Source organism: Strongylocentrotus purpuratus, unplaced genomic scaffold, assembly GCF_000002235.5.
Source record: "Strongylocentrotus purpuratus isolate Spur 01 unplaced genomic scaffold, Spur_5.0 spur5_scaffold_5, whole genome shotgun sequence".
Lineage (NCBI taxonomy): Eukaryota > Metazoa > Echinodermata > Echinoidea > Camarodonta > Strongylocentrotidae > Strongylocentrotus > Strongylocentrotus purpuratus.
Window position 1 is genome coordinate 37596293 of NW_022145611.1, and position 123907 is coordinate 37720199.

General features: G+C 35.9%; 2 protein-coding genes across 2 annotated transcripts in view; one reads left to right on the forward strand and one right to left on the reverse strand.

The window, feature by feature from the left end:
• LOC575007 (DNA mismatch repair protein Mlh3) overlaps positions 1–4378 on the forward strand; it is a 14315-nt gene extending 9937 nt beyond the window's left edge. The window contains exon 8 of the mRNA XM_030998683.1: positions 3774–4378. Within this exon, the coding sequence (XP_030854543.1) occupies positions 3774–3833 (60 nt within the window). The 3' untranslated portion in view covers positions 3834–4378. The remainder of the gene's footprint in view (positions 1–3773) is intronic.
• A 41580-nt stretch (positions 4379–45958) lies between these two features.
• On the reverse strand, positions 45959–97605 carry LOC579678. Its single transcript, XM_794958.5, has 18 exons — positions 97496–97605; positions 85179–87632; positions 78679–78884; positions 77023–77185; positions 66721–66782; positions 65331–66043; positions 64773–64905; positions 63465–63614; positions 62641–62720; positions 62007–62136; positions 61422–61494; positions 59553–59626; positions 58825–58884; positions 58123–58243; positions 55370–55514; positions 52849–52998; positions 51419–51512; positions 45959–50665 (listed from the first exon to the last, which is right to left on the reverse strand). The coding sequence occupies exons 2-18, from the start codon at positions 86977–86979 to the stop codon at positions 50627–50629; spliced, it is 4194 nt and encodes a 1397-aa protein (XP_800051.4). The 5' UTR covers positions 86980–87632; positions 97496–97605; the 3' UTR covers positions 45959–50626.
• Positions 97606–123907: the final 26302 nt, after the last annotated feature.

Here is a 123907-nt window from a genome sequence, read left to right on the forward strand (position 1 = left end):
GAAATGAGAGTAACAAAATTGACAGATTTCTTCTATTTACAATAGGAATCAGATTAATTTTTTTCATACATTAGCTAACGTAAATCTTGCTTATAATTTTTTTTTGATTTTTCTCATCAGAGCATGAACTTTTCAAGATTTGAGTTAGTGTATGTAAATAATTTTTCTTCTCCATCTTTGATTATGACTCAAAGCTATTGTCTGGGGATAGATTTTTGGACATTACAACAACCATGAAATACCATGAGATACTGAACATTTATGAATAGGTTCTCATTTTGGAAAGTGCCCTCATTCTCGACAGCAGATTATACACATGTGTTAGTTTGGAGATTTTCTTGACTTTTTCACACGAATGAACTTCAACCCCCAATTTTTATTCCCCTCTTACTAGGCTGACCTGTATATCACCTTTATCAATAGACCCTCCAGTACTGTGAATGAAAATAAAGAAAGACAACCTTCAGGCTGGCTGTGGCACCAGCCCCAGCGCCAGTGTCCAGAATAAGTTTGATTTGTGAATGGTCAAATGGAATTCACACTTGACTGTAGATGAATGACCTCTAACATTACAATGAAGGTCAACTGAGAGATGATAAAGTGATATATGATTGTTATCCATCAGTGATATACTTCTTGAAGTGTATTGAAAAGTAATGAAGCACTATTAATCATGTCATTATTATTCAGATAGATGCAGTAGGAACTGAATTGATAAAGGATTGTGTAGAAACTTAGGAATTTAATGCAATCCGTCATTTTGAGGTTCATATTTACGAATATTTCTTTCCTTAGGTAGGGATTATTCTAGTAATTGTCATGCATTTTTAACCCTCATGGTATTTGATACTCCTCCAAATTGATGACCAGAGGTACTGTTCTTCAGACTAGACTGGTCTCTATTCTGACTGGGCTTTCTGAGAGCTAGTTTTGACTGTGGGGATGGGGGGTCAATTTTACCCCCCCCCCCCCAAGATCTGGGCCATGGAAGGCCCAATGACACGCATATACAAAATACTGCTCATAAAAATTGCTTGTTTATTGCTTCATTATGATTTATGCAAATTAGATGCCTGTATTTACATATTTATTAATATTCTGTTTAAAAAATGGGGTATGAAGGTCAATCTTTTGAGAGAAAAAAATCAGAGTTTTATAGCAGATGAAATTGTATCAACAAAAATTCAAATTTCAAATGAATTATTTAAATCAATTCAAAATTAAAATTAATTATTCTTTTCATTTTGAGATTCACCATTGAGAAAAGAAACTTGCTGGTTGATTTCCTTAACCACTTTAGAGAAAGATAGCCAATACATGGGTAGAAATAAGAGTAGAAATAAAATTAGAAATAGCAATAGAAAACATACGAAAGGGGTGAGGAAAATTAAAATCATGGTAAATGAGTAAAGTTGATCCAAATTTGGAGTAAAGGTCATAAGTGACCAGAAGACGTTTTATTTGCTATATATATATTTAGTCTTTGATTAACCTTTGAGGTTAGTTCAACCTAAAATGGTTCACATTGGAACACCTGCAGTGGAGAAAGTTGCATTGTTTGATTATATTTATGACTAATAATGGAGGCTCCATATGGTAATAGTCATTTGTCAGTGCTTATTTGCTTTATTGTCTCAAGGATTGTTTTTTTGAGGATACAATACACAGGAAAGGTTACGTCCATGCAGTGGTGCATCAAAAAAATACAATACAATTGGGAATTACCAAGAAGGATACTGCAATTATCAGGAAAGGAAATGCCCAGTCAGATATATAAGTGCAAATCTTGTAGTTCCCCATCTCTTTTCAAAGCTGTTGTTGTGATAGGGAAGATACAAAAAACTCTTTTTAATACCAGGATAGAATACAGACACATGACCAAAACTTGATCAAAAGATGTACAGTGGATAACTTGAGATGTGAAGAAGAAAAAATATTCATTATATCATAAAAATGCTTTGAATCCAAGGACACATGTGATGTATCATTATCATAGTACTGTAGTTGTATCACTGAATTGAAAGAGAAAAACTGCCTTAATAATGATTCTGCATTTTATTTGTATATAACTGTTATGCATTCTAAATATACTTATTTGCAGTAAAAAGTCAATTTCCATTCATTATCTGTGATTAAGCAAATTGTTATTTCTGCAATGAATTTGAGGTCTGTTGCTTCAGGAAATGATTTAATTTGCCTGACACAGCTGTGGGTTTTGTGGGTTCCTTATCCCTCTGGCTCCAGTGTCTCATAGTTTGTCATTGATTAATGAAGCAGAACTGATCCTTTAAACCCACCTGTCATTGAACCTGACTACCACCCTCCACACCCCAACGCCCCTCAAAGCTACCCCCATACCACTCTACTCTTCTCTCTTATTAACCTTTCATTTGCATGACAAGGGCTTGGATGAGCAGCCATGCGTGTCTCACCGCAGATGTGTGTGTGTGTGAATTGCTCCCTGCCATATGTGATGATACCACAAGTATTATTCTTTGGTTGTGATCTCTTATTCCTTGTGTCATTTTCTTTTCTCTTCTCCCCCTCATTATTGTCATTTGACCCACTTCTGTTGACAATCGGTGCCTAGACTCGCGCATGCTGCCTAAAAATGGCGCATCAGTTTGAAAGATAAGGATCTTGTCTTTCTCAATACACTTACATTCATCGCAATCCCTGTGTGCTTGCCGCCTGCTTACAGAATATAATGTGCAGAACAGCATATCCCGACCCTGAAGGCTAGCTACTTCTCATAAAAGAAACACCTTGTGTTCACAGATTGGCACAAACTGTGAGAAAATGACAACCTTGAATGATAGATTGAAATATTTCATTCATAGTCATCAAGGCTACAGTGTTTTTGTAGTAAATAGTTGCCTTGCCAATTGGAGAGTGTAGCTTTATGGAGAAAGATGTAAAAGCCTTCAGTCCTCCAAAGCTCTTATCACAACCCTTGCTTGAATTCATATGGTGTGTGAGAAAATGAGATTTTGAGTGTGATACTAATCTAGATTAACATCTAGATTAATATCATCCATCTGTCCAGGAGATTGAACTAATCAATGACACATCAAAGAAGATAAACCGACCAGAGATCATACTGATGGGAAAATGGGTGTTCATCTTCATTCACTCTTAATGTTTCTATATCTTTCCCATGGTATTAGGAGAGATACGCATCTAATCAAACCCTAATTTATCTATTTTTGTATCAATTTCTTGCCATGAGGCTAAAAAGCAGAGATAAAGACCATTAGGGAGTTTGAATCCATTTTTTCTCAAGCGAGGTACTTTGTATCGGGTAACTGTCCGTTATACTCTAAGAGTATATAAACTTACAGGAGAAGGTCGTAGCAAACTGTAGAAATAAAGTAAAATACAGTCGTCTGTACTAGTATCCAGCAGCTCAAGCAAAGCTTTCATACCAGTTGGTCACAATAGTACATGATCATACTCTTCAGTTAAATTAGGGATTAATGTTTCAAATGCAAGGATGAAAGATAACTAGAGCATGCAAAGCAAAGATCAGGAGTTTAATTAGAAATGTAATTTAAAAGGGGAAAATAAAAAGAAATAGAACAAATAGTCTGATAGATGATCGTAAAATATAACAAAAATCCAAATGTCACATTCCAAAATTTGTCTCTTTTATTCTAAAACTAAATTTAGATTCACAAATCCTCTATCAAATCAAAATTTGTCTACCTTCTTAGAGAATATGTAACAACTCTGATTTTTTTTCTTCTTCTGGATATTCTCCCATTTCTGTGCAGGTTACACCACAAGTTTGGAAGCTGAAGTATCTCTCATCAGGTACAACTACACAAGCATGATTTGATATCATCTCAGATTAAAGAATGTATACCTGATACCAAAGGAAATGATATATGAATGTTCAATGAAGCATGAAGGGTTTTAACAATGTAGGTGTTGACTATCTGGAACACCAAAAGAAGCTTAAGAAAATGGTAAATATCAGGATTGTTTTCCATAAAACATGGCTTTACACTAAATCAAATAATGGGTTGCCAAATTAAACAACCAACATGTGCCTAAATTAGAGGCAAGGGGGTGGGGAAAGGGTAGGGTTGTTAGAAAAAAAAAGTGTTTTTTTTTTTTTTTACTCATTTAAATTGTTTGATAAATCTCACTTTTAAATGCTGTAGATTCATTGACTTACTACATAATCACTTGTAGCCCCCCCCCCCCCATTATTTCTTGGAGTGATGTTAAAGTATCAAATGCATACATGTTCTTTTATAAAAGGTTGTCTTACTTTTTTTTCAAAGGAGAATCAAGCAGCTCCTTTTCACCCAGAGTTATTAGGAACTTAAAATCACATGTCTGATATTGTTATTATTTTTATTATTATTATTTTTTTTTTGGGGGGGGGGAGGGGTTGAGATAACACTAAAGTATTGTTATCAAATTGCATTGTATCCCCATGAGTGGTATTATACCAGAAAGTGTGCAGTAGAAATATGTGTGATTATTATATTATTATTATCATTATTATTATTATCATTATTATTATTATTATTGTTATCATTATTATTATTATCATTATTATTATAAGGTTAATATTAAGACATGCTCCTTGGGAAAGCATTTTGGAAATTATATTGTAGCAGGAAATATATGAACAGAGTTTAGCTTAATGGACACCTCACCCCATGAAATTACTTTAGTTATTCTGAGATATTTATTGTATTATCATAATGTACAGTTTCTCAGCACGACATGTTCATCACAATTTTCTTGAAAAGTGTTCAAATTTCTCGATGCTTCCTTCCCACGTGTGTATGGTAATGATGTGTTTCATTCACATGCTATTATCTTATGCAATATGTACTATAATTATCAGAACGCAAACTTGTTTGCAAAAGTTGTCGCTCTTCTGGGGAGAAGGTTTCACATTAATGAAATAGATTTGTCAACAGCTATATTTCTCATACCGGTATCTTGAATAAATGACTTGTAATTGTTTCCCTGTTATATATTTCACACCAAGTCTAATTTCTACGTTCTCACCTATGAGAATCCTCATTGAAAAGTAAGGGTTTTATTTTATTAATTAAAAAGCCTTTTCAACTAAAGCTTGGTGCATGAAACATGTACAAGTTTGCCTGGTATGTCACATTATCAAGAAAATGGCTGTGTCCATGTCATGCTAAACGTCATTACATCATGCCAAGAATATCTTCATTTATATATCTCTTGTACATTTTCGTAAGGAATATTGTACATAAATAGGAAGGAATAAATCTCATCTTTCAGCATACCTACACCTGTTTTCCAGGGTGAGGTTTCCTTTAAATGTATTATCTCATGTTACCTGTGCATTTCTGAGTTTAAAGAGACATACAATTTACACGAAGGAAAAACTTCTAGTTCTACTTACATGTAAATCATTTCATGGGCAATAGTAAAATGATTTGTACTACCGTTATATTGTATCAGGTGTGCCTCGTGGTAGTGCTATCTACTTGTATATACATGTATATGTCTTCCATTTAAAGAAAATGAAAATGTAAAAATGTTCAGTGTCTAGAACTCTAATTTTTGAAAGAACTAGAAGAAAAAAAGAAAGAAACTGAATGTTCTTGTCATACATATTCGGATGTTTGTGAAATGGATTTAGCTAAGACAGTAACATCATCATTTGGTCTAAACTGCTGAATTTCTAAGGTATGGATGTAATGTATAACATGTGTTTCAAATAGTAGTGACATCTAGGTGCAGTACTTTGTAGTTGGCTTTGCTGTGTGAAGAACATAATAGTGCAAGGTAATGATATATAAGTACTGATATAATATCCAAGATACTCATTTGTGACAGCTTCATGTCTTGAGTATTAAAATATGCTATGCTTTTGTTTGCTATTGTTAATGTGACAGTATAAAACAGTTAAAACATTTATTGATTTGCAATAGAAGTGTTGTCGGGTAAAACTCAATTTAGTGTGTATGTATGCATATCTTGCCAGATCCTACTAGACAGCTGAAATAATGATTATTTTTGTTTATTTATTGTTCAAAATGGAAAGAAAATTATAGATATGCTATTTTATTTTGCTCAGAATTTATGCATGAATTATTAAAGCCTCAGGGTTGTGGAATGAAATAAAGTAAAGATATTTATGGTTTCGCAAATAATAATGCCTCATTTTTCTCCTTTTCTGTCTTATTGTGAGTCAATTGTATTTTATTGTAGTTCATGTACTTTTTGCACACTTGGAATGTATATGTTATACTCGTAAATAACTATGTTTTCTTTCCGTTGTTCTCTCAAATTCAGAGAGGGAGTCGATATAGTTGATTATTACTATGATACACTATGAAAAAGGGTATTAAAATGCACAACAGTATGCAAAGAGATAGGTGAACGTAGAGAGAGCAGGAATTAAGGTAGACATAGGTAATCGAAGAGAGAGAGAGAGAGAGAGAGAGGGGGGGGGGGTTGGGGGAAGAAGGTTTTGGAATTGAAGGTGAAGAGACAAAGGGAGATAGAAACAGAAGTGTGAGAGGCAACTTTTCTTGAAGCAGCCAAGAGAAAAGAACAGTATAGTGCCCAATGAGCAAGGAGAGGTGACATCTCATAGAGAAAGGAGATAAAAAACTAATTGGTAGCAGGGCAGGGGCATATACATGAAGACGTGCATAAATCACCTTTAGAACGAGCATGTCTTGGTCAAGTATGATTAGTTCATATTTCTCGCCTGAAAGAATCTTGCCCGGCAATTAAGCCTGGAACTTCTGGTTTGGGACACCCGTCCTTCACCTCTGTCCATAGTTTACGGAAAGCCGTGAATTAAATTAAAGATATTTGGGTTAAGAAAACGAAGTTTGTTAGACACTGTTTACATCTTCATATAAACACTTCAATAACCAACCTTGAACTTCGACAGAACTTGGAATGGTAAGGTTCAACTGTCCACAGACGTGGTCGTTAATGTGTCACTTAGAGATTATCCACACACACCCTCCATCAACCATGTCTACAAGACGTGAAAGTGATATAGCGTCCTCAATCTTCACTAATTATGTTATGTTCGTTTTACACATAATGCTCAATCCCACACTGCTTTATTTATTAAAAGTGTAAGACGCAAATCTACATGGGGGCACAGAGGGGGTGGGTAGAGAAAAGGAATATAAAACGCTAAGACCCCTCTTCTATACCCTACACATCATTTTTGATCTTGCTATTAAAATTGAGATTTCATTCACCGAGAATGACCGATGCCGCCCCCATCCCGGTGCTCCCTCAACTATACGCCTCTGTCTCGTTTAAAGAATTAATTATTGTCTAATCTGGAGATTATAACATTTGTCGAAACACTTTATATTTAGTGGACCTAGGGGTACCATTTCGACGAGCATTGACGTTTCTTGCCCGGATTTCAACTTACAAAATTTCTAAAATTTTCGAGCGAATGAAGCGAAGAAAAAAAAATCACTTTATTATGGCGACAATGTAAGATTGTCATCAAATTATACAAAAGAGGAAATCAAAAAAGTACAAAGAGACCACCTCGCTGCCTGATTATGGGGAGACTGGTGCCCCTAAATGAGATGATGACTACCCAGGGGAATGCCGCCCCCAATGAAATCCCCTTAGTTAATGTCTCCAGCTATTGAGTAAATTTTGTAAGCAAGTTACCTCCATTTCATGTTGTTATCAAATTCCTTCTTAGGACATTTTACAACTATAATTATGCATAATTATGTAGGCGTAATGGGCCGTATACATGTGTATGCATGAACATAATTATATCTATTAATTGTGCTAGTCTTTTGCTTGAATCCGTATGCATTAACATAAGCAATTGCTTGCATGCAAAATCGTTTGCTAGGAAGCACAAGCAATTGCTTTGTAACGATCAAGCAAATGCTTAAAGACGTATGGATAAAACGAAACTTTTGTTCGTAAAAGCATTTGTTCCCTTTTTTAAAGCTCCGTCATATGAACTTGAACTCTTGCTTAATCGGCGGACGTTCGTGTTTAAGCACTATGTTCATGCACGTAAGAAAAAAAACCAAAGTTGTACTGGAGTAGAATCAAACAAGAAGATAATTTTTATGCATACCGGCCAATTATTTTCCTAAATCAAGATTTGTCGATTAATAAAGATAATAATACCCAAATCAAACAAAGGAAAAAATCTGTTACTATTATGATTTTGTCACGCGTACCAAAATGAAATAACTGACGTAAGCCCCCCTTTTCTAATCCAATACCTATCATGTTCATTAATGTTTTATTTTTGGCGATTTCCTTATAACTTGTCTATTGTTTTTCTGCTTACAGGTGTGTGGGTTAATGAACTTTGATTAGGTAGTATCCCAAAAATTGGTTTCCATATTCGAACTTTCAACATATGTATTTATAGCAAAATAGATTAAGAGCCTGATTGGATAACAATATTGTTGGTTTTGGCTGACTTCCATCTCAATAAAGTTACTATTAAATGTGTTTAATGAGGCATATGATACATTATAACGCTATTTCACCCACCATAATCAGCTCATCAATTCAAGTAGGTCTTTTGTGTAGGGCTCGTAAGCTTGATAAAAGAAATAGTTTAATAGACCTAGAAGAAGATAAAAAAATATCCCGTTTCCCCTTCCTCCCTCTTCCCCTTCCTCCATCTACCTCCCCTACCCCTACCCCTCCTCTCTCTCTCTCTCTCTCTCTCTCTCTCTCTCTCTCTCTTTCTCTCAATAATGTTTGGCCAATAGGAATACTATAATGCTGAAGGATTCTCAAATTATGAGCCCATAGCACTGCGAGAAAATGGGTGTGTCCCAGAGAGGCGGGAATAGGGTACATTGGAATTCCTATATACAGGAACGGGCGACATAATGACAGTTGTTAGGGGTGGAGGGAGCAGCCTACCAGCGAAGCGAGGCAACTCGTGAGAATGTTATTATTCCAAATATTACACGTTTGATTACATGGATGAACACGCAGAAAGTTGGAGTATGATTAATGACAAACGAGCCATGAGCTTGACAGCATTTATCCTCATCTATCTGCGATATTTTAAGGCAAAGAATTTGACTGCGACAAAATGTTCAGTGAGGGGCATAAGGTCAAAATGGTCTCGATGAATCGAAATTAAATCGCTTTCGGAAGATTTTGCGAAGAATAAAACATTCAATTTGCTAAAATAAAGATATGGCGCCTTTTTCATATCATTTTACTTTGTCAAATAAGGTTTACAATCTTTACATGATCGTGTAAACTTTCTCATACAGGTCTACAAGATAAAGGCTAAATGGAACCCCACCCCATTTAGTTGGGCCTGGGCCAGCCGAGACCTTCCATCTGTCAGTTAACCATTTGTCAGTGTTAAACCCAGTTCACAGCTCGCCTGTCACCTCGCTGAATTTCCAACGAGTCCCAAAAGCATCCCTAAGAAAAAGGCAAAGACCTAGCTGCCACGCTCCCATTATTCCGATGGTATGTCGATTACGTCCGCTGCTATTACGGGCTCAGTCGTTGCGGCGCGCGGCTGACAACCCACGGGAGAATTCTGGGCTAGGAGCAAGGGGTCAGCGAGAAGGTTTTGCGGTGTACCGGGTGGATTTAGCCCAACAGCACTATTTGGCGATTCTTTAACTTAGGCGCGATGAAAGAAATGGTGTCGGAAACGGGCTCTGTGGGGCCTCGAGACGGCATCTTTGCTGAAAGCGGGATAAAATGCTAATCTTCATGGAAATCCTGCACAAGCACCCCTAGCATCCTGCTTAACTTTCGACAAATCCCAGAACACGTGACGTGTGATGAAATACTTTAAACCATGTCTTCCATGAAAGACTTACAAGAGGTGACGGACTTCAAAGAATAAATTCAATATAATGATATATCACATTGGCCTCCGTAATTAAAATGTTTTACCCAGAATACAACTGATACAATGATGAATTTAATGAACTGAATTGATGTTACATACAAAGCACAGTGTTAGCTAAGCAAGAAAGGGAGAAGAAGAAAAAACACCTACTAAGAAATACTATGGAGCAAAATCACTCGACATACATCATCCATGTTATATGTTCATGACCATGCGGTGCCATTAATACGTGCTTGAAGAGGCAGTGAGTAGAAAAATCAAGATTGGGAGGAGTTCGAGGGACTGTGGACAAGTTCATGGTATAGAAATATCCATATGGATACTGATGTAACAGATAAGAGAAGTAATTCTGTATATCTTGCACCAATAAAATGATGCAACGTCTCTCAAGAAACCATTAGAGGTCGCTCCATTAAGTCTCTTATCACAGCGACATGCCCCACACACAACTCGGTCGTCACCCTGTGAAATATATCTCGATAAAAATTACGACTGATGAAATGTTGACATGAGAGCAGGTCCAGACATCAACTGCTTACATCTTAAAGTTGATCGTCTAGAAAATACGGCGTCTTTCAACACAATATAACAATCACAAATAAATACAGGGCATAGCAAACAGCAGTTGTACATGGACGTATCAAAACCCGGAATCTCGTCATCAGCAAATATCGACGTCGTGATGTTGTTTGTCGTGTTACTTTAAATTCTGTAAAGGCTTCTGGTATAGCTAATTCGTCATTTATCTTTGATGTTATCATCTGTTGTATCTACCCAATGATTCCTATACTAGCATCGATCTGGCGCACTAACACTATTCAATTATCACTTAGACATTTGATCAAAAGTTGGATATTCTTATTTGTCTTATTCCATAACCTTTTCATATTATTTTGTCTTACTTTGGTTGATTTGACACTTCTATTTTCTTTCACATCTACACCTAAGAAAACCATGAAACATTCTTATTTTCCATTCATTTCCTGCTTCCTATTCTGTACTCAAAGGAATTTTTTCATCTTTCTTGCCCGCTCATTATTATCTTTCAATGATATTCTAATTTGTTCAAGGGTGACGAATGGCAACATTCAGAGAACATTAAATCATGAAAGAAACAAACATTGCATTTCAAAAGTAATCTCATTTGCAACTAGCTCTTTTCAGGAATCAAGGATTAACTTTTAAAAAGTTAGCATCAGTATATATCACATTTCTTGCAAACAAATGATAAAGGAGTAAAGTTTATTCCTGGTCAAACCTTCTATTCTCCCTAAATTAGACGAGGTCTTTCCTTTAGCGATGCACTTTTAACGTAATACTTTAGCAACTGTTGGAGAGGGACAGAACATTGCGTCTGCGAATTCATCTCAAAGCATTTGATACTTAATTCAACCCTCAAAATTCAAACACAGAAACACTTATATAGTAAACTACGCTGGCAAATGAACTACCAAATATTACATTCCTCAAACATCAAAAAACAACCAGGGGTTAAGTTGTGGTATGACCGGTTATTTACCTCTTCTACCATAGCTATCTGAGGGGGGCAATCTTCTACCCATGGAGAGATTTCTGGGTAAGGAGCGTGTCAGGCGGACGCCAGTGCTAGCGTGATTGGTAATCTAGGTTGATGGGAGGCTAACACACAGTGACACGTGGTGAGTAGTGGCGCCACTTAGACCACGTCCCAATGGTATCGCACGCCCCGGCCGGCCGTTCTACTTACTTTCCGATTCCATAGAATCTTCAGCTAAAAAGAGATGCTCATTTCAGATGCTTATGGCGAAAGTCATCTAAGGACGATAGAAAACGCCATAAAAACGAACAACAACAACATAGAGTTACACTGAACATCAAAAGACATGACCAAATACCCAAAGAAGCCGACATCAAAACACAAAAATGAATGAAGTTCAGCTACAATGATGCTTTCCTGATATAGTTATATTATCAGCTCCAATAGATGGAACTGAACCCTCAGCTCAAAGCATGTTTTACAAAAAAAGTGTTGATAATAACTATATTATTGACAGGTAAAGTCGTATATTAATGTACATCGTCGATTGCAGTAAGAAAATGACAGAGTATAGGTTTATTCTAGATGTAAACTATTTGAGTTTTACTCTGGCTCTTTTCCAAGTTTTTAAGGCAATAGCACGGTGCAAGTGATGCTATAATACAACTTTAATACAGATTAGAATATAAAAATGTAACATTTATGTTTTTTTTCTAATGGTGACTTGCTGAACTCACGAATATCATTCTTTACAATACTTCACCCAAGACATTCAGGAAGGAGTATTGGATCAAGTTAATACTACTGTTTCATTATGATTACGTAGTGGTATTTTCGTTCAAATCATAATGTAACAGGGTTTCCTCTGAGTAACAAGGCAAATCGTTTGAAGGAAATACATACTATCAGTTGTTACTACACATCCGCATGGATGGAGGCAAGTGGAAGTTCACGCGAAAAACAGAAAACGTGAGATTTGTTTACAATCATATTTTCTCTTTAGATCATAATTTACGCGCGCAACAGGACATCATGAAATATGGATGTAACGACGGAGCCAGTGCTCTTGCCCTATAAATTTGACACTGAAATACTTGTCATATTTTGAAATGTTTCTTATAAAGATAATCTTTCCTAAGTTCTATCACGTTGACGATACGAGTCAGTCTCCACTTTTTGCGGGAAAGTACGAGTGTATTGCAGGCAGGCTAACACTTGTTGTGCATGTATCATCCCTTCCCAGACTAGAAGGAATGTAGTTCGGCTTGTAAAATAATGGCGACCCATGAAATAACAGTTGTTAGGTCCAGTGAAGCAAGCCAGTATGCACCATGGATATTAGAGGAATTACTAATAGTGTTTTCTAACGAAGTGAATAAACAACAACAACCGTCACAATATTGGCCAAAGCGCAATACTTAAAAGCCTACCCAGATAGAGAGAAAGAAAGAGAAACAGAGAGAGAGAGAGAGAGAGAGAGAGAGGGAGAAAGATAGAGAGAGAGAGAGAGAGAGAGAGAGAGAGAGAAAGAGAGAGAGAGAGGGGGGGTAACGAATATTTGTTTTTACTATAATTTCTGCTCATTATAATGAATTGGCAATTTCGACATGACACTATTATATAATTTCACTTTCCCTTTTTGTTCGGGGCTGAGGGTATCGAATCAATAAGTAGTTTTCTTAATCATTGTTCCGTTCTTGTTCTGAATTATGTATTTAAAAGTGTCATTTGAGCTATTACCAAAGAAAAAAAAAGGTGTCCATTGAGTTGAAAAACGTGATGTCTTCCATTCATAATCAGGTCAAAAGTTTTGAGAAGGCTCAAGCAGCAGGGGTCTTGAAATCAAATCCTCCATCTCTAAATCTAATGTTGGTTTTATACCCTGATAATAGATCTCAAGAGAGCGGATCGGGTACATTCCCATGTGCGTAAAAATGTTACCAAATACTGTTATATTACTTTTAAAATGGCTCTGACTGTATGCGAAAAAGCTTTGGGCGTTGACCGATAATGAGCTTTTTGGCGGGTTTCGTGACCTATGGGAACGCACTTCGGTAAGGAGCCGAATACCCGAAGGTGAAGATCGCACGCGGCTTTTGAAACAAGTTTCACTTCTTATTTTCTACCAGAAAATCATATTTAGAAAAAACATAAAATGACATTTTAAATCACTGATTTATGAAACCCAACCAATTACCAGTCAAGAAGCTATTGTATGTACCACATTAATGGGATTACACATATTATTAATATAGACTAATCCACCCAAGAAGTAAAATAACAGAGAAAAATCCAACAATTTTGAATCATAATTATGCACCAGAATCCACTTCTTCAGTTAATTGTCTCTATTAGTTATCTTTTACATTTTTTTCAACCCTTGCATTTATTTCATGTATGTACCGATGTTTTTCGTATTATTTTTTTAATAACTGGGAGACAGATATACATGGGTTTTGATAAACCCCTTTAAAATTATTTTCCGAAGAAATGTTTTATATTGTGTGAATGAATTAAAATTAAATTAAATCAAATCAAATCAGGAAGATCACGTATAGTTATTCCATTTTATTCGTGATAATATGGAAGGGTTCGGTAGTCAAAGGGAATCCTTGATGACCCATCCATTAACTAATTTCTACAGTCAATATGGCAAACTGGTCTGTTTTGGCCTGAACTTCCATAACATATCTCCCGACTTCTTTATGTTGGTTACTTTCATTAGTGTCGGCACCACCACCACACCATCGTAATCATTCCCGGCCATTATCGGCATCACCACGTTCATCATCACCATGGTCACCAACACCATAAGCATTATCATCATCATCATCACCCTCGTCGTCATCGTCATCGCTTTCATCACGTCACCCATGATCACCACCACCACCACCATCACCATCATCTCCTTTTTCATTTATTACCAGGGACGGCGATCCCCGGGGGGGGGGGGCAGGGGGAGGACAAGTCCCCCCTCAATATTTACCGGAATATTTGAAACAGTGCAAATAACAAAATGTATAGAATACTGAAGACTGCAACACACAAGAGTGCAGCGTTTAGACTAATACAAATGCAAAAATCTTCTCGCTTGGTCGCTACGCTTGGTCGGTACACTCCCCCGCATAATATCCTTCAAAAATACAAGCAAATATTGTAGAAAATCTTATTCTGTTGGTACCACGCAAGCACAGTTTACAATGTATGTTTACAAGATTAAGAGTTATAAAAATAGGCCAGTGCTATACAAATGGAAATCCCGCTTGCTCTTTTAAGGAGTCCTTTAACCCTTCGGACTGCACACTAATTACCAGCAAAGTAAAAGTGAAGTGTGGAAAAAGTATATTGTTCGTTTTTATACTATAGTTTTGCTATAAGGAATGTAATTTTGCAATAAAAAAAACTTAAAAAACATGTGAGGGGTAGTCACTTTCGTTACCTTCGCCCCTCTCGTTTACTATGCTCCCTCGAACCTCGCATTTCGTCCCCCCGGTCACGAAAGAAATCGCCGCCCCTGTTTTTTTTTTTTTTACAATGAAGGGGGTTTTCTGTTCTGTATCAATAGGTTTAACTAGGACCAACGCTCTCTTTGTTAGTTTGAAGGGACATTTGAGAGTTTTTCGTTTCGTCGAAATTTATCAGCGTACGGGCTACTCAATCCCCCCCCCTCTTTTTTTTGGGGGGGGGGAGGGGGGGGGGGTAATTGTCTATTTCAACAACAAAAAAGAGAATATGGGTATACGGCACACCTCTCACACCCATTGCCGTTAAGCAATTTAAAATGCCCGTTTCACCGAATTGTTTCATTCATGTATGATGTCTATTCTGCTTTATCGATATTTCTTCCTTATAACGCACATGCATATATACTTTCTATGTTTATCCTTCATGATCATATCTAATGCTAAGTATTGATCTGAATGAAATATGTAACCTGCCAATCAGAACGATGTAGGATTTCGCGGGAAACTATTTTAGAGAAAGAATGAAGCATGACATCACGCTTGAATCATGCTCAATCGCTCAGGGAGGAACAAGAGTTTGCAAACCCCTTACTACCCTCCATTACAATAATATTAGACTTATTTCAATAATGAAGTTGAGGTTGACGTTGTGTCCTCTTTCTAGTTCAGTCCCAGATATGAAAATTGGTGTCGCACTTTATTTGATCCAGCGTCCATCATAGATGCATTACCATCAATTGCGTTTCCCCCTTTCGACGTTTTTCCAGAGAATAGTTGTTTGTAGAAGAAAATCGGATTGGACAAGTTCAATCCTTGGACTAGCCCCATTGATCCATTCCGGCACCAGTGGATTTTCTCTTCTATTCTCCCCGGAACTCCCGGCATGTTTTCATGTTTGACGTACCACCTTAGTAGCTGCGGTCCGACCTGTCATCGCATTAGCACCATTACTTTTTTATGGTCGCAATTTGGGAAATTTAGGCCAAACTTTTCATCCTTGATTTCACATTTTCGAGTGACTTTGCCGCTAAACCGTAATGACATCGACATTAACTTTGTAAATTTGGTTTTGAAAGATTGGAAGGGGTAGGGGCGTGCACCTCTGGTGCATGCGTTTAACTTTATGATTATGGGAGTCAGTCAGCCAATGAGGGATTGTCTCTGGCTCCCCTGAACCTCCGCTGTTAGGTTAAGTGGTATTACGATTCCATGCTCACACTCAAAGGCCTCAGCCTCTCATATCATCCTGTATTAATTTGCTTCCAAAAGTATTATGTAAGAATGTAATATTACAACCTACACGTTTTTAAGTAGGGCTAATCAAATAACATCATTGTAACATATTATAGCTCGCCCATTATCTACTCCTCTCAGAATAAAAAGTAACATATCAGGACATCCCCATTTAATTTTAGGAGGTCTGAATTCGCGTATCTTGTAAATGTGAATGGCTCTTTGAAATAAGAATCATTTATTTTTATCTTAACGTTCACAGCAAATTTATTGATATTGTACACCAACCAACGATTTGGCCTACGTATCGCACATTAAAGTATTATGGCATAACGTCTATGAATTAAAATCATACATTGACGCAGTGGCTTGACGCAACTTGTTCCGTCATCACAATTATTCCGACAAGTTCACAACGTAATCCATGTGTCAAGAAGTTGTGACTGTATGCGTGTGCATAGACCGATAGTGTTCTTTGGTGTACATGGATGTGACTAAATGGCCTTGATTGACGCAATGGAATTGACACCACGTGTGCAGTTGGAACAAAGCCATGTCTTGGGAAGTTAATCCTATTTTTATTATTTGAATTAAGAATGAAACTGGAAGAAGTGTTGATTATTCTTATGACGATGACACCCATGTGTTGTCACCCAAAGACTCATTTCGCTTTTGTCTCCTGCGCAGCCTCTCTCTATCTCTCTGTCTGTCTGTCTGTCTGTCTCTCTGTGTCTCTCTGTCTCTCTTTTTTTTTTCTCTCTCTCTCTATATATATTTAAATACACATCTGCATATAAAATTATTAATTACCTCGCTTTCTCGTCCTTGCAGTTACACGCTACTTTTATATTTAATGTTATACCTAGTTTGTGTTGCCTTTGTCTTTTCCTCTTTGTCACAAATTGCCAATGCCTTTCCTTTAGCTCCCATAATCTCAATGTTTGTTGTCGCCCCTTTAACGCTTCATTCAATGTAATTCGCGTCATTCTATCTATCCTTTTCTCGATCCCTCTACAACCATTTTCTCATGACATATGCTCGAGGTCTCTCTCTGATTGACCTTTTGGAATGAGTTTTGTCAATCTGTCTGTGTGCTAGAGACGTCTGGCCTACCAGCCCCAATCAGACCAAACTCTGATCACAATAACACAGGCCAAGTTTGATTAAGTTCACCAATCAAAGTGACCCTCCTACAAAACTAAATAGGGAAACTTAAACCGATGGCTCATAGTAAATGTGACATGTCTGAATTCCCCTTTCATTCTGGTGTCCACGTCACAGCTTCATTTGAAGAAAAAATCTGTGGGAACCAGAGCGAGTGATGAGAAAGTCACCATTTAAAAAATACTGGAGTGTGATTTGGCCTATGCATCCTTACATTCAAAGTTATTATGGCCTCAACATCAGATTTGTTTTCAAAAGGTATATTCGAAATTAATTCATATCGCCAGGTGATCTGCCTACGTATCACAAATAATGAGCCAAATACTTTCTGGCGACCAGAGTATGTAGTCGATTACTTTTTATCATTTCAATTTTAAGATCGCTTCTGTGTTAATTATCATACTTACTATCGCTTTAAAATTGTATTGATATACACTGAGATTACACCAATACATTGTAGTTTATGTTAAGCAAAGAGAGATATAGGCCGGATTCCGTAACTTACTCTTTTTAGAAGTTGACGTGAATGGAAAGTTAAATTTAACTTGGACAGACGTCTTGTTAGCCTAATTAATAGGTCTGTCTGCCATCGCTGCATCTGTCTAGTATAATCAATCTTACTCTACACATGTCCACATCGTCAGATGAATTCGAAGAAATGTCAAAGCAGACATATTTTTAGTTGACGCTAGGTTATTCTTGAGGAGAAAACTTACCCACGCACATGATGTGATTATACGTCTTTTCTTCGCAAAAAGTTAAAGAGTGCCCAGTCAAATTGCAGGGTGAATGACCGCATTCTTCCTTCACCAAGATTTTAAACAACATAGAATACAGGGGCACCCTGGTATATTGGTGAAGGCACCTGACTCTCGTTCCGGATTCAATCTTTTCTCGATAGTTCCGTCATTGGACAAAGTTATTTTGCACACATTTGTCCTTCTCGACCCAGGTGTATTGAATATGTACCTGCAATTGCTGCAGTAATAATAACTGCAGGGCTCACATGCAATCAGAGCTCTAATAACAATGTGGCTATCCTTAATAATACGTCTTTATGGAACTGATTATAAAATGATAAAACCTACCCATTAGCATGCGTAATGAAGTTAGTGTATGGATATCGGTACAACAGATGAAGGGAGGAAATAGAATAAGACGATAACTATGATTCGAACGAGAAATTAGTACGAAAGAAGAAAACATGAGGATATAAAAATGGGTTTAAAAAATGGTGATGGTGATGACGATGATGATGATAAACAAAGTTATATCGGTGAATGTTTGGAAAGAAAGTCGGCACCGCCCCTAAACGCCCTCCTGGATGCATGGTCTGGTTGCCTAGATACGATAAGTGGTACTTCCAAGGCTGGTGCCGTGCCTCATCATTGATCATTATCGGGGTCGTTTTCGCCATGACCTCTTGTTATCGTCATCCAAATCATCAACGAACGTGTAGAAAGAGACGTGTCTGGTATGAGCATCCCTCAAGCAGGGGCGTCCACACATTTTTAAGGATGGGGGAGTGGGGGGGGGGGGGCTTTCGTAGGCGGATTAACAGTGGAGGAAAAATCGCAGTGAAACACAAATTCGAACTGTCGCTGCCATTACGCTATTCAGATGTCGTGGACTTTGGAGGGTTTCAATTTAAAACATCCCGCGCCACCTTCATTCCTGAAACCATCTTTGACTGGACAGGGTATAGATTTCATCTTGTAGTTATTACGTTTGTGGTAACTGTCTCTTATGTATCCCAGGATCGACACCCTAGTCTCCCAGGATATAGACGCCCTGCTGGCAGACACCCCCTCCTGGCAGTCGCTTATCTTTTTACAGACTGGGTGTACGGGGTAATGTAAGGATAATATGACGTATCTACTTCTCCTGCTTACACCACCATCACCACCATCATCACCACCACCATCACCACCATCACCACCATCATCACCACCGCCACCACCACCAACAACAACAACATCAACAACAACACCATCACCACCATCATCAACACCACCACCAATACTACCATCACCGTGACCATTACCACCTTCACCATTACTAACACCACCACCATCAACACCACCCCACTAAAACCACCACCACCACCATAAGTAAGAAACAAACCCTTCATTCATTACGAGGATATCAAATACTTCGTATGTATGTTTAAACATGTTCTTACTTGTTCCTTGTTGCTGCTATGAGTTTATGTCCATGATTTTTATATAATTATTATTATTATTATCATTTTTATTTTCGTAAATTATTGGCCTTATGGAAGACCACCATTATTGGTGATAATGAGTTACCCTGTCTAAATAACAGAAATAAATAAATAAATAAATAAATCACCACTTCCTTACACCACTATCAAGACTACCTGCACTCTTACAAAATATTGGGTAAAATTTTGCTCAGCACGAGTTTAATAAATTGTATCCACCCAACTCTTTGCCTAACTTAACTAATATAATGTTCAATTAGGGTCAAAATAGAGAATAATTACTTCAAAATGGGCAAGATATTAACCAAGTTTTTTTTTGTAATCAGTACCATCCCACCCCACCAGCACTATCACTATTGCAGCATGACAGCACAGAAGGTTTGGTGTATTTCACAAAGGAAGGGGAAAGAGAGGGATGTAATGCTTCGTTGCGAAAAATGTGGATAGGGCATTGCACTAAAAGGCATGTTTTCGGTTTAACGTATTCAAATGACTTAATTTTGTATTAATCAATGAATCCTGCGAAGCAAGGTTTTGTAAAAAAACACCCTCATTGGTGAATTTTCGCCTATCCGTTAGATTAGAGAGAGAGAGGGGGGGGGGGGGGGGGGGGGTGGTGACTTGCTTTCACGAGGGCAATGTGCCCCTGCATTTCACACTGTATGCTGATACTTTTATTAATTAATTTCGCTTAAGGCCCAAACCCTAATACCTCTAGGAGTCTGCTACTCTTAGATCATTTTGTACTGCTTGGCCAACATGTTGATGTCACACCATTATGAGTTTTCCGTCAATCTCTACGCTCCGTTGCAGCTAGCGTTAAGCAAACCTCGGAAACAAACAACATTTCGTAAGACTAAAAAAGAGAGGAAAAGGGAGGGAAATAGGATTGTAGGATAATCCCAGGATTAGGTCGTCGAACTTACATATTAACCTAGTTTCAGGGTATTAAAAACTTGAAATGAGTTGAATTGTGTTTGGTAACAGGAGATTGAAGCACTGGTTTTATACCAATGTAAATTACGCACCTTGCAACCATTTTATCCTTATAAAGTTCTTTGTGAGAGGGTCAACATTCTGCGTAACCATGGTTATTTGATACATTGCTTTGTCAACTATTATCATTCAGTCTTTCACACAATACATTTCCTTCTATCTTGTTGCTAATTCTTTCCTGTACATGAATATATATGAAAAAGTGTATATTGATAATAGTATAACAATAATACAATTCTTGATTTGTACAGCACTTAATTCTTTTGTTTTGCAGGTATTTCAAATTAGAGTTTGGTATTCAGAAAGTATTTACTTCTGTCCGAAATTGCATACTATTGATAACAAAATATTAAAGCATTTTCACTGACGTATAACAAATATTTTATACGCCTTATTCCTTTTGAATATCATCTAACATTGTTTGTTGATATACATACAAACTATTCAATGGGCTGTGATGATAATCATATCAATTAAGCAAATAGTAATCTTAACCTTTTGTTCGCTTCTACCAGTAGGTTCAAGACACACGGTTCCTTTATTTTCTTTCCTGTGGTTACTTTTGTAATTTGAGATTTATCATTATCTGATAATTGTCAGAATTGTGGTGATGGAAGTTTTCCCGATTGATGAAATTTGGGCCGGGATGGGAGTCAGTAGATAATTTTTTTCTTCTAAGGAATGGTGTTTTTGCCAGTTTGTCCATCCTGGATTATGAACCTCCTTAGGTCACGGGGAAAACTAGGAGTTTCTTGAGTTTTCCCCCTTATTTTTAACAAGATAGTTTTCTCAATACGCTGTAACATAGAAACACTTTTAAAGAATAAATTCTTGAAAATAGTGTAGGCCTCAACAAAATTCTTCTGGAATTTCGAGTCAGTGACATCTCCGATTTATTTAACCCAAACCCAGTAAATCCGCCATACCACATAGCTTCCATGCATACGGCGTGATCTTAACTGGTGTTTTTGTCCTTCTGTGCTGTCGATAACCTTCAAAATGTCAAGAAAATAAAAAGAAAGAGAGGAAGGATTCTCATAAATGATAAGAAAAGAAAGAAAGGAGAGAGTGGGATCCATCAACAATCGAATGGCATAGCCGGACCAGTCGTCCAAGACATTCTTTAGACAGATTTAGAGGATCATCAACAATTGCATCTATGATAATCTCCATGCATGAGGTGGATTGTTTGTCATCAAACTAGACGCAATCCTGAATTCAATCGGACCTGTTTAACGAGTCAGAGCTCAAGAGATATGCAGTAAAGTCAAAAGGGATTCACTTGAATATTGTTGAGTTACAGTGTTTGGAGTATCCACAAAGAGTGTTTTTATGACATTTCAATCATCATGATGTTCCTCGAATTCCACAGCTTTCGCAAGTTTCCACCTAACCACTAAATGAATTATGTATGAGATCGCTCAAAAAGGTTATCGCAGTTTAACTTTCGTGGTATCAAAATAGGTATTCTTTATAAATTGATCAATAAGACGAAAGGTAGCCGACATGAAATACCAAAAAACAATAACCTAAACAATTTCTTTCAAATTCAGATATAATTATGCGAAATTCTGTTAATTTGAATTTTCACTCTCTGCTCTGTTTATTTTACAGTTATCTATAGAAGATGGTAGAACACTCCACATAATATGAAAATAGGAAATGATGAGTTACAAGTCATAACTGATCGAGACCACTTCATTATCTTATAAATGCAAAATCGGAAAGATAAAGAAATAAAAACAACGTAAATGTATATACCTATAAACAAACTATGAAACCAATTACGCTATACAAATTAATAAACAAGGATGCAATAGGGGTGCAGATTTGCATCCACATAATATGCGTAATTGGCAGAGGGTGCTGCTAGTGTAGCAGAATCGTATCTTTATTTCTTAGTGTGTAGAATCACTTTGTTCCTAATGTTAGTTTTTTAGGGAATATGCGACAACATGGTTGACAAATGTATTAGTTCTCTTTAACCTAATGTTGTATTTTGATTGATTGTAAATGATTACGAATGTTAGGCCCCGGTGTAGGCCTAGTAATAAATTGCATACGTTTGCAAGTTATTTCACTATGAAAGAAAAGAAAATACGTTTTTAGAATTAAATAATTGGCCAATTTAGTATAGTTTTTATATAGAACCGGTTGGAAGCAGTAGGAGAAGACAGGGACAACATTGATTGTTATTACGTATAGAAAAAGGGTTTCAACTAAGAAATGACAGAGGAGAAACGGTGCTAATTCACTGAAATCGGTCGTAACTTTCGCAATGCATTGTTCTATTTTCCCCGTAAATCGTAGAGACAGTGTTTGATGACGACATGCTGAGGACTGAATCTAATAAACTACTGACTGCACAGGAATGGACATACGCTTCAGCAACGATCATCGTCATAAGAATAAAATAGATTTACCATGAAACCGATCCACAATGAATAAGAGGAAAGGATTAATACTGCGGTATCTAATCCACAATATAGTAGGAAGTTTGTGGTCAATTTGTTGGTTTTGTTAAATACTATTTATTTTAAGCCAACGTTTTATACTATTTCATGTTAATCGAAGGATAGAAATATTTCCTTTTATTATGTTTATTCTGCCCATTAGTGTTGACACAATTTAATCCAAGCACTGTTTCGATTGGGATGTCATTTCACCTATGGGAGAGCGTACACAATAATAAAATGGCAGCTTTGTTTTTCTTTGAAGACAGGAAATACCTACAAAATTTTGTAATGTCAGGATGTTTAAAGAAATATGGAAAGCGTGATAAAATAACAAACCTGTTTACCAATCTCATCTCCTCAGAGTGAGAAGGGCGCTAACAATAAAAACATGTTTAACGACCTTCTGGCTCTCAAAACACGATCCGTCGATCTACGATCTAATGGAGATGTTGTATTCGAGTGGTTTAATCACTTGACTTGAGGTTATTGGTTCGATACCCGCCATGGCACTTATGTCCTTAAAGGTAAAGACCAGTTATGGTCATGCGATTGCATTGTGAAAGAAACGTTGTGGAATCGATCAGAAAAGGTTGATCATCTAGCATCTAGCATCTGCAAGGTTCTGGAATCATCAAAATGATAAGAAATTTGGCCCATTCTTCGTAAAGTTACAAGCACTATACACAGAAAGATGTATATGGGACTACCATATATCTTTCACAGTCCATGAGAGAAACAAATTTACCAAATATATGAATTAGTAGGCGGTTTCCCGGCAAATTTTTTATCATCATGTATTAGTCAAAACATATTCTTTCACATGATTGGTAATGAGAGCTTCCATTTCATTTTTTGAAATTGGGGCGTTTCCAATACTGGTCTTTACCTTTAATCAAAGCATTTGATCTACATTGCTTCTCTCCACCCAGGGATTAAATGGGTAGCCAGTACAGGATCCGAACGTCATTGTGGTTGGATTGGCATTGTGTGTGTCAATTAAATGGCACCTGACCTGAAATGCTTCCCAGTGAGTGGAGAATGCACACACAATGTGTGCGGAGAAAGGCTGGTTCTGACGACTGCATGGGGGTAATCATACGATGTATCTGGAAACATGGTAAAGCCCTCATAAACATCATCGGTGCATTAAACGCACTATATTTCCAGAATATTATTACCAAATTATTCCGCAATAATCTTTTATAATTTTTTAAACGTTCGAATATAAGAAAAATATTATTAAGAGTCAACTTTCAAGGTGCTATAGGTAAAGAGTTAAGGTATGCATTGTATTATTATTTTTTCTTCTCAAAGAATGATTTTTGCTCCTATCCGGTGACGTAAAACAAAAGAAAACTCGTCTACAATGGACGGAGACACATCTGGTCGAGCGATATAATTGTGTAGTCGGTATGTTAGGCTTGGTTAGTAGCCGTGACATCCGCTCTTTTATATCATGGGAATTATTCTCCAGAGTTTGTTGATATGAATCGTGATGAGACGAATGGAAACGTCTGCGAACTACATGCATACCTCTGACTTCCTGTAGGTGAAGTATTAAAGATGATGTTGAATAGTGGTCAGGAAATCACACTGTAAACAAAGCAGGCAACAACAAAAAAAGCCAAATAGGAAAAAGAAATAAAGTGGAAGAAAAAAGAAGAAGAATATAAGACGTCTAGAAATTTTTCTGAATGGTTGATTTGGTAGTAAATATAGAAGTGATTAAGAATAGTGAGCTTTTAGGATCATCCAAATTATATCAAGTTGACTAAATATTGCTGAAGGTTAGAACCAGTGAAATGCGAATACGGGTATATGAGGCTGCACACATTTGGTTCAAAATGTAACTTCTTGGTCGTACTATCTGAGATACTTATTAGAGAGTATGATAATGACTCTTTCATTTTACTTAAACCTCCAGTTGAAAAAAAGAAGAAAATAGTTGTGAGTTTATGATAACAATTTGCAACCATGCACGTTTAAACACAGTGTGCGAGCATCTAATCTCGAATTATTTCAACGAAACCTTTCCATCAGTTCCACTCCGGTACCATTGTATTTGCACCGGTCACGCAGAGTCCACACGATGATGTAGCTATAATTCTTAATTAATTAGATTGATAAGATCTGCCCTAAACCCTAGACCCTGGATAAATGACTACGATTTAAGTGATACGAGGAGAGGTCTGGCGCTTTTAGGATAATATCCACCCCGTCCAGTCGGCGAGTCATCAAGCCATAATGATGGATACGTGCCCTAAGTAGCCGCCATCCATTGCTTGCAGATGCTAGCTGATGATAGGGGTTATGTACACCATGGATTGTGTTTCAAATAATTATACAATTTCATTTGGTCAGGGCTATACCAATATTCAAAACAAACGTTGAAAAGATGCATGAGTCTTATGGGACATTGGTACTGTATTTAGGTGATTGTGGGCCTAGATATTAATCAAGTACGGTTTGTCTTTAACTAACTATCTTTAAGTTCAATAACCTCCTTTGAATCTCGCTCCTCCTCCCTAAAAACAGGAAAGGGTAAGATGAGAAAAATTATTCAAATTACCCCTCTTAATCATTTTCCAACATATACCGCTAGATGAAGAAATATACCATGCACAGAGTATAAATGGCATATTGTATGTCATTTCAAATTATCATGTTTCTTAACAAGCGTATTCCTCGCAAAAATAAATCCTGATGCTTTATGTCGACGTGTAATTGCCTACGGAGCCAGTGAGGTGCCCCGTCGTGCAATCGAGTCCCTCCAACTGACTGGGCAGTGTAACCACAGGCCATCTCGCTTGGTCCTTCGCTCACTGCGGGAGCGCCAAGTCTAGATTGAAACAGGATCAACGCTTTTTCTTCTTTCTTCGTCTTTCTTATCTCTGCTGATGAAAAGGCATTTTGACTCTGGACTTGGAAACAGAAACTTTCCTCGACAGAAACTTTCCTCGAAAACTACCGTGCTAAAGTGGAAATGGAAACAAGGAATGAGACGAGGAGATCATAATATATTCGTATCATTTAAATACATTTTTAAGTATGCTCTTCAGCTATAATTGCTTAAAAACAGAAACTGAAACATTTTAAAAAGATAGTATAATAGAAGTAGTTGTCATTTCATATTCCCATTAAGGTCGTAGTGAAATCGTGGCCGTGGTCATATAATAGAAGTAGCAGTTGCAGTAGGAATGGTGGTAATGGTGATAGTGGTGGTGGTGGTGGTGATGGTGGTAGTGGTGGTGATGGTAGTGTATTGTTATAGAGTGCATTGTTGAAGTAGCACTAGTAATAGAACTCATGGTAATAGTGGACCTACGGGCCTACAATCAAAGAGGATATAACACAGGATATTCAAATGTTAAAATGGCGGTATACGTAGACAGAGATGAATAAAAACAACACAGTGTGAATGGTACAAACATGCTGATGTTGATGTTTATATTTTTCTGGATTAAAATCCCCCTCTTCAGCATTTTACGGTCCATGGCGTCAAGGAATCTCGGGAGAAGACAGGAGGAGGAGAGACAAGTCGTTGCCCTGCACCGATCGGCACGCATCCCATACCCACTATGAGATGGAGAGACAGCTGCTTGGTGACGATACACTGGAGTAACAAATGGATATAAACATGTGTATATTATGACAATTGTGATTATCCTTTCGTTCCGTTTAGCTTATACCGGTTTTAATATTTCAAATACTTAACGATTACGTCATTTCCCAAGTGATCACAATAATCCCAAGCGATATTTACATGAAAATGTTACTCATGACGACATACGTATTTTAGTTTGAGAACACATTCGATAAACGTTTAGTACCACATTCTGATTACTATTTATCATACAGTATAAGTCAATACAAATTACTTCGACATTGAACCCCTAAATTCTCAAAAACGACTGAAAATTGCTGAAACACAATTTGCTGAAATAATCGCTTATACTATACCCTTTGATATTTGAAGTAAAATATCCAAATATGGAAAAAGAATAGACGGAGGATTGACCTTTCCCTAAACGTGTCAGATTTCCCTCTTTCACGTTTTGGTTGAATGATAAATGTAATTTAAAACAAAGTGTAACACAACTGATAGAGGAAGCGAGTTACAACACTAAAATGTAGATATTCTTTAAACTTTTCTGGATGAAATATTTTTTGAAGGCTAGATTCATGTGCAGTGTGAGTTGGTCAAGTGGTCAGCTCTCTGTCTTCACCAACAAACCGACTCTGACATTCCCATGATAGAAACCAAATCGCCTCGCTCGGATGGTCAATGTACGTTAAAAGGTCGTTCCCCCCGACGTTAATAATCGGATCAGGTTTGTAAAAATTAAGTTGAAAATATTTCGTGTGAGAGGTCAACGTCTCACATTAATGCTTGCCTATAATGTGACGTGACCGACGTCATCATTCGCCATGCTTCATAAGCCAGGGTATATGAAGGTAAATGATATCCATGATACAGGTATCAATTCTTACCTGATTTATATGGGTTAAACTGGACTGAGTGCATGGTTCATTAAAGCCCCCATCAAGGATTTGCAAGCCCTCAAAACCTTATCTAGAAATGTTTCTGTAACAGCAAGATGATTTTATGAAAGTATGTGCGCAATATCAACAACAACAAAACTTAGTGGCCCGAATTCACAAAGGAGGTTTGTCGACAAACTTCCTTTTGTTTCGACAAACCTCCTTTTGTTTTTTTAACAAACCAAGGTTTGTAAAAACGCGTCGAAACGCGTCGTATGACGTACATAAACCTCGGTTTGTCGACAAACCTCCTTTGTGAATTCGGGCCAATGGGTTTCTGTCTATGTGTGGAAATTGAAGCCCTCCTTTTGTACACAACAAATGGGGTGAATGAAATACTGCCAGTTGCAAATTTTAAATTCGAAAAGAAAAAATACTGTAATTTTTTTAATAATGAATATTTCGTTACATACTTTTAAGAAAGTTTTTAATTACATTGTATAATATTCATCAACATTTTGACCCTTGTACAAGTTTTACAATTATCACTGTATAAAACCCTGCAACACCAATGTTTGGTATGTTAGTCTTATGATGTCACTGCAATTTTGTTGTTCTTCTACTGGTGGAGTTTCCGAGAAATTTTTCAGGAGCCTCAATTACATCTTTGAAAATGTGAGGTCTAAATACAAATGCTTGCTCCTTCAATTTTAAATATTGCAAGTATTTATACGGGTAAGTGGGAAAGAAACGACAGCCCCCCCCCCCCACATCCTACCGATGTCATTATATGCGCGCATACCTTACGAAAGATTGTCAAAGAGAGCTTGTTTACACAAATATGCAATTCCATCTCCTCAAAACACATTATTTCTAATATATTGTCATTTAACCAAATTAAATATGTTTGTATTTCAAGCAAAGACCACTTCTGTATTGGTAAAACCCGATCCGATGGCATACAATAGCTAAGTAATGCCAATTTAATGTTGAGATTATGGCGAGTATCATGGAATATATCTGGCAATGCATGGATAGTCATACTTGAAGAGAGTTGTTTGTTCATGTGATTTGATGACGATTTTGGCTTCATTCCGGCTTTGTTATCAATATGACTTTGTAAGCAAATTGTATCACAAAGTGGCGCCAGTACAGGGTTTATTCTTTGACTCGTTTTTTTATTAAGCAGATGGGTTATCTGTCAAACTTTAGTTCTCCTGACGTTTCGCTTTAGAAATTCATACCATTTCCATCACTCAATGGCATCATAAATAAGGCCTGAATAACAGTTTACAACATGCATTTCCTTTGTAGGAAAAGAAATCAAACAATTTTATCAATGGGATTATATTTTCTGCGTCTTGTTTCAGTTGGAAGTTTTTATTTTCCCCTTTTCCAAGTTGAATTTTAATTGGCAGTCAATATTTGCGAGCGTCGCATCTCGAGGGTTGTACTATGATAAGCGTAGCTGCTAAGGGAGATGTATGGTGCCCGGCTATCAGCCCAGGCTAGTCGGCTACATGCTAACTCGTGGAATAATAATGCTTCACAGGCGCCGCAATACAAATACATAGCAGCCGCGAGACCAGTTCAAATCCTTTATGCACTTCACACAAGCGACCATGTGTGTCGCGTTACCGTCTATTGCCTTGGCAAAGAGCTATTTATGTGGCAAGTTTTATGAATCATTATTAATATCGGAGCAGGCGGAGCGATAGGGGGCTCCCTTGCTCCCTCTGTTTTTGAAGCGATTTCAAAATGTTGGGTAAGTGAACTGGGAAGGGACGCTGATTGGTCGATAACTTATCCCGAGAGCGGACTTGATACGCCCGGGACCTGCCACTCAGTCGCCATGCACTCATATGATAGGACGTCAGACAGACTACCAACCCTGGTATCATCCCTTCTCGTTACTATGACAACCGACTCCACGGCGACTGTTGTTGCACTTGGCACCGAAACTCACTCCGCTACTAATTATATCACAGAAAATAGCTACCAGTCATGGAATTCCAAAAATATCGGGTGGCTGGGAGCAAGAAAGACGGCGCGTGCAGTTGGCCTCCGTAACGGAACGGAGGCGCGCAAGTCATTATTATGCTAGCAAGTCGTAACCAATCACACTTGGGACACCACACGCATTCCAACAAAACTTTTTTGGGGTAGAGAGCGCCTTTTTTTCCGCGTGTGTCATCTTCTACAATAGCTACAGTGTCCGATTGTAAAGTGGTGGGTAAACAGTGATTATGAAGAGCCAGCGAACCATGAGCTACTATCCGTATCATCCTCTTGGCTAAATCTGATTGGAATCACATCATATCCACCAGATAGTCGGGAGAGGATCAGCATGACCCCGATTAGAAGCATTTTGCTAACACCACTTCATCCATTCATCACACGCGATTTGTAAAAGAAATTCATATCTGTATTTGATCGAATGATTCGATATTACCAGATGAACTGGACACGACTTTGAACGAGGCACCACCACTACTACCACCACACCCCTCACGACTCCACCCCAGACCAGCTCGGTTACCCCCCAGTTAAAAGAAGACTCTGTGGAAACTCGTCGTTCTTGGGAGGGGCATCAGCTTTCATTTTCATGAAGAAAAGAGGCCGAACTTCTTCAACGTTTTGTTCGTGACTCTTAACGTTGTAATCGATACTTTGGATGAAGGGAGAAAGTTCTTTGATGAAACCTTCCAAAATGGGGAGACGGAGATAACATTTAAAGAATCCTGAGAAACTGTTTTAGAAGCCAGGAATCAACTAATCTCCAGTTTCTTATTTAAATCGGACTCGTAGAATTTGAGCCGAAACGTGGAACATATTTACGGATACCATATCCAACTGGGATTTCCTAAAAGGAATTTTATCATTTCGTTCTCCAAGAATCTAAAAAGTGAGTGGTTCATTTCTTATTCACAGACATTTCGTTAACGTTTTTATCAACTCATCATTTCTAAGTTAGATTTTTTTCTTAACACATTTCTTTCGTACATGTACATGCTTATATTAAATTGAGATTTATGAAATACTTATATACTTGACAGACGTAGGAAGCTAAATAGTTTTGTTTAAATAATTATTTGAAATTAACAAAAGCTATCGGTATTCTATTTATCTTAACTTTTAAAATATTGTTAATGTCTCTACACCAAAGAGAGCTTAAAGGAATCAAAAGGTAGAGTACGAACGAAGGACCCGTTTTTAGTGATCTTGAGGGGGGAAATATATCCTAAACTTTCTGACATGGTTCAGAATGCAGCCTTCGCTCTACTTTTTGATCTTCCCAAAATAGTAAAGGAGGATGATATATGATGAAAGAGGCGCCCGACAAGGATGTTCAATTGCTTTGAATAACCAGCCGCATTGCATTGTCGCTATCTCGCTCAATCATTCCAATTGGGGGGTGTTTCGTTTGAACTATTAGTTATCACTTTGACTGCCTCCGAATTATGTCGCGTTATAACTCTCGACTCAAATGAATGATTGTGATTGTGAACGAGAAGAAGAGTCTGAGTTTGAAAGAGATGGAAAAAGAAGAATATAGATGGATGATAGCAATGATCATAAGAAATTCGTTATCTGATTTATCGTGCTGTCATTTGGTATATACTTGTTATTCTATTGTACTTTCAACCCTTTGCTATCATCAATAATTGATTAATTACGTGGGAGATGATGTTTATATATAAAAACATAATTAGATGGTCCTCGATTAATCAGAAAAAATTGTTAGGAGATTAGTAGAATGTCATTCAGAAATACATGTATTAGGAATTTTTGAAATGACAAGTATGACTGATGTAGGTCATCGCTACAAAGGGATGGTGATTACTTTTCGGTATGAAATTAGTTTTCTGGGGCAAATGTCTCCATTTTTTCCTTTAGGCAAAACTAGGCAACATTTCAATATCCGTTGATAAATTAATTTAAATACAATAATATCTTCATTCTGCGTCTATTTTTCGAACCTCTCTTTCTTTCTCTCTCTAGATGCGACGACGATAATTAATTGGTTTCGACAACTATCATTTCCCTGTCTGTCTGTGCGTCTGCTTGCAATTTATTTCGATGTCCTTTCTTTTTTATCACTTTGTAAAACTCCTTTTAAAGATCCATTTCCTCATCGGCAAAACTCGTAAACAAACCAAGATGAAAGTGAACTTTGATTATGAATATGTTTTAGTTAAAGTTCATTACAAATTATACACCCTTTTGTCGTTGATTAAGTCATCATTTTTAAAAGAAATTGCTAAATATTGACATGAAAAGATGAAACTTTGATTAAACAACAAAATATACAAACGACATTGCTGACCAACTTGTGGAACGATTCACTCTCATTTAACACATTCAAACTCATTAATATATTCACGTCGTGTTAAGATACACATATATTTATTAATCTATGAAGTTAATCTAATAGTTTGATAAACAAAATATCAATATGATTTAATCAGATTGATATAAACTGGGTATGATTTAGGCACATTACTTTTACATAAAAAGTATTTGATTGAATTTAGACGCGGTCCTTCAGAATATCCTTTTTTTTTAAAGGAGCGAACAAGTGGAGACTAAAGATATGAAAAGCTCTCCACTCCAATCTGCTCTTGAATAGAGAGGGAGGGTTTTGCTCAAATCAATTGGACAAGAGGCGCTCTTCACGAGTACTCGAAACAAACTAAAGACCAATTTAAGGGTAAAACGTAAATAGATTCTCCCTTTTAAAAGAGGTAGTAAGAGAGTATCGTGGCAAAAAGAAGTTATGGGGATATTATGATTCCCAGTGGATGGTGTGGTTTTCTTTCTCCGCCCTTGGCCCAATTCAACCTATTGTCAAACTTTGGCTAAATTGCCTTCACTTACTGTCATAGAGTTGGAGCGTATTGTGTTTGCAAAACGTTTGAAAGCTCATGCTTTTTCCTTCCTTTTTTCCCTTCCAACGACTTGTCGCCAGTCCGGGGCAGTTAATGAAAGGGGGCCACTTTCCACGAGTCTTCGCGAACAATCAAAGACTCTTTCCTAAGACTGGTCTGGGACCAAATTTACAACTCTAAAGGACGTGAAATATCGCGTGAGACGGAAAAAAAAAGAATAGAAGAAAAGGAAAAAGAAAAAGAAGCCAATTAATTGGCACTTGGCAAAACGTGACTGTTAAAATCATTAGGTATAATAGGAACAGAACGTGGTGAAAACAAACTAAAGCAAAGCTATAAAATGACCCCGTGTCGCCATACGATTGAGTAAAGACTCGGTATATTGTGTTAATATTCATATCATGATTGTTCACTAAATTGCAGCACCAAGATGTCGAGACTGGACTCTTCAGGGCGATATCTAACAGAAAGTCTTATCAATATCATGTTTGTCTTAGGGATGTATTGCTCGTTTGCTATTTAAACTCGCCTTTTTGAAGACAAATTAGCACATTCCGGGCATGCTTTCAAGAAATGGAGACCACCCTTTAGTCGGAATATATAATTTAGAAGGTTGAAAAGTTCAAAATTTGTGTGTTTTGTTGATTGCCTCTTGTAGAATCTGTGAGTAATACTTATTGAATTGTTCACTCTACTTTTACAACGCGCTTAACATATAAAAGATTGTCTCGCCCTGCAGAAATGTAATAAAAAGACTTAAAGTAAACACTGGATTTGTAAAGTCAATTGCTTGCCAACAGAATATAGTTCCCATTAAAATTCTTGTAAAAGCTTTTAAATTATTAAACACTCTTTTATTACTCGTTATTGATTCCTCGATAAACGTCCCATGTAACGCTCTTTAAACTTTGGCTAGCATCGCCTCGTTTGATTATTGGTCGGAAGTAAAGGCATTAATACCAATATTCTAGCAGGCAGTTGAAGCAATGGAGAACTTTTGCGGAGGAGGAGGTGAAGGGAAGGCATAGGGTGGAGTCTATAGACTTGAATGATGTTTCCCAAACAAACACGTGTCAAGTCGAATCATTCAGCGGGTACTTATTGCAGCGTGTATGTCTGCCCACTCATTCTATCCGAGCGTGTTAGAACCAAGGTAACTTCAAGTTTAAGCAACCTTAAGATATGAAATATAGTTACGGGATTCGTTAGATGATGATCGTGTGTTATTACGCCTGCCAGCGCTATTAACTCTTCATCATCGACAACCACATTTATGGCTTATAAGTAAAGGAGAATAGATAATGTGGGAGGGATCAGCCAGCAAGCATGTCGTTACGTGAAGGGTCCAATTACGGTATTCATTCATTCGTATTAGGGTTCAGTCATCGAGATGCTTCAGAATAGAATGGTCGGAAACCATTAACTCTTCAACTAAGTCAAACACCCATTATATCCATTAAGATGGCATGATATTCTAAGCGTGTGTCCCACTTGGGATACATAATGATGCTACAAAGTGAATATAAGTTGGAATGTCCAGAAAACTGCTTTTCAGGTGTGTCTGTTTCCTGAAGCAATATTGCATAATTATTAAAAAAATATTTTAAAAATATACTAGCATGGTAGTAATGGTGGGCGGAAATTTAGATAGACAAACATATAGAAAGATAGATAGATTACTAGCTAACTAGCTGGAGAGAGAGAAAGAGAGATAATGGGTGAAAAGAAGAAAAACTTGAAAATGTGATAAGTTACACACGGCTTGGATCTTTAGATGGACCTCGTTGTTTGTTTATGTGTGTCTTTTCTTTTTATATGATAATCCATTGGTACTTTTGTTGGACTTTTCCAACTCATTGTCCACTGTAGAATTATGAGGAAATCGTGCGAGGAGAAATCTGCAACAGTTGGAATGTCAGGAGAGTGATTCTGCGACAGAAATTCTACCGGTATGGCGACGACATGCCAGTGATTAACAATTTAGTGGGCCAGGCAATCGTCTGAATAAACCAAAACAAAATAGCAGAATTCATTATGGATAGTCAGTTGAGCGAATAGTTCGCATTGTATTGAGCTCATTGTACGAATCACAGCTATTGTTGGAGCCAACTCGGTTGTCTTTATATCCATCCTGTCAAATCGGGCCCCAAATCCCTTTTCTCTCTCCCTTCATTCCTTCCCCACCTTCATAATTATCCCCCCTCCCCGTCCAGATTGATCGTTTCTTCAACCTTTCCACATTCGTACTTGCGTAGAAAATATCAGATCAGATCGAGCTCAAAGCAATACGAAAAAAAGACACGCATTGCATAAACACATTGATCAAAACTTACTTATTTTGCTATTTTCATGATGTAAGGAAGAATCACTATGAAAGAATTACAAGTCAAACTTCACAATGAGAGCAACTGTACCCTTGTTTTGTATATGCATATGAACTTTGAGGTTGGCACGAACTATGACGCCAGCCGGACAGACACTTCAAGTCAGAGACAATGAAGAGAAAAGGACAAATTTGAAGGATTCATCCCTGGTTTCAATCTAGTATCATATAACGAGAGGTTAAACAGTGTATACTCATGACGATAATATACCCCATTCCTGGTGAAACAGTGTATACTCATGACGTAAAGATACCTCGTTCCTTTCCTGAACCTAAAGCAGCAGACCTACTTCTTTCTCCGGGTCACAAAAAGATTAAATGCAATCATTCGTTCGTAAAAGAGGAAACAAACAATGAAAAGAAAAGCAGACTATATTGAGTCGTCTGAGCGCAAAGTACCCCGAGGGTATATCTATTTGATCATACTATTTAATGTTATATAATGTTACCCATTGAGCCTACATTTTGAAGGTGAAATAAATTTTTCCTTCTTGTAGAAATCGACCGGAAATATGGACAAGGGATTCACGCAAATTGATTCATTAAATGCCTTTTTGCAACAGTTGACAGCCCATTTATATTAGATTTTGTAAGGCTTCCAAAACTTTTATTGGGTCAGAATTCTTTGAATTTAATTGATAAATAGCAAGATACTGATTATGGGATGTGTGCATTCTCTGTGTGAATACTGGGAGGTGCACTTCGGCACAGACAGATATAACCAATAACCTCGATTTTTTAAAAGGAAATTTACACTGACACGATCGCAACTGCTTTCCAACAATCAACCTTAGGCAATTTCAGTTTTTTTGTTCATTTTGAAATGAGTAAACATTACAATCACATATTACGTAATCCAAACACGATATGTATGAAACATAGTATAGGGTATTGGAATTGTCTGCGTTCATTTTTCGATAATAGCTGGGCTGGTATTATCACTAAGATTAATCATAAATCATGGACGGAACATCAACGTAAATTATCTAGCATATCAACGTTACTGTTACCTGGAGAACAATATAAGAACATATTTAATGTTAAGAACATATTTAATATATGTTTATGTTGAATGTAGAAATGTTTATTGGATCAATAAAAACTTATCAAATAAAACAAAGAAATATATATTTAACAAGTATTTCTCTTCATTACCAGATATAATTTCCTTCTTTTAACTAACAAGTTCCCCCCCCCCAATAATAATCTCAAAATGTTGATTCCTGTAAGTTTTGTATAATCTACAAATGCATGAAACCATACTTAAAACAAAAAAGTTGTTGTATGTTCGGTAAAATTATAGAAATACGGGTGAATAAACGAATAAACCAGATGAAAATCGAAATTTGCGTCTTTCTACAAACATTATGATTTGCAAAAAATTGCTATTGCTATAGCGTAAAAAAAAATTCTCACAGAAGGATATCTGTTGGTAGGACGGACGGGAATGAAGGAAAATATAAAATTTGTATATGTTTTGAGAAACACTGACTTGGCGACCTCAAAACGCGACATAATGGTACCGGGAACATCGAGAATATATTTATTCTACCGAACAAAACTAACACGAACAATTCAAAAGAACTGTTATCAAAATAAATACACAATGTGATGCCACATTATTATGAAATAAAAGAGAATAAAGAGAAACACAGGAATAATACTCACGTGTTGCTTCATGCTGCAGGCATTCAACCTGCAAGTATTAATACAATATCAATGCTAAATCACTGTGTACCGATGGGCCTGCTACTACTATTTCTACAAAAAATACTAATACTAATACTAATACTAATACTAATACTAATACTAATACTAATACTACTACTACAATAACTACTACTACGACTACTTCTACTACTACTACTACTACTACTACTACTACTACTACTTACTAACTACTACTTCTAGTATTGTTACTACTACTCCTACTTCTACTTCTATTTCTGATACTACTTCTAATATTGCAACTACTACTACTACATGTACTACGACTACTACAAATACTACTTCTACTACTACTTCTACTACTATTACTACTACTACTACTACTACTACTACTACCATATTACTACTACTACTACTACTGCTACTACTACTACTACTACTACTACTACTACTACTACTTCTACTACTACTACTACTACCACCATATTACTACTACTACTACTACTACTACTGTCCGGTCAATGACATTTGCACATCTGCTAGTCAGACCCAACTCTGAGTCACTCAATTTTTTTCTCTTTTTTTAAGTGCAAACAATTTGATTGAATGTTTGGAACAACATTACAGTAGAAATTATCAATTTAACAATCAAAAGTAAAAATAACTTCAAACGTGAAATATCGAATTTTGGGGAAATAATCAGGAAACTTTTTCAGGAAATATTATTTACATGTATATTCAGGCTATCGTTTTATTACTTTATTTACTTTTTGCAAAAAGTTATTAGGCTGAAACTTAATAACTTCGTGATTTTGTAAATCATTGGTTGAATCGACAGTGTACATGTTTTCCTTCTGAAATTGGCTGAAGTGAACTATTTTCATAACCAGTCTGTGAAACTCAAATGTTCAATGTAAAACAAAAATCTTACAATAGTCTTTCTGTTTTCAACTGTAACAGGATAAAGCTGGATTCATTAATGCCCTCCATGATTCACGTATTTTGGAAACAGATAATCAATTTATCTTCTTCTTGGAAATGCAGTTGAATAACGAAAGAGAAAGATACATTGAAATATCTGACATGCACTGATGAAGTTAATTTTTTTCATTCACTGCTCAAAGAATTGTCATCTTGGTTTTATCTTAGACTTTGGAAAAAGGCACGCACTTTTAAAAACAATCGTTTCTCTTCTGAATGTAAACATTGTGATGCTGTAAAAGCCAGTAAATTACAACCCCCAAAGTTGTGTCTGTATATCTTGAGTGAGAGGGATAGAAGAGAAGAGAAAATAAGAGAAAGAGAGAGAGAGAGAGAGAGACAGAGAGACAGAGAGAAAGAGAGAAAGAGAAAGAGAGACAGAAAGAGAGAGAAAGAGAGTGGGAGAGAGCGAGAGTGAGATAAGTCAACTCGGTTACGGGCACTCTGGCACTCTGGCGCGACACCCGCCGAAACTCCTTGGCACGGCACTCCCATGACCTCCCACGGGTACTAGAGGTCATCTCTCCTTCGGGATCTGACCTCATGACCTCAAGTTCAAGAATCCTCCCCAGGGATAATGATAGGAACACGTGACGTGATTATTCCTCCAAGTAAAAAATCTTGATGACCCGTATTTTCTTAGTTATTTCTGAAAAATTAAAAAAAAAATGAAAATTAGATGGTTGTAATAATGTCATACGGATGTAGATTTTGTAAGTATTCTTGCTAAAAATGTATCCAAAGATTGATGAAAAGACAATCTGCAGAAACTATTCTAAAAGACTTTGATCGAGTTTCCAATTAGAATGTGAGCATTAATGTGGAATGAATAGGAATGTCGCTTTGGTGTTTTTACAAAGCGGAAAAGTCTTTTGTTTTATTCAAACCCATCTGATCATAAAATGAATTGATATGATTCACGTTTATTTGTAATAATCTTAACCAGTTCTTTGTTTATGTCTTTGACAGGATCATCATGTTGATACTGTGTTTGCTGTGCCTCACATGGATGATACCCATCCTGGCTGGGTCTACCTTAGTCCCTGCAGATCGTTCATCATCAGAGAGAAATGTTGACGATTCACACTACCTCCCCCAAACCAACCCACTCCTACTCCTCGAGGAATACACTTCATTAAAATCACAGAACGAGGACCTGGACCCGTTATTGTTCCCTCCTGGAACCGAGATTCGAATCGCCCCGCACAGGGTCCTGAAACCTTCGAGCGAAGAAGCCATGCAGATTACAGAAAAACAATACCTCCGCGGGGACTGGTGCAAAACGCAGCCCTTGAAGCAACGGATCGAAGAGCCAGGATGTATTCCAAGGACCATCGCAAACAGATTCTGTTACGGACAGTGCAACTCTTTCTTTATTCCCAAACAAGCGGCGTCGTATAACGAAGCTTTCAAATCATGCTCGTTTTGTAAACCGTTTCGAGTGAACCACATCACAGTAACTTTACGATGCCCTGGTCAGAATCCACCTATCAAGAGGAAACGGGTTCCCAGAGTAAAACGGTGCAGGTGTATGGCGGTTGATGTTCCGTAGATCAACGACCATCGTTTAACTTTATAAACAATTATTTATATCTTGTGGACAAACTTTGCGATGAAAAGACATCTATGATGAATTTATCTATGACATGTATCATTATTACTACTATTTGAAGAAAAAAAAAGAAAACACTGCCACGCAACACACATTATTCGATGTATACATATATTATTGTACATGTATATGGACGTGTGAAGCGGGCTCTGATTGGTGGATTAGGAAAATCAACGAATCATCACGTGACTTCACGAGATGACGACATTACTGAGTGGTGTCCAACTAGCTCTACGTATTGATTGAGCTGCTATGTACGACGACGGGAGCTCATAGGCACGACGCCATATTTATGCAATTAATATAATGCACTCATTTAATTATTGATATTTGTATAACAGAAGATATGAGATATTCACATTGTACATATTGTATAATGATATAATCTGTACTGTATTCAATGAAGATATTCTCTACTACTCCTATTTTTTTGTGAGTGAAATATAATGTAAATACATGGAGATATGTATGAACTATAAAGCTTATATTGTACTGCTTCATTTGTCATTACAGTGTTTCTAAAAATTGATTTCACGTTTGAAAAGAATTACGAGTTTCATATAGCCTGTTCAAACTCCCAAAACACTATTTTATTACGACCAGAGCATTTATACATGAAACAAAAAGGTAACAAAGATGTAAAACTGGTATGAACTTGCCATAAAACATGATGATGAAGACATTATTTACATGAAAGAGCAGTTTTAGAAAGGTGTAGAGTAATTCAATGAAAGTCTGTTTTGTCAAGAAGTCCATGCGTGATAAACAATAAATAGTTTGAAAATACTTTTTCAACTAAAGTAAAGAAAGAAGCAATTTATACGAAATCAAAGAGGAAACAAACACCTCAAAACTTTACTACAAACAGACATTGAGTTTAAATGAAAGATTGTGAGCATAATCATTCATGGCTTTGTAAAAAAAGAACTATACCCAAATCTGATGCAAGACGTTATTTTTAAATTTTGACTCTTATTCGATATTTCCATATTCACTGGCGCCCCTCTCCTAGCTCTAGGTTAAAATGAATTCCATAAACATTTTAAGGAAATGAATTACCACAGCTCTAGAATCAATAGCAAGTGTTAAAATGTTGGCTCCGATCAAAGTGGAAAACGCCGAAAGCTTTTTGAAACATAAACATAAAAAGTAGGAAGAGAAAATAAGGATGATAGAGGAGGGAATGAGAAGCAGAGGAAAGCGTCTCGCCGGCTGGACTGACTGCTTCTAGTTATTGCATCTTATTTAGAAAGAGATTGATCCCTTTGACAACAAGTTTCGGCGGCATCCACTGAGCGGCACACTTCCACAATATGAAACACAATACCACACTTTTTTTCTTTTTCGGGGGGGGGGGGGAGGAAGTGTGCATGTGTTCTAAACCTTCACGGATATTAGAGAATAAAATTTGATAAACAGTCTCTTATGATTTCTTAGGGTTAAAGTTGTTTTTATGGAAACCATTTTAATTTTTTCTTCCTCCCTTGCCTCCGTCAACATCTGGAGGTTATGACCAATAGGATGGTACCATGCCGGGTTCTTGCCGCCATTTCATGATCAAGACTAGGGCTGGGCACAGGACCGCAGCTGTTAAGGTCAACACCGCTACACAGAAAACAGGCAATGAGCTCTAAAACTCACAAACACATACACAAACTAAATCAGCATCTTTTAAAAACAACCTTTACCTTTGAAAAACTCTTGAAATCCCGAAAAACGAATTTTGAAATAGGCCTATTTAATTCTGCCAGTAAGCTACAATAAATATCTTTAAAAGATGTGAAAAAGAAGATATACTCTTTCATATTTTACTGTCATTTTCGATTACATCATTTGAATTTAAGAAAGAAGAAAAAGGTGGAACATTTCGATTATGACTTCCGTTTATCTTTTAATGAGGCAGATTCCACCAGACATTGAACCTAAGGTCAATACTTATGAAACAAAACACATTTCCAAGAAAGAGGATAGAGCATAACGATGTCCAATCCATGATTACATAACAGACTACATGTGATTTTATTTGACTGTTTCATTATTATTTTGGTTACCAGCCTGTGATGTATATATTGAGCAGAGGAGATTGAAGTAAAATGCTTACAATATCAGTTTGTGTTTTGTTATAGAACATGACATATAATATTATGGGAACATTGAATGAATAAAGGAGAAAGAAAGCGACAGAGAGAGAGAGAGAGAGAGAGAGAGACAGAGGGGGCGGGGTTGAGAGGGGAAGTGTGAGCTCGAAAATAAGATAGTAGAGAGAAAAGTTGAAAGGCAGATGGAAACAAGATATATAAAAGAGCAAAGATGGATAGATAGAAAGGGGAGAGAGAGAGAGAGAGAGAGATAATGTGGAGAAAGTAATCATGGAAAGATCTGCAAATGACTATAAAATGACATATTGATATGACCTTATTTATAATAAGAGTTATGAAAAGGGACGTCAGTTCGATAAAAAAAATATATAGATATAATAATGGGATAAAACATAAAACAGCAGATATTGATAACAACACAGTATCCAAATGGCCGCTAACTACATCAAAACTTCAGATAACACTTAATGAAATATTTATTTTAAACAAATTGATCTAATTTTCATCGGGACATAATTACAAGTCGACAAAATAATATGTCAAGTCTTCAGACCCTTTGATATTCTTGGCAGCATTTCATTATTGGGTGAAATTAAATTAATGTGTAGCACAATTTAAATATAAAGTGCATGCACTCGATCAGATGTGTATAAATCCAATTACGGGAAAATCAAATTCCTAAACAAAAACTGAAAGTAACAAATACGCATTCTAAGGGCAGCGTTACTGGATTGCTAGAATTCGAAATACTAAATTGCTTTGATGTCCAAGCAAACAGTCATTCAAGAGGACCACGGGAATAAGATTTTAGGTTTGGAAACGTTTTAGAACTACAGAAGATTTTGAAGTGCCTTTACACCCACATCTTATTCGTAACAATTATAGATTCATAGAAACTGTTTAAGTTCACCAAAAATGTTATTGATTTAAAATTTAAAAATAATGGGAGGAGTCTTGGAATGCGATGGCTGCATCCGTTTATCCTCGAAAGGTTGCACCCGAGCGGACATGCAACCCGGCCCAGCGACTCGGCGGGAGCCCCGATCGCCTATAACCAACCAATTCATTGGCATGTACTGTGCCGTAACCACTAACACAGACGGGGGAGCTAGAGATGGGTGGAGCGGTGTCACAACCAAAGCTTGTTAACACTCCCACCACATTACCCTAGTCCATGGTTTCAGAGAAATCGTCGACAGAGATATCGGTACCATTGTGACTAATGGAATCCAGTGAAATTAGTTTCCGATTACCAATTTGGTTTAAACTCGTGACTCTTTGCTAGATTCTTCCCCATTTTCAGGGTTCATCTTTATCTCTTTCCTAATCATGTTCCCCAATCTTTCTCAGCTTTCCGAATTAGTTTACGCCGTCTGTTTGGTATTTCTCTTTCTTCCCACCCATTCCCACGTTTTTATCCACCAAAAGTTTGGCAATGTGTGTTTGAGGGAAAGGTGCGTGCGCATTTACAGGCTTCAGCATCCGTTGATGCAACATTTCGACAGCCACCAACCAGCACCAAGAATGATTGGGGTAGACCAACTGCGGGTCTAGTTGGTCCTATGGGTACGCACCACACAACCATCAGCATACTGTCTTGGGTTAGAGCTACCCCTGAGTTTGGAATGTGACAAGTTCACACCAGGATCGCTCTCCCTGTCGCCAGTCAGACTAATCGCTGTGTCTCCATCTTCCAACAAAATCCTTGCTCCTCCACTTGACGATAAAGATTGGTGACAATTGCCATTTTCGGCAATAATTTGGATAAAAATACGATGCGGCTTCCTCAGTAACAGGTTATTGAACCCCATATACGTCATAATGCTGAGGTTTTTTCCTTTTCTTTCTGAGTGACGACGAATCATTTTGTTCTTGATGATGATATAATTCTTTGAAAGGAGTACCGCTTTTTTTCTCAGCTAAACATTCATATTTGTGAATTAACTTTCTTGAAAGAAAATGCAATATAATTTACGCATGACTCGGCGAAATTGCCATTAAATGATTGTCAAAGGATTTTCCAATAACTTTATTGCGATTGCATGTCTACAGAAAATAATGACGTATTTCTTATCTAGTCTTGTTTTTGCTACTTTTCACAAAGGAAAAATATTTCTTATCATCATCGTTTAAAAGTAAAACCTCCACCTATGAACTTCTTAATGAAGTTTAAACCAACACATTGGACATTTTGAGAATGAAAAAAAGGTTTGAATAAAGATGGTAATTATTTAGTCATTTTATAAGTTAGAATTTGAAGTTGAAATATTAGTTTAATATAATTCATATGTGAATAAAATTTAAGAAATTAGGCAGATCAAGGCAGAAAGGAGATTAGTCATTCCCCCAAAACACAAAAAGGAACCAATAAGTAGACCTAAATTTACAGAAAACGATATAAATATATCAAGTAGACGATATTACATTTGGTGAAATAAAAGTTTTAACTTATGATCAATGAGACTTATCTTGAGTCTTTTATAAAATAAATTGATGGAAAATGTTGTCTTTGACGTCCTTCCATTATAATATGCATAGATAGAAGGCAAAACCTGTATTATTTGAGTCCTAATCTATCATTTTTAGGACTAGAATCTATACGAGCCTACGATGATGGAACGAATATCATTACCCAAAATCCAAGGCAATTCAGAATCTAAAGTCGTGTGTCTCCTTGCGTGTATATTAGATTAGTGACTTTTGTATACCTGGATTTACCGTACCCAAAGAAAATACAGCCAATAAAAGAATGATCATTTATCGGTATATTTGGGGTACTCGACATGAAAGCTCTGATTTTGTAGTGAAAAGTACAAACTCCCCGAAAGACGGAGTTGCGTCGTGTTCTATCGTCTGCGTGGCGCCTGTTTAAAACAAGTATAATACGAGAATAATCGGTGAAGTATGATGACGCCTCAAGCTTATCATCCCATACAATACCCAGGCATTGATGCTAACCGAATAATACCTGTTAAATACAAACTTATATTTGTATTCCCGACACGGCTCAACGCTATTTATCGATCATTGCAGTACAATTACCTCTCTTTTCAGCGGCTTTCTTCCCATTTTATTCTTTCTCCCGTGCTGCCTTTCTTGTACTAATATAAATAATTCATTTAAGCAGGGGAGTTGGACGCATCTGTCAAACTAGAAAGACACAATCCTAGACGATTATGGGGCGGGTATTTTCTGGCTTAATGCCTCAAGATCATCTCATTACATGAACAGTAGAATGCAGATCAAAAATAGTTGTCATTCTTTAAGGTTGATCCTGTCTTTATTATGACAAATGAATATCAATAGATGTCGTGTCGTCTCCATGTCCCTTTCCATGGACCCATTAGCCGAGTTTTTACACGGAACGTCGGCTGCACCTCGTTCTCAATTCAGTTTTACTGTCAATTTTATGGCAGCCAGAAGCAGCAGCCAGAAGCATGACCGAGTCAAGCTTGTTCATGGTAGTCGAGGAATGTCAAAGAAGCGACGTACTATCAATAATCTGGACTATTCAACTGATGCATTTTGAAAGACTGGAATTTTCTGGATGGGTTTTGTCAGCGTAATAATAGCAAATATCAGACATAAAATTATGACAATATCACTCATCATAATGATAAAGCTAGCATCAACACATTAAGGGAGATTAATATGAATTATTGATTACTGATCATCAACCATATTGTTCAACTAGTAAATGACCAGTCATTAATCTTTGAATAATTTGACCAATCTGTCCTCCATTGAGCAGACCAACCATAAAACCAGATAATCATTCTTTTAAAATGGCCACACCCGCAAGCCACCGGCAATTATGAAAGCAACCATCCAATCAACCGACTTATAGAGACGGCAAGCCAGTAGAGACAGACAACTTATACAGCCCATCTAACAAAATCAATCAACCATTATAGAACTAGCCAGCTATTAAACAAGTCTAATTACGATCAAACAATAGACGATGTAGCGATTCATATAAATAAACTATTGAAAACAAGACTAAAATGAAATATGAATCAATATCATAGGTCATCATTTACAATGATTTCACTGACCAAGTAAGCAATACAAGAATTACTGTATTCCCTGAATCCACAGAGCCAGACTAACTTATCAAATCCATGAAGGATAGTCGATTCGATAACCAAAGAAATACTTCTTCGTCGCCAACAAGTCTCTGCCTATATATCTTTCTTTTACAAAACAAAACGCAAATTTCACTGATATAATTCTATTTTCATCTTCAGAAAACACTTCAATAATATTGATTATGAGCACTTGTTCCAAATTCACAGTAAACAAAAGTAAAGATTTTCCGATTTGTTTCATTCTCATAATGTATGGAAGTGTGTGGGCGTGGGTATGTGTATACGTGTGCACGGTGAGGGTGTGAGGGAGACTTGGATGTCAGATCCATTTGCCAAGAAATAACATTAAGCAGAAAACTTTCAAAGTACAAACAAATCCTCATCGTATTTGCCGACAAGGATAAAAAGTGCCATTGGTTTCCATTTTCCCCCAAATACTAAAGAAAAAAGGAGAAGAAAAAAAAAGTATAAGAAAGAACTAACAAAACGTTGTCGGTGGTGTTAACAAGTGTTATAGCTATTATAGTATTGTTTTGTTATAATTTTAGAGATTTATATTCAAGAGGTTGAATCATGAAGAACAAATATGCCCAAAGACAACAAAAAACCCAGAAATTTCAATCTTCATTAAACTTTTGAGCTATTGCAAAATCATGGTCCTTTTTTTAGACGGAGCAGTTGTCATACCAAGGAAAAATGAAAAACGTTGACCATATCCAGGACGACACCTAATACAGCTAACTGCCCTTGACTTCTAAATAAACTGCTATACAAAATGTCTATTCATCCTCGCATCATCATAACAATAGGTATTACTATCAAACACTACATGAACACAGCAAGATAACCATTAAGAGTAAATTTCCATAATTTATTGCTCTCTTTGTAAATATACCATTCTCAAAATCATTTGCATAATACATAGTTATGTTGAATAGCTACCATTCTCTACATATTCTAACTCAGTTATGGTGAAAATGTCACCATCGTCAGCACATTAATTCACAATAATCTACAATAGCAGAGCCCATACAGGATGTGTTATACCCTAATTGACTTTGTATCAAAACTATAGTGCAAAATCTTTTCATGAATATTTCATCGAATTGAGGAATGCGTGAAATGTAAAGAAAAGGAATGAAATATAATCTTTGAAATACACTGGTTCATAATTCATTCAATAACAAACCCTCTTCCATAAAGAAACAATTGATGATTGTTTTTATTTTTTATAAATTATATTTTACTCTCGTTGATTTCAATGTAGCACTTTTCCTTCAATTTTGTATGAAACATTTTGATAAGAATACATGTGTACCATAAAATATAAGAAGAGAGAGAGAGAGTGAGAGAGAGAGAGAGAGAGAGAGAGAGAGAGAGAGAGAGAGAGAGAGAGAGAGAGAGAAGAATATAAGTGACATGATTACAATAAAACAAAGAAAGGAGGACAAATGGAATATATAGGAGGAAAATGAATGTGAAAGAATAAGAAATAAGGGTGATGAAAGAAGTGGAAGAAAAGGTACTATAGCTAAATTAAGATCAAGTCAAAAAGACAATTCAAACTTTAACACTTTTTTTAATTTCACAATGAATTCTGCATCATATTTTGTATGGAAAAGCAATTAACAATGATGTAAATGCTTTCTAGCAGTCAGGTAAAACAATCATAGAACATGCACTGTAATACTAAGCATGTGGAACTGGAATTGCTTGAGATGGAAGAGAGAGAGAACTACTATAAAATGAATACAATTTCAGTCCTCTACACATCGTTGAAAGAATGAAAAACATGTTACCATGCCCAATTATATGTTCAGGGAACTGTTCTATTGATGTATAACGGTGATCAACACCAACTGCTGTGCAGACCTCCCATTTGAGACACGTACGGGCATTGTTCAAATTAACTGTACAGAAATGTCATGGCAATGGAAACACACCATCCAACTTTTCAACACTTGCTGAATTTTAAATCAATGTTTACATTTCATATGAATCAAGTTGATTAATAGAGCAAATACTAGATCTCAAATTATTCTTACAGATTTGACATTTCAGCGTACAAAGAAAAGAGAGTTGATCGTCTAATGGCAATGATCAGTAACTGTTGGTAAAATACTCGAGATGGAGACCATTGACCCTCATAATACCCCAGCAATCACTAAACCATATTGGGGGGCACACAATGCATATAATCTACATTCAGAGTTCAAATGAGTTGGTTATTACGTGGTATCACTAAGATGCAATAAAAAGAAATTGAAGGATTATTTGAGCTGTGAGAGACATGAAACACTAAGAGTTACACTCCAACATGAAGCTAATACTCATCATCAACAAAAATTAGTCTGTCAACTTGGTCTCTTGACATTTTCTTTCTAAATGGAATGTCTTTGGTAGTACTTTTATCGATGAAAATCCTTTAATTATTGATGAATAATTGAATAATCTTGAATACCCCTTCATTAAAGAACATGTCCTCCATGTTCAGCTATTCATGTTTACAATAAATCCAATTAGCATTGTTCTATACTGTTTAAAATCCAAGAAGCGCATACATTATCTGCTATTCAGGAATAAAAAGGAATGTAACCACTGCAATGGAACTCCACCCTTATCTGGAATATCTTTCCACGATCTGGACATATTTCCAGAGTTTTCTAAAAATATATCTCCCCGAATACCACACAGGAATGTTTTAATAATACATGAACAAATGAAATATATATTCTTCACAAATTTACAATAGTATGAAACTGTTTCCTAAATATAAATATAAAAGCAAGAAAGTTTGAGTTAAGTAACATCAGCCCTTTGTAGTAATTTCAGCCTCTTTCTTTAAGCATTCAGCAAACATATACAATTATCACTTTATAGCAGCTTACAATATAAAAAGATATGTAAATAATTCAGCCAATTCATGAGTTCAGACAAACTAGTTTATAAACTATGACTAGTATGAATACAAATATCAATTAATTTAAAGTTTATTGAATATATTGTACTCATAGCAAAAACATTTAAAATATGACCAAAGAAAAAAGTTCAACTTATGAACTTACTTATCACTGTTAAGATATACAACAAAATTGAGTCAAAATACTTTGTGAATCCTTTACATGTATCAGCCTTTTGAATACTTTGTTTACAAACTAATGTGAAAGACATGAGTTTCATGCAACAAGTCTCTTAGCGAATGATTCATTAAGAAACTAAAAAGAGGAAATGTACAAGTCAAGAGCAATCTTATAGTTATTCATACTGCAAACGCATACATATGGATTTGATATCTCTCAAGAATATCCAGGAATAACATATTTACCTAAAAAAGATTTTGTAATTATATTTATAGTTAGACAGTACTGTTTTAACCCTACCTTGGATTAAATCATTTCACTACTTAGTACTAAGCATACATATTATGAAAGGAAATTTTATTGCACTACAATGAATGAACAGAGGACAGAAAATGAATACATAACTTAATCTCTTTTACAGATTTATATTCAGCTACCTCAATCTCTTATTGCTTGCTAAAACTTCAAATCATGACACTTATAAGATTAGATAACAACGTTTAATGTAACAGTAACAAAACAGACTTTTTTGTTATTCAAATGAAAATATTGCCTTTGGGAAGGCACTAAATCAGACAAAATATACCATACAAAGCCATAGAGGGCGACAAAGGCTTTATGTAAATGATACAACAGTTATCTCCTAATAACTGTATAAGAAAACCCAAGCTTGTGACAGATTTCATGGCCAAATGCATCACTGTTTATAGAAATAATAGATACTAATGACCTAGTTACGAATTAGCAATCATACAAGATAATAGTAAACATTTGAAGAGAAAATAACAGGCATGAGAAGTTTGATAAAGATTTAAGATGAATATATACATACATAATGTAAGTGATACTCAAGGAGAGAGAGAGAGAGAGAGAGAGAGAGAGAGAGAGAGAGAGATGAGTAAAAGGAGAAGACTAGATTAAAAACAATTTACTTTGAACATTCAAGTAATTCTCTAATACCCTTTTTTCTCTACTACACTACATGACACACTTTCCTTTGCAATGTATTAATAGTCGAGGGTATTGCCCAACTTCATCGTTATCTGCCTCTTCATCTGCCATTATTTTCTGCATAGATCAATAAAGATTTCTTTGTTCAGCTATACATCACACACAACAATCAGTTGAATTGAGAAATATTGGAAGCCAATGTGGTGCATCAACAAATAATCCATACATATCATACAAAGAACAACATGGTAACAAGAAAACAAAAACAAACAAACAAGAAAACAAAACGATGGAGGGGAGAACGTAATGGTAGGAAAGGGTAAGAAAAATGTCACACATAATTACAAAAAAATAAAAAACCAAAGAAAATTACTCCAGTATAACAAATACCGGTAGACAACATTCAAAACTCAATGGAATTTCAAGAAAACAGAGGTCATAAAATTTAGACTAGCAATACTTGCTTGTAACTGTTCTCAACAGAATTATCTGATTACTCTTGGAAACAAAATTGGAAAATGTTGAACCTACTTTTATGGTTCTACAATACTGCATAGTTTTATTGCCATGAATATAATGTAATCATTTCAGCTTCTGGCCAAGTTTTATGCTCTTCTCTTCAAATTGAAAGCAATCATAATTCAGCTGAATTAGAGTTGTTCAAACAAAAATGTGACAATATCATAATTGGAAGTGAAAGAAAATGTTCTCTAATCATTTCTATTTCAAACTAAAGTAGGAATACAAAAATTGTGGCACGATTGAATTATTACTATTTCATTAACAATTCACAATTATCAAACGTATCTAAATATTTGAAAGATCATGTCCAATGTGACAAGATTTAGTTATTAAAAAAAAAAAAGCAGGTTCCCAAATGTAAGCTAATAAGTTTCACACTACACAACAAATCCCATGAGTGCCATTTTGTTCATTTGAATCTGGTCAGATTAAACTGGTTCAGCCTGTATTTCTTTTTGCGTAGTATGTTACCTTGAAAGTTGTTAACCATACATGTTTTTTGCAATATGTCTTGGAAACGAAAGAGAGGTGAAGGTGCTAATACCCTGTAAATCCAATCCAGTTTATCTGCTCCTCACTCTTTATTAACATATGAACATATTCACATGGAACATCTTTAATTTGTAGTAAAATAAAATACTATTACATAGTTAGGTGTAAGAGCTAAAACACTAATACTCTTATTGACCAACTCAAAATGTAACCTTTATATTTGAGTCTATGGTACAACTCACAGTCAACAGAGAGTAATCTGTGTATTCACAGACCATGAGTACACTTAGACCTTGTTTAGTAATATCTGAAGATTCAATCATATTTGAATACTTCCTGAAACCATATTCAAGCTTCTGCTCACTTACAATCCTTACAAAATATGACACTATTCCCTGAGTTGTATATATTATGTCAAGCACTGGCTCATCCTAAGTCCATTCCAAGGAGAGGAGGCAAGACATCTACTATGATTTTGTTGAAGCCGTTCTGCTCAGTCTTGCTTTCTGTAAGTAGAAAAAACAAACGTGGGGGTAGGGGTAAGAGGTATGATGATCAACAAGTACACAACCAGAAAGATTAATGTACAAAGGTTAACATACAGATTAATTATTTCAAATCCTTTTTGTTTGTCTTCTGGTAATGACAGAAAATCCAGACCAAACATACGCTGAATGTTCTATACTACATAACAAGTGAAGGCTGCCAAACGACTTTGATTCAAAGTAATATTATCTTAAGAATGAGTAAAACTGCCTGTTGAACACTAGAACACATGGTTGAAGTGGATTTGAGTGTTTTTTCATTAGTATGTCTACAATTTGTTGATCTAGACTGCCAACATACAGCATGAAAACAATCCAGAATGTTTTCAATTAGTTTCTCTCCTGATGCAAGAGGAACTCAAGATTAGCTTCATACAGTCTTTTAAAAAAGAGAGACAACAATGACTTATTTAATGATTTGAATTTCCTAGAGGTTTGTTGTTTTCAAATTTTAATTGAAATGCAATAACAATAAGTCCATTAACTTGATGTTAAGGATTATGTGACACGGTTGTGCAAATGAAAATTCTGGTCCAAGAGATACATTTGGTAATACATGCAATTGCGCCAAGTTGGGGTAATCAAGGTCCCCTGACAAAGAGGAAAGGTATTTCCTACCAGTTTTACAATTTTCTTTTCATTCTTGATAAAACAATAAGATTCATCATATTTCAAATGTATGTTGGGTCTGTTAAAACAGGAATATTTATTTACCAGTCCATCAGCTTTTTTAGTCCCTGTTTTTATTGGAGCAGCTTTCCTCCATTCCTCCTGCTTCTGTCGTACAAACTCCTGGCTTTCAATTAACCTGGAAAAGGAAAAAAAATACCCAAATTTAGAGTTCATACTCACTTACACAGTACATGTCATCGATTCTTGCCAGATAGTCTTTACAATCCATGAATTTAACTGAAAATGAAATATGAAGATTTAAAAAAAAAAGTGACTATAAAAAAAAACCTGAAGAGAGACGGGTAAAAACAGCCCTTCATTTGGGTTGGTAGATGGCATAGTACTCACATGCAGTAGTGGTTCTAAACATTGAGGGGTCACCAACATGATAGGATAGGGGGGGGGGGTGGTGGTGGTCAGTATTTATAGATGGCTAATGCCTACCCCCCTCCCCTGGGTTGTAGCAGGAGCCACCTTTCCGAACTGCAGTGTAAACAGGGTATTAACAAATTAGCCTGCTCTTAGCACCAGTTTTCGGGCCACCTTTTAAGGCTGGCTTCAGACTCACTTTTAGGTGAAACAGGGGTAGAAGAGAAAGAGAGATGGAAGAGAGAAGGGAGTGGGGAGGGGAGGGTGGGGAGGGGAGGGGAGGGAAAGAGACAGAGAGAAAAGAAAGATCTGCTGACCAGTGTTTGATTGCATTTGCAGATTTAGCTTACAAATTAAAAGCCTATCATCTGCCACCGCATTTCAATCAACACAGTCTAGTGACATTGTCACAGCTACAACTAACAGGTTCTCTTGTAAGGAACTAAAAACTAAGAGCCTGAATTGAAACATCCATCAAGACGAAAACTCCCCTCTCTCTTGCCACAAATCATGCCACAGGTGATAATGACGTCAACATACGGCCTCTTGGTGTCCAAACCTAGCATAATTCAGCCATCTTGACCCTGGCCTTACTACCCAATATGGAGCTTTTTCTTTTAATCATAAAACCATATTTTGAACTCTCAAAGACTCTCAGCCTCTGCGGTTTGATAGGAGCAGAAGAAAGCAGAGACTTGGGTGGAGCCAGCACCGCAATAACTCTGTTTCATATTATCTCATTATTTAGCCATTAGATTTGATATCACAGATTGTGGTCTACTTGTTTAATAGGTTTAACAAATGCAAGACCAGAATCAATTTCAATAAGACACAACATTAAAGATTAAAAACATGGGGCAATGAACAGAACAGAGATGGATATATCAGGAACAAGGAAGACTTCTGTGGAAAAGCATAAATTAATTTCTATGTATTCATGTACTACAAAGTACATTTTGAATCAATACAGATTTAAAGGTACCAAAGTCAGTATGAAATTGCTAAGGCCAAGGTAACATTAGCTTACCAAATGAAATGTAAACATGCTTCTTAAAGCTAAATATGACACTAGTATGATGGTGATATTAAAACAGATAGCATACTTTATCTTAGCAGCTATTTGCTGTTCCTTCTTCCATAGATCCTTGAAGTCTCTGCAGAGAGGAGCCCAAAGATTGAAGAAATAGGCTGGGGTGACCTCATTATCTCCGTGCTTAGGTTTGAGACAGAACCACTCTGTAACTTCATGGAACCTGTAGGAAAGAGACATATGGATTTGGTTACAGATCAATATACTGGTGAAGCACAGAGGGATTTCTGGATTCAACAATTCAATAAATTGATATCAATCAAAAGAAGGAGGAGAAGGAAAAGAAAGAGGAGGAAAAGGAGAAACAATACCAAAATGAAAATAAAGCAAGATGACCAGGGAATCCTCAAGCATGAAACCCTTGACGTCAAGAAGTCATTACTATTAATGTCACTTTCATTCCACACCTATCCCCTGATAACATCTGATCCTAAGTACATATTAACCCATTAACAACTGAATTCTCTGATTTCCATAGCGTTTCTTACAGTAGCAAGCCAGTTCCCATAGGCAAAGTGTTAATATACAATGTAGAGAGAGTGATGTGAACACCCTCTGACTGTTCAATCAATTGAAAAAAGTTGGTAAAAGCCACAGGAATTTACTACATCTCTCGTCACTTAATAAACGGTGGCACAAACTATGAAAATAGCAACTGAAACTGAAAGACTCCAAGATACATGTGAAGTAGTACATATGTTGTCAGATATGAAAAAAAAAAAATCTTTTTCACCCTCATACTTCCCATCTCTTCTACTAACTTGTGAATAGATTTTTCCTTCTATTCTACATGTCAACATAGCTTGTTAGTTGAGATTCAGAACTATTTTTTTTTCTTCATAGCATTGTATCAAGTATCATATCTTTTCAACAACAAAACATTAAAATATGCAATTATGACAAGAAATCAAGTTGAGCAGAATAAATATGGCCTACACATACATGTAAATGAAGTCATCAGATTTTGACTTACAATGAAAAAATCACTTAACTGATAAAGAAACCTCTATAACTTCAATGGAATTTTAATAAACATTAGTGTGATGGAGAGGGGGCTGTTTATATTAGCAGCATGAAGACAATATCAATCCCTTGAAAATAGAGCCACAACAGCCTTGTGTCTCCTTATTTTTTTAGGAGCAATGCCTTTTACTGGATTTAAATCCTTGACCCACCACCCATATGAGCTGTAGCATGCACTGCCCAACAAAATAAATTGTAACAATTAAGGCATCATTGCATTTATAAAGGAAACAAACAGGCTCATATACTTAATGCACAAGTAAACAAATAAAAGGATGATTGTATAATGACATAAAAGATACATGTATCTTTGACAGAATTTAAGTTTCCAATATATTTAAACAAGTTCATTTTGACGCCAGTGCAGCTTTATTCTATGAAATTAAAAAATGCAAGTTTTTCTTTTTCTTTCTAATTTCATATTTTCCTTTGAAAGGGTTATTAAATCCATTTATATATAAAAACTAATTTCAGGACATGTAGATGTATAATGATAAATTAATTCAGAGAATAACTTTTTGTCAACATAAAACATCATGACCCCACGATAAAACCAAACCACAATGATGAGTCATTAATTTAAGGTAAATAATAGGATTCAAAACCTACAATTTCACTAAGAGAGCTAAATGACTTTAGAAAAGCAGTACAAAAGGTTGATTTCTAACAAATAGGCTTTCCAGAATGAATTTGAAAGCAATTCTATGAATATCTATTATTTTCTCAACATAATAGATCACATCACTTCAAATAGATGGGAGCAATTTTCAAGTGAAGCAATAAAAGATGTTGACTATCTTATGAGGACAACTTGAAACATTGAAGAGGGCAGTGTTATTGAATTGTTTGTTTAACCTGTTAACTACTGAATGATCTCATATCCCTAGGCTTTAATACATGAACCATCTGGTTCACATAGACTATGGGTTAATAGGGTAGCTTCTTAGTATGGAGGCACCTAAATTAGTTGTTTTAATTGATTATGTTGTAACATGTCTAACACTGTATCAATAATGATAAACTTTATAGTGTTTTTTACTTTTAAAATAGTTAATAGAATATCATATGCAGTCATTTATGTCTAAAATATTTTGTTTATGTAGAAAGAAAAATTTTCCTTACATATACTGTGACCAGATGTTACTAACACATTTTCTGATAAAATTTGCGTTCATTGTGTGATTAAAGATATTTGAAAACAATAACATTGTGTTGTGTTTCTTGTTTACAAAAATGTATGGGTTTCCCACTCCAAAAAATAAATTCAATTTCAATTTTTGTTGTTGTTGGAAATTCATAATACAATCTGGCTGTCTCTTTTTATGGTTTGATGCTACTACTTACAGCTCAATATCAGATGAAAAATACCAGAAAAAACATGATTCCCTTGTACCTTCATTATTAATCTAATGATATTCATCATTCTATTCATACCGATACTTGAAAAATACAGTCTTAAAACTTTTAATCGCTATGCTTAAAGCCATGCATTACGCATGAGGAGTTCTTACTTCTTTCTAGTATCCGATAATCTTCTGCTTTCCTTGCTGATATCTTCTAATGCTCCACTGATGAAGGAAGCCATGCTGTCACTGAAAGGTTGACGATATTCTTCACTTGAATTCTTCCGTACTGTCTCTGCTTTGGTCTCGCAACCTGCCAAGATTTGAATATATTGATTCATTTGTCTTCAAAACATAAATTAAATCTTCCACTGGTATATAGGTATTACAAAGAATTCCACACCAAAGTCATACATAACAATGTGGCTTTCATTACAATGTAAACCAAATATCAGAAGGAAATGCTAACGAGGTTTGAAAAAAATTATAAAAAGAAGAAATACATCTCTCCCTGAAACCCTCCTTTCATATGCAACAAATTGGATAAATTAGTATAAACAGGCAGGTAAAGTCAAATCACGTTACTTGAATGAGACCATTAAAACAAAAAGTGAAAATAAAAGTTGAAACCCAACCGCCTTTTGACAGATTGGGGGATTTCCAATTTCATCACATGTGTAAAGAATTGGCATAAAGGCTTATAATGCATTTCATACATTAAAAGGCATTCATCTTCAAATAATTGGGTGATATGCATGTCAAAAACAAGAGCTGCAACTTATTCTTTTTCATGTAAATGTGAAGACTGAAAGTATTATTATTGGGGAGAAACAGGTATTTCTTTTAATAATAATCTACCTCTCAGAGGTTAGATATCATGTACATGATTAACATTCAGGTATTTTGCTCAATATTGTTGGACAAAGAAAGCTTGTTTTTTTCTCAAATTTAAAATATTTCAACAAATTCTGAAGTTAGGTATGATGGAAAAGAGAGAACCATACTTGGAAACCTGTCTAAAAAGAATTAAATCTATATTTACTACATGTCTATAAACTAGGTGGCAGATTAATAACTTTCCCACTTTGGTAAACTTATGAAACAAACAGTGGCCTACAACAGAGATTTCGGTCACAAATGATATGTATCTGTACTGTGTACAAAGTACTCTAAAGAATGTGGCAGTTTTAGGTTTCATTGTGTAGCAAGTACAGAGTACAGGGTTAATATCCTCTAATTCAAAAGAAGTCAACTGTTAGTTCCCCATTTCCAATAGGAGGGCAAGTCTCAGGTATGTGGCCATTAACTGCCTTGTATGATACCAAGAATAAGGAAAACTGAACAACAATTGACTTCTAAATGTCATTTTCCTTGATATTTGTTGTAGTTTGAGCGCATGTAGGATTCTAGTATTTAAAAAGTCAGACTTTTTAAATACTAGAATCATAGATGTAGTAGATTATGTATGGGACAAAAATACCTCTGGCTTGCCCATAAATGTGCTAAATACAGTATCAATACCCCTAATGACATCAAATTTAAAGATAAAGACCAGTTATGGTCATGTGATTACATTGTGAAAGAAAAGTTGTGGAATTGATCAGAAAAGGTTGATCATCTAGCATATAAGTATTGGCGTGTACTGCAAGGTTCTGGAATCATCAAAATAATGAGAAATTTGGCCCAGTCTTGGTAAAGTTACAAGCACTGTACACAGAAAGATGTATATGGGACTATGCGACACGTGCACAATATCTATCAGGTCCAAATAGATATAATAATTTACCAAATATATCAATTAGTAGGCGGTTTCTCGGCAAAATTTATATCATTACGTATTAGTCAAATTTCACCTGATTGGTAGTAAGAGCTTCCATTTCATTTTTTGAGAGGGGGGCGTTTCCAAAACTGGTCTTTACCTTTAAGTTACTGCCCTGCTGGTTATAGGCAGATGAGACGACACTCTTTCAAATTTCAGCAATTGTATCTTATCTTACTCCCATTACCATAGTTACGCAAACGCTCTTACTAAATTGAAATTACAAACATTGGAAAGTCCTCGAAATGACCTATGTGGTACTTTCTTTAAAAAAAACTCTATCATGCACAGACCAGTTCAAACAATTTATACCCCAAAGAGCACACAATAGAACTTTGCAAAGAACTAACAAGATCCCTGAACCCAGGTGCAAAACTAAACGTATGCAGAATAGCCCAATCCCTGATTTGATCCGTTCGTATAACAAAAGTTTTTTATGATTGTATTTAATATACTTTGAAACAAATTAAATTGTCAAATTACAATTTCATATTCCTAAGTATATAATGAATTCATAAATTTGAGGTCTGATTTTTTACCAAGTTAGTCAATGTATTTTTTATGACATGAAGAATGCGTTGCATATCTATATTTATATTTTAATATTTCTAATATTCACCTTATAATATTCATATTTGTCTTGCAATGTATCTCTGTATTTTATCACCATGGACATAATTGTTTTCCCTCTCTGTCCATCTGTCTCCTTTCACCCCCTCTCTCTCTCTCTCTCTCTCTCTCTCTCTCTTTCTCTCTCTTTCTTTCTCTCTCTCATGCTTTCCCATCTCTCTTTCTTTTTTAACTCAAATTTTTAAATTGAAATATTGTATAAGATTAATGGTATATAGTATATACACGCTCTTCATAATTATGTAGATTGTAGTGTGACATCTTGAAATGTATACTTGCTTTTTTCATGCAATTTACTCATGTGCAATTCAGTTACTTTTTACTGTGATATCTCTTGACATGTATAATTGTCTTCACCATCAATGTTTTATTCATGCACAATTCAGTTACTTGTAACTGCGATACATGGAAATGAATCAATAAATACCATTTATCTCTCTATCATCTATCCATTCTGATTATTGGTGCTTACCTTTGAGATCCTTTTGAATCTTTCTGAGGTCTTTTTCCAGATCTTCAAACTTGAAAAGACCTGCCTGAGTGACTTTACTTGGTTCAGGTAAGGGCAACGTTTTACTCTCAGTTTCCGAATCCTATCGATCAATCAAGAACACATAAAATCAGAAAATAGAATGATCCAGTATGACTATTACAACACATCAGAAAAAAAAATTGCACAAAGATGTCATTATTGTAATTGTAAAGGGTCCAAATATACTGAGTACCATATACCACTTTTCTGATTTCAAATCCTTGTAGAAGTAATATTTGAAGCTCATATTTTCAATATAGTATAGTGACATGGAATCCCTTACATCAAGAGCAAAACATGTTTTTGGCGATTGGTACACTTTAATTGTTGTTTGAAAGTACAGATTTGCATGGCGAGGAGTTAACTTAGAGAGTAGATGAACTGTCCTTTTCAGGACTTCTCAATCAACATGAAAGAATACAAACAATCCTTTGAAGGGCTATCCACATGGTTGTATTCTAATATGCTCTCTATCATACACTTTAACCAAGGTACCTGATGGACAAAATTAATTCCTCAAATGATCTGAGTGCCTAAAAAGTCAGACTGGTGAAAGCAGGAAGAATAATAACAAAGCTTGTAATGCAAAGTTGAGTAACAGACTTGGATAACTTACAGTAGTGATGTTTGCTGTAAACTTACTTTGTCAATTTTGTGAACATAGCAAGCGACAATGTACTCCAGCAGATTTGCGTCGTTGTTCTGTAGTAGAAAAGTCAAAAAGCAAAATAAATTAGAAAATGTATTGACAGAGACAGAGAGAGGAGAGAGAGAGAGGAGAGAGAGAGAGAGAGGAGAGGAGAGAGACAGAGAGAGAGAGAGAGAGAGAGAGAGAAAGAGAGAGAGAGAGAGATAGTGGGGAGGGAGAAGCAAAACAAAGAAACAACATACTGTAGAAGCAATCAAAGGAGAAATTCTGATATAACACACAAAGTCTGATAACAAACTTTAATATGAATATTTAATATTGTAATTAATCAAATACTAATTGGCAACTCTATGATTTACCTTGCACGCAGCTCCCCCATTTATTGCCAGGAGCAGGAGAAATTTGCCACACTCAACCCAGGTGATGTAAATGGGTAATTAACTCCTTGAAATGCTAGAGAGCCGTAATGGCACCCGTGCTAAAGATCGATGGTGCATTACAGGTGCTGTAGTATTATTTCATGTATTCATTAAAATCTGAGAAAAGCAGATATTACAGGCTTCATGAAAATGATATCCATTTTTATAATTCAATCAATAAAAGAAATCAGTAATGGATGCAATATGTGAATTCATACTTTGATTAATTATGATAATGAATACACATAGATTTCACATTAACATCAAAGTCTATAAAGTCGATAATGGTTTAAAATACTTACTGCACTTTTGACATCTTTCAGCTTTGGGAGGATCTCAAGCCCAAAACCATCCGCTTGTCCTCTTGTTCTATTACCTATAAACATAAAAAAATGACTTCTCTCTCAATAAAAGGGTTGAAACCATACAAAACATAACTCCCTCTTAATCCCAGGGTAAGAATATTGTGCAGAATCAGTTGTCACTTTGTGCTTTCATAATATTCCTGTGCAACGATCTAAGTTTATTTCTCAATGTCCAGTAAAAACTAGGTACCAATGTGAACAAGGATTATCATGTCGTCAATAAGGACAGGAAATGGGTTATTATGTGAGAAATGTGAGCTTTTTATAATACACATCATAATGTTTCCTTTAATTTGTGCCGATTGTTTTATGCCACTTGGAACTCATGGCAAGCCTACAACTGTACCAAATGACACCCATGGTAGATGGAAGATAAACATTGTTACGAAGAAGCTTGGAGAAAACATGTGGCAGCTTACAAAAATTTAACTACCGGTATATATAATTCTCAAGAATTATGGAAAGAAAAAAGACACAATGCTGCAAGAATCTGTCTCTCTATCCTTACATTCTTTCATCTTTTAGAATAAATTTTAATTGTTCGTCTTAACGTCATCCTCCCTCTTGTAGATGTTTTACGAGGCAACATGAGTTATGCAACAGTCATCATTCTATCTCCCAGTTCTATATCATATATAAGTCTTGCAAGAATTTAATGACACTTAGTTTCATATTTTGTAGAGTTCATTGAACACATAATATCTTTTCAAAAGTGTTAAAAGTTACCCAAGTTGGTCAATACCCTCTGAAAACTTTGCAGTCTTATTGACGTGTCTGATACAAAGTGATAAAGTCCCTTATATTGAGGGTTTTAAGGCTCAGCTGAAATCCAACAAAGCATTTCAAATATTTTAGAGCCGAGAAGAAAAACAAGTCCCCTCTTTACTGGTACATTAAAACAATTCTTGCAAGAATCTGACGACACTAAGTTTTCTACTTTGTAGAGTTCATTGACCACATATTTGGCTGAAAATTTTAATTGTTCGTCTTAACGTCATCCTCCCTCTTGTAGATGTTTTACGAGGCAACATGAGTTATGCAACAGTCATCATTCTATCTCCCAGTTCTATATCATATATAAGTCTTGCAAGAATTTACTGACACTTAGTTTCATATTTTGTAGAGTTCATTGAACACATAATATCTTTTCAAAAGTGTTAAAAGTTACCCAAGTTGGTCAATACCCTCTGAAAACTTTGCAGTCTTATTGACGTGTCTGATACAAAGTGATAAAGTCCCTTATATTGAGGGTTTTAAGGCTCAGCTGAAATCCAACAAAGCATTTCAAATATTTTAGAGCCGAGAAGAAAAACAAGTCCCCTCTTTACTGGTACTAGAGAGAGAAATGTGGGATAAGTTACAAACCAGAGAACAATCAGATACCATGATGTTTGAATTATGACACTGTCAACAATGTTATCAGTCTAAAGCCATCAAAACGTATCTAAGCTACAACTATGTGACTTAATTCTGATCTATGTGCATGTATTCATATCATTTCTTCAGACTCCATTATTGTATTCCTGTAGTAGTAATCCAATCCAATCCAATCCAATCCAATCCAGGAATTTATAAAGCACCATATATCTAGTTGCCTAATCAAAGGCGCTGATGAGACTGAAAAACTACCAAAAATGTCTGTTCATGATTCTAACTGGGAAAGACAAAAAAGCAGTGACTAATTGTAAGCAATCTAAAATAGGTGGTGGTGGTGGTGGTGGTGGTAGCAGTTGTAGAAATAGTAGTAGTGGTAGTAAAAGCAGTACATTAATAGTAGTATTCACTAGAAGGAAAAAGTATTCTTACCTCCATTCATGTAATTTCCAACTGCTAGCACCAAGGCAAGAAACTGCTTTACACTTGATCCATTTCGTAGATGCTAGATCACAAAATAAACACATGCAATATGTAATGAGAAAATGACAGCATTTCAATTATGGTTTGTCATACCATATCTATATGTGACTGTGTACATATTTGTTGATATATAATTTCTATTTGATGCTCCTAAAATAAAATGAATAACAAGAACCAAAGGTAATACAATGTTTATGATCAGTTAAAATCCAACATATTATTACTGAACATCTAGCTATATCTAAATATTAAATAACTTAAGAATGAAAGTAGTAAATTAATGCATCATGTAAGCTCTGAATAGTGTGCAGCATGTAAGGCACAAATGGTGTACGGAATTGTATGACGATACTGAATAAATAAAAAAAATCATTATAGAAATAAAGAAATTAATAAATCAATAGATAAATAATAAACAAAACACAAGTGAATAATAAATAAATAAATATAATGCCAGTCATAAGAACCTTAAAGCTTTCACACAAAATACAGATGATCATTTACAGTATATACATTGTATATACATGTATGTACCTCACAAATGTCCCAGATAATTGTAAGTCTTGATTTGACAGCCACTAGATTCTCTTCGAAGGTCGACTGGAATGTGATACAGAACACTCGATTGGCAAAGTCTGGTATCTCAGACAGCTCCAACAAGAACCTAGGTAAGGAAATTACAATTACATAAATTTTTAAAACGATATCGGAAATGATTATCTGTACATGTATGAAGAATTTACCGGGTACAGCAAGAAAGAAAAATCAGTTTATCTCATGATTTGCTAAAAGTATGCAAATGACAGTGTGATGTTAATTTGGTATACCGGTATGTGTCTTATGGTTTGTTTGTGCAAACTTATAAAGATGCAAATTTGTGTTTAAATGTGCTAAGACTATTGAAATACGCTCCACTTGCTTTGCAAAATACTGTCACAGGGACAAATCAATATCTTATAACCCTGAAATCAAAGAAAATATATATGACACAATGGTATATTACACTAGCTCTGATAATATTTCACATGTCGAGCTGACTCCTAAAATATGCTCGACAGCTTGTGTGATATACCCTTGCAGCCCACTAAGGGCTATTCAGTATTTACATAATCCTCCTCTGGACACTCATCGATCCAGTAGCAAAGGATGGTATATAAGGTATACATACTGTTCAGGTTTGTCCAGTGGTTTGGCACTTTCTTTCTTTGTGTGTTCTTTGATGATCTTTATCTCATCCGCTTGAGGTCTCTGAAATCATACAGCACAAGAAAGACAAAAAAGATTAAAAAAATAATGAAATAAATAATACTAATTTTTCTCTGTAAATCAGTTCACAAATGTATTAAAATTGTATGCATTTCCATTTTTAAAAAAATGGTTCTTTAATTTGCAAAAGGCTTCTTGATTTTCCAAGTCCTTCAAAGTTTCCTCTAGGTTTCCACAATGAAATCAAACTTCTCAATGGAGAAAGCAATGACCTTGAATCCACAAGGTCACATATTTAGAACCAGATCAAAGCTTTTATGCCTTCAATGCAATGATCCTCAATACTGTTACCATCTTCAAAGCTTTGTTCTTGAAGACTCACTTGCTTTCAGAAGCTTTTAAATAGATTGGTGTGTGTACATGTAGCATTCAAAGGTGATTTTTCACCAAAGCAGAACAGAAAATATTTATATAGTAGCTGTGCTATATATATAAGTTTATCTTATCATTATTAATCACTCAGTTCCTTCAAGATGTATTCTATAAGGTACTCTTGGCTGGTTCCCCAAATCACATTATCACTAAAATGATGATTATGAAAACTGTGAGATAGATTTGTAGCATCTTTGAAATATGTACACAATCTCTAGGAAATGATTAATTACCACATGGTTCAACTGAAATACAAATATGCACACTGCTAGAGTGATTATGACTTACATTTTATGCTCTGAAGAAAATTCCTATATTAACCATTTCAAACACTAATCAAATTTGATGTCTTACCATTTCATAGAGTGACTGAAGATTCTCCAGGTCTATGATGGACATATCCACGTTGAGAACAGCATGTCTGATGTCACTCATCTCAACGTGTAGACTGGACATGAAAATACCTACAGCCTGTGAACGCTTGCTGTCCAATAACTTTGCAACCTGTCAAGAATAACATGATATAAGATAGGGTGTTTACCCCTTCAATGCTAACTAGTTCTTGAACAATCATTATAAATAGTATCTCAGGAAACTGATTTTGACTTTAAAAAGCTTTGATTCAATGTTGAATTGGGGCTAAAATCTCCTCCATGGAATTAAACCTTACTGCTAAGGTACCTGTTCCTGTTTTGAGAAGAAAAAACATAGCTTTTTTTTTGTCCAAACACATTGTTCAACACTTATATTCGTAAGTTAGATTTGAGGCTTACGGCTTAATTTCTTCTGAATTTAAATTCACTCTGCTTTACAAAAAAAAATGGCAATCTGTCAAAGTAAAACAAGATATGCCGAGGAATTTTCTATTTCACATTCATGACACTGCATTTCACCAAGTCATCACTTGCAGGTTAGCAATGCTTTTTCCAGACCAAGAATCAGGGTTATTTGATAATACAGAGTGGAATGTTCCACTCCCTTGAAATGTCACATGTACATGTCTGCTGTGACCCTCACACAGAGGAGCTGGTAAAAATTTATTCCCAGCGTTTGAAGGTACAAAAAATATATTTATCAAGGTAGTTTGTTCATTCGTACAAAGAATATCAAGGAGTACATCATCTAAATAAGAAGATCCTTATTTAGCCAACTGATTGTCTCATCAGCGAGCTCTCAAAGTCCAGAATCACCATGAGGGGATTTGTAGATAGGACAAGCATCGATGACATGATCAAGGTAGTGCATTATCAAGAAAGCACTTGAAATAAGCTCTATTCTGCAGGTTCATTTGGACTGTTGGGGCTGTAGAACAGCTGTCTCATAAAGACTTGTGACTGATCAGAATAGATTGCAAATAAATTTGAGATTGATATCCCAACTTTGTAGATAAGAGGCGATGGCAAATTCGAGGGAGTGATTGGATGATTTGAAATCTATAACTTGCAACTTTTTATTGGACAGGGCCCTGATGTGCAACATACATGTATGACCAACAAGCACATGCAAGTTTTCTTTAGAAAATAACAAAATTAACTATAACATCTTTTATGGTATTTCTCCTTACATAACTCAACAGTAATGTCATCACCCTTCTCAATTTACTGGATACTGTGCCATATCCCCCCTCCCCCAATCCTTCTTATCGCAATAGCTTTTCTTTACCTGTTTGACTTTAGGCTTGCTGTAGTTATCAGACAATGGCTTCTTTTTCTTCATGAGCTTCTTGCTGAAGAGTAACTCAAGTTCTTCTGAAGTGACATCAGGTTCCTTCATATCCATCCAAACGGCTTCTTCCCTAATGATTACATCCATACAATATTGATTGATATAAATAAATTGAATAATCAACATAATAAATGTAAGTCATTCATACAAGAATACTTTTCAAGCCTCATTGATAGATGATGCACCAGGCTACTGAATTAGGCTTCTTAAAAGTCTTGACAATTGTGATTGGAATGAAATATTTTTCCATTCATCATACACCAAATCAATCTTACAACCTTATTTAATTGTGATTAATTTTCTTCATTATAGGATTTTGGCTAAACCAAACTATCCTTTTTGTTATTCATAGACACATGTAACGGAGAAGGCTACCCACATACGATGTTCACTTCACTTAAAGGACATCCTTTGTTGATCTATCTCATTAAGACGTCTATTGTAAGATGATCTAACTGAGACTACTGTAAATATGAGCATCCAAGGTGAGCTTACAAATTGTTTCCTCGTTGACTGGCAAGTTTATGAAGCTGTATTCTATTCCAGTAGAGTGGTTTCATGGGCACCGATGGCTCTATGATCGGCCTGGTTGGAATCTTCTGGGTGATAAGCATGGCCCTCCCAGGTACACCTGGCATCCCTGGAGGTGCAGGTGGTGGTGGTGGTGGTGGTGGTGCAGGATGTCCTAAGGCACCAGGTAATGGTGGAGGTGCTGGGGGAGGGGGCATACCTGTATGTGAGGAGTGGGCAAGAGGTGGTGGTGGCGGAGGAGGTGGTGGAGGGCTTGGCATGCCACCTGGTAATGGAGGTGGAGGTGGAGGAGGAGGAGGAGGAGAAGGCTGTGGTATCAGAGCACCATGAGGTTTCTCTGCCGGTGCTGATGGATGCAGCTCACTAGGAGATGTAGGGTTAGACCCTGTCTGTCCTTGATGTCTTGAAGGCTTCTGAGCTTTGTGAGGATGCTCTTGTGCCCCCTGCTCATGTGCAAATTCCTCAAACTTGTCAATATGCCTCTGCAAGGGTTCCCGATTGATCTCTATCCTATCAGTCTCAACGGCAACATCCACACATTGTTTGCTAGTATATCTGTATTGTTCTGCTTCTAGTTCCTTGACTCTCTTTCCCAGATCACTTAACTGATCCTCTAGCATACAAACAAGGGCAGCATGTTGTCCTCTTACATCAAAGACTGACCCTTCATGTTCAGTCTGGAAAAAGAGAAATATCAAGACCTTAAAATAGCACACAACACAATCGCCATTACAAATCCAAGCCAATAATGACATAGTTTAAAATATTATTATATTTGCTCATGCATAGAAAGAGGGACCAAGATACTCTTAGTAAACATATAAATTCACAAGATATGAAAAGAATGATGAAGGGAAAAAAGGTCTGAAACTTAATAGGAGAACGATCATCATTGTTTGGCAAATTTGAAGACATTCCTCTGCAATTACATCTTACTGAAAATATGTAATTCAATAAAGGTGAAATCTTGTCATATGCAATGTATCTATTGTTGATAATAAACCGCTCCGAAATCACCAATCAGTCTTACAAGGCTAACTTACATGTAGCTGATATAAATTGATAACCACAATAGTATGAGATTGCTTATTCGTTGTACAAAGAAAGAGGGAGGCCCAAAAGAGAGGAGAATATATAAGAAAGACAACTGGGAAACCAACATTCCTGTAGTATTCAAAATATAATGCTTGCAATGCAGTCAATTCAAATATGATATAATCCCCTTGAATTGAAAAATGTGAAAGGCTCCTAACAAAGAGATAAAATGAGGGTGTTCCAAATTTAGAAGTTTGCTTAATACAGGAGAACACACTATTCTTTTTAAATATAAGAAAGAGACTCGAATTTGACTTACGTTCAGACTCTCCAAAGCTTCCTTATGCTCTCGTTTCAGACCCATGATCAACTGCTGATGCTCTGTGAAAATGGAGAAAAATAAGGAAAGAATTCTGAATCTACAGGAACATGAAACACAAGTCAACTACCCTAACCTTCAGGTCTCTATGACTCCACAACCACCTCCGCAATGTCTCAAAAATCTCCATCGATAAACATCCTTTTTTTTCCTCCTCCCCTTCCCTCTCCTCTCCTCTTCTCTCCTCATTGCCTAAAGTAATAGTCCTCAGGTACAAAGGGGAAAGTGCCCCCCCAAAAAATGTCATGAACATGAATTTTACCACTATTTCTTTCCCTACTCTTCTCACTCCCCTTCCCCATTTCTCTGCTCATTTTATTTGCTTTTTCTCTCATTCTCTTTCTTTTTGTCTCTCTTCTTTCTATTTCACACTTTTCTTGTTTCCTCTTTACTTTAAATACCCCCCCCCCCCGGCCTCTCTCTCTCCCATGTCATAGTCGGCAACCTCTCACCCACTACATTCCCACTCAACTCCTCAACCCCCCCCCCCCCAATGGCTACGTCTGGCTTCTGCTTGCCTCTCTGTTCCAATCCCTTATTCTTTCCAACACGTAGGTCCATATTTCCAGCAATATTACTGCACAGAGGCTAGACTCACAAGATATTCACCTAAATGGACTACTGGTATCTAGAACAATTTGTCATCAGATTCAGAAGATACTGTTTACTTTGTTGAGGGATCAAATGTATTTAGCGGGTCAGTGGTTGGAATCGATAGTATGTGAGTGATCCTAACATGGATTCCTGACAAAACACCAATTGACACTTTGTGGGAGTTCGCAGGTTTTAAGTTTTACAATCTGTTATAAGAACTGATACATGTAGGTTGAATATCAAGGAGGTACTGAGTATCTGAAACAGGAGAACATTTCCTAGGGAATTGGAGGTCACAAATCAAGGAATGTCAACTATGAATAATTGCTTTCAGTTAGTTTTTATTCAGATTTAATCTTGTCCTGCTAACAAATGAAAAACTTTCACACTTGTAAAAACATCTACCGGTAATAATAAGTGGAGAAATAAATTGCTTTTGCTAGCATCCTCCTTAATTCTGAAAAACAGCTTTTACTTGCAATGAAGGGATTCATAAAATATACTAGAGACTACTTGAACTTGTTATAAAATTATGTAATTTTTCTGGCTAAGAAATTTGCAGCATTTTTGGTTCTTTTCTATTTTCTCACCTCTATTGCATCTTATGAAAGAAGTCAAGTACATATTATTATGGTTCTTTCTCTCCATGTAAGGTTAAATAAGAATCACCTATGCATCGTCTGATTGGGGTCAGAAGGGCTTTAACTTAAAAGTTATACAAAGTGAACACCCTTCAGACTTAGTTTGAACAGACAATATTACCAGTATGATGGTAAACAAGATTGATGTCTTGTGTTCTAATACAGTAGGCAACACACTCTCTCTCTCACACACACTCATAAATTCTTCTTAAAACGTTGATTTAACCCTATATTTCAAACCTCCTCCCTAAACCCCACAGGAAAATATTATTAAACATTTAATTTGCAGAAATCCTTCGTCAAATGCCACTTTTCAGAATTCAATTCTAAAACCATCTGCCTTACCATCACATTTCTTCTGTTGATTAAATTAAATATTTCATCCATATCAATTACATGTATTTCCACATTTCACTTCTGCTATTCATACATTCAATAATCAACACAAACTTGGTTAGATTATATTTTTAGCTCAAGTCATCTCCCTTATGATACAAGATCCCAATTATCATTATTATTATTATTATTAATATTACGCATAATCTATCGTGCAGAAATGTCAGCGGCACATAATAATTTCACAGGTTTGAGATCCCTGCCTCGCAACCATCTGCTGGTGCATGCATCTATATATGGTCCCACAGTTGATCAGTAAGACAGCCTCATAATTGTATATGCAGGAAATTAGAGTGGCTAATTCAGGCAGTGGTTGCCATTTGCTGGAGCTGTTGGGAAAGTGCAACCTCGCTCCAATCGATAGCAACTCAGTGAATTATCAATAAATGGCAGTCAACTGCATTACAGTCTCAGCATTCAAATGGATTTGAAAGAGGATATCACTTAATTAGCACTATGTTCAGTGTACATACATAATTTAATTATTCAGATATACCGGTACATGTAGTTAAATCTACCTACATGCATCAGTAGAAATAGATATCTATATATATATATATATCTCCTAACATAAGTGGTTATCACACACACTATACGTCTTAGTTCATTTAAATTCCTTGATCGGACGTCACTATTATTAATACTCCAGCCATACCAATGGGACATGGGGACACCTGACCAAAAAAAAGACTGAGAAAAAAAATTACATTTCACCGAATGACCATGATTTGGTCAGTTTGGAATCAGTTTGGCGATGTGACTAAGGAATACACAATAAATTCCAGTTTAACGAATCAATGAGGGTAGTATCGATATGTATCCCCGTCTCTGTATGGGTGCGTTTATCATCTTTTGCCACTCAGAAACAGCGTTTCTATCCATACATATTGAATCCCACTATCCGAACGTGATTTACGGGATGTCACTTTTATCAACTCGTCACGAGTCAAAATAAAGGCCTTGTCTCTGCGCAACTGCCGTTTGACCCGGGAAGCAGACAGTTGTTCGGAGGTCAACTAGGGCACAGCACATGGCGCACACTGTTTATTTGAAAAGGAAATTAGCCTGGGAAGGTCCAATATGTATGTGTATTTCAAAACAGCTTTGTGTTTATCATCTCTCAGAAACGTGATTCTGGCTCATTCTCACATTCAAAACGCACTTTTTTCGGCGGTTCAATAAACCCATATTTAAAGACGTTTGAAAACAGGTTTGCGTTTATCACCATGCAAATTTGCCTGAAACACGTTTGAAAACGCTGATTCTAGGCCTGAAAAGGGATGATAGATGCACCCTATGTCTGTCAAATAAAATCATACAAAGACCACTGTGACATTATAATCTTCATGTCCTAGTTCATCTGACTTGATTGATCAGCCCTAGCTCACCAATAACCTATACAAATACAATGAATCAATACGCCAGTTGTGACGACAATATTCATGAGCATAATTCATTGATTTATGTTCACCCGTCTGTATTTTTTTCTGTCAATAAAACCAGTCATATTTCTAGCTTTATTTACACAGACGTGGATTCTGTAACATTGATCTTTCTTGATCAGACCTCACCGGTACACAGTGCATTCAGGAACATAGAGGTGTGCACATACAACAAATCAATATGCCTATTGTCAGTACAACATTCATGTGCATAAAGTCATTGATTTAACCTTGACTCTGTTTTGCTCAGTCAATATAACCTGTCTGCAGCATATTTACAGAGCAAACTTCCTGGAATAAAGAAGCCATGGATGACTGCATCTTCCAATAAGTCATCTCAATGTTTATATAAAACTATATGACCACCAAGAACACTTCAGCTATTGATATCAGATTAAATTCACTAAATGAAGAATTCATAAATGATTATATCTCCAATAAACTCATGTCTTTGTTTGGAAAGAAATATATCTGAACACCTAGCCTAAGGAGAACAGACGTATTCTATGAAATGAAGCTGGGAAGGCTGCATGCGCATCTCTCCCTTCACTCATAATATCCATGTTTGGAAAATAAGACTATCTGACATACTCAAGCTAGAGAGAAAAGACTGAATAGATGGAGTGAGGGTGCATCTCTATTAAAGGTAAAGGCCAGTTATGGTCACGCGATTGCATTGTGAAAGAAACGTTGTGGAATCGATCAGAAAAGGTTGATCATCTAGCATCTAGCATCTAGCATCTGCAAGGTTCTGGAATCATCAAAATGATAAGAAACTTGGCCCATTCTTCGTAAAGTTACAAGCACTATACACAGAAAGATGTATATGGGACTACCCTATAGCTCACAGACAATGAGAGAAACAAATTTACCAAATATACATGTATGAATTAGTAGGCGGTTTCCCGGCAAATTTTTTATCATCATGTATTAGTCAAAACATATTCTTTCACATGATTGGTAATGAGAGCTTCCATTTCATTTTTTGAAATTGGGGCGTTTCCAATACTGGTCTTTACCTTTAAACAAAGTAATCTCTTTAGAGAACAAACTTCATGGACCTACCGATGAAGGAATGCATCTCTCATTAAATCATCTCAATTTTTACCTACACCTGTACCTGAAACACTTGAGCTTAAGAAAAACAAAAAACTATTTGGAGGATATAATCTATAGATCATAGAGACTGCATCTCTCAGTATATAATCTCAATGTTTGGAGAGAAAAAGACTAGTTGAGTACTTGAATTACATGAGAGAATAGACAAAATGTTTGGAATGGAATTTTTTTAAATCAATGGATGACTCATTATACAGAAAATCATCTTTCTATGTTTGGATCAGTGATTGGAAAATGCAACCTACACTGAAACACAATTCAGGATTAACCCTCATTAGAGAAAGAATAGCCCAATCAAACCAGAACAAGTAATCATCCTCTTCAAATGAGCCGCGGGAATCTCTCACCCTTCACTGCCATCCTGGGAATTCTGGGTTTAAATTAGCCATGATGGCCGGAGCCCTAGCTGAAATTGAATTTTCATATTGATCCCATCATAAGTATATGGGATAGAGAGAGCTTTCCGTCTAATTCATATATGTATGGGTTAAATTGGAAAGTGTATGAAATTGACCACCAAGTCAATTGACTTGTACTGACTGATGGGTTGTGTTGTGGTGTGATATATAACTTACGTTTCATTTCAACCGTACCAGCAAAACTAGAATAAACTAAATACCTCTATATTTTTTCCTTAAACAAATAAAATCACATGACTTTGCCTTATCAATTGATTCTGGAGTGCAAAAAAAAAGGAGAGAAAATAATAATTCAATGATAACTCTATGACATTTTCTCTTTAAAGACTATACGTATCTATGCTATTAATCCAAATGATATATTTGGTGTGTCAAACCAGAACACTTCGCATTTACCTAATAATTCTCCACAAAAATGAAAAATCAAACTACATTTAAGATCTAGTACACTCTTCACACAAATTTTGAGTATGTACATGTACATAAAACCTGAAGGGGAAAGGCTTCCTTTTGGATTAACAAAGAGCAGAAACAAAATCAATAAATTCTTTTAAAATCATATATCTTTGCTGCAAGTCCCTTTCCTTTTGACATAACCCTTTAACAATGAATATTTTGTCAATATTGACAGGCAATCCTAGCCTAGAACCATGTTGGAATGCCTGGTAGGATAAGAACTGTAAAGGTTACAGCTTGTTTGGGGGTGTAGCTGTGTCAATTTGATCGGGTTATGATGAGCGTAGGAATGTTTGCTTCAGGCTTCTTTATATAATAAGCTATGCGATGAGTATAGGTGATCATTACTGATCCTACGTACACTACAATAGGTTGGGTCTGTTGTTTGCCAACTACCTACATTGTACACATGTATCAATCATACATCTGGGATACGTCAAGTGTTGCTGAAATACATCAATGTCATGGTGATTGTATTTCTATAATCTGTATGTAGGTATTTCAATTTGTTTTTAAATCAATGAAATAAGGTAGAAATCCATGTCATATCAGCATTTAACTAAACTTTTAAGATATTAGTCAATTTTATGAGCATTACTTTAAAGATTTTATTAACGTATTCTATTCAATTAAAAAAAAAATTCTATGCAAGTTTTGTGTGCCTTGAATATTAATTTCTGTATACTTTTCTTAGAGAACACACCTTTCTTTCAATACAAAATGATTTAATGATTAAATTAGTAAAAGGGTGAATGGTTGAATATGAGGTGACCCGAAATATAAGCTTACAAATATGAATCCATCATCTATGACACAAATGCAAACCTTTCATCACTAAACACAGATTTACCCTAATAGGGGGGTGTTTCACAAAGACTAAGATCGACTTTAAGTTGGACTGAACTATGGTAGGCTATGTAGGCCACTGTTTGCTCTCACCATCATGATGTTTAGATCATATTTTTTCCTTCAATAATGAATTATCAAAAAGTTAATTCTGTAGATTTGTGACCATGATTTCTACGTCCCTTGAGAGACCAATGCCAGTAAATGGTGAGAGCAAACAGTGGCATGAATGGCCTGCCATAAGTCCAACTTAAAGTTCCATCTTAGTCTTTGTGAAACACCCCCGGGACTTTAAGTGGGCCTAGTCAAATATCAGGAAGACAGGTCTCTCAAGTATCAATCTTCAATCTTTGTGCTCAATTATTCCCTATTAGCTACATTTACATGCACTTTAACCTGGCATAGAGCATAGATCTTTAGAGTAGAGATGTTACCTTCTACCTTTCCTATTTGCACATTGGCTCTAAGTTAAGATCTTATTGTTGCTCTACAGTCTGTAGGTTCTCTTGGAATGTACGGGACATGAAACTGACAATACTAACTCCCACATGGCCCAGGGGAGAGTGATGTGAATTAGTGGGCTGGTTTCATCAATGCATGGGACTTCAGAATTGAGGAACAGCCAAGAAGATGGTATAGACATCAAAGAAATTTAACTTGCAATGAGCCAGTAGACTGTAAACTCGCATCATTTAACACTGAGTAACTGCCATTTTAGCTCTCGATCCAAGACAATTTCTTTTCAATAATAACTAATAATACAAAATTAAATGAATAAAAACCTTGTCAATCATAATTTCAATTACACAAGAAGTGTACACCTTTTACAACTATATAGCCATGCCATTCACATATAAAGAGAATGCAAATTACAATCACCATTGGTCCAGGTATTGCAAAGCATCATTGCTTTTAAAATATTGAATTTATTTTAAAAACGGGCGGCACCTACAGTTACAGAAGTGAAATGTTGATTGGCATGTGCATGTGTATTTACATGTAACTATTCTATGAGGTGTGAAGAGCCTTGAAGAAAATTATGACTAGCAAATCTTGCTATGCTATTACTGAGAAGAAAGAAAAAGAAGAAGAGATCTATGCATGCGCTTGGTTCAGCTAGCTTGGACAGGGATAGCCTAATAACGTAGGATTATGTTTTATTGTAGATTCTGAAAGTCTACCTGTGAATTTGTGACAAAACCATGAAACTTAATTGCTAATCTGACCAAGTATTTCAAAAGCAAGAACTAGAATAGCAGAATTCAAGGGAAAATGCACATGTTATAGAGGACCTGGACAAACACAATTTAATGAAGATCTCGTCTTAAAATAGTCAATGGATTAAAAAACTGATAATTACACTTTGCAGAGCCTCGCGTAGACATACAAACATATGTCTGCATCATGTTCATGAAATACATTGTAATTTGAATACATGCAATTATTTGGAGTTGATATAATGATGGGAGGCATGTAAAGAAATTGAAAGGGGAAGAAAGAGGTAGGGAGTGAGGGAGACAAACATGTAGGGAGAAAGGGGGAGGGGGAGGAAGAAGGAGAGAGGTGGGAAGAGTGAGAGAGAGAGAGAGAGAGAAACACGTAGAAAGGGAGAGATAGAGAAAGGGAGAGATAGAGAGAGGGAGAGGGAGAGAGAGACAGACAGACATGGGAGAGATAGAGAAAGGGTGAGAGAGAGAGAGAGAGAAAGAAGCGGGAGGGAGAGTTATCACACATAGTGCCTCAATTTTGCAGTTATAACTGGCTGACTTAATGTACATGGGATGTCATTTTTTATCTTTATTACTAGCATTCAAATATTATTCTCTCTTAGTCACGAAGCATCATAGCACCAAGAGCTTAGGATAATGATTTTTCATGCATCAACTTATTGGTCTGCTTATAATATCAAAATGAGACGAAAAGGAAAGAAATATAGAGCATGACTCACCCACAAATATCCATTATTTGTGAGGTTCAAGCGAGGTTTGTGTTCCCAGAGACACACAACGGATGAATAATCAACAGAAATTTGACTAGTGGGAGGGACAAAGGATGAACCAGAGGCCATGTATACAAGAACTAAATATTGTCTCTCTATTTTTTACACTTGGAAAACCATTAAGGACACCTTTACTTGTACCAATGCAAGTCATGACCACATTGCTAAAGGATGCTCGTAGCTCTATTATTTGAGAAATGAATTGCTATTTGTTTAACACTAAAAAAAGAAATACTATACAGTCTACTGGTGTGGCTGTCTACGCATTGTATATCACAATGGCATATTTTCTGACTGGTTGAATATAGTCCAAATTTAATATCTAATTGGCATCTTGAAAATAAGCCCACTAACATGCTTGATATAGCATATCCTCATTAGAAAAATCATCAAATTGTATTTTCATCATAATTACAAGATGAAATGTTTGATGTGTATCTTTTCTGATTAAAATAACAAGAAAACAAGGAACTGTTTGTAATAAAATTTTTGAATATTTCATTACTGAACCCCCCCCCCCCAACGCTTTCATTCTAGTCCAATATCCTACAATACATGAATATTGAACAAATTACAGAAAGAGCAGTACCGGTAGTCTTCCAGAAGTGACATTATATCAACTTACTTCCACACTGTTTGTTTTCATATATATATATATATATATATACACAAACATCATGTTTAAAATCACCCCTAATGACTTCCTTTTGGATTGAATTAACAAAGAAATAATTATTTACATCAGCCACAATTACTTCCTCTCATTCAAATCTTTCAAATAAGCTTGAATGCTCAGCTACAACCAACAAAATGTAGGTTGATTTGGCAGTGCAATAGTGCATTCCCATGAAAATTCTTTAAAAAATATCTGTCTGAGAGAAGGATCACTTGTGTTGTGAACACAAAGCCTTGACAGACAACCAATAACCAAATGAACTTCATGGCTCAGTACAAAGCCAATCATTCAGTCTATTTAGCTTGTGGCTTCATCTACATTTATAAGGTTTCATTGTAGATCTATGGTTTCATCAACTGACATCACACACTGATTCAAGCTGTTTTTTTTTATATGAAAGGCTTCAAACTTGATTATCCATGATAATCAGGTAAATTATGATCTTGCAGAGATGCAGTGCTCTGATAAAGTTTGTTCAGTGCAAGTAAACAAATTTATCATCTTGAATCTTGCAATAAAACATGCAAAATGTTTGAAGTTAAAGGAAATGTACAGCATTGGTTAAAGTCAAAAGGGACAAACTCTGGATTTCCATAATTTTCTTACATTTTTGTATACACCTCTGAAGATAAAATATGACCCCATTATGTTCTGCTTTGGTTGCATACACTTCATTGTGTGAATAAATTACGTAAAAAGTTTCTTTCTTTTGTAGTTATTAACTGGGTATTGTTTATGTAGCTTTCATTGGTATCAGTTAGCTTTATAATTACTATCTAATAAATGGAGGTGAATGTACAGTAGGTAAAAGAACAGACAATTCACAAGGAACTATCCATATTTACAGAGCTGGGAATTCCCTACAAATAACAAAATATTAAAAGAGGAAAAACTGAATTTTCCCACAGGACAGACAATTAAATAGCCCAGACTTTGTATGTCTGCTTCTGCCTCACAAGGCTTCCTGGTAAAATAAATCAATCATATTTCTAAACCATTTACATAAACCTGTATCAAGAAGATCACATTTCCACTAATCTTTGACCTAGATCAATACTTTGTATTATCTTTAACTTTATTCTATTAAATAATTGTAGATGAATGTCTTGATTTCATACAATACTACAAATAAATGCATGGGTGCTTCCTAATTGCTGTTCACAAAAATGTGCACATTCATCAAACGTGGGACAAATTATTGCAAACATTGCAATGTACTCCCACAAAGCCCTGTAACTATTCCCCAGGCAATACAAAGTTAACAAAAAAATGAGTTAGACAGAAACGAAGAGGAGGAAAAAAAATTGGACTGCATGTTCATATGATGGGAAAAAGGAATATAAAAGGTAGGAAGAGAGTGGGGGGGGGGGGGGAATGCTACAAAATCTTATTTGTTTTCTTTTCTCTCTGGCTAGTAAAAATAAGGGGGGGGGGGGAAGGGAAAACATAAAGTCAGGGCAAGGAGCTTCACATATACATGTACATTCACACAATCGTACATTGTACATTCACGATCTGGCGCTGCTCAGTGGCTGCCGGGCTCACGATCAATTGGGCAAAAAGAATTTCCATTTCGGTTTAATAGAATTTGGAGTGGACTATTAGGCTATTATTATTATTGATTTTTTGTCCCGAATCAATGTCTTCAACTTACCAGCTTCTGTGTATTTTCCACCAAGATTGTCATCATCTTCTGGTGACTTCTGAGGGGGCCATATGGGAGTGAGTTTGCCAGGAGATGTAGCTACCGAACCACTGGAGAGAGAAGACGAAGAGGAGGGCTGGTTCTCATGCCTCCAACAGTACATGGAGTCCAACTAGAGATAAAAGGAGGAGGCGGAGAAGGAGGGAATAAGAGGGAACAAGAGAGAGAAGGGCGAATGAAACTATGCCCTTACATCAGTTCTACAGATTTCATATTTCAGTCCTGAACAAAATATTTCAAATGAAATTTCTTTGCAAAATGTATGTGCTTGAGAGAACATAAGCCTGTTTGTGTGTGTAATGAAAATTCATCAAGATAAGCTTCTGTAACCCAACCTTACCATTTGGATGGATGGACTTCCCTCATACATATTCATACACCTTCTCATTCAAATATTATCCTATTAAATATGTAAAAAACATCTTGTCCAGTTATCCAGATCCATTTAAGAAGTAATAACAGATTAATGATATCCACAAAATGTGAGTGCCCTGATAATAACAGCAGAGCATGGAAACAAACTTCACAATGCTGGGTAATTTCTGTTTCAAAAAGAAAGTTTTACTATAATAGCCACATTTATATCATATTTGTAAATTGAAAAAAGAAACCTGCATGGATGATATATGAGCACATGTGTGGACTTTGATTAATCTCCTCGACCCTTCTTAGCAACAGTTGCCATTTAAGTAATCTAACGGGAATGAATTGATGCAATGTGATAATTTTATTGGATAGGGAAATAACCAAAGGATTCGCAACATGAAAAATACCCCCAGCTGTCATGGCTTGCATTCAGATGCTGTGGCTTGCCCAGTTTCCATAGCAATGTAGGTGAATTTTAGAAATTAAATATGAGAACAATTTATGAATTTGACAGCAGTAATAAAGCCTCTAGTATTCTAGTTACAGGAAAAAGCTCTTCTCATATACCATGTTTAATTGAATACTTCAGCAGACATAGTGAGAGTGTAATGGGCATTAAATATCATTATACATGTACTTGCCATTCTGTGCTTGTAACTTAAACATTTACAAACAATTACTGTCAGTGAACTAACGACTCTAAATTAAATAGCTGTCTCTACGGTTCTTTACTTGTAAAATCTTTTGAGAGTCAAGTTGTGAGTTTTTGAATCTTTACCTAGACATGTACATGTATATCAGTTATTTACAAGTCTATGTAAAGATTGAACAGCTCAATTTTTCCCCCTAGGATGTTTAGAAATACCATAACCAGAAACCACTGAAAATATGCCTACTTTGAATATCTTTGTCTTTAAGGGAGTGAGGCACACCCTAAAACCATAACTATAACCAGGAAGGATACCTACATGTATAACTAGGAGATATCAAAGGTTACCCACTATGATTCTTTTAGCTTGAAGAAAGATGTCCCTTATTGTAGATTACTTCAGTTGAGTAGAGGATACCTATAACATGGAGCTAAACTTTTGTACTTCATTATTACCACTACTGATTCTCCCGCATATAAACTAAAGATTATGCCTTTGACCTTGAGGTACTCCCTGAAGTTACAGGCTACCTATAACCAGCAAATGTACATGTAATTAAAAAGTTGCCAACTATTAATCAATCTCCTACCTTAAAGACGTCTGTCCCCGAGGCGCTCTCAAGGGGTTGTAGGATACCGATATCTAGGAGATTGGTGCAGAGCATGTAGGCAGCAGACTGGGCTTCCGAGATGGAGGATGGACTCATCAAACCCCCATCTTCCTGGTATGGAGGTGAGCAAGGCAAAGAGGAGCAGGAGGAGCAGGAGGAACAGAGCCAGTCTAGAAGGCGTCGACCTGGAAGGCAATGCATGAGATATTTAAAGCAATGCGCAACACTCAGAGTGACAAAATAACATCTACATGAGTTCAGAGCAGTGTCTGTTCACTGGCAGCTGGTATTGGAAATATTACGTCTGTAGATAAATCTAATTTGATTTAGTGAACAGTGTGCTATGGTAAGGACACTCGATGTCAATTTAACCAATCTGGAGCTCTAACCTTCCAATAATTTGATACCAATATAGCTTGTGATCATGGATTATAATCTAATTCCACAGGCTTAAAATTTGAAAGGCGAATTATGAAACCATACAGACAACATTTAAGCTTTAAGAGTACAATACATCAGAAAAAAAGATTTACAAACAAAAGAGAGAGAGAGAGAGAGAGAGAGAGAGACAGACAGACAGAGAGAGAGAGAGAGAGAGGAGGGAGATTATCAAAGAGTGTGAGAGACTAGAAAGGGAAAAAGAAACAAGAAACTAAGAGACACAATGGATAGATGGAAGGAGAAAGGGAGACACACTGACACACACATCAAACAATGTAGTTATGAATACACCAACAAGTTGTTTATTCCATGTAAAATGCTTAGAATTTCTATCTTCCTTTACTATATTCATTGTTTAAGTTTTTATTTAAAATTTATATATTTCATGTAAAGCTATGTATAAATGTTAACTTTTATTATTATTATTATTGTCATTACTATTATCTTTATCAAAACAAGCATTTGGTGATTTGATAAACCATAAAAAGAATTTGATAGTAATACTAATGTCACTTCTATGTAATATCTAAAATTAGTTACACAGAACAAATATCTGATGAAAATACTTTGTGAAGGGGAGGGGGAACCTCATGAAACACTGCATGAAAACTAAAGATTCAGAAAAATGTCATTATGAAAAGATACAAGAGCAGAGGAAGCAGAGAGAAGTTCCAGACTCAAATAACCAGGATTATGCTACATGTATCAAATTGGCAGATCAATATCAGAGTACTAAATACACCCTACAATCAACCTCAATATATACATGTAATGGCTAATCTATGTGATTAGGGGAATGAAACAAGATCTACATGTACATGGTATGTACAGCATATATCATATATGGTACATGTACTGCTATAATATACATTGTAGCAGTAAGTAGTTACACAATGTAATATGATCAATGATATTTTATGTAGTCTTACATTTCAAATGACATTATACACAACTGATATACCTTGTTTCAAACATCTGTACGGGAGGGGGGGGGGGGGGCAGGCAGGTGCTAAACATTATATTTTACTATTCAGTATCTTTAATACTCTACATATAGAAAAGCATGCTGTTAAATGTAGGAATTGGCTCATACAGTGGCCATCGGTAGATTCCACAGTATATGAAGTTAACATGTACACAATAATCACTTTTATGGCTCAATGGATTAATTAACAAGTATTTGTGAAATTGGCAATGATTTGAGTCATGGATGGTGGAACTGTCCTGCTGGTTTATGCATCTAATTGACAGTGTAACATCAAATATTTAAAAACATCCTAGTAAAGATATTTAACCTATAATGATTACTAGTAACAAAGTGCATGTTAAAGCCTGTCATGTTCTACTGGCTAAAACAACAAAAAGATGCACAAAATATTATAAGAATATCCCATTCCCAATGGTTCTTAATTAATTAATTTCTGTTGAAACTTTCATGAACTATTAGGGACTGTTAATTGCTAAATGTTAATGTTCATGTATGTTCTATGTTGTGATTAAAAAGATTTTTTTAATCAAAATACATTTATGGGTCTCAAGCACTTGTGAAATTCACCAAAAAGTTTCATGCATGCAAGAGTTTCTAGTTTTGTTGCCATACATGTACCACTAAATACAAATATAATTTCACTTGGTCAAGTGGCCCATCTGACATAAATACTATCTAGCCCAAAGGGTTAATATTTTCATAATGTGGTCCTGATAAAGGCCTTCAATAATTTCATCTTTTTCCCCCATAAGAAGTGTCTCCCTCCTTGGTTCTTTGCACACTCAAAATTGCCCCCTTTATTTCTTTGTTCCTTTGACTCCAATTTTTGCACATCAGACCACAATTTGCATTGAACAGTCTCCATGGTACATACATTTAAAAAAAATGTACCTTAAAACTCACATTGCATAAGACCACTATGGGAAAACCCAGAATGTACTCACAGCTGAACAATTGTCAATCCACCCCCAAATGCAAATCCCTTTGCAAATCATGCTGGAATGCATTCTTTCAAAGAGTTTCAAGAGGGTCTTTCAACATACCCCAGCATGTGACCTCGTGCCATTACAGCATTAAGAAATCTCTCCCGCATAGATGATGTTAACATTCAATTGAATTGGAGCAATTTTGCCATGACACAAAGAACAAGAAAAGATTTCTTTAACCATGCAGATTCAAATTGCCTAATAAATCACAATATAATATAATATACACTCCCCTTTCAAAAAACAAATTCCATAGTGCCTTATCATATTCAATTCAATTCAATTCAAATGAATATTTCTTTTCTTCCAAACAATACAAAGTTATCAAAAAAAAAGGATCAAAAGCAAGTACACGATTGTCTGATATAGCAACAACTAATATATGCAAAGTTTTTAAGACTTTTATTTACATATATATTTCATCTTGGTATACAGTTCAAATAAACAGGGGTCCTTGTGTGCAGGACCCCTGTTTATTTGAACTGTATACATTTAAAAAATGTTGATAGGGATGAAGTGCACATAGACATTCAGGATCCCCCTCCCATCTTCTTCTTGAGAACAATAATAGTGAGTGTGGAGCTGTGGACACAACATAAAATGTTCTTTCAGACATTTAAGTGGGAAATAATCACAGTGATTAAATCAGGGTCGAATAAGAAAAAACAATTATAAAAATTTATAGATACATGTATTATCCTTCAAAATCCCTTCTGAACTTTCATGTGGAAAGAGTATTAGGAACCCTGGGAAGTAATCTCCAGTACTAGATCAGGTGAGTCAGAGGCTTCTCTCTCTATGGTTACGATGTACCTACATGTACAGTGTAGCTTCAAACTATAGGGCTGCATGGTATCCAGCCATAACAGCAATGCTTTTGATGAAATGCAAAATACATGCTAGATGTACAGTGTGGTATTTTATTACCTACATGTATTTAAACCCTTCCATAAATTTGTTCTTACACGAAGAAAAATCACTATATTTTTCCTTCCAACTTTGTGACCGAATATGATCTCCTTGTGTTTGAAGTACCTATAATATGTGTGCGATGCTACATGTACATACAGTGTACTGTACATCCCCTTGGTGCTTCAATTTGGTAAGGAGAATTGCAAATTCCCATTTCATCAAGGCATACTGCACCACAAATTTAAATAGAAGAGTGGTCCCAAATGAAATGACCACTTTGCCAATATGAAGTTCACATAGTGATCTACATTGTACATGTACACTTTCAAAGAACTTGTATCTATTAATACTATGTCATTTTCCATTTTGCTTCTCACTATAAATCTCTCTGATTTTTCTGATTTCATCCAATTCAACTTCTCAGGAAGGTGGGTTTCCCTTTTAGCACAAATAACAGCGATGGTTGTTTTCTTCTAGAAAACGGATTATCATTTAATTTGAAAATAGAATCCACACATATGGATCATGCATCTACATCTACATCTCTATTAAGATAGATAGTTTATAGATAGTTTATTGGTTTCCACAATATCTCATTTTACAAAGAGTGTAACAACATATTGAAAATGATTATTTTACACATGTACATACAATGCCAGTACACACTATTCAGAATATTGTCCAGTAAGTTTAACTTAAGAGATAAGGTGGCGGAGCCTATGGAAAAGCAGAGCTTGTTGTGGATAGGCTCCTTAAACTAAAAATGACATGATTATTCAAACTAAAGTAAAGTTTATAAAATACAAATACACGATAAAAGAGGGAAAGGGGGATTACAGGGATACATGAACCAATACTCACAATTAACTACAAAAGACAAGGAAAAGGGAAGGGAATATATCTGCAGCTTATTGAAACAATATTACAATATAGTTTATTCTTGATATGAGTATATAATAAACATAGTTGGTATGGTCATACCGTTAGTTACTCATTGTAATGAACAAAAGTATACAGTTTGGAGACAAGAATAGTCAGGAATCAGGAATGACAATATGTATTCAAATAATAACTTTTCAATTTTCTTCTGAATACATGTACACTTACAGACCTTTAATCACAGAATCGAGAGAATTCCAGAACTTAGGACCTGTATATATTAAGGTGTTTTGAGTAAAGCTTGTTCTCGTTCTAGGAAGGTAATAGGAAATCCGCCTGTCGGGTAGAATATTTGTGGACTTGATTTCTTTTCTTAAACAAATAAGATAGTGCCTGCGGCAGTTCGTTGTTATTCAGCTGAAACATGAGGCAGCCTAATTGTAAATTAAAAATATCCTGAACTCTCAGTACTCTAGTATGAAAGAAAAGAGGGCTCAAGTGAGTACGAATAGGTACATTGCAAATTGTTCGTATTGCTCTTTTTTGAACAACCAGGATTTTGTCCAGTTGAAGTTTCAATGAACTACCCCAGGCAAGAATACCATAGTTCAAGTAGGGCAACATTAAAGTGGAGTACAACATTTGCAATACATATGAAGGGAACATAGGTTTCAGTTTGTATATCACACCTGCATTTCTTGATGGTAATGAACACAAATAATTTGTTTGTATTCATTTTGGAGAAAAGGGAGGGGTGATTAAATGGATGCATCAATACATATTATATAACCTTGGGGAAAAAGATGCAAGCAGTCCATTCTGAATGAAAATCTGTTCAATCCTCAACATTTCCATACCGGTATACTGTACATTGTACTCATTAGCCATGTATATAGCCATATCCCATAGCCAAATAATTAAAAATAATAACACACATGGTACCCACATGTGTAGTTATGAATGAAAATCAACACCCATTACTGGTCAAGTTGCCCTTTAAAGCCACAACTAATTGGTGGTCACAGTAAAGGTCAGTCTAATAGCTGCTACTTCATATACTACTGTAATGAAATAAAAATCAATAGATTTAGGAGAGAAACACACTATAATGTTTAAGTCCTTGTGGACAAACCGGTTATATGTAATGCACATGTATGCATCTACGCTAGATGTACTGTAACATGGTCATGCTGTAAATCAATCAATCAATGCAGGGTAGCTTTGCTCCTGTACGCTAACTTGATTATGCAATGTTGTATGCTACAGTATTGCAAGGCATCTCATCCTCAACATCCCATTTACCTGCTATTGTTGTGCAGGCATGTACTCTATGCAAATTCTGCATGAACCACAGTCAAATAATATTTGGAGATCAAATCGCCTGATACAGTATATTTGTGTTTGTAAAAGGCATATTAAAGGGCTCAACTCTTAAATCTATTCTTTTAGCATCAATTTAATTTCACACAATGTGTCCTGAAGAAGAGGGGTATTACAGGAATATCAGTTCATTTTTAATCAGGAGACATTGACATTTTTCAATTTTTGGTAGGTAATTATAGATTTTAGACTTCAAGTGGGTGTGTATTCCAGGGCTACAGTCCAACCCATGAAGGAAAATTGTTTAATTGAGAGAAAGACACCACCCAAACACCTTAAACTCTGAATATCTTCACAACAATTGTGTTGTTTAAAAATTAATTGTACAAAATCCTACATAATATAATGAAATCATTAAGATCTCTTGATAATTGGGACAATGAGATAAACAGCTTGTGTGTACGTAAGAATATACAAGTACTGAAAATTATAAGTGAAATATACAGGAATACATTTAAGTTTAATAGAACATACTGTAGATCACTGATCAATAATGACACAAGATGGGCTCTTTATTTTATTTTTTTCAAATGTGCTGCTCTGACACACTCTACCTACACCATTCCCTACACCCTTCTCCAAACAAAACAAATGAAATACAACAACCCCACAAAAATAAGATGGGAGGGAAAAAAAGATGGAAAACATGATATCAAACATAGTTAAACCTCAGTTAAATGTGATACGTTATAAAGAATTCAGAATTGTGTATAATAATTATCAATACAGGACTTGCCTTCAATAAATATGCAAAAAAAGAGAAAATAATGCTCATTTCACTATTTATGGTTTCTTCCAGTTTAATTAGCTGCATGTACCTACATTGGCAAGTAATCTGGATTAACTGGTAAATCATCAAAGAGAATTTAATAAGAAGAATCAGAATAACTTACCTGTAAAGTTTGCCTGGTCCTTGAAGTTGATTCTAAAATCCAGCTTGGCCTGTTTCTCTCTGGCTGCAATGTAAGCTGAGGGTTCCCTGGGAGACATTGGTATCCTTGGGGTTCCAGGTGACCTTAGTAGTCGTTCACTGGCAGACATTGGACTGGTCAACCCTTCAAAGGGTACCTCAGTAGATCGCCTACGGGTTTTACGTGTCTCTGTATTCTTATCATACGGGGAGGTATTAAACTTGAAGAGTGTCTGAGGTCTCTTTAGAGATATCTCAGGAGAGGGGAAACCATAAGATGTATCCTTCCGCCAGCTCTTCTCGCCACGTTCACAGGGCGTCATTGCTGGACGTCCTCTGGATGGTGATGAATGGGGCTGCTCCTCCTGGGAAAGGTTGAAGGATTTGAGAGCTTGGGTGGAAGATGACAGGTCCGGAAGAGAAGGGAAAGACATGGAGAAGCTAGATGGAACCTCTTTGATTTTTTGAGGTGGATCCTTCTCCCCAAATGAAATGAAACGTTTGAATCTTTCCATAGCACTGGGACTCACACTTCTTGTGTTTTTCACTTGCTTGGGATTCTCACCATCTCCTGGGTCTTTTTGAAACCTTGGGATACGAGTTGGATTGGGTGGAGATGGAAAATCAGCTCTACTCATCTGTGTGGTATGCTCAATTTTCTTCTTGCCTAGACTTACATCCCCTTCTTCTGAATCATGTAAGGCTTGGTGCATAGCGATGGAACCTTCTGTTCCAGTATGCCATCTCTCTGAAGAACTTGACATGTCACTTCTGTTCTTCTTGTCCACATTTTGTTTTAATAAGCTGCTGTCAGTTTCTGGTGTAAAGAGTTCTTGATCAGGAGTCTCTCTCTGTTCACCAAGTTGTGAATGACAATCATAGAACTCTATATCACTTGGTGTGTTGTCCTGGGGTCCTGTTACAGAGTGCTTCTCTTTCAGAAATAATGAAGTTGGAGGTTGCAAGCGATATCCACTGGATGGATCATAAGTAGTCTGCTCAGGGCTATTCTGTTGATATTTCTCCTGAGGATACCCTAGGTTAGATGACGGATCACCAGCTATAACTGGTCTACCCATATCTTTATAGGCAGGGTTGTGTTTAACATGATAGTATCCATCTACAGGGGTTGAGTGCTTAACATCTATGTTCTTATCCACCACCTGAGAATCTTTCCCATCACCAGCATGACCAGCTTTTGTAGTTATCAGTGGTGATGTCAAGTCTGTTGGACTGGTTAAATCTGACTTCAAAACTGTGAGGGGTGAAAACACCTCTTCCACTGGCTCAGCATGTCCAGGTAGATGATTAGAATTGCTATTCTCCTTCTGATGCAAGGCATCATCCCAATTAATACCATGTGATGTGTTTGATTGGATACCACTTCTATTCCTCCCCTGCAGCATATCACTACCAGAACTGGGACTGGATGATCGTCTCCTTGATGATGCACCATTCCTCATCACCTCTGCACAAAGTGTATCTGATTTTCTCCTCGCTCCTAGCTCATCGGTGTCCTTTCCTGAATTAGAGATTTCATAGACACACACAGTCTCCTCTATTGTCTCGGTCCGCACTGTTTGCATTCTGTTCACCCTTCCATTTCCTGCACTTCCTCCATCAGACATAGGCGAGGTGGGTGAGGTAAGTGCTCTATGATCCCTCCCAGTATTTCCCACACTATGTGCCATGACGCTGCTGCTTATATTTCCATCAGGATCATCAGCCCAAATGCTGTTATTTCTGACATGTTTATGATTCTTTTCCTCCATTTCTGTTTCCATTAACTGGAGAAATGATGCTGAAAAATGTTGCTAGCTGCCAAACAGAGAAGAAGCTTTTTTTCTTCTTGCATCATTATTGGATCATTCCACTCTATCACAAAAAAATCATGACATTCCTGCACACTAATGTGAATTTCTGTTCACATGTACAGCAAGTTCAGCTCAGGAACTGAAAATACGTAAATATTTTGTCTATGTTCCTTCGTCTTTGTGACCAGCCAAGCAAAGCAATGACTGTCGCTGTGGTATTCCAACTGACTGACTGATTTCATCTCAATGATTACTATTCTAATCACCCATGGCAATTTTGCATTATCCAAAACTGCTGAAATGATTCCAATCACCTTTATCCATAAATCTCATTCAATGCAGTTTCTGTTTCCTTCATGCACATAACAAAGCCAGGGTACACACATCAACTACAGTACATCAAGGCAAGGAGAGGCCAAATACCTAGTTGGAAATAACAAGCAATATTTTCCAGATCGTTCGCACACGCAATTAGCTCTGTCTTGCTTGGGTATTATTTCATGAGCTTAACTTAGCTTGATCTGGATAGGGCAGTGAGTTCAGTGTTAGACAAGCCTTCCAGTAATTAATCCTGATGTTTCTGTGAATGCCATTGTCTGGAAATACAATGATGTGCACTGCTTCTGTAGAGAAAAGAAAGAAAGAAAAAAGAAAATTCAACCCAGTGAATAAAAGAAGTACCACTATGTTATTACAACATATGAATATGATCATTCCACTTATTATTCTGCGGGTACCAACCACATCACATCACCATTAAAGAAAAATAGTAAACTTGTTCAGATTTATAAATGTAATTTTTTAAAGGGTTGAAAATCATTCCAATGTTTCTTTTAACATTATATAATTTCTGTAGTATCTATATTAAAATTTGAAATTTGTATAGAGTGAAAAGGGTAACAATTGGCATTTGTGTAACAGGTGTAATTTCACGATAATTTGGTAAGTACTATACACATAATTTCAGATACATTTTATTGCATACACAAGTAGATGCTAAATTGTCCTTTTTTCTTTAAAGATAAAGACCAATTATGGTCATGCGATTGCATTGTGAAAGAAACGTTGTGGAATCGATCAGAAAAGGTTGATCATCTAGCATATAAGTATTGGTGTGTACTGCAAGGTTCTGGAATCATCAAAAAGAAATTTGACCCAGTCTTCGTAAAGTTACAAGCACTGTACACAGAAAGATGTATATGGGACTACCCACACGTGCGCGACACGTGCGCTTATCTCTCACACACCAATAGATAAACTAATGGTTTCCCAGCAAAATTTTTATCATCATGTATTAGTCAAAACATATTCTTTCACATGCTTGGTAATAAGAGCTTCCATTTCATTTTTTGAAATTGGGGCGTTTCCAATACTGGTCTTTACCTTAAAGGTGAAATTCAAAGAAGATCACAAATATGTCAACTAATGTATCACTAGAAACTGGTAAGCTAACAGATGGCCATCGTACAAGTTTTAGGCCAACTACATATCGGGTGATTTGTAAAAATACAAATACAACCACCTCCATAGCAGCTGGGATATACGAGAGATTCGCCGGAAAAATAACGATGTTTTAATGACGTCACTATATGGACCAACACTGCCCAAGCAGAGGACATCCCATAGAGAATGAACATAATTGCAAAGCTATTATTTGTCAAATTATAATGAGTTTAGTGTATATAAATGTAATGGCATGTCAAACCATTCAAAAGGGGATATGACCCAATTCTGATAACTAAAATCTTTTGCTTGTAAATACACAGAATAGGGGTTAATTAACAATCAAAGAAACCAGACTTTCAAATTGAAAACTACCTAGAATGATATTAAGGACGGCATTTGTTCCCTCTTTAAACGCCGAACATACCCCGGTGTGTGCAGCTGAATATACAATGGCGTTTTATTTCGTTTACAAGCGACAGATTCCTTTATTTTTGTATCGCTGCATTTGTCATCAAAATAAAACCATGCACGGGTTTAGAGTGAGGCAATAGAGTATACATTTAGCCTGACGGTAGTGAAGTAAGAGAGAGAACTCAAGAGAAGATGAAAACACAAGCACTGAAAATGTGTGAGATGTCATGGGACATCGTCTGCTTGTGCTAGTTATATCCATACTATGATCTCACACATCTCAGCAGCGTTCGGAGAGCTCTTCAGGTGCTATGCCGGGGCTGTATTTAAGCATTTTGTAATTTATAATATTCATTACTTTGAATGTTTCCAATCATTGAATTTTGATAACCTTTCAAATCAAAGTTTCAACTTTGCAGTAATGAAAATAAAGTTAGTTTTTAAAATCAATGAATATCTACTTTAAAAGGTATAGTTGAGTTCTGTTTTCAGAACGCAAATGCCTTCAAAGTGCATGGTTATTGCTCTTATTCTTATCCAAGACATTTCTAGTGCCCTTTGAGAACCTAAAATTGCTATGAAGGTAATTTTAGACCCCAAAATGTGTGAAATTTAGCCAATACGATCATACCAATTCAGCTCCACTTTCAAAAAAAATATGTTGACCGGTAAAAATAACAATACATGGGCTGGCTGGTTATGCGTAATATAACCAACACGAAAAAAAAAGAAAAGAAGCTAACATTGGTATTGGCTGAAATATGAAGTAAAAGGCACTATTTCGTTTTTTCAACAGCTTTTTCAAATTACCTAATATTTGTGGTGGTACACAAGTATTAGAAATCGTTATATTTATGGATATTTCAGCCGTCTCTGAACCGATTTTGATCAAACAAAGATGATTTTGTCATTTAAATTGTATGTTCTTTCAAATTTGACACTCAGTTTTTCATTATCTCACAACAAAATTATTTTGTGTAGCGCCCTCTGCAACAGAACTCAACTATCCCTTTGAGGATGCAGTAATGCTTGTCAAGAATTATTCTGAGTGGAGTAAACACACACATTCTAAAGCTTTACGAATTAGGAGACTGCTTACTGTATCTGATACCAACAGTCTGGAGTACATTGTCAAAATTTGAATGAGATACTGCTCACCTAACCGTATCTTACAAATCTAAGCTTGTCTGCTTTGCTTAACAAAGGCTTTACAAATGGACCAAGACTGCTTTATGTCTAAACCTCCCTTATCACCTTTCATTTATAAGTACATTCCTTTCTTTTGTTCAGTTTTGTTCTTTACTATAGATGCATTACCCAGCCCAGAGTCAATAACAAAGGCTTGGAGAGTGAATCAAAATGTTTGTGTGTGTTTATCGCTCCACACAAAATTGACCCATTGCAAGAAATATTTTTTCCACCTTAAGATTTATATTTGAGTACCGTAACTACCGTTGCAATTCAAAGAGTCTAGCTCTTCAAGTGCGAGTTCATAGAAAATCACAAATATGGCAAATAGCGTATTACTAGAAACTGGTAAGCTAACAGATGGCCATCATGCAAGTTTTAGGTCAACTACATATCGGGTGGTTTATAAAAATACAAATAAAACAACCTCCATAGCATCTGGGATATGCGAGAGATTTGCCAGAAAAATAACGATGTTTTCATGCCGTCACAATATGAACCAACCCTGCCAAAGCAGACGACATCCCATAAAGAATGAACATAATTGCAATGCTTTAATTTCTCAAATTATAATGAGTTTAGTGTATATAAATGTGATGGAATTTTACACCATTCAAAAAGGGATATGACCCCCATTCTGATAACTAAATTCTTTTGTTTGTAAATACACAGAATATGGGTTAATGAACAATCAAAGAAACCACACTTTCAAATTAAAAAAACCTCCGGAATGATAGCATGGACGTCATTTGTTTCCTCTTGAAACGCCGAACATGCCGCGGTGTATGCAGCTGAAAATACAATGGCGTCTTAGTTTGTTTACAAGCGACGGATTCCTTTTTTTTTTATCCTTGCATTTTCCATCAAACTATACCATGCACGGGGTTAAGAGTGAGGCAATAGATTAAACATTTTGTCTGAGGGTATTGAAGTACGAGAAATAACTGGAGAAAAGATGACAAAACAGGCACTAAAATTGTGTGAGATGTCATGGGACATCGTTTGCTTGTGCACATCATGTTCAACATGTGACGTCATATCTCAGCAGCGACCGGGGATCTTTTCAGGTGCTATGGCGGGGCTGTATCTAAGCATTTTGTAATTGTTAATAATCATTACTTCTAATGTTTCCAAGCATTGACTTTTGATAACCTTGGCCAATCAAAGTGTCACCTTTGCGATAATGACATTATACATGTAGTTAGTTTTTTAAATCAATGAACCTTCTCTTTAAGGTTATTGCTTCTCCTATTTGGTACAGTGGTCATTCGTTTAACTCTACAGACATTCAAATTGTCAATGATTAACAAGAACAGGAAATTAGGATAAAAAAGAAGATTTCATTAATCAAGACTCACACGCACATTCAAGGGCTTCAACTAGTCTACTAGTCACTTTTGAGTACTAAGCCATTCAAAAACAGTGTATTTACACTTGCAATATCTCTGATCAGAAGTAAATTTGAAGCTGATACTAATAGGCATTCAGGTCACATGGGCACACAAAATATCCAAGTCCCACCAAATCTTGAAATTTTGACATTGGGGTAATAGTCATACTGTTCATTTACAGACTGTAAAAAGTTACATCTGGACCTTCCCCAAAACTTAGTTTTTTGAACACTGCCAAAGTATACCTTCATGGAATCCCTTACATAAAAAGCGATTTTGTGTGTGTGTGATTGGTCCCCATTAGCCCTACAATCTCCCATTAACTCTACTAGCCCAATTCACTGTACATGAAATTTCCAGAATTATGAAAAATGTGTCAATTAGTCATATCAGAGATTTGAAAATAAAAATAATAAACTGCATCAAGCAAAAGAATTGTATTTTTAAAACAAATGATAAATAAGATTCTACTTCGACTTATGCACTACAGGGTTGGAAGTGATGGTGATCCTTGTTGAATGACTTTCTCTTGAACCAAATTATGTTAGGCACTAACAGATATACCGGTAAGAACAATCAAAAGCACTTGCATCAATATATTCTTTATTTTTGTAGAACAATTACAAATCACAAAGAAGTCAAAAGTCCAGATTTAGCTATAATATTTAAGGTGAGCACATACATTTATTGTTTTTCAACTACTTTTCATATCTAAACTTTTTTTCTTCTGAAGATCTCTGTAGTTCATGTAAGCCTCTCGTTCATCGATCAATTAATGTACAATTTATCATAATAATTTATGATTTTTCGAAAACAACGTCAAGACAGTCGTAACTTTATCCGCCAACTACGGAGATGTCTCTGATCTTCCTAAACCGTTTTACGAAGAGCTTAATAGCTAGATATCTCAAGAAATCAATACTATCGGCAAGAAGAGGAGCCAAGACAAAGCCTTAGTTGCAATTCCACCGGATTTAAAAAAAAGGAATTTTAGGAAAACTGCAATTATTTAAATGAATTAGGAATGAAAAAGGATTGAAAATAGTACCAGGGAATGACAGATGCAATAAACTTTAAAATTTGTGTAGATTATACAGATTGTACCATAGAATTTACTTGTAAAATATAATTGGGAGTATTTCGTTTCATGACCAGTGAATCAGTTTTGTTTTTGAGATGGGTACCCCGGATAGTGTATACAAATACACCCTTATATTATTCTTAGTAAAAATACGATGTTATAAAAGTTTTGTCCAATGTTTTAAGCGTCAGCACAATATTAAAATGACAAAAGTTCAATATTCCAAACATTAAAACATGTAGGTATGTTTTAAACATTGGTTTACACATTTGAAGATAGAATTTATCTCGAAAATAATATGAGTCTGAAAACTAGAGAATACACTTCTGACTATGGCTTGCCTGCCATTGTAGATTACCATCCCTTTGAGGATTTAACAATGTGGAAATAAATGCGTTTAATCATAGTATTTAAGTGGAAAAAGTATTAGACATAAACATGGCATATATCTTCATTAGACTTTCAAATACCGGTATAAAAAATGATGATAATGTGTAGAAAGATCATAGCTGTAGGATTTCTTGCCCTTTTTTGTCAGCCATAGTCTACCCAATAAATGACATGTGATGGAGCTGCCCATCTTCTAAAACGTCATGACAGAGATATGACAGGTTTTTTTTACGTCATAACTACTTAGTCAGGATCTTGTTCCTGATCTTGGCAAAGAGTGCTTCGTGAAACACGTTGTGGACAACTAGCTCACTAACGCTGATTTAGTCAAGAAGTTAGATTTATGACGGTTTCGAGGAACAGGCCCCGTTTCTCGAAGCCCTCTTTGCCAAGATCAACAACAACATCTTGACTAAGTAGTTATGACGCCTCTGACACTGTCATAACTTTTTAGTCCATGGGCAGCACCATCCCATGTCATTTATTGGGTAGAATATGGCTGGCAAAAAAGGACAATAAATTCTCCAACTATGATTTTTCTACACATTCACTTAAACAGTGAGTTATAATCGTTTTTTGTATTTGAAAATATGCCATGTTTATGTTTAAGGATTTTCCCACTTAAATAAACTGATTATACGCCTTTATTTCCACATTGTAAAATCCTCGAAGGGATGGGTATTCTGCCACGGCAGGCAAGCCATAGTCAGAAATGTATTCTCTAGTTTTCAGACCCATATTATACCAGACCTGCCAACCTCTGGGAGTTCAAAAACTGTATGCTTTAATCCCAAAAGTTGTATTTTACTGACAAAAGTTGAATTCTTAAAAAAAACACGGACTGTTACGTGAATCAATGGCGTGTTCATGCTTCACTTTTTCTGGCCAGAATCAGGCATCTGTTCCGCGTTTAGTTTAAAACACGGTTGCGTTCATGCTTACTTTTGTAGAATCACCGAAAAACGGCGATCACGATCGCCGATCGTAAACTCACAAAAAGATGCGTTTACAATTTGTAAAAGCGTTTAAATGGGGTCAACGCACTGACCTCTAGTGGGTCTACGTAGCATGCACAGTGAAGGTTTGCGAATCCAGCTGGAAGACCAATTAAGGCCACACACGGAGAATTGCCTAGATGAGCCAGAGAAGTAAGCATGAACAGTACACCGTGGAACTGCGATCACGATGAGCATTTACGATGAGCGTTTCAGATCGCTCATTCTAACTTCAAAATCAAGCACGACCACGCCCAATGTCTCTTACAGTTCCTACATAGGAAAAAAACTAGATGGAATTCGACTGCGCGCAGCCGAAAATGATGCCTCCGTCATAGAGCAATTTTACAAACCAAAACAGAACACATTTTTCGAATTCAAGTTCAATTGTAATCCATTAACAGGTTCTCAGAATATCGTGATTACAAGCAATTTCTCATATACATATATGACCCTTTGATCTTTGACCTCATGACCCTAAAATCTACTCAGTTCATTGGCTCTGCAAGATGTCCTGAGTTAAATAGTAATCCATCTGTCAGTTCTAATGAGAATGTGTTCACAAGCTATTTCTGCATACATAATGAGCCCATGACCTTTGACCTTTGACCTTATGAACCAAGAATCTACTCAGTTCATGGGCTCTGCAAGTAACATACATGACCTAATTTTGGCAGGAATCCATCAATCGGTTCTTGAGAACGCGATCACGAGCTGTTTTTGCATACATAATGTGCGTTGTGGCCTTTGACCTTTGACCTCGTGACCCCAAAATCTAATCAGTTCATCGGTTCTGCAAGTTACATACATGACCTAAGTTTGGCAGCAATCCATCACTCGGTTCTTGAGATAACGCGATCACGAGCTGTTTTTGCATACATAATGAGCCCTGTGACCTTTGACCTTTAACCTCATGACCCCAAAATCTAATCAGTTCATTGGCTCTGCAAGATACATACATGACCACAGTTTGGCAGGAATCCATCAATCGGATCTTCAGATAACGCGATCACGAGCTGTTTTTGCATACATAATGAGCCCTGTGACCTTTGACCTTTGACCTCGTAACCCCAAAATCTAATCAGTTCATTGGCTCTGCAAGATACATACATGACCAAAGTTTGGCAGGAATCCATCAATCGGTTCTTCAGATAACGCGATCACGAGAACGGGACGTACGTACGTACAGACGAACGTACGTACAGACGGACGGACGGACGGACGGACAACCCGAAAACATAATGCCTCCGGCTACTTCGTAACGGAGGCATAAACATTATGGATCATTGGTTGAATATGCATGATTTCGTCACGACTTGTGTGTTCGATGAACCAATTAACATCCCCAAATTGCCGATGTGATATGCTTTTGGAATCCTTTACAGGACAGAATGGGCATTTTGCCATTGAAAATGGCACACACACACACACACACACAAAATACAAAAAATATATATATATATATATATATATATATAGACCTATATATATATATATATTTTAAAAAGTATGTTTTTGTTTTTTTGTTTTTTGAAAAACGTATTTTATTGAGGAAAATCGTACTGTCGTATTTGCTTCTAAAAAACGTACAAAATACGACCAAATCGTACTGGTTGGCAGGTCTGTTAAACCCCCTTCAGATACACAGATTTTCTTACGAGTCCTTAGGGATTGCACATATCCTTGCGTTTTGGCCACTTTTACGATCGATTTAAGAGTTGTTACGAGCTATTGACGATGTATAACAGATTATTACAAGTTATTACGAGTTGTTACGGCAAAATTCCACGATTTGTTATGAGTTGTCACGAATAACTACGAGCAACTAACGTGTTATTAACGACCTGTCTACGTGTTGTTACGAATAGTTACGAGTTACATGTAGTTACGAGTACTAATGAGCCTTTTGATTTTTAACAAAATAAAAAACTGAAAATGAAGTGTTTAAACTTGCAGCTTTTATACATTTTCCCAAATCGTATAATTCCCAATATACGTAACATATACTTATCGATTCGGAAAGTACTTGTAACTGTACGTAAAGTGCTCGCAATAACCAATAACAATCCGTAAAGCCATCGTAACACGACCCGAATCAAATCGTAAATAACATGTAAGTACTCGTAATAATCCATAAATAATCTGTAAACAAATTGTTAAAAAATTCTTATAAGTCATTTACGGATTCTTGCGAGCATTTTACGATACTTACGGATTGTTATGAGCTAATTACGAGCTATTTACGGAAAAATAAATCTGTGGAAAATGGTCAGAAGATTTTTGACATGTCAAAAATTTGCCTCTCCTTTCACGGATCCTTACGAGTGTATGCGAGTTGGTACGATTTTTTTAACGAATACCAGCAAGTTCTTTACGCTTGCGTGCGATTGTCTACGATTTGGTGATCCGTAAGGACTCGTAAGGAAAATATGTGTATGTGAAGGGGGTATTAATTTCGAGATGAATTCTATCTTCAAATGTGTAAAGTGAATGGTTTAAACTACTTTAAACATATGTTTTAACATTTGGAATGTTGAAGTTTTGTAATTTTTATATTGTGCCGACGCCAAAAACATTGAACACAAATTTCATTACATGGTATTTTTTCAAAGAATAATATAAGGGTGTATTTTTATAAACTATCAAATGAAAATATCCGGGGGGTACCCATCTCAAGAACAAAACCGATTCACCAGTCGTAGATCTATAATGAAATAGGCCTACTCACTATTATATTTTACAAGTACTTCTATTGTATAATCTACACACATTTTGAAGTATATTGCATGATTTGCATCTCTTATTTCCTGGTATCATTTTCAATCTTTTTTTACTCCTCATTCATTTAAATAATTGCAGTTTTCCTACAATTACTTTTTTAAAATCTGTTGGAATTGCAACTAAGGCTAAGAGTAAGACTCAGCTCCTCTTCTCGCCAATACTATTATCGATTTCACGAGATATCTAGTTAGTAAGTACTTCGTGAAACGGTTTAGGAAGATCAGAGGCATCTCCGTAGTTGGCGGATAAAGTTATGACTGTCTTGTTGTTGGTTTCTAGGAACGGGCCCCTGGATACCATTGTGTAGGAGAGTCACTCCCTATATTATAATTGCTATGCTATGGCTAAGTATGAAGCCTAGGTCTAGAGTCTAGTTTCAGCCTAGATCTAGCACGTTTAGAAAATCTAGACTAGAGTCTATCTATGCTAGATCTAGACTTCTTGCAAAGAGTAGGGTGTAAAAACTGTGTTTTGTGTGCCTGCATACACAACTGGTAATGTTCAGGATAGGCTGCAAAGCCCCTTAGAAATTAAGAAAGACTACAATTTAGACACACTGATTTGTTTATGAATCACCCGGTTTGAGCGGGCTCCAAGACTAGATCCTAGGCCCTCGCCATCGGGCTCGGTCTCGGTCAAGTTAAGGCACCGGTAGGGTACCGGTACCGGTACCCTACCATCCAAAATTAGGCCTACATTCAAATTAAATATGTTTTGAAAAATATTAAGTAACCTTTACATTTAATTTTTTTAAACGTAATTAATAAACTAATTATTTGCAAACAAACACAATTATCTCTCACTCTATCTTGTATTTGCGGGGCGTCTTACTCGAACATGTCGAGATCTCAGTAGTCCTGCAGCTGGCGTGGTACTATGGAAAGCTGAAGGTGATCATCAGTCCGTCCGCGACAGCGGTCGTGATCGATAGACCATACCATGAACGAACAGGTTGAAGCACCCCATCATTTGACACTGTTTTTATAGGCGCAATTGTGTTTCATACATTGCGAGGATTCGAAATTCAAATTCAACATTCAATTCAATTCATTCAATTTCAATTTATTGTCCAACATTGGAAATTTGTTTTGCTCACATTTTACAAACATACACAGAATCAAAATAACTGATTCGAGGTGTCGTAGTCTAGCAAATACCTCACTTATTGACTTTGAATCATTATATTGGTTCGCGGTTCGAGTCCCGCCGCACTAAATGTCGTTTGGCAAGATATTAATCTTCATATACCACTCTGAGCGCCTTATCATGGTAGCTCGGCAAAGACTGGAGGAAATAAACGGGACTCCTTAGGAGAACATTATTGGTATACCCTAATTAATACTCACAAGGCAACCCTGGGTAAACAAGACATATTATTTATACGCCCCCTCCGAGTGTATATGCCTCCTCCTATTTTAAGGTTTAACTATATATTTAAAAATATTCAATTTAAAACGTGGCGCATAATTAGGGTCGAATACACATAATCGGGACATATAACCGCCCTTGAACTTTATAACTTACATTCTGCAGATGATTTTGTTTGTGTCTGTTCTCACTTTTGGATTATGAGAAGGGTTTGTGTGTTTGTGTATATTATGATGTCAATATACAAGTGGTAGGTTTAGACGAATTACGTTAAACATTGTATATAATATATTTTGTAACCAATATTATGTTTCAAATACCTGGAATGGAGAGAGCTCTATGCTTTGTGAATGGCATAATACCAACCGACATGGCGAGATGTACTCAGATTGAGTACAAAGCATTGAGCAAACTTAAATGTTTGGTAATACAGACGTGCCGGTCTGTTATAGGAAAAGGGGATTTATTTTTCTTCTGAGTATTGCATATAATACGAATCAATATTTGACCAGCAATGAGAGCATGATTGTGCTGAATGCTCCTGCTATGGTTGAGCTTATTTTTGAGAGGGAAAATTATGTAGAAGTTTTAGAATAATAAGCATGATAAAATGATGATTCAATCGAGTCGATTTCTAAGAAGAAAAGAGTGAGTGTTCACTCTATTTTCACTCTCCGGGAGTCACGTTATAGGGATCACTTGTTTAGGAGTGTATATCGATTGATTTTAGAGTCCTCTCTAAGAAGAAAGAGTGAATGTTCACTCTATTTCGACTACATTTTCACTTTGCAGAGGAGTGACATCAGTGATCACTCGATTTATTTGAGAGAGATTAGAGAGCTCGAGGCCTTATAAAACCATGGTTACCATGGTACTTTTTTTTATAAGGGTTGTGAATGACATTAAAGATAAACTTGAGTTCTGGTAATACGATTGCATTGTGAAAGAAAAAGTGTGGAATGGATCAGAAAAGTTGATCATATAGCATGTAAGTAATGGTGTGTAATGCAAGGTTCTGGAGTCATCAAAATCATCATAAATTTGGCAGAGTTTTGGTAAAGTAACAATCACTTACACAGAAAGATGTATATGGGACAACACACATGGTGTCGGGGCTAGTACTACCCTGATTTCCTTATCGTTCTATGCTCATTACTCAGCCAGTATACATCATCTTCCAAAATTGTTTGGCACATGACATTTATTTGTAATCTTGAACATTCAGTGTAAGTTTCGTTAGATTCTGTGAGAATTCATTTTCTTTTTTTACCAGAACTCAAGTTTATCTTTAAAACGCCTATCATGGTAAGGTGTACACAGGTGTGAAATATATTAATGGGTGATTCTATTTTCACATAAATATACATAATAAATGAAACACGATTTTAATGAGTATTGCAGAAGAATCATACGAATAGTATCATGAGAGCTCTTGTACATCTGTAAAGGATACCCATGCTGTTAAAGAGCTTCGTTTGTTAGAGAGAAATCTATTAAACATAACATTTTTTGGAAAATAAGATATTTCAAGTACTATAAGTTCCATTTGAAAAAATATCGCGAAGTGTACGCAGATGGTACGGAGTGGTACATCTGCAGAAATATTGTAAGATTGCAAATAAATCACAGGTCTAGATAATGTATTCACGAATTCAGAAGTAGAATATTTCTCCAGTCATTGACAGAGAAGATAATTATCGAATTTTCAAATTGATAAAGCAACATATCGTAGTTCACATCGAAAGAGCCAATTCACTTTATCCTGCAAAATTATATAGTTTGATACGAATTTTAATTTTAATTTGAGAGAACGAAGTGTGAACTATCTTGGGATAAGAGGAATGTTTTTTTTTTTTAGCATTACGCGTTGGTTTGGTTTGACAGTTAAAGATAAACTCCAGTACTGGTTAAAAAAAAAAAATAATTCTCACAGAATCAAACGAAACTTACACTGAATGTTCAAGATTACAAATAAATGACATGTGCCAAACAATTTTGGAAGAAAATGTATACTGGCTGAGTAATGAGCATAGAAAGACAAGGAAATCAAGGTAGTACTAGCCCCGACACCATGTGTGTTGTCCCATATAATTATAGCTTTCTATGTGAGTGCTTGTTACTTTACCAAGACTCGGTCAAATTTATTATGATTTTGATGACTCCAGAACCTTGCAGTGCACACCAATACTTACATGCTACATGATCAACTGTTTCTGATCCTTTCACACGTTTTCTTTCACAATGCAATCGCATTACCAGTACTAAAGTTTATCTTTAAACAAACCGTAACTATACAGGTCGTCATGGAGTATAACAAGTTTTGTGATTTGAAAACACGGGTAGATAAAGAGAATTGCAAAATTATTACAACAATACGATCGGATAGTGCTATTTTTTTTTAAAGAAAGAAGGAAGAAAGTAAATAATCGTATTAGTTCAAATATTCGTAAACTAAAATTAGAACTTTGCTCAATTTTAGCTGAATATTTTGGAGGAAAAAAAAATCATTTGTCATTCAAAATGTTAATAACGTATTGTTTAACAATGTTTCCAGTTTTACAAATCTGAGATGCATGGCCCTACGTGTTATCAGTGTCTGTGATATGGTTATGTTGTAATATTGAAGGCCTAAACAAATGCGCTTCAAAATGATCATGAAATGCCACAAACTTAAAGTAAAACTCTTTGAGTGACTGGTTTTACCATACTCATTTTCCCCAATAGACTTTATCGTGTTTTAAATATCGTTGGGAAGACGGTTTTTAAAATTTCGAATTTTAATCATAAATATCTTGATAATCAGACAGGCGATCGACTTGTAAAAGTCATGGGATTCCTGACTGACCTAAAGGTCTATAATAAGCTAGCATGAGCTAATTCCAGGATTCTGTGTAGAATCTGAGACAAAGAATCCCTTCAAATGGGTGGAGTCATGCCCGGGAGTCATGCATAGAGGCGGTCCGTTTGCAGACGGGCCAAAAATAATGATGTCAATTTTTTGTTTGAACCCCGAGTTGAGGGATTATTGATGCTAAAGGATTTTGTTGTTGTTGTTATAGATCATGTGGCAAAGAAAGTCAGGTAAGTGCATTAGGACTTAATCTGTGTGGTCAGATTAACATAATCAACAACAATGGAGGGGGTCTAGGCTTGGTCTCTAATCTGTTATAAATTTTATAATCCCCTGGCTCCATGTACCCTCTTACCAAGAGTGTGAATATGATGAGCTAACACCCTATTAAACAGTACTTACTACTGGTTTAGAGCTCTAATTGGCTGTTCTCGTCATGCATGTATTTTTTAGCTTTTAAATTCTGCAGATATCAGGTTTATCGCATTTTAAGCTTGTTGTTCAGTAGAACGAAGTTTGATGCTTGCTTGTGCCATAGTCTGTTGTCCGGTAGTGTTCGACATCAGGAACAACGTACTTAAAGTTTAAGAAAATCGGACCCCTGGGAAAGCGGTTATTTTCAAAATGAAGAACAAGATGGCCGCCAATACCATAACAGAGCCATAAATCGTGATATATACATCTTATAGATGTGATTTTAGTGTCTATACCTAGAGTTTTCGGGTCGAAGTATCTATATCCACTACCCTGTTGCTCATAAAGTCGGATTTTTTTTTTTACCCCAATTTATGGAAATATTGTGCCCATGCCTTGAGCCATAATGCATGGCCGTACAGAGGATTCTTGTTTATGTTGGGGACCGGGGTAAAATGCAATGAATTATTAATAATTTATTTCATTTTCTTTTTAAATTTTATTTGTGGGAACTGCCCTCTACCCTAGCCCCCGCTGCGTATACAGTCATGGTTCAGTGGCAAAGCAATGGCCTCGTAACTGTGAGGCCCCAGGATCAAAACCGTGCCGGTGCTATATTAGTCCCCTTTTGTGGGGCATTAATCCTCATTACTGTCATTTATGACTTAAGGGCGTAGGTCCCCTAGTTGATAAGCATAGTAACACACACATGCTTTAGCAGTCACGCAAAACAAACATTGGCAAATTATTATTCAATAAAATCTGAGAATGTATATTATTATCTAGATCTATTAGGAATAAATCATTGTCAAAATAATTCAAAAAGAATAAATTCAACTTTATGAGCAACAGTGTACTATGGCCACCAGAAAACCTGGAAATCAAAGATGGCATCCAAAAGGGTCGTTAGTCTGTTATAAATGAGCAAAGTGATTACTAGTTACGCTGTATCTATTGAGACTAAAAGTATCTTTTTAGAGATTTGGATATTTATTGGTCTTGTTGGTATGGTTTGAATAATAATTAAGTATTAGAGTGGCCTTATTTTCGATACGGAACTTAAGATGTCCGCCATTTCGCAATTTTAGATGGCTACCGTAACCTCAAATTAGCCTCAAATCAATTAAGTATCAAGTACATGTATCAAGTTTATTTGTCTTCCAGAAAACACGTGTGACAAATTATAATAGAGTATAATCATAACAGTACAATGTAGAATAAAGGAAGACGAGGAGACCTTGGTTAAAGCACAGCTTGTTAAGTTAAGGCCCCCTCATATGATGTGACAAAGATAACTGATTCATGAATACAACAACAAATATGGAATATATAAAACTATTTACAAAATACTCTCAGAGAACAACTACCCAACGATGCATCGACCACAGCGCATATCCCCATCACACCGGGTGAGCTAACAAACTCACCGGCCCTAATTCACAAAGGAGGTTTGTCGACAAACCTCCTTTTGTTCTTTACAAACCAGGTTTGTAAAAAACGCGTAAAAACGCGTCATATGACGTACGAAAACCAAGGTTTGTCGACAAACCTCCTTTGTGAATTCGGGCCACCGTGTGTGTGAAAATATGTATCATTATGTGCAAAAATCAACCCACCCACTGGAGGGCGATCTAATATGGACAAACCCAAGCTGACACCAAATCGAGACTTCAATGAGTTATCGCTCTCTGAGTGCAGAGGTCAAGTAGGAATATATATGTACAGATGGAAAAGAAGAAGAAAAAGAAAAGGGATCAAGGGGATTATGTCAAAGTCAAGAATAAACGAAAACAGATCAAGAGTAGAGTTAAATATGCTACAGTACACAAACAATAAAGCTTGATAACACATTCATGTGTCATCGACATACTTGTGAAGAAAATATGACTTAAGGCTACGTTTAAAAACTGATATACTTGAAGCATTTGTTATAGTAGTATCAAGTGAATTCGAGAAACTGGGGCCAGTGGACATTAGTGTATTCAGAGTGAAGGTTGTCCTTGCATATGGTAAATGGAGAGCAGAAGCCTGTCTAGTATTATAGGTGTGAATTTAGTTATTTCTTCTAAAGATTTGAGCAAGGGCAGGAGGGAGGTCCCCAGAGTGAATGCTAAACATGAGCATTCCAAGTTGCATTGAATAGAGATCTTCTAGTTTTAGAATACCGTTTTCATAATAAAGTAGATTTGTATGTGCACGATAATTCGCTTTACAAGTTATTCTAATAACCCGCTTCTGCACAACAAAAAGCCTGATTAATGCCGATACCATACCTCATACAATGCAAATTTCACTCATGAGTGATTAAAAGCAACTTGAAGAAAGGATACAAAAAGTCATTTGGCGGGCGGTAACTGAATTTCAAAGAGAAAATCACATTTCTAGAAAGTTCATTTTCTGCCCTTTCATTAGTTTCATAATGACACCTCAATCAGGAAAAATGTGCCAGGAATAACAGAGTTCTGTTTGTTTAAAGTAATGCTTGCATTTCCATAATTTGATTTAACGAATTCGTTTTCACTGGCTGCCTGCCATAGCAACAAACAGAGTTGACGAAAGACTTAACTCCAATTCGTTGACGATCAGTTCAGTTCTAACTATCTATTCTCTCTATGTGTGCGATGGTCCGCCAGCCGTATTGATGCTAACTATTCCGCAGGATGACGTGTTCTCCTCGGGAAAGCTAGATTTATTAAGATAAATGGTATCAGTCGACCCAAAATGCCTAAGAATTGACAGACATAAAATTACAACTACCCCCTAGGGCAACCACCCTCTAGGACGACTACCCCCCCCCCCGAGACAACTACCCCCTAGGTAAACTACCCTCGGTCAAATTCCCCCGGACAACTACCCCTAGCGTAGTTGTCTGGGGGTAATAGTCCTGGGCTAGTCGTCCTAGAGGTCGGTTGCCCTAGGGGGTAGTTGTCATAGGGGGTAGATGATTAGGGGGTGGTTATCCGGGGTGGATGTCCAGGGGGTAGGTGTCCGTATACGCTTTTTTTTAATGGCACAATGGTGCCATCTTGGATACAATGTTCCATAAAAGGCTACAGTTAAAATTTGTATTACATTTATTTTGTGTATCAATGAATATTCTTACCCTTATCAAATTTACTATTTAAACTCTTTATTGTAAATAGTAACCCGAATCCCATTATGTTTGGGTACTGGCAACCATTTAGAAAGCCTTCTTATATTTCCAGTATTTCTGGTGGCCATAATACATTTTAATCAATCTAAGTGGATTTGCCGACTCCCAAAACCTAGGCACAAACACCAAAATGCCATCTCTAAGATGATGGATACATCCCGGTTTGTGATAGTTTGAGTATGAGGCTACTCTAAACCATTATGATAATTAAAAGCATACCAGTGAATATCCTGACTAATTATAGCTTTACTGTAAATAGTAACTAAATTCGGGTCATTTTTTTTTAGAAAACTGGCGGCCATTTTAGATGCCATCGTGGATTTCCAGGTTTCATGGTGGCCATAATACAATAATAAGTAGTATGGATTCTACAACCCCAAAAACCTGACACCCAAATCAGATATATCACGATTTATGGCTATTTTAAGTTATTCTTTTTGGAAAATAACCACTTTGGACCCCGATGAAAAACAGCTGTGCTGACTAGGGTGTTCCGCCCGTATGTGGAAATAAATTATTAAAAAAATTAGCAAAATTTCCATCAGTAAAATTCATTCGCTTTCATTATGTTGTCTGCGTGCGACGTATGACCGATTATCACTAACAATGTACACGCACACGCCTCATTTGTTGCTAGGTACCATCTGTATACGACAATGCTGTCGGATGAAGCTGTTGTTTGTTTGTTGATTTTGCTTGTTTTTAATTATGTACCCGCTGTCTATTTTAGAATTGTAGTACTTTGTCATTTTTATGATATAATCGCAGACACATGCACAGCCAAATTGAGTTAACTTTCTCCATATAAGTGAACATGCCTTCCTATACTTAATTCTCTTCTCATTTTTCCCCCTCTTCCATTTACTATTTTTTCTTTCCTATCAACGTTCTGTTATATAACATGTAATTTTCATAATAATATCTATAATGTTCTTTCGGTAAGTGTGTTAACTTATTATGGGCGTTCCCAACTCAAGCTATATGCTTTCCGGGTTTTCGCCTCTGTCCGTATCTAAATTATTTACTGTATACTCAATGTTGAAATAATTGTTACACATATTGTACTGTTGAGAAGGAAGTAAATGTTAATAATTTTTTTTAATTTTTTTTAACAATTTTGTTTTATTTCTCCAGATGTGTAATACAAACCATGACATACAATTGAATAAAATAAACGTGTTCAATATTGATGCTTTTACATAAACATAATTAAACACAAACTTATTTGCAGTATAATATAACTTAGCAACAAAGTAAACGTATAAGTACCTAAACATAATATGTCAATTGTAAATGTTATTTACTTATATATTACCAAAAAAAACAAATCTGGAGGTAATTTTACTGAAACAATCCTGCCCCCTCCCTGCCCCCTCCATCACACAAACATACTCACCCTCTATCACACAAACATACTCACCCACTCACACACATACTCACCCACCCCCACCCACCCCCCCACACACACACAGTACTCACTCAGTGGATGTCTGCCAACATTCTCAACTCAAGAAAAATATACTAAATAAATTATCCAGGCCGCAAAATCGAGTTACGCCTTTAACAGGCTCACGGTGGAGAAGAAAGCAAATCTTAATTAATCTTAAGCTGCTCCCACTTTAAGAAATGTGATCTTAGCTTTCCCATTTTAATTGCTATTTTCTTTTCCTCATCCCTATACTTAAAAATGCTTGTTTTCATCTTTTCTAAAGTTAGTACTCGCCCCCCCCCCCCGATCTTGACATAAATGTAACATACTTCACCATGAAAATGATAGTATTACACATTTTTATTCTATATGAACTACCTACCAACCCAACAAATATATCTCGCCATTCTAAATCTTTAATTTCATCTAACTCAAAAAGTTGTATTAAAGCCTGCCATAACCTTTGAACGCTCCCACAAGATAAAAATAAATGTTTGTATGTTTCTATTTCCTGCTTACAAAACGAACATAAATTATCACCAACAAAACCAAATCTATGAAGATGCTCATTAGTGTATATGGCTCCATGCAATAATTTAAATTGAAATTCACGTTGTTTTCTAATGAGTATAGTAATTCTTGGTCTAACAAATATTTCTTTTAATTCTTTATCTATAAAATCATAATCATTTTGCCCATCCCTTACCTGCAAATCATACGTTCGTTGCAGTGCTTTGATAAAATAATCATAGATTGTTCTTGAACCCACATCCACAAACTGTATTTTTTTACTAGAAATATGGAAATAAGTGTTAAAGCTTATCAAATCAACCTCGAGGAATTCTATTAACCCTGATACATCCTTCCATAACCTGGGTATCGCATCATAAATATCAATAATCATAAGCAAATTATTACCTTTCATACCGAGGTTCATAAAATATTTAACAGGCTTAACATGACCTTTCTCAACCAAATGATTCAGTTGAACAATCCCTTTTTCAAACAAGTATCTATCAAATATACTTTTTCCATTTATACATATATTCTGATTATTAAAAATAATTGGATTAATATAACCCTCCAAATATCTTAAATTACTTGTCTCTTGCCATGCTTGCAACATTTCCATATAATATGGTGGAATATCTAAAACGAGTTTAATCTTGTTTAAATCATAATCACATAAAAAAATAAATCTACCACCCACAAACTGTAAGCAATGATCAAAAAACAATTTCCATCCCAAACTTTTCTCTCCATATAAAAGACGTTTTATCCACATTATGCGCTGTATTTTAACGGACATTTCAAAATTAATCATTCTTAATCCTCCAAAGTTATAATCCTGATAAATTATTGCCCGTTTAATTCTATCTTTCCCCCTCCATATGAATTCAAATGAAATTTTTGCAACTTCTTTATATACCCAATGAGGGACAATAACGAGAGATGAAATATAATTTAATTTTGAAAGCGCGTAAGTTTTTAGCAAATGTATTTTACCCATAATAGTTAAATCTCTTTGTTTCCACCATACAAGCAATTTTTTTATTTTACTTAGAATTTCTTTATAATTCAAATCATCTTTTAATCTTCGATCTAATGAATAACTAACCCCTAAAATATGTATTTCCTTAACCAAATTTCCAAATAAAGGCCCATCAGGTTTGTTCTCATCCTCACCCATCCACATAAAATGTGTCTTTGTTTTATTCACTTTAAGACCACTAATTTTTTCAAATGATTCAAAAATATATTGCAACCTTCTAACCGAATCAATATCCTTCAAAAATATTGTCATATCATCTGCATATAGCACTTGCCTAATTTCAGATTTTCCAAATGTAATCCCTTTAATACCGTTGTCCCTCCTTACTGCATGCGCCAAAATTTCGATGGCAACCAAAAACAAATATGGCGATAATGGATCCCCTTGCCTTACTCCCCTTTCTATTTCAAAATACCCCGTGGAGTGACCACCGTTCATAACACAACTACTTATCCCTTTATACAATAATTTTACCCAAGAGCAAAATGAATCTCCAAAACCGAACAATTTCAATATTTGAAATAAATATCTATGAGATACAGAGTCGAAAGCTTTCTCAAAATCCACTGCACACAAAAACCCTTTCCCTTGTTCCCCATAATGCATAGAATAAAATAACATGTCATCTATCAATCGTACAGCTTCCCCAATATTTCTATCTTTTATATATCCAACTTGATCATGATGAATTATTTCATTTAAAACCTCTTTCATTCTTTTTGCTAGAACTTTAGATACAATTTTATAATCTACATTCAAAAGCGTGATGGGTCGATAATTTTTTATACGGAGAGTATCTTTCGCTTCCTTCTCAATTAAGGTAATTACCCCTTGTTTTTGAGATGCCGTTAATTCCCCCCTTTCGTATGTTTCATTCAATACTTCTACTAACAAATCACCCAAAGCTGGCCAAAAAGTATAATAAAATTCAACTGTTAACCCATCATTTCCCGGGGTTTTATTCAATTTCATTTCTTTTAAAACTTTCAAGCATTCATCTTTAGTTAATTTACCTTCACAGATTTCCCTATTGTCTTCATTTAACTTTGAAATATCATTAAAAAAGAAAGGGTCGTTTTGATTTATATTAGCCCTTAAAGAATATAAATCTTTATAAAATAGTTTAATTTCCTTTAAAATTTCCTCCTTATCTATAGTAGTTTCCCCATTTTCTTTGTACACCTCCCTAATTACACTTTTCCTTTTATTCGATTTTAACAACTGTTCAAAATATAAAGAAAGGGGGTCCCACTACCAGTTCGCCTTCTAAATCTTTGATTTGTTTCTCTAACAGTTCTATTTCAACCCTCCTTGCTTTTGCCTTTTTCCGCGAGTATGTTATAATAAATTCTCTCATTTTCATCTTTAAAAAATCCCAAAATACTAATTTATTCAAAATCTGTAATGACCATTCAGCTTTTAATTCCTGTATTTCCTTATTCATCTCTTCAACAAAATCTTTATCCATACATAAACTACTGTTAAATTTCCAATATGATTTCCCCAAAACAAACTTATCAACCAGATCATTAAATTCTAGCCTAACGCCAGAATGATCTGGCGTAATAGATGTCAAAATCTCACACGTACCCACCAATTTTTCAACACTACAAGGTATAAACCAATAATCTAAACGGCTTTGCACCACCGGCCAATTTTATCGAAAAGTAAATTGCTTTACATTCGGATTTTTTTTCCTCCATATATCTTCTAAATCGTATTTATTTAAAAATTCCTTAATCAAATCAATAACCCGAGATTTCACCGGTGTTTTTGACCCCACATAATCTAATTTTCCATCCAATATACTATTGAAATCACCTCCTAATAAAACTAAATAGTCCCGATCACACTGATCAAAAATACTTACATCTAACTTCTTCAAAAATTCAATTTGTAAAGTTTCTTTATCTCTCGTTGGATAAATACAAAAAAATAATAATATATAATTGATCTGTGGTCTTTTTGTTTTGCACTGATAGACCCAATTAACCTAAATCTAACCCTATACCTCTTACGAATAAAGTTCAGCGGAATAGCCGTCGGTCCAAATGTAGACCAGTCCCAGTCTCAATGGCATTACAACTTATCCTGTCCCCTCTCCCCCTCTCTTTCTCTGTGCAGCTCTATGAATCATGAAAATTCCAATATCCATTCGTATATACCTCTCTCTCTCCCTCTCTCCCCCTTTCTTTATTTCTCTCTCTCTCTCTCTCTCTCTCTCCCTCTCTCTCTCCCTCCCTGGCTCCTGCCTAGTTCTTTCTTGATTTATATCGGTGCACCGATATAGTGAGCGAATCAGAAAAACAATTAATATCCATTCACGGGTCAAACTATCACAGACACAATGAGTAACGTTATTCAGACATCAGACAATAGCACTAAAGCGTACAACTAGCTAGGACTAGGTATAGCATACCAAAAATAAATAAGTACAACAAACACATGTTATTTGATGATTGCAAATGATCAAGCTTTGTGAAAGTTTCAAAAAATAAAAAAACAGAATTGAAATCGGCCAATGCGTTGTGATTTTATACCATTTTTTTGATATCGCAAAATTACCGAAAAACCTGCCAGAAATGGTCAAATTGGCAAAAATGGCAAAATTCGACAAAGTTGACAACTTAATTCATCACTTTCTTGGACACAAATAATAAATTAAATTATCAGACACGTAAATATCATCTTTGTGGTAAAAAATACCAAAAAAGAAAATTCATATATCTATTACCGTTTTGAAAACAGAAGCAAACAAAATAAGTCATTTTTGCCATTTTTGCGAATCTGCAGATATGAAAAAGTTGTGAAAATAACTAAACCCGTCTAATTAATATGCGCATATGTAATCAAATCAAAACCGAACATGATACATCAATGAAACCTATGTATATCAGTCAGGTATGGAAATATTTTTTTTGAAGAAAAAAAAAATTATGAATATTCATTAAATATGCAAATTAGGTAATTTCAGCTAATTTTATATTATAGGAAAGTCAAACTGTTCATTTTGTTGGCATTTTTTAAAATCATATATTTATAGATCATATTTACACCAAATATTAACATTAAATTCCAAATATTTTTGCAATGCTAATAAAATATGGCGATGGAAATTACTTGGATCACCGTTACAGCTATTTCCTCATATGTTTCACAAATTATTCAGAAAAACCGAACAAATGATCAGAATTTGCAGACTTTCAGCTACATCACAGTATATATATATATTTTTTAATGTCAGATTTGAGGATTTATGACGATTTTCCGAGAAACCATTCAATTCAATAGGCCATAACATTCCACAGGGACTGAATTTTAGAGAAAAAGAAATTTTTCTGATCTTAGTACAGTTGTGACTACCTTGAGTGTAAATAACAAATCGATTCAATGAGTGAAACACATGAGGATATTGCATTTTTGTAGGGGAGTTTTATAAATTGATGTGCATTTTCACCACGTAGATTAACAGTCAATGGGCGATCAGAGGGTCATGTCACACATGGCTGAAAAGACAATATTCTAATTAGTAATTTAACATATTTCCCACATGCCTATAACAATGAAACTACACAGAATTGTAGTTAAAGGTATGCTTGAAAGATATGTGAAATAAAAATTTAAAAATATTGTTCAGTTTAAAAAAAAATAAATTTACGAAAATTGCTATTTCTACCAACTGACTGCAGTTGTGTGTGTGTATGTGCCTGGGGCAGACTGTGTGCACATACAGTGTGATCACCCTACTAGGACTCGTGAAATTATTATGAGTAAAAATTATACAAAATGTTGATAGTTCAATCAGCAAAATCGAATATGTTTCCAATTAAAGACAAAAAAACTGCATACACAACTAGGAAATCATTAGTTTACCCACCTGATAACATGTGGTAAAAACGTTAAATACAAGTACTCAGGCGCGTACGCAGGGGGAGGGGGTTAACCCCCCTTCAGTTTTTTTTTATATGTATGTTTTAGGTATGTTTTTTTGCAACCCCCCTCCCCCCTTTGGATTTTTTTTTTTTTTTTTTAAAATAAAAAAAAAAAAAAATTATGCCAACGCCAAAGAGCCATCTGTGGCCTTTAACAACACTACTGTATATATCCAATTCATTTCGAAGACTAAAATGCGTTCTTTCTACGAGAAAAATTTGCAAAATTGACCAAGGTTAGCAAATTTGATCGTAAAATTTTGCTCTGATATAAAAACACAATTTTCACTGAATGTTGTGGTGTATGCAGATATTTAGAGGTGGCTCTTAACAAGTAGTTTTAAAAGGAAGTTTATGAAGTGTGCCAACCATCACAGAAAACTTATGGCCATTGTGTGTTGTGAATGGGTGTTGCAATGCACATTATGAATGGTGTCTGATCAGAAGTGTGTGCAGGCAATGGGGGACACCAGGTCCAAGATGGGGGTCGTTTGTTGTGAATGTCGAGTATGCCGAGGACAGTCAATGACCCGATGCTTGGTGGTTAATTGTCCATGTACAGAAATATTTTGGGCCACATTTGATTCATTTATTTCTGTTTGATTTCCTTTTTCTTTTGCATTTTTACAAATATATAACAAACAAAACATTGCAAATTTTACACATTTCAAAAGAATATAGGCCTTTACAAACACAATTCCCTGTACATCATGAACCGTATCACTGTCTTTTCTCGTATTTATTTTCCAGCTAACTGGAATTTTTTCATAAATTGTCTGTATTATTCTAAAGTCAATTAAATTCAATTCCAGCTGTTGGAAATATGCAAAAGATCTTAAGTTTCCACTTTGGTCTATTATATGTTTTATTTTATATATATTTTTTTATCGAATACGTTTTGTAAAATATGCGCTTCCCTTTTACTCGTATGAATTTGTTATAAAAAATGATCTCATTTCCTTTATATGGTTCATATTTTATCTGAAAATCTCTCGTATACATCCAAACTTCCAAGAGATTAATACAAAATTGTGGCAACGTTATATTCAACAGTCCAAGGATATAATCACATGAAAATATGACATTCCCTCTTAAGTGTTTTGTGGCATAATTAAAATACTGCTTCCATTTCACTCATTATCTTTTATAAGTTTTTAACCCACATTACCCTCTGTGCTTTAATCAATAATTCAAAATTCTTCATTTTCAGAACTCCGAATTGATAATCTTAATACAAGGCATTTTTGTTAATTTTATTCCACCCACCCCCATAAAAATTCGAAAGTTAACTTATCTAAATCCTCATATATCCATCTTGGGACCGGTGTGATTGATGCCACATCAATGAATTTAGAATTATAAACAACTTAATTACTGTATTTTACCCATCATTGACAAATCTCTCTGCTTCTACCAACTCAACAATTCCTTTATTTTACTTAGTATTTCCTTATAATTTAAATTTTCTTTTACTTCTACATTCAAGGAGAAACAAACTCCTAGAATCTTTACAACGTCTACTTTTTGACCAATGGCTATATTATATAACTTTCCTTGAAGGGCGCCTATTAACGATACTTTTGTTCAGTCATCTCAGTGTAAGAAATGAATTTATACCGTCTGTACTTCATATTGTGTCATGTAGATTAAAACTGGCCTTGCCCGTCATAGTAGGCTATTTAATCATAAACGTATGAAAAGAAAAATCTTAGGGCCAGCTATAGGCCTATAATAGTTCGTATGTAACTTTAAACTTTATTACAATTAAGGGAAGGTATTACCAGCTGCACTTTGCAAAAAGCCCAGAATGTCTGCACAAATTGAGATTCTGAAACTTGTTTATCAGTTTAATTAAATCATAATTTTTTTAAATATTTTTTTTCTTCCTCGTTTTGTTTGTTTTTGTTTTCCCCGACAGACAACGCATAGTCTTGGCCAGCATTGGAGGGGCCTAGGCTGCGAATGAAAATGCAAGCCGAACCGGGCTGGCCAGAAGATACACACAATTGTAATAATATGTAGACAGCCTGTCTGGAATCTCCGCAAAATGCGAAAAAATGAACAGCGTAGATTTCCCCCTTGTCTTTTCTGATTCCACTTAATTTTGTGTGATGCAATTTGAATTTGGCGTAAATATTCATAAATGAATGATACACGCCAATACAAACTAAAACAACAACAAAAACGTTTTATCCTTGTTTACACGGAGTCCGGATAGTTTTCTGAAATTCCCTTATAGTTTTATTACTGTTGCTATGGAGTCCTCATATTGAACAAAAATGGTCATATCGTCTGCATACACAACCTGCTTTACTTCCACCTCTCCAAAACGTATTCCTTTTACACCCTAATTATATCCAGAGGCGGCCCTCCGGGGGGGGGGGCACAGTGCCCCCACTTTTTCAGATACCCCAAATATGCCCCTTTTTACATAGGAAAAGTGCCCCTTTTATTTTGTAAGAAGTGCCCCTTTTACATAGGAAAGGTGCCCCTTTTACTTTGACAAGTGCCCCTATTGCTTAGTAAAAGTGCCCCTTCCCCCTTTTCACCTCTGACGAGTGCCCTTTTTATTTTTGACACGCGCCCCTTTTCCTTCGACATGTTCCCATTTTCCTTTGCAATAAATGTCCATTTTCCATTCTCATAAATCTTGAAATTATCTTGAATAACTTTTTAATCTCTAGTAAGTGCCTCTTTTCAGGTACGAAAAGTGCCCCCTTTCACTTTTAATAAGTGCCCCCTTCAACTCTGATAATTGCCCTATTCAAAACTGAGAGGTGCTCCTTTTACTTTGACAGCTTCTTCTTTTTTCCTTTGTTAGAAGTGCCACTTCTCCTTTTAATAACTACCCCTTTTTAAAACTCGGATGAGCACACCTTTCATTTTAACATGTGCCCCTCTTATTTCTAATAAGTGCACTTTTTCCCTATAATAAGTACCCCCATAAAAAAGAGAGAGCTCCCTCCCCTTCTCATAACTACCTCTTTCCCTTTCTAATAAGTGCCCCTTTTCCTTATGATAAGTGCTCCCATTTAAAAGAAAGAGATCCTTCCCCTTCTCATAACTGCCCCTTTTAAAAATCTGAACGGTGCCCCCTTTTCATTAAACAAATGCACATTTTCCTTTATTATAAGTGCCCCTTTTCATATCTGGTCAGTGCCCCTTTTCAACTCTGATAATTCCCCTTTTAATAATGATACGTGCCCCTTTTACTTTCTAATAAGGGACCCATCCCCTTTTCACCTCTTATAAATGCCCCTATCAAAATCTGATGGGTGCCCCTTTTCCGTCAACAAAAGCCTATTTCCCATTTTCGTAAACGCCTCTTTTTCATCACTGGTGAGTGCCTCTTTTCAGGTGAAAAAAAATGCCTCATTTTCACCTCTTATAATTATACTTTGTACTTTGACACGTGCTCCTTTTCTTTTCTAATATAAGTGTCATATCCCTTTCGATAATTGTCCCCTTTTCATGTAATCATTAAACGTGCCCCTTATTTAAAGCGACTAAGAGCAATTTCCCCCAAAGTTCGCTCGCTGCACTCGCTCGCATTTAAAGATGATATAATTATGTTACTTATCAAAGGTCTTTTCAGTCTTCTGTTATGAGAATGTGCTTATAACCCCATCACGATTGGCTTTTTTCTTCTTTATAAGATGTAATTTTTCGCACTGCGACCTCACAGATCTTTAAAATTTTTCTCGCTCGCTTCGCTCGCTCGTAAATGCATATTCAGACACCACACCCAACTGTAAAGTATGATGCTTAAGCGATAAATATGTATGAAGAGAAACAAATATTGAAATCATCCCTGATAATGTAATCACAATGTAGGGGTATATACCAATGTCTAACAAATTGTATATTTTCGCTTCGAGATTTCCCACTGTAGGTGCCCCTTTTTTTCCAGAAAGTGCCCTTTTTTGTTGGTGCCCCCCCCCACTTTGGAAGTCGCTCGGCCGCCTCTGATTATATCGTATATTATGTGCCATTATTTCTATACATAAGATAAACAAATATGGAGACATTAAAATAGTCGGTCGATTTTCCTCCTTTAAAGATACAACTGTGTGTATTTGTATACAGTATTTTCACCCATCTACAAAAATGCTGACCGAGTCCGAAAGATTTGTATAGAAACCTGCGCGACACCGAGTCAAAGGCTTTCTCAAAGTCAATAGCTATCAGAAACCCTGGCATGTTATTATGAGACGTATAAAAAACAACATCGTCAATTATTCTAAGCGCTTCCCATATTTTCTTCCCTTCATAAACTCCATGCGACCTATCAAAACAATATCTTCCAAGACCTCTTTTATTCTTGTGGCCATTATTTTAGAAACAATTTGTAGTCGATATTTGATAAGGATATTGGCTTAAATTTGGTACTAAATGTGGATCTTTCCCTTCTTTAGCTTTTAAGATAATAATGGCCTGTTTCTGTGATGCCGATAGATGTTCCGAGACATAGGCTTCATTGAAGGCACATATTAGTAAATCTTGTATGTCTAACCAAAATGCATTGTAAACTTCAACGGTTAGCCCATCATTTCCTGGTGATTTATTTAGTTTCATTTCTTTCAGAGCCGCAAAAAATTCCCCTTCAAAAATCTCACCTTCACAATTTTCTAAACTGTCCCTTGTCAATGTTGGTAGATCTTCGAAAAAAATCCCTATCAGATGCAATTGTTCCTTCGAAATCTTCCCAAGAGTAAAGTTTGGTATAAAACGTTTTTGTTTGGTTTAAAATGCCTTTCTCCTTTTCAATAACTTCTCCTCCCTCATTGACTAATCTCTTAATGATGCTGTTCCTTTTATATGCATGCAACAGCCGACTGAAATATTTTGTGTCTCTCCCCACTTTCAAAATATGATGCACGGGATCGAATTGTTATGCCTTGATAAATACATTCTAAACTGTCTGCCAGTTCTGCCAGTATCGACAAGGCATGTTTCAACGTGTCCAATTAAAACGTTGAAAAAGTCGGATGATTCCCATTCTGTAATGGCGACTAGAAAAAGCGTATAGGAACGGGTTTACCATGCTATTCAATCCAAGTGAGATAGTAGCGTAACGGAACGTAGCAACTGAGATGGAAGTAGGCCACAATGCTCTCATCGCAGAAGTAACAGCATGGGGTGACCAAAATATCAGGTGACACAGGATAATGGCAGACAAGGCACGGCTAGAACGATGTAAGCCTCGAAGACGCCGAGAACAGCATGTAACAAAGATGTATTCTCCTTTCTCCTCCTGGGTCGCACTTGATTCCAACCGAACTTTAGTATGATTGGATCCTATGATTCGAGGTTTAAACGACGTTTCTGCTTCTCTGGAACGTTGCGCACCAGATGATTCTCCAAATGCAGCATCGGAGTGGGGTCTTTCAATGGCGTTCGGCTGACATGCAATAGTGTTAGGACGATTGCTAACCCCTACCCTGATCCATGACTGTTTCCAAACCGTAAAAAGTATATTAATGGTCATCGTAAAGAAACAAATTAAGGGTAAAATGAATTCAAATATGGTCAAAGCAAAGGCGAATGGTTTGTGGTAAACCATCTCCATCTCGCAGAAGAGCTCGTAGTCTACGTAATCGGGTTGGCTTAATTGAGGGAAGCCAAAAGAGATAATGAGATAAAAAAACAGAAGTATGGCCCAAATAAACGTCATTGCAATATTGATATGTCTTCGCTTCAGAAAATTGCGAGTTTTCGCATTCCGCGATATACTTATTCTTCTATGTGCTATGAACATCAACATGATCACTATAGGGATGAAGGTATCGAGATAAATAACAGCTAGTACTATCTTACAAGAGATCTCACCGAAAACCCACTGTCCTTGGTAAAACTCTACGATGGCGACTATGGGGGTGTTAATGATCCCTACAAGTAAATCCGAATATGACAGATTCACGATGAAGGTGTTAGCCACATCTTTCTTGGCGTCGGAGAACGTCCAATAGGTAGCAATTACTGTTATGTTGCAAAAAATTACCGTGAAACCGATCAATGCATATAACGAAATAAAAAATACAGTTTTCCAGTCCAAACTATTCAGTATTGTCGGAAGTGTTGTCGAATTGAAATAGGGTGTAGCATCCATGGTTTCCTTCGCTAAGTGTTTTCTGAAACATTAATAAAAAATAGATGATCATGAACCCGTTTAATTTTAATATTATATTACAATACTACATACATTTATGCAGGCCTCTTTTATTATATAACATTTGATTATCATTTTCTGTGCAAAAATTCAAATGGAAAATTGGATATCCGGCTTTTCAAAGCTGGCCGATGTCAATCACATAAAGCGCCTAAACTCCCTGCCATTGGAATTATCCACAATGCATGGCCCTGAGTCTGAACTCCCTGCCATTGGATAATAATAATTATAATGATAATAGCTAGTTCTTATATAGCGCTTTTCAGGACTGAAGGCCCTCTCAAAGCGCTTTACAGATATATATATATATATATATATATATATATATTATTACCCGGGTCATAGGATTCAGGCTTACCCGCACACAATGTATGCACATTCTCCACTCCCTGGGGAGCATTCCAGCCAGACGTCTTTTTTTACAAGCGCACACTTGCTAATCTAACCACATTAGCAATTTATGTTGTCTTTTTCAGTTTAAAGCAAAGGGAAAGATGATGCTATTTCCTAATATGTTACACAATTTCCTGATTTAGCCTTATTAGATTTTTGGCTAACCAATTATGGCTCTGATACGAAAATGGGAAAATCAAATGAACAGTAATTCATTATGGGCGTGTGATCAGAAATAAAGGCCCAGATGTTTCTCTCAATTATTAAGGCCTCATTATAATATGGCGTGATAGAATGCAATCTAATGGTCTTGTAATATATACTATAAAATCCAGAAGCCGCCTGTTTATTCGATGCGATTGTAAAATTAACATTCCCAAAACATGCATTTATAAACAAATTGCATTATCAGAACCCTCTAATAGGTATTCTACGACAAGTAGGTCCATGTTAAAACAAAATTATTAACAAAAAACAGAGGTAAAACTCACTGAGCAAAAACTCTCAAAACTTTCAGATCCACTTTTGCAAAATAAACATTACACAGACTTTTAATACACGGAACATAAGATGCCCATTGCGTTAAATAAAGGTTCAACAGGGGAGCGTTTCATGAAACAATTAGTCGGTGGTTTTCACCGACTAATATCATGTTCACCGGCAATTCTTTTGTCACCGACTATTTTCCAGGCCTGTGATTGGTCAAATTTAGTCAGCGCTGACTAAATTGTTGGTGAACATGATATTAGTCGGTGAAAACCACCGACTAATTGTTTCATGAAACGCCCCCCAGTTTCATGCTAATGGCGTCTTTGACATTCCCCAGTGGAATTCCATATTGTTATTCCACAACCCTCATTCACAATACAAATAGATCATCATCAAAATAGACCGTCATCATGATTGGCATATTTTAATCGAATCATCAGCAATACAAATTTGTTGTTCTTTGCAGTATGTTTATTACGACAAACACAACCTTGACAATAAAATCTGAATATTATACCCAGTTCCGGACATGATTTCATATTGTATAAACAAAGACGTGTTCTTTTTTTTGGACGTAATATTATCAAATAGAATTCTAATTATACTTTATTTTTATTTGTATAATTTAGGAATTCGAAACATAGCTTTAGAAACAGACAAATGAAAAGGGTTGCAGAAACTTGAAAAGGCATAACTTTAATAGCCTATATTTTTATTATGTGGGTTAAAAATTTCTGGGGAGCTACAACCCCGCCATAGTAATACAGGGACTGTAATATCAGCACCTACAATTCCCTAATGTATTATAAATACATGTGTTCCACTATTGGTAATACTATATAAAATATATCAATGTCACAATCGAAACAGGGTAATAAAGTCAATCGTTTTTAGTAGTGCGAATGAAAAGCTTCAGGCTTAAAAGTATTTGCCTAAGAATAATTTTGTTCTTTTTGAAGGTACGTATCGACATATTGTATAAGAAACTTAAATCTTACCCTTGGTTGAAATCTAACCAAAAGCGTGATCATTCCCCCGAGTCTCGAAGTAGAATGGTGACGAAGAGTCAATTCCTGATCGAACAAAAACAATTATTTGTGCACATGGTTCATCCGCAACTATGGCAGCTATGACATGCACGAGGCGAGGAAGAAACCTAACTGAATCTGTCTGATTCGGGCAAGCAGTTTCCATGGTTGACTTACATATGGGCGTGTCTAGGTGTATGCGAGTGAGTGTTTGAGTGTCTCAGAGACAGATACAAGATGTATTTTCATGGTTGCGTTTACTCGTTAACAAAGTCCTCACAAAACACTGAGCAAGATGTCAGTTATTAATTTTGAAGAAGAAGAGTATGCCTACTTATTTTTTGCCGAACGCCACACGCATTTTCTTCCAATTAAAAACTAAATCAAGTTGAGTTTTCCAGCTCAAACATGAAATTTCACTCCCCTTTATTATACTATTATCATTATTTTGTTGTTGTTTGATATATTGCTCTTGTTTGTTTAGGCTGGTGCCTTTACAGTTTGCCTGTTGCCTTTACTACAGGCAAACTTTTAAAAATTATCCTAAACTGTCTTCTTTTTAAAATATTTAAAAAGGCAAATGGGGCAGACTCAATAGTTAGAATAAATAAAGAATCTGTGTGGACCATGTGGAAACTTTATTTTTCATAAAATCCCGTTTCAAATGGTATACAGCCATTCAAAAAACGGTAAACGTTTCTAAACATGACAATTGATTCAATACGAGTCTGGTAATGGAGAGAGAGTCGGGGGGGGGGGGCGGCGCAAATATCGGAATAACTGGATACTATAAAAAAAAAATAATTGATTATTACATTCGTGTAAATCAGCGGCAGAAGGAGATCTGTTCATGGTTATGGTCCTGCTCCTCGAATATTGCTGACCAAAAAGAACGCTATTAGCGTTCGAAGACAATTTATACAATATTTAATACATTTTTTAGTTAAAGTCCCATGACTTTGCAATTACATTGAGGGACTCTGCATATATTGATTCTTTGGATTGTGTTTAAGAGCCGGTCTTTGTAAGTATAAACTGATTTGCAAATTGCATCATCAAGAGGAAGGGGATTTAAGCCCGGAGGCCGGAATGGCTCTTGGAAAACACATCAAACCATAGGCATCCGTGTTGCATCTCATGTTGAAGATGGAATGACTGTGATGTCCCTTTAGAATATCCAGGGGTCATATTAATTACAATTCTAAATTTCATTGTTTATAAATAATTACAATTCGCACTTTCATTATTTATAAATAATTACAATTCGCACTTTCATTATTTATAAATAATTACAATTCCCATTTTCATTATTTATGAATAATGAAATTTAGAATTGTAATTATTTATAAATAATGAAAGTGTGAATTGTAATTATATATTATATAATGGAAATACGCTTTTCATTATATATAAATTATGTAAATATGAATCGCAATTATTTATAAACAATGAAAATTGGAATTGTAATTATTCATAAATAATGGCAATTATATATAAATAATGAAACGTACTTTGTCATTATTTATAAATAATGGAAATGCGAATTGTAATTATTTATCAATAATGAAGTATGAAGTGTAATTATTTATAAATAATGAAAATGTGTTCAGAATTATATACAAATAAAAAAGTACATTTACTTCCATTATATGTAAATAATGGTTATTATTTGTTAAATAAAAATTGTATAACATATAATTTGTCTATATATTGTTTTACAAACGGCGCCTCATACACACATACACAAACAAAATAATCTGTTGTTGCATTGGTTTGAATACAAACTTTTTTCTACTATAATAATAGTGCGTTTAGAGGCGCTATATCACCCTTCCATCAATTTTCTTCCTCTAGAATATCTCTCTCCCTTTGTCTTTTCTCCTCTCACTGCACGGTACATTCCTCTTGTTTTCGCCATTCGATGGGGAAGGGGTGGAGGGGGGTAGGGGCACATGCCCTTAGCTGCATACGTTTTCATAATTATAGTGTCATATTTGTCAATAACGACTACTTGTTTGCAGTGGAAGTATCGTATTAATCATATTAACAAGCTCATTCTGTTTAGTCACCAAAGAGCCTCATACCAGAAGGCATTTTGTTTTATTTTATCTTATTCTTTTTGTTGTTGTTGTTGTTGTATTTTATCTTTTCTGCTCGTCACAAAACAGTCGCGCTTCCACCCACACCAACCACCAGAGAATCCTCGTACTACATAAAGTGTGTAACAAAAGCGTACCAAACTTTGGTAACTTCTAATTAACAAGTTATAACCTATTAGACCTTGAATATTATTTCATGGTAAAGGGTAATAAATATCACGTTTAATGATATCATATTCAAATATGCTGCCACGGATGACTGAGCAGCAGGCTTTTCAAAAGGCACTGTCAGAATCCTCTTGTACTGACCGCAATGAATGTGGGTCAAAACCCATTTTGTGTGTGTTATCTCATTCCATAAACAATTGCTTAGTTATTTACATTCACTATTAGGCAGTTGAAAAGAACATGTGTTAATATTAACTGTAACTCAAACTCAAGGAAATGCTCATTACAAGCAAAATATACGATATTATCTTCGTTATGATGATAACAATCTTGAATTCATTCGCATCCCTTGTTTCAAGGTAACCCTTCTCATTGGAGATACAAAGTGTTTAATTTTTTCTTTGGTGTGTACTTTTTTAAATGAAAGTCTACTGTCGGTTTCTTTGATACTTATTACCATCTACCACCTTTTCTGCATTTGGGTTTAGTAACTTTTTAGTTTTCATTCGCTATTCGAGATAAACACCCTATGCTCCTTATTACGCGTGTGAAATGACGCAGTGGACAAGTGAGCAGAAAGAACTTACATCTAATGAGACAAACAGTTAGTAGGCTGTTCAAATTAATTAAAAGGTTATCCTTGAATTGAAACAAGGTCCTGTGATAACCGAGACACATTACCAAATTTCAAACAGTGAAGCACTGAAACACTAGGCATAGTTCCACTTTTAAAAGAATTAAAGTAGATATTCATTGATTTTAAAAACTAACTTAATTTCATTATTGCAAAGTTGAAACTTTGATTCGACAAGGTTATACAAATTCAATGCTTGGAAACATTCGAAGTAATAATTATTACAAATTATAAAACGCTTAAGTACAGCCCCGGCATAGCACCTGAAGAGCTCTCCGAACGCTGCTGAGATGTGTGAGATCACAGTATGGACACGATTTGCACAAGCAGACGATGTCCAATGACATCTCACACATTTTCAGTGCCTGTGTTTTCATCTTCTCTTGAGTTCTTTCTCTTACTTCACTACCGTCAGGCTAAATGTATAATCTATTGCCTCACTCTAAAGTTTAAACCCCGCACGTGGTTTTATTTTGATGACAAATGCAGCGATACAAAAATAAAGGAACCTGTCGCTTGTAAACAAAATAAGACGCCATTGAATATTCAGCTGCACACACCGCGGTAGGTTCGGCGTTTCAAGAGGGAACAAATGCCGTCCTTAATATCATTCCGGGGGGTTTTCAATTGGAAAGTCTGGTTTCTTTGATTGTTAATTAACCCCTATCCTGTGTATTTACAAGCAAAAGATTTTAGTTATCGGAATCGGGTCATATCCCCTTTTGAATGGTTTGACATGCCATCACATTTATATACACTAAACTCATTATAATTTGACAAATAAAAGCCTTGCAATTATTTGCATTCTTTATGGGATGTCGTCTGCTTTGGCAGTATTGGTCCATATAGTGACGTCATTTAAACATCGTTATTTTTCCGGCGAATCTCTCGTATATCCCAGCTGCTATGCAGGTGGTTGTATTTGTATTTTTATAAATCACCCGATATGTAGTTGACCTAAAACGTGTCCGATGGCCATCTGTTAGCTTACCAGTTTCTAGTCATACAGTAGTTGACATATTTGTGATTTTCTTTGAATTTCACCATTAAGAACATGCATATGGCCTGACCAACCTTCGTTCCATCCGTCAAAACTTGGTAAAGGGCGATTTAGACAACACTTTTTAAAGACCCTGGTGCTCAGTCACCCGAGGCAGAAATGTTATGAATAGCGTATCATGCGGACAGTTGTTGTTGTTGTTGTTGTTGTTGTGTTTATCGGCGCTATCCATCGATTCCGATGATTTCCGCCAGGCTGTGTATGAGGGCGTCTTGCTCTCACTTCTGCTGCTCTACGTTTCTGTGATTCTGATACTTGCCCGGTGTGTGAGATAAAGATTTATCTTGACCTTTGTTATTGGCGAAGTGCAAGGTTATGGAGGATTAATGTGCTCGTTACCCACTATTTGTTAGTCATTCAATGTTAGAGATGGTTGGAATTAATATCCTGAAGTTTTGGTGTCAATTTATAGAGTTAATGATAAATAATGTGTCTTATGTTTAATAATAGTATGCTCATTTAATAATCGGCTGCC

Coding starts and splice junctions, on each gene's coding strand:
- LOC579678 (XM_794958.5), bottom strand. CDS start 86,979: ATGGAAACAGAAATGGAGGAAAAGAATCATAAACATGTCAGAAATAAC. Junction 78,885..85,178: donor GGACCAGGCAAACTTTACAG/GTAAGTTATTCT, acceptor ATTGCCTTCCAG/GTCGACGCCTTCTAGACTGG. Junction 58,244..58,824: donor ATGTTCACAAAATTGACAAA/GTAAGTTTACAG, acceptor ATTGATCGATAG/GATTCGGAAACTGAGAGTAA.